This window comes from Hevea brasiliensis, chromosome 18 (assembly GCF_030052815.1).
Source record: "Hevea brasiliensis isolate MT/VB/25A 57/8 chromosome 18, ASM3005281v1, whole genome shotgun sequence".
In the NCBI taxonomy this organism is placed as follows: Eukaryota; Viridiplantae; Streptophyta; class Magnoliopsida; order Malpighiales; family Euphorbiaceae; genus Hevea; species Hevea brasiliensis.
The window spans coordinates 361,260-493,287 of record NC_079510.1 but is presented as its reverse complement, the minus strand read 5'-3'; the positions used below and the strand labels follow the sequence as shown (position 1 = coordinate 493,287).

General features: G+C 32.6%; 5 non-coding genes and 2 pseudogenes across 5 annotated transcripts; 4 read left to right on the top strand and 3 right to left on the bottom strand.

Moving 5' to 3' along the window:
• Positions 1-25,429: 25,429 nt before the first annotated feature.
• Positions 25,430-28,493, top strand: LOC131176070 (iridoid oxidase-like; annotated as a pseudogene).
• A 3,092-nt stretch (positions 28,494-31,585) lies between these two features.
• On the bottom strand, positions 31,586-31,692 carry LOC131176198 (small nucleolar RNA R71). The gene has a single exon (XR_009146323.1). It is a non-coding gene; the product is annotated as a small nucleolar RNA R71 (small nucleolar RNA).
• Positions 31,693-35,041: 3,349 nt separating this feature from the next.
• Positions 35,042-110,715, top strand: LOC131176069 (uncharacterized; annotated as a pseudogene).
• On the top strand, positions 66,086-66,192 carry LOC131176270 (small nucleolar RNA R71). The gene has a single exon (XR_009146393.1). It is a non-coding gene; the product is annotated as a small nucleolar RNA R71 (small nucleolar RNA).
• On the top strand, positions 69,748-69,854 carry LOC131176256 (small nucleolar RNA R71). The gene has a single exon (XR_009146380.1). It is a non-coding gene; the product is annotated as a small nucleolar RNA R71 (small nucleolar RNA).
• LOC131176116 (small nucleolar RNA R71) lies at positions 73,383-73,489 on the bottom strand. The gene has a single exon (XR_009146244.1). It is a non-coding gene; the product is annotated as a small nucleolar RNA R71 (small nucleolar RNA).
• On the bottom strand, positions 105,412-105,517 carry LOC131176271 (small nucleolar RNA R71). Its single transcript, XR_009146394.1, has one exon. It is a non-coding gene; the product is annotated as a small nucleolar RNA R71 (small nucleolar RNA).
• Positions 110,716-132,028: the final 21,313 nt, after the last annotated feature.

The following is a 132,028-nucleotide window of genomic DNA, read 5'->3' as shown; positions in this document are numbered from 1 at the left end:
TGAAAAAAAAATATGTTTTTTTGGGAAATGAATTTAATTAAATTTAAATAAAATTTTTTTTTATTTAAATTTAATATGGTTAATTTTTAAATATACCTAATTAAGTTTAATTGGGCCCCATGGGCCTAAGAAAGCCTAGTTAGAAATTTTAAATATGATCCATTTAATTTATTTTTTAAAAATTAAAATAAGAAAATATCTTTTTCTCTATCCCTCTCATACAAACTCTCTGTCCCCCTTTAGCCCCACTCTCTTCCTCACTCCTTATTGGTGGCAACCCTTTCCCTCCCTTCCTATTGGTTGAAACACTTCACCCATATCCCAGTCTCACCCAAATTTCTTAATCCCAGTTGTTTAAGTTATCCGAACCTTATCACACTAGAACTTCAAACCCTATCACACCTCTTCCTCACTCCCTATTGGTGCCTTCCCCTTCCCCTCTCTTCCTATTGGTTGAAACATCTCATCCATATCTCAGTCTCACCCAAATTCTGCAATCCTAGTTGTTTAAGTTATCTGAACTTTATCACTCTAGGACTCTAAACCCTATCACACCTCTCTCCCAAAACCCTATAAATACCATACTGGAGAAGGGAAGAAAGGAGGGTGGAGGAGAAGACAAAAAAAAAAAAAAAAAAAAAAGGAAAAAAAATTAAAGAGAAAGAATAGTCAAAATTCTTTTAATTCCTCTTTCCTTCTAGCGATATTTCCTAAAGATTAGTTCTTTTATTTTCTTTTCACGATATATGACATGTAATATTTAATTCTATGTTCCTTTTTTATAATTTATTTTTTATGTTCATATAGATCATGTAATCATGTTTAATTTGAGGGGATACACAACTCTGCACATATTCAATTTTCTGTCTCTCATATTTTTATTATTTTTCATTATTTTCTGAATCTGTAAAAATTTGAAAAAATTATATTCATATTCTACACAAAATTCTATTAATTTTAGGCTCAATAATCACTAAAAAAGCTTTAATATTTTGTAAATTATGGCTATTTGAATTTAGGATTCCTATAAAATCTAATTTGCAGAATACCCGATTTGTAGAATCTCTATCTCTCTTGTTTCTTAATATTTTTGTGCAAATTTGGTGTCTAAAATTAAGTTTGGAATCTTGTGAATCTTTTCCAATTATTTACGCATTCATATCTATTATGGTTGGTGAGTTATGAATTTTACAAAAAAGTAGTGCGATTTTGTCATCAGGAAAAAATTTACAATTTGTGTAGATTATTTGGCTAGGGTTTTGTTTAATATATGAATTTTATGATGTTGTATGATGTTTTGGTTGTCTTCTGTAATTTTTTTATTTTTATTTTTAGGCTTATCTAACTATATTTCAATAATCAAATTTCTTGCTATTATCAATCTGTCAGAATTTAGAAATTATATGTTTATGTATGTTTTTGTATTTTCCTAGGTTCCAATTGATATTTGATTTGTTTTTTTCTATGCCTTTTTTTTTTTTAATTCAAGAAGTGTTATGATGTGTTTGGAATATGTTAGAAGATGTGGACCCTTAGGTAGTTGTAACTAATTAGGAATCTTAACCTTTTAGGAGACTAGAGTTAGAATCCAATATAAATTGTTATTAATATTTTCTTATTTTCTTTAGTTTCTTTATTTTTTATTACAAACAAAATTGGTAAGTAGCCCTAAGGTAAGTACAAAAGAGGGCATTTGCGTGGAGCTTATGTGGAGCTAAACGGGAGTAAGCTAGAGATATCATTGCCATACTGGAAGAGAAGACCCTTTTTTAAGGGTAGCTTGCCCCAATGGCAACTACATTTACCAATAGATAAGTAGTCCTAAGCCCCTCGAATAACCATTAGCATGAAATTGTAGTAATAATAGAATTTTTATTTAGTAAATTAAAATTAACTTTGTTTTTAATTTAACCAACTTTTGCATGTAATTAATTTAAATAAATACTTTATAAATTAAAATTAATCTTATTTGTAAATTAAACTAACATTGGCATGTAAAATAAATTTAATTTAATACTTGGTAATTGTAAAATAAATTTACATATTAGAAATCTTTATTAGGTTGTGATTGTTTGGGCCTTGATATTAGAATAAATTACACACGTACATAATTAGCTTAGTTCGATTATCCTTAGGGTAACTTGGTAAAAATTAATTAATTAGGTTAAATAGAAACGTAGGGTTATTTGAAATTGAATTTGTTTATAAATTAAATTCTCAATAATAAATTAATTTTAATCATCTGATAAATATCATTTAAATAATTAGCAAACTCATAGATATAAATTACTTGTGCATAAAAATTGTTTATAAACAACAACCCTTTTGTGAATTACTTGCGTGTGTAGGATTAGAATTGCATTTTCTAGGATGAAGTTTAATAAATGAATAATAAACAAGACTTTTAGAAACGTTAGTAGAGGACTGACACTCGAATTAACGAGGTTAGACCAGGCATAAGGGGTGTTTAACACATTTCTCTTACGTATCTACTATCTCGAACCTAGACATTGGGCTATGGTAATGACGATTGTTAAAACTCTGCAAGGAGTAAGTTGCCATCCATGACCCTCGGAAGAAACACTGAATATATCCTGGTTATTATCTGGGTGGTGACTCCTGCCTATCTATGCCTTTGTGGCATAAATCCTTAGTACCGTGGTAGTGTTATAGGAAAATAGTACTTACTAGTGGTTTGATTCTATTAGGATTGTATAAAGTGCATGTCTAGAAAATGCTGTCTAAGGAGGTGGTACTTAAGTAAGACCATTATGACTCCACTATCTTTCCTGGACATTACCTGGTACATTTTATATAATTCTAATGGATGATATTTCGCCTCACGCTCCCCTCTCACAATTATTATTAGCCTAGCTTGGTTTGGTCTAGTGATTAAAGGCATATTACTCATCTGACAGACTTAAATTTAAGTCTACTTTCCCCCTACTAAAAAAAGATTTATTCAAAATTATTAAAATAAATTATTATGCTAATTAGTGCCATATAATTTAATAATCTATCTCTACATAAATTTCTGGGTGCTCTACATAGTATTTAATAATTATATTTCATATGTCATTTTACAAAATACTTTTCACTTATTTTTATATTAAATCATGATTTATAAATACATAAATTGTATTATTAAATACAAATATTAAATGATATAATACTCTATTAAAAATAATTATTGTACAATCAGATAATAATAATAATAATAATAATAATAATAATAATAATAATAATAATAATAATAATAATAATCATTTCCCGTAAAATACTCAATTGTAATATTATTAGTTTTATATATAAATTTAATAATTAGACATAATAAAATTAATAGTATTAAAGGAAATTTATATTTTTCTGAATTAAAAATTGTTATTGTTAAAATTATTTTGAAAATAAAATCTCAAGTTAATATAAAAAATTTTCAATAAATATTTATAAATTAAAAAATATAAATTATTATATGTTAAATAAAAATTAATATTAACCCTATGTAAAAGTATAAATAATTAATTATTCATGTCTGATATATTTATATTTATAACTATATTGATATAAAATAATTTTATTCATAATTATATTATATATATATAATAATTTTATTAATTTACTTTACAGTGGTAAACCAAAGTTAAGCGAGTAGGGGACCCTTCCGTTATGAAAAGAACCAGAGAAGGCATTCCTATCAGCCGACCAAGCATACATGGTCAACTTTCTTTTCCTGATGGTGGTGGTCGGTGATTCTGTCCCCCCTCTAATCAAGCATGTTTCGGCATATGGAAAATTTTTGCCATGAGCTAATTTATTATTGATTTAAGTTATAAATATATAAAATTTATATATTTAATAAATAAATTTTAATATATATTATATATTTTGAATTTATGATAAATCAATATAGACAAGAAAATTTTTTTTATATGCTGAATTCTCACATTTCTAATTTCATTCATTTATTTCTTTAAATAATTAGTTAATTTTTAAAAATATTTTTATTATTATTTTGAAAATATATTTTTATTATTTTAATTAATATAAAATATTATACTTTAATTTAATTTTGATATGAAAATATAATGAAAATTTAAAATTAAATTAAAAGTTGTCAAAATTTAATAATTTTTAACGAAATCGGAAAAATATTATATAAATATTGTAAAATTTGTTATTAGGTTATTTTAAAGAGTGTCCATACATTAAAGTTTTTATTGAAAATCATTAAGCCAAAGTTTAATGCTATTGAAACCATGTTTATAATTGAGAGATTATGATTTCAAAATTTAATCGATAACGCTAATTATGGGTTAATTTAATTAATTTTTCTTTATTTTTAAAGTATGATGAGAAAGAAGTCTCGATGTCAAATATTTTTATTTATCTATTTTGAGATTAATCATTTTTATAATAAGAAAGAAGAAGGCTACTCTCATTATGTAGTCTATCCAATATTATTTAATTCATCAAACCTCTATTGAATGAAAAAATTAATCAATAGCAAAAAAAAAATATATATATATATATATATATATATATATATTTTAGTAAAATGGCAATTCACTAATAAGAATCATAAGATAAATACAATGTAATTTTCTTACAAGAGGAAAAAATATAAATAATTAAAATTTGTGTTTAAATTATGATCTAGCTAGCGAGAAATAATCTTCTGGATAGTAGCCGTTCTTTTTTCATTTTGGACAATTTAAGAAACCTTTTGCAGTACTGCTCTTTGGGAAGTTGTTACCTTTGAGACTGTCAGAAGATATTAAACTACCAAACATCAATGGAGGAATAGGTTATACTTTCAAGCTACATTGATATAAGATCTTTACCCGTACCTAAAGATCCTAAATCTCTAACTTAAAAGAAATCAATGATTTATGTTGTATTTTGAACTACTAAAGAGCCCATTTAAATATTGTTAAAACAATTAATAAAATCTTGCTAAGAGGGAGAAAACAAGATAACCACTAATTGGGAAACTAGACCCAGTGGTTAAGCTTTTTGCTCTATTCCTTTATTTTAAGAAAAAATAAAAGTTTTTTTAAAAGAAATAAGATAGAACATATTAAATCTAAGAAAAAAAAACTTTTCTTACTAAATAAATTTAACATAAAGTTATAAATCTTGAAAATTAAATAAATGAACAATTATCTTTTTTTAAAGAAAAAAAAAGTTGGTGGAGCAATTGAATTGATTAAATGAAATAATTTTTAACTACTATTCAATTTTACAATTTTTTTATGAGTTTAATATGATGATTGCTAAGACAATATTTTTTTTTAAAGAAAAGGACAATTATTTTTTTTATGTTATTATTTGAATAATAAAATAAAATACGTAAAATTTTAATAGCAAAAAGCACACATTCTTAATAAAACAGAACACGTAAAATTTCAATAAAAAAAAAAGCAAATTTTCAAAAATTGTGCTAATAAATACTTCCTCCATCCCACTTTTTTATGCTGCCTTTTAAAAGTTTTGTCTAAAATTATCCGTTATTTAAGAAGATCAAAATGCATTAATAATTTTTTCTTTTAATTTTACTTTTATCTCTACTAAGCATAATAATCATTTCTATAAAATTTTATAACTCACTTTATCACCTTAACCTCTCGCTTAATTAGGTGAGATAAAAAATAATTTACTCAAATTAAAGAGAATTTTATTATAATTTAAGTGATTTAATTACTTTCTTAATTATCGTGTAAAAAGTTTAACCTACATATATATAAAAATGGACGGGGAGAATATAAATTTACTTATATATATATGACTACTATTGACATAAAACTAAACAAAAGCAAGGAAAAAAAAAAGAAAAAGGGAAAGATTCTAGAGTAGGACCTATTCTCTAAGTCTCATGTCTTTTTATTTTCTTTAACCTCTCAAAACTTGTTGACTTGGCAAAACATCATTCTTTAATTTGTGGAAAATAGTGTTTCATTCACCTTAAAGATGTATTGGGTTAATATTGGATCAAAATGAGACGAAATTAGTGAATCAAGATTAGTAAATAATTGGATTAATATTGGGAGAGAGGACTATAAATGAAATGGAGGGGGGACAACACTAACTACATGTAAAATGTCAGGTCAGGTGCAAACCATAGCATACATGATGCTACCAACAGCACTCGAATAGGGAACAGTAGACATATGCTCAATAGGGAACATTGGACATATGCTCAATCTCCTCATCTTTTTTGGTGACATATCTGTAGATAACTTGAAATAGGTAGCAAATAGAACAGTCACAGGCTTAGCATTATTCACGTTGAAATGCTTAAGCACTTTCTCAACATAGGCATGCTGAGACAAGAAAACTTCCCAACACTTCTATCCCTAGTAATTTCCATTCCCAAAATCTTCTTCGCAGCACCCAAATCCTTCATCTCAAACTCATTACTCAACTGCTTTTTTAGAATGTTCATTTGTGACATGCTTTTAGCAAAAATAAGCATGTCATCTACATACAACAACAAATAGACAAAGGAATTATTTGAAAGCTTCCTATGATACACACAACTATCATATGAACTACGAATAAAGCCATTACGAACCATAAATATATCAAATCTTTTGTACCACTACTTAAGGGACTGTTTTAGACCATATAAAGACTTTTTAAGTAAACAAACATGATTTTCAATGCCTAGAATGACAAATCTCTTAGGTTGACTCATATAAATTTTCTCCTCTAGCTCATAATGCAAAAATGCTATCTTTATATCTAATTGCTCAAACTCTAGATCATGAAGAGCAATCATAGCAACTATGCTTCACAACTGGAGAAAAAACTTCATTAAAGTCAATTCCCTCCCTCTGAGTAAAGCCTTTTGCTACCAACTGTGCCTTATATTGAGGTGGTTCAATCCCTGGAGTGCCTTTCTTTTTCTTGAACACCCATTTGTAGCCTACCACTTTCTGTCCCTTAGGCAATGTTACAAGCTCTCAAGTCTGATTTTTGTGAAGAGATTCAATTTCTTCACCCATAGCACTGACCCACTAATCTACATCTGAACAAGAAATAACTTCTCTATAATTGCTGGGTTTATGCACATTAACTGTCTCAGTAACTGACAAGGCAAATGCAACTAGATTTGCATATACATATCTCTACGGGGGTCTAATTTGTCTTCTCTCTCTACCAATTGCAATGCTATATGGTTCCTGTTGCTCAGGTGCATCCTCTTATTGATCAGCATCTTACACCTTATCCTCTGAATCACTGAACTGAACTGAACTGCTAAAGTATCATTCTCAAGCTCAACCTGTTCTCTGATACCGTGATCTGATTCTGCTATTGACTTCTCCCTTTGACTATCCAATGAAGCAGACTCATTAAATGTCACATATCTGCTGATAATTAATCTTGGAGACTTTGGATCATTGCACCACAACCTATAGCCTTTCACTTCAGATGCATATCCTAGAAATATGTATTTTCTTGCCCTTGGCTCAAGCTTATCATCTCTCATATGAGCATAAGTAGGGCAACCAAACAATCTCAGTTGAGAGTAATCAGTAGGTGAACTGGACCAGATCTCAAAAGGAATTTTGCACTCAATAGCTTTACATGGAGTTTTATTAATCAAGAAACAGGCTGTATTAATTGCTTCAATACAAAAATCCTTGTCCAATCCTGAATGTGAGAGCATGTTTCGTGCTTTGTCACAAATCGTTCTATTCATATGTTCTGCAATACCATTCTGTTGTGGTGTCCTTGCACAAATGCAGTGTCTCACTATACCTTTATTAGTGCAGAATGCATTAAACTCACAATTGCAAAATTCCAACCCGTTATTAGTTCTAAGACGCTTGATCTTTTTTTCTATCTACTTCTCAATCATCATCTTCCACTTTACAAAGGTTGAAAATGTCTCATATTTTATTTTTAGAAAATACACCTACACCATCCGAGAGTAATTATCAATCAAAGTCATGAAGTACCTGGCACCGCTCTTGGAAAGGATTCTGTTAGGACCCCATAGATCTGAGTGGATATAATCCACCATTCCTCTTGTCTTACGCACTACCTTTTTGTACCAAACACACAATGTTCACAAAAGTCCATGTATTTTATTTTCTATCCGTCTAATAAATTTCACTTGCTCAATGCAGATAACCCTCTTTCGCTCATATGACTAAGACACAGATGTTACAATTGAGTCTAATTCTGATTATTGCTTTCGGATGCTACTGCACCTTCCCCTGAAACTATACTGCCCTGAAGAAAATACAATCCTGAAATCAAACTGCTTTTTATGAGTACCATAGAGTGCTTGCACACTTTGAAAACTCCATTTTCTGTATGGTATCTAAATCCATGAGAGTCAAGTATCCCAAGAGAAATCAAGTTCCTCTTTAGTCCTGCAACATGCCAACACTCTATACTTTTGACAACACCATCAAACATTCTCAATCTAATGTTATTAATTCCTTCCACAGGTAATGCACGATCATTGCCCAAAAACACCTTATCATTCATTTGTTTGTAAGTGACAAACCAGTTTTTATGTGCACACATGTTACAAGTAGCACCAATATCAAGAATTCAAAAATTTTGTCCATGATCTGAACTCATGGATAAAATTTTCCCAGCACTGTCATCACCATCAGAATCGATAAACCTATTAAACACATTCGCAGAAATTTTTGGTTGCTTTCTCTCTTTATTTTTCAACTTGGGACAATCTCTCCTGTAGTGACTTTGCCCCTCACACTCAAAACAGTTAGCCTTTTTCATTCTTGACATAAATCTGGCCTTAGATTTCTTCCTGCTGGAAGAACCCTCCCTTGAATGTGTTCTTCCCCTACTCACCAAACCTTCCCCCTTAAATCTTTCTCTATTATCTGGAAAATTCTTTTTTAACTCCTTCGATTTTAGAGAATTACTAACATTGTCTAGTAAAATAATGTCTTTCCCGTAAAACAGAGTATCAACAAAAGTCTCATAGGAGGGTGGCAAAGAACATAATACAATAAGGGTCTGATCATCACTATCAATATCAATATTCTTCAGGTCCATAATGATTGAATTAAATTAATTCGGATGTTCTCTAATAGGTGTACTTTTGCTCACTCTCAGATTGTAAAGTCTTTTCTTTAGATACAGGTAGTTGGTCAGTGATTTGGTAGAGTACAGCTCCTCCAATTTCTTTCATGCCATAGACACTGAGCTTTCACCAGAATCCCACATAGGACATTATCAATTACGCTCATGAAAATCACGCTCAAGGCTCTCTCTCCTTCAGATCAACCTTCTCCACCTCTTTCATATCTTTAGGAAAGTTATTATCCATTGCCTTCCATAGACCTTGCAGGATCAAGAAAGATTTGATTTTAATCTTCCAAAGACTAAAACTTGATTTTCCATCAAACTTCATTGAAGATGACGCCATCTGTAAACCCTAAATTTCACGCACAAAGCTCTAATACTAGTTTTTAATAGCAGGCATGCAAATTTAAGACACACACACAAATCATACAATTACACAGTATAGAAAAGAGAAGAAGAATAATACAGGATTTAATGTGATTTAATCGTAAGGTCTACGTTCATGGGTAAGACAAGTGAAAAGTTTCACTATGATGAAAAGAGCACGATACAATCACTCAAAACTCTCAAACCCTAATCCCAGTGTGTTTTCCGAATATCTCACAACTCTACTGCAAAGGGCATATCTCACTTTTTATCTCAATCGGGTTGCAACTCCAAACTTTCGAATTGGGTCACAATTCAAGTCCATGAAGACATATCCAAAATTCAAGCTACATAAAAAATAAAAATTCAGATAATCAAATGCATTGCAATATTTATAATTGATTAATGGCCGAAATAGAGGGAGAATCTAGATAACCATCGGCCTAGTGTATCTCGGATAGGACCACCCCCTCTAGCTTGAGCAGGACAATAATGCACACTATCATGATATCATCAACATCAACTTTAACTCTTTTGTTTGAATTTTTAATTGTGCGAGAAAATGAGGGGAATTTTTTAAAAAAATTAATTTACTTTGTATTATTTGAATAAATTATTAAAATATAAAAAAATATAATTTTTCTTTAAAAAAAGAAAAAAATAATTATTATGTCTTTTTTTTATGTCTATATATATATATATATTAATTAATTAATTAAAACACTTAGATTTGTAACAAATTTAAAAAGTTGTCATGTGTCATAAACTTAATAAATTATGATTTACCATGTGTCATACTTAAACTTCAAAAAATTTTATGTGTAATAACTTAAAAATTATTATTTACTATGTGTCTTATTTTGTTTAGTAATAAATTTAAAAAATTTCCATATGTCATAAACTTAAAAAAAAAAATTATTTGTCATGTATCATATTTTGTAAGCCAATTGATTTAGCATCTCCATCGTAAAATGCCAACACTCCTGAGGATTAACAATGATCAAAGTAACTAACGGTATAAAAACAAATGAATTACAAAATCAATAATAATAATAATAATAATAATAATAATAATAATAATAATAATAATAATAATAATAATAATTATTATTATTATTATTATTATTAATGTAATATTTAAAATTTTATTTTTAAGCATACTTATTATTATATTTATTATCATTAATTTAAAATTTTATCCTTATAGTAAAGTTTTATGGTGTGATTTTGAAATATAAAATATAAAAAAGTAAATATTAAACTGTGTTATTAAAATAAAAAAAATAAATAAGCCGTGCAACATGTAGACAAATCAACTAGTTATATTGTGGAATAATATTTAAGTATTTTAATATAAATAATACTCATTTCTTTCTAATTTTCACTAATTTATAGGAAGGAAATGTTTTGGGTTAATTAGTAATTATAAGGAGTATGGAAATATAATTTTTCTTCCTTTCTATTCTTTATTTGATGTCCAAACAAGTGAATACAGAGAAATTAATTTTTTTTTTCTTTTCACTTCCTTGCATTGCCCTCCTATCTCAACTCACCTATAACCCAATAGTAGGGTAATTATCACACGCAGTTATTCAACTTTATTAGTATTTTTATAGAAGATACTAAATTTTAATGTCTTTCATAAAACTCATTAAACTTCAATTTGATTTTATAAAAGTCACTAGAACTAAAAATTAAAGGTTTCCAAATTAACCGGCTGACATGTCAACTATTTTATAGATAAAATTAACTGACTAGTAATTGCTGGTAGAGAAAAAATGAAAAGTAGAGAAAAAATGGGAAAAAAAGAGGGGTTTGATGGGGAGGGATAACTAAATGCATTGTCACTCAACTTTATAAGTGTTTTCATGAAAATTATTAAATTTTAAATTCAATTTAATTTTATAAAAGTCACTGTGACAAGAAATTAAAGATTTCAAATTAACCTGCTGAACTGTCAATATATATATATATATATATATATATATATATATTAATTATTAGTAAAGAAAAATTGAAAAAAAGAGAGATTTCACGGTAAGGGGCATCTAGCTACCCCATCGGAAGACTTTAATTTTTTTTTTTTTTTCATTCTTTAAAAGTGCTTGACAATTAAGATTATGCTATTGATCATATGTACATAAAATGAATAAATTTATCTCTAGTTAAATACTAAAAAACAATCTCAGTATGTTTAAATCAGCAAAAATCTCAGTATATATATATATATATATATATATATATATATTTAAGAACTAGAAATACCCACATGGGTATATTTTATTGTTTAATAATTTCTCATCCTAAAGAGTTAAATATGTATCTACAAGCGAGGGACATAGTTGTGTTGAATTAGAATATTTTTAGCATCATAACTGTTTGAATGGATTTTTAAAGTCATTTATTGGATTTAACATTAATACTCTAGATGCATTAAAATAGAGCACCTCATATTCACAAATATATATATATATATATATATATATATTTAATCTTAAAATTTTAATGAATCTAATTTAAATAAGAATTTTCTGCCATTAAATATATACCTACTAAGATTATGTGGTTCTGATTCTAGTTCAAGGTTTGTCTAGAAATCAGAACCAACACAAACTTTAATTTAGTGTTGTTTCGGTTCAATTCTTCGATATTTAAGTTTCAATTCCAATTATTGAAACAATTTTATACAAATATTGCCATGGAAAGTCATACCTAGATTTTCATTTAAGTTTTAATATATATATATATATATATATATATATATATATATATATATATATATATCCGATGAAAAGTCAGTTCCTTTTCTTATCTTTTTTCCCTTACTATGTTTGTGTAATACTTAATTATCAACCCCTAGGCCAAATACACCTAATTCCTAAGCATGATTCGGACAGTTCCTATCTCATGTGATGAACTGCCAATATCAGCGTACCCACAGCAGCACGATCCAAAGTTTATGCGATCGGTATTGCATCTCAAAATGTTCATCTTTTGCACTTACATACTTGCTTTTGGCAAAGCAAGCTTGAAGAATAGTCTCTGATCCGAATGCTCTTTGGGTTAAAGTTTTGAAAGGAAGTTATTTTCCTCACTCTGATTTCATGGAAGCTTCACTGAGGAGGGGGGCATCTTGGGGATGGGGAAGTCTGTTGGAGGGGAAAAATGCTTTAAAGATGGGTCTTAGATGGAATATTACGGGTCCTTCTTTCCTAAATGTGTGGGAAGACCCCTGGATCCCTTCTTTGCCGGGATTTAGAATTACAAGTGCAAGACCTCCAGATAGTCCTATAATTTATAGTTCTGATCTGGTTGATCCATCTACGAAGAAGTGGGATGCAAATTGGTTGCATGCAAACTTCTCTCCGCTTGAATGTAAAGAGATTTTGAAGATACATCTGGGGGCTAACGGTAGGGGAAAAAAACGAGTTTGGCATTTCATAAAACATGGTTGCCTCACTGTCAAGTCTGTCTATTATTTATTAAAGAAAAGCCTATCTGTGAGTCAGGATGCAGGAAGGCCATCTCAGTCTTATTGGACTAGTATCTGGTCTCTTGATGTGCCCCCATAGTTTCGTAATTTTATTTGGAGGGCATCTTGTAATTCTATTGCTACGAAGGCAAACCTGTGCAGAAGGAATTGCTCTAGTTCTCCTATGTGCCCCATCTGTCATATGCTGGAAGAATCAGTTGAACATCTTTTATTTCTTTGCCAGCATGCCAAAGCTACTTCGTTTGCTTCCTCATTGGGGTTCAGACCTAGATCAACAGCTTTTGGCGATTTTGCATCTTGGTGGAGCTCTATTCAGCTTTTGAATAATCCAAGTGATAATCATCTGTTAAGGTTTGCAGCTATAGTCTGCTGGCATATTTGGAAAGCCCGTAGTAGAGCTGTTTTTGATCAAATCTTGCCTGATCCTCTCTTATCTAGCAGGAAGGCTCAGAATGATTTTGAGGAGGTTCGGAATCTAGTTCTTCCACAACAACATTCTCTGCCTCATCCTTGTGTTTCTCCTAATCAGGTTTCAGCTCTTCGGGTTCCTCTTCCACCATGTTTTTTTTTAAATGAATGTTGATGCTTCGTTTGATGTTTCATCTGGCAAAACTGGTATTGGTGTTATAGTTAGAATTTGCAATGGTTTGTTTACTGATGGTATCTCTTCCTTTTGCTTCTTGTCGTCTCCGCTGGCAGCTGAGGGCAAAGCTCTTCACCTAGCAACTCAATTTGCAAAATGCAGAAGGTGGTCAAATATTATTGTTGAACCTGATTCATATCAGTTAGCTCAGCTGTTTAATCATCCTCCTGCAGGTTGTCCTTGGGAGCTTGAGGCCGTTAGTCAGGACGTTCGGAATTGGCTTTTAAATCATCCTTCTTGTTCTGTTGTTTTTGCCCCCATATCAGCTAATGTTTGTGAAGAATGGGTGGCGAAACAAGCTAAGTTAAATTTGTTGTATCAGGGCAGGTTGTCTAACCCCCCACTACAATTTCAAATTCTGCTGTATAAGGGTGGTGTTTACTATTGACAAATGAAAATCTTTTGTTCTGATAAAAGAAAAAAGTATCTATTTACTTAATTGAAAGGTCACACTCAATTTTTAGTTTTTGAATTCAAAATAGAATAATTTTAATATTATTAAATTAAATTTTATTAACTTAGACTTTTTAATTTTTTTTAAATTTTGAGCATCTCATAAATATGATATCTAAAATAATTTTTAATTAATAATTTAAAATTACTATAATAATATATTAAAATTTGAAAATTTTTATATTATTTTTAATAACAATCATTAACATTTTGTTGGATTTTTGATTTAAAATTTAAAATATACTTCAAAAAAAAATTCTTTTTGACCCAGTAAAGTTTGTTTCCTATTTTTTGGGAGCTAATTTTATTTTTATTTTTTAACGTTACTTGCTTGCTACTTTTAAGGATTAGTGGCCTAATGTCTCCAATTATTGGATTAAACTAGGGATTGTTTAGTCATTGAAAACGCATATTTTTTTATAGTTCATAAACCAGCCATTATCATCAGCAATTTTTTTACTCTACCAAAGGAAGCAATTTTTTTGTTTGATGTTTTTGGGTATATCGACTAATAAATTCTGAGCATTGAGAATAATCGGTTCGGGGAACTCTTAGCTGCACACAAGAGCTCCAACAGATTGAAGTATCTTACGAGAAGGACGTGGTTGATTGATTACTCGGTGCAGATAGACCGTTTCCTCTCAAAGGGTAGCGCCAAAATTCAGCGTGCTTCAATCCAAAAATTCACAAGCTACTCTAATTCTTTTTCTCTTGATTTTATATTATTATCAATTGAATTTTATTATTTGTTTGTGGTCCATATTTACTGTTTTTTATTTAATCTGATTGTTGATTTGGTATTAAGTTTTCTTTCAATCTTTGAGAGGAAATCGTTCGTGCTTGATTGTTGAAATGGATGTGTTGAAATCTTTGTCTAGCAAACCAGAAAAATTTACTGGACAAAATTTCCTTTGTTGGCAACAACAAATGAAATTTTGGGTTACTGAATTATGAATGTTTTCTGTTATTTTGACTGGATTTAAGGATAGAGAGTCTTCCTTTCCCACTAAAAAAACTGTTGCCGTTGTTTCATCCACTAGTCAGTCTACTACTGCTAAGGATGATTTAACTGATAAAGATATTTTATGTCATGGAAAAATCTTAAGTGCCTTGTTTGATAATATTTATAGTATTTTCTGTCATACCAAAACTGCTCTTGAATTGTGGGAAGTTTTAGATTATAAATATGGCACTAAAGAAAAGGGTTTGAAAATATGTTCAATTGAAAAATGGTTTGATTTTCAAATGGTTTGATTTTCAAATGGTTGATGGAAAAAGTGTTTATGACCAAATTCATGATTTTGAAAACATTATTTTTGACATGAAAAATAAAAGATATTTCAATTGATGATTCTATTTTGGTTACATCTCTTATTAAAAAATTACCACCTTCATGGTCCGATTTTGCTACAAGTTTGAAACAGAAACCTGAAAATTTTTCTTTTGATGAATTGCTTGTCTCCTTGAGAATTGAAGATAGGCATCGTCTTACACAGCCCCAAAACCAAAAAATTGAATTTCAAGCCAAGGCACATGTTGTTGAAAATTTTAACAAACCAAAATCTAAGAATTTCAAGAAGGTTGCATCCAAAAAGAATTTTAATGGGAACAACAACAATATAATGAAAGGTAACAATTTTAATTAGAAAATGGGTGTAGAATGTTGGGTTTGTGGAAAGACCAATCATGTTGCCAAAATTTGCTTCAAGCGTCATGGTCAAAACAATAAGGCACCTTCTAGTAAAAAACCACAAGCTAATGTAGTGACCATTGGAGATAGCTCCCAATCCCCATCTCACAGGTATTAGGCACAAGATCTATGAGAATGGGGAATGGGAGTGAGGCTCAAGTCTTAGGAGAAGGCCAAATAAAATTGGAATTGACTTTTTGGAAACTTTCTTGTATTAGATGGAGTCTTTCATGTTCCTTATATTAGGAAAAGTTTAATTAATACATCTTTGTTAGATCAGCATGGTTTTAAACTTGTTCTTGGTTCCAATAAAGTTGTTATTAGTAAACAAGGGAATTTTATTGGTAAAGGTTATTTGGTTGATAGACTTTATAAGTTGAATGTAATGCCTTCTTCTATTAATGCATTTTCTTTTACTTCTGTTACTAATGTTGAATGTGATACTTTTTGGCATGGTAGACTTGGACATGTAAATTTTGATACTATGAAAAGAATGATGAGTTTGGATTTAATTCCAAAACATGAAATTAATAAAAAGAATAAATGTCAAATTTGTGTTCAAGTAAAACAACTTAGGAAACCTTTTAAATCTATGGAAAGGGAAACATGCTTGTTCGAATTGATTCATAGTAATATTTGTGATAGTAATAATGTTTTGACCTATGGTGTTAAGAGATATTTTATTACATTTATTGATGATTTTTCCAAATTTTGCTATGTGTATTTAATTAATTCTAAAAGTGAATTATTGGATAAATTTAAAGTTTATAAAGCAGAAGTTGAAAATCAACAAGAAAGGAAAATAAAAATTTTTGTGAGTAGTCTTCTAATGAAATGATTGATTTTTGTGAATTGCATGGTATTATCTATCAAGTTACTGCTCCATACTCACCTCAATTTAATGGAATAGCAGAAAGAAAAAATAGGACCTTAATGGATATGGTTAATGCCATGTTGCTTAGTTCTGGTTTACCTAATAATTTATGGGGTGAGGCTTTGTATTCTGCATGTCTTATTTTAAATAGAATTCCTTATAAAAATTCTAGTAAAACACTATATGAATTATGGAATAACAAAAAACCCTCTTTGAAATATTTCAAAGTGTTGGGGTGTTTAGCTAAGGTTAATATTCCTGTTACTAAGAAAAGAAAAATGGGTCCTAAAACTATTGATTGTGCTTTTGTTGGATATTCTTTGAATAATAATTCATATCGTTTTCTAGTATTACATTCTGATATTCTTGAAATTTCTAATAATATTATTATGGAATCCAAAGATGCATGTTTCTTTGAAAATATATTTCCTATGAAAAATGTGTTATCTAGACCTGTTAATGAGGGTCCTTCTAGTTCTAATCATAATAATGTGAGTTCATATAAACCTAGAAGAAGTAAGAGAAGTAGAAAAAATAAAGTTTTTGGTACTGATTTTTTCACCTTCTTGCTTGAAGATAAACCTAAAACATATAATGATGCTATGATTTCTGTTGATGCTCCATTTTGGAAAGAAGCAATTAAGGGTGAGATTGATTCTCTTACTTCTAATAAAACTTGGGTTTTATCTGATCTTCCACCTAGTTGCAAAACAATAGGGTGTAAATGGGTTTTTAAGAAAAAATTAAGGACTGATGGTTCCATAGAAAAATTTAAAGCTAGGTTAGTTGCTAAAGGTTTTAAAGAAAAAGGAGTAGATTTCTTTGATACTTATGCACCTGTTTCTAAAATTACTACTATTAGGCTTTTGATTGCTTTAGCTTCTATCCATAAGCTAGATATTCATCAAATGAATGTGAAGACAACCTTTTTAAATGGTGAATTAGAAGAAGAAATTTACATGGATCAACCAGAAGATTTTGTAGTGCCAAGAAAAGAGAGAAAAGTGTGTAAGGTTGTAAAATCCTTATATAGTTTGAAACAAGCCCCTAAACAATGGCATGAAAAATTTGATAAGATTATGTTATCTGATGGTTTTAATATTAATATTGTTGATAAATGTATTTACTGTAAGAAATTTGGTGATGCTTATATTATTCTTTGCTTGTATGCAGATGATATTTTAATTTTTGGCAGTAATATCCATGTTATCAATACAACCGAATATTTTTTATCTAGTAATTTTGATATGAAGGATCTAGGTCAAGTTGATATAGTTTTAGGTATTAAATTATTGAGAAATGGTAACAACATTGCTTTAACTCAATCTCACTATATTGAAAAAAATATTGAAAAGGTTTGATTATGCTAATGTGTCACCTATATATAGTCCTTTTGATCCAGCAGTTAATTTGAGAAAAAATACTAGAGAAAGTGTTTCACAATATAAATACTCTCAAATAATAGGAGCATTATTGCATTTAGCTAATCATACCAGGCTTGATATTCCATACGTAGTGGTTAGATTAGGTAGATATACTCATAATCCAGACTCTTTACATTGGCATGCATTGGAAAGAGTATTTAAATATCTTAAAGGAACAATTGATTATGCTATTCATTATTATGGTTTTTCTGCAGTAATGAAAGGTTATAGTGATGCCAATTGGATTTCTGATTCAGAAGAAACTAAATCAACTAGTGGTTATGTTTTTACCATTAGTGGTGGTGCAGTCTCATGGAAGTCTACAAAACAAACAATAATTTCTCGCTGTATTATGGAAGCAGAATTAGTGGCTTTAAATGCTACTAGTACTGAAGCAGAGTGGCTTCAGAATTTTATGAATGACTTGCCTTTCATTATTAAACCTTTACCTCCAATTTCAATACATTGTGACAGTCAAGCTATTATAGCTAGAGTTAAAAGTAAAAATTTTAATGAAAAAAGGAGACACGTAATGGTTAGACATAAATCTATACGTCATTGGATTTCTGATGGTGTGATTTCTTTAGACTTTATCAAGTCTGAAAGTAATATTGCGGATCCGCTCACTAAAGGACTGGCACACCAGCAAATTCTTCAAACATTGAGGGGAATGGGATTGAAGCCTATAAAGTAGTTGCCATAGTGGACACCCATCTTTAGAGGTATGGTGATACCATGAATAAAGTTCAATGGATAAAAATGAAACTGTATGGTAACGAGGGAGAGCACATAATATTTTTATTATTGCGGAAAATTCTGAGTTCCATTCCTATGGTGTAGTGCTCTCTATTGTGATGTATAGGAAGAATTAAATTCTAAATGAACCCATGGCATATTTTTTTGTGGGGTAATGATCATAGATTGCTCTTTGAGGGTTCACCTAGTGAGTGTGGTGGTGGGGTCGCCACTGTGAAAATTTGGGCAATTTTCTAAAGACACTCATGAAATAGATACGTGTGCATGACCGTAAAGCACAACACTGATAGAACCTAGATGATTTCTCATACTGTGTGTGTGGTGAATTTTAATCTGGTTCAAAAAGGACTAGTTCAAAACATTTATGTTACTGTGTTCTTTCAGATTAAAACTCACTAACACTAAGTGTAAGTTCAAACCCTGAAGGTACCTAACGCCTATTACACAGTATTATATGCTCAGAATTAATTAAATTTTAAATCATGTGGGGAGAATGTTGGATTTTTTATTTAAAATTTAAAAAATATATATATATATATATAATGATTAAAAAAAAATTCTTTTTGACCCAGTAAAGATTGTTCCCTATTTTTTGAGAGCTAATTTTATTTTTATTTTTTTAACGTTACTTTCTTGCTACTTTTAAGGACTAGTGGCCTAATATTTCTGATTAGTGGATTAAAACTAGGGATTTTTTAGTCTTTGAAAACACATATTTTTTACAGTTCATAAACCACCCATTATCACCACTCATTATCGTCACCAATTTTTTTACTCTACCGAAGAAAGTAATTTTTCTATATGATTTTTTGGGTATATCAAACAATAAATTCTGAGCATTGAGAATAATCGGTTCGGGGAACTCTTAGCTGCACACAAGAGCTCCAACAGATTGAAGTATCTTGCGAGAGGGACATGGTTGATTGATTACTCGGTGTAGATGGGCCATTTCCTCTCAAAGGGTAGCGCCAAAATTCAACGTGCTTCAATTCACAAATTCAAAGGCTACTCTAATTCTTTTTCTCTTGATTTTATATTGTTATCATTTGAATTTTATTGTTTGTTTGTAGTCCATATTTACTGTTTTTTATTTAATTTGATTGTTGATTTGGTATTAAGTTTTCTTTTCACATTTAACTGCTAAATCAAATATATTTAACTCTTTTTCAGGTGTTTTCAATCTAATACGCAATGTTGCTAAGTTTTGTTAATATTCATTTTAGCTATTTTTAAAGGGTGTTTGGTTTAACTTATAAGTCAGTTAAATTTACTTAATTATAAATAAAGATTCATAAATAGAATAGTATTTAGTTTGACTTATAAATAAAAAAAAAGCTACTTAAAATAAGAGAGTATTTGGTTTGGCTTACAAGTCAGTCAAACCTCGTTATAAGTAGAAAGTCTTAAATATAATAGTATTTGATTTAACTTATAAATTAAAAAAAAATTATTTAAAATAAGTCATAAGTTATGGGTAAGGTATTCTTTACTTATGATTTATTTACTTATTTTAAAACTATTCTTTGATCAACTAAAGGATTATATTATCCTAATAATTATTTAAAAATATCAACACTATCCTTATTTTAATAATCACAATACTCAATTTGATAAATTAAGTTCCTTTTAAGCACATTTTAATCAAATACTTAAACTATTTAAAAGTTAATTTTAATTAGTTTTATCAAATAATTAACTATTTATTTTTAAATTAATTTATAAATTGAAAAATATATTTTAAGGCAAAAGTTAAAAGTAAATAGTCAAGCCAAATATCTTCTAAATCAAAATAAGGGTTATTTTACTTATAACTTATCAATTTATCTTAAAACTACTTTTTTACTAAGTAAAAGATTATATTATCCTAATAATTTTAAAAATATTAATATTATCCTCATTTTAACAATCATAAAATTCAATTACATATCATTTTTAATTAGTTATTTTAATATAGTTACTTTTAAATACATTTTGATTAAATATTTAAATTATTTAAAAGTTAATTTTAAGTAGTTTTAATAAATAATTAAATTAACTTATAAGTTAAAAAATATATTTTAAATAGAAAGTTAAAAGTTAAAAGATAAATTGGCCCTTTATCTTTTGGGATCTTGAATGTTGAGGTCGACATTTGGTTTTCTTGTTTGTTCCATTGCATCTTTGGTTTAGGATTTGTGCTGTATAATATTTTGGTTTGGGACCTTACACTCTTTTTTCTCCAGTTTTTTTAGTTCTTATTATTATATTTTCTGTTTGTCAACTAAAAAAATAAAAATTAAAAGTAAGTAGTGAAATTAAATATCCTCTTAATGTTTATAGTTATTTGAAGTCGAGTGTATTTTCGAACCAGTCGATTGTCACCAAAACCAAGTCTTCTTAGTTGTTTTTACAATTTTTTTTTCTTAATTTATTTAGAGGCGCTCATATTGAATGCGTTCACATGTGCGAGCGCACACGTAGAATTAGATATTAATTATTGTAGGAAAATGTCGAGATTTATCATATAACATAGCAGCTGCTGCTAGCAGCGGCGTCAAATCACAAGAGCGGAATGGATTACATGTACACTTTCCTCGTTTGTTCAAGCCTTTTCTTGTCCAAATAATAAAAATCTCAAAACCGAAATGAACTAATTGGATAAAAAATCAAATTAAATCAATATAATTAATTTAATTTAATTCAATTCAATTTTTAAATTTAAGCAAAAAATTACACGCTCTGATGGAAAAAAAAAAATTACACCCCCTGCTGACAGTGGATAAATTTTAACTATTGTCCTAAAATTTATATAATTATAATATCATAGTTACTTAACTTAAAAATGTAATATAAAATTTCTTTAATTTTTATATTATGTACAGTAAAATTTTTTTAATTTTAAATCATCAATTTTTCAGTTAGACTTTGACATAGATAACTCCAGCGCGGCGTTTAGTTAACTCCAACAGTGCTTATGGATAGATATGCCATAGCAAAGGTTCTATGGAATGATACAATTGCTAAAGCACAATCAAAAAATGTATTTGTCCTTCAAATATAGTATTTAATATATTCATAAGTGCAGTGTTGGAGTAGTCCACGTTAGTTTCTAACTGAAAAACTAGTGATTGGAGGATAGAGGAATTTTACTGTACAAAATTTAAAAGTTGAGGAAAAATTTATTATATATTTTTAAGTTAAGAGATTATGGTATTACAACCGTATAAATTTAGAGACAGTTATGAAAATTTATTCTGTCGACAATAGCTAAATATACAATTTATGTGATCCACATTGCTTCTCAAAAGGTTCATCTTTTGTATATGCAATAATACATCCACTTTTTTTTTTTTTTAACCAAAACGTCTATCCACTTATTGTGACGTCACACTTAACTTTTAGGGCCATTTACTTGTCGAAAACAATTTTTGGTTTTTACTTTTTATTTTTTAAGAAAATTTCAATTTTCATTTTATATGGAAAACAAACAAAAACATAGAAAATGTGTTCACTTGTAAATAATAGAAAATGATTTTTTAATTTAAAAAAATAAAAAAAAATTATTCATATCTTCCATAACTAAAATCTAAAATTTATAAATCATTCTAAAATATATTAAAATTTTTATTTTATTTTTAAGAATTTTTTAACATGTGTTATATATTTATTTTATAATAATATGATTAATATTTTATTACTGTATATAAATATATTTTTTAAATAGTTATTCAATTTTAGATATAAGAAGGTTATAGTTTAATTTTAATTATAAAAAAGTCATTATTTCCTATTTAGAAGACAGTTGAAAAAACAACTTAAAGTTATTTTCTAAATCTTAGTTAAATTTTAAAAAATTAAAAAAATTAGGTTTTCAGTTGTCAATTTGAAAAATTGACACATGTGGACACGAAACTCTATTTTCTAGTTTTCTTAGAAAACTTTTTCAAAAAACTACTCTAGTTTTCTATAAATGAACAAGTACTTAGTTTTTGAATTCAATTGAAATTTGTTTAAAATCGAATAATTTTAAAGTAATTTAAATATTATTAAACTAAAATTTATTAGTTTTAATTTATTTTTTGTGCATGTCATAAATATGATATCTAAAATAATTTTAATCAATAATTTAAAATTACAAAAATAACATTAAAATTTGAAAAAATTTTAAGTATCATTTTTAATCTCAATTATTGAAATTTAACTGCAAAATCAAATACATCTAAGCATTTTTTTGTCTAATACTTTTAGGGGAAAATTAATATTTAGTTCTTGTATTTTAATTAAACTAACTATTTGATCCATTTATTTTGAAAAACATATTATTTAGTCCATATATTTTACTTTCATTAAACTATTTAGTACCTCTATTTTATTAAAACTAATTAGTTGACTCCTATATTTTAAAAAATATATTAGTTAGTCCTTGTAATTTAGTTCCCGTTAACTCTTTAGTGTCTCTTGTTATTTTTTTCTACCCAACTGCATTGACCCTCTTCCTCTTATTTCTCTCTTCCTATAATTCTTTCCCTTTGCACCCACACTCTTCTCCCCCTCATTCTCTTTTTTTCATATTTTGATAAAAATTAGTACAAGTTGTATGCATAAAAAGATTAATCAATTTTCTTGGATCTCCAAGTAATCATAACGTTAATCTAGGAAAATTGTTTTCCAATAGAAAAACTTAAAAAAAATGATGCTCGGAGAATTGAATAAAAATACTTAAACAATTTAAAAAAAATATAAATTCATATTTAGTCTCTACACAGTAAAATTTTTATTTTCATTCAGGAATATATTTTTCAAAATAACGTGTTTTCAAATATAGAGATTAATTAATTAGTTTCACTAAAATGACCACTAAATAGTAATATTTTTTAAAATACAGGGACTAATTAATTGGATTCACTAGAATAGAAGGACTAAATAGTAGTTTGACAAGCATCGACTAATGAAAAATTTAACGGAGGGACTAAATAGTTTAACAGAAGCAAAATATAAGAACTAAATAGTATATTTTTCAAAATATATGGACCAAATGGTTAATTTCGTTAAAATATAGAAACTCAATAGTAATTTTCCCTACTTTTATGCCAACTTTCACTTACTGAAAGATACTAAGACTTTTAGTTTTTCTTTTTGAACGATTTTTAATATTTAGAATTATTTGAGGTTAGGGATATTTTCAAATCAGTGCATATGACTGTTTTTTTAATTTTTTATCAGAAAGAATTTTTTTTAATTAATTTTGCTTTGATTGAAACTCAAACTGAAGACCTAACAGCCATGAAGACAACTCCATTACTATTAAATTGAAGCTCACTGATTTTAATACTTAAGGTTATGGGAATTCTTGGACTAGTTTATGTGCACTTAAGTCTTATTAATTTTCTCTTCAGGCGATTTTAATACTTAAAATTAAAGGTATATTCTTGCTTCAGTTTATGTTCATTGAGATTAAATCTTTTTAGTCTTTTCTTTTAAATCTTTTTAGTCTTTTATTTGAGGATGCATTGTGCATTTAGGATATTATTATTTTTTTTTAAATAATCAAGCTAAATCGATATTGATAATTAAGAAAGTGAGGCTCCTACCCTTACAAATTAACTAGACTCACCCTGCTGAATACCTTATCTAAGCTAAAATGACACTGATAACTACTTATGTCCCCTCATAAATATGAAAACTCTACAAGGATCTGATTAAGGTTTGCCTTCATCTCCAGGAAGCTCAGTGGGCCAAAAAAGGACGCAATAATTTGCCAACGTTCACATGTTAGCCCACACATACAACTAGATTTTATCGAAGGAAGATGTCAAGATTTATCTTATAAAGGAGCTATGTAGCACGGAAACGGAAACGCGGACACGGGGAAACGCGGAAACGGACACGGGGAAACGGCATTTTCAAAAATATAGGAAACGAAAACGTGGGGGAAACGCGTAAATATAAAAAATATAGGGATATATATATATATATATATATATATATATATATATATATATATATATATATATATATATATATATATATATATGAATTTGAAAGTCCTAATTATAACAAATTTAAATTTTAAAAAGAGAAAAAAATAATAAAATTAATTATTTAATTAGATTATTTATATATTTATAATTATAAATAATTGAAATAATAAATATATAGAATAATAAAATTAATATTAAAATACTGAAAATAAAGATTTAAAGTTTTGATAAAGTGAAAATTGAATAAAAAAAATAATAATGATTAAAAAAGATTTTCAAATAGGAAATAACGTGGGTATTAGGATTCGGGGAAGGAGAGAGCCATCGGAGAAGGAGCAGCGCCATTGGGGACCAGTCACCTACCGCCGGCACGTTGCCCCCACCAGGTACTCCTCCTCCTTCTTCTTCTTCTTCTTCTTCTTCTTCTTCTTCTTCTTCTTCTCTTTTCTTTGCCTTCTCCTTTCTTCCTGCAGGTGGGCGACTTTTTTTTTTTTTTTTTAAGAAACGCGTGTCCGGCGAAGGAAACGCGTTTCCGATTTCAAGGAATTACGGAAACGGCCCGGAGACGTTTCCTCACCGTGTCCTAACGTTTCCGGCAAGGAAACGTTTCCAGAACGGGGAAACGCTCCCACCTCCCGTTTCCGTGCATCCTAGTAAAGGAGCAGCTGCTAGCAGTAGCTGTCTCAAAACACAAGAGAGGAATGGATTACATGTACAGTTTCCTTGTTTGTTCAAGTCTTTTCTTATCACTAGCTCAGGTTCTATGCCTAAATGGAAAAAAAGTGTGAAATGGAACCAAGAACCTGCCTCCAGGGCCTCCAGGATGGCCATTCTTGGACAATATTTTTGATCTTGGAACTGTGCCCCATCAAGCTCAACAGGAGCTCAAGTTGAAGTATGGACCTGTGCTCCGGTTAAGACGAGGATCCATGGAAACAATGGTGATACAGTCGGCCAAGGCTGCGGCAGAGCTGTTCAAGAATCACGACGCCAGCTTCTGCGACAGTAAGTGTCTTGAAGTATTAACGAGTCATAACTATAGAGATGAGGTCACTTGTAGTTGGCCAGTTTAGCCTGTACTGGCGCATGCTTAGGCGTCTTTGCACAATGGAAATGATGACCAATAAGCGAATCAGTGAGACAACCTCCATATGGCGGAAATGCATTGATCAAATGATACGGTAATGAAAAATTTTAAGGTTCATTTAATTTTAACTATTGATTGTTATTATATTCATCATACAAGTAACAAATTTACCAAATAATTTCTCGTAATTTTGATTTCACGGTAAACAATGAATATGATGAATTTGTTATACATATAATAGATTTACTAAAAGATTTCTTGTAACATTGAGTGTTGAATATCACTTTTTCTATGTGAATTAACTTCGTAATGGTCAATTGATAAATTCAACTGCTAATGCTTGTTTATCTTATGGGGTTTGATATAATTATATTATTTTTAGATACGGACTTTAACACTATTGAATTATTTAATCATCTTATTTTGCTTTAAATATGATCACCTTCAAAATCTCTCATTCTTAGTTAGAGTTTTTTTTTTTATCAGTCGAATAAAATTTTATTAATAATTTTAAGAAACTAGGAAAAACGTAACATAAACACATTTACTAAAACCCTATCAGTAGAACTCCTCCATACACTCAACTTATTTTGCATCGATCTGTCTTGAAATTTCTGGAATTGGCAGCTATTGCTTCCTTTAAAACACTTATATTTTAACTAGCTTACATGATCTGCTTTTAAATATATTAGTAACACGTAGGACTTAATATATAATAAAATGGTGAAAATTAATTCAATGCACATAGTTAAAATCCTTCAATTTTAGGAAAAAAAAAAAGGTGGATCATAATAAGTCACTATATGTGAATGTTCACTAGGAGTATTGAAGAGGATGAAGCAGCTGCAAGTGCAAGGGGAGAATCAGTCGTAGTGATTTTACCTCACTCTCTCTTCATAATGGCATTCAACGTAGTTGGTAACCTCATGCTATCAAGAGACCTTTTGGATTCACAGAGTAAAGAAGGGTATGAATTTTTTGAAGCAATGGGAAGGGTTGTAGTGTGGGTAGGGAAGCCAAACACAGCAGACTTTCTACCATTCTTGAAATGGTTAGATCCACAAGGACTGAGGAAGAACATGTTGAAAGATTTGGGACGAGCAATGGAGATAATTGAAGGGTTTGTGAAAGAGAGGATTGAAGAGCATAAACAGAATGAGGAGAAGGCTAAGGACTTTCTAGACACATTGTTGGAATTTGAAGGTGATGGGAAAGATTGGAAGGAGAAGATCCATATGAAAAAATCATCATAATCATATTGTTAAGCACATTAACATAACTTAATCCCCATTTGGCATTGAAGTATATGCTAAACATATGCTTTTCAAAAAAATAAATCCTTTTAGATGTTGAAAAAAAGCAGTTTGAAACAAACTATTTTATTATTTTAGAGTTTTTATGACAAATATGTCAACAGCAATTAATTTTTAGAACTCTCTAGCAAATATATTTTAAAAAGTGCTTTATCAACAACAATTCCAATAACAATGTCAAATAGACACTTAAGAATTCCGAATTGTAATCTTTTCTCTATTGTTTCAACAAGATTGCCCTTTTGCACATAATTATGTTATATAATTCATGAAGCCAAGATAATTTGTTATGAGGGAAGCACTTAATTAACTGCACTTCGGATTAAAATTAATTAATTTTGTTTGTGTTTAATTTTCAAGGAAATATTTTTGCTGGGTCAGAGACTACAAGTATAGTAGTAGAATGGGCCACGGCAGAGTTACTTCGCAAACCTGCAGGCATGAGAAAGGTTAAAGAAGAACTCAATGAAGTTGTTGGAGTAAATAGAAAAGTTGAAGAGAGTGACATAGAGAAGTTGCCATATTTGCAAGCTTTTTTGAAGGAAACATTTCGGTTCCATTCTCTAATTCCTTTGCTCCTCCCAAGAAACACAATACAAGATACAGATTTCATGGGATACCACATACCCAAAGATACTCAAGCTTTTGTGAGTGCATGGCCGATAGGAAGTGACCCGGATTCTTGGGAAGATCCATTAGCCTTTAAGCCTGAGAGATTTCTTGGTTCAAACATTGACTACAAAGGACAAAATTTAAAACCCATTCCATTTGGATCAGGGAGGCAGATTTGTGTAAGTATGTTATTGGCTGAACGAGTAGTTCTCCTTGGTCTGCCATGTTTAATTCACTATTTTGATTGGGAACTTGACAAGGACTTAACTGTAACATCTCACACCTGGCTGAGAGCGATCCTCTGGGAGGACATGGCTAGTTGGTGAGGGGGCAGGAACGAACCAAGTCCCACATCAGAAAGGGAGGTGAAAGTGATAGGTTATATAAGTAGCAAGCCTTCTAACCTGGATAGCGCACTTTTGGACCTCAAAGAAGGAATTAAAGGGATAAAGCCGTGAGGTCCAGTGGGCCAAAACGGACAATACTATCCTGTGGGCTAAGAAGGAGTGTTACATCAACCCTTGAGACCTTAGATTAGAGAGAAAGGACTGGGATATAAGTGAGAAAGCTTATGCCTTTGAATGTCATACCCAAGAGACGTCCAATGAAGGTGACTACTTGAAGAACAAAACATAGACACTTTCAAGTTTAGTCTGTGTGGAAGGTGTATCTCTTAATAATGTAGGATCCCCTATGCAGATTGTGTGGTTGCGTGATTACAAAAATGCTATTCTGCAACAAAACAAAACTTAGAAAAAAAAAAAAAAAAAACGCACCAATGAGGTGATAAGGGATGTACGGTCTTGAGTTTGAATTCATGTCTAAGTCAATAACATAAAAAAAAAACCAACAAAATAAATCTACTATTAGCTAATTTGTTTAAGTACAAAAGAAAACCAAACATACCAATGAGTTTAAACTTAGTGGTAAGGGATTTAAGGTCTTGAGTTTGAGTCCACGTTCAAGTCAATTGCACCAAAAAAAAATCAACAAAATAAATCCACTATGACAAGAAAGATAATGAAAAAAAATTGAAAGGTTGGAATCATCAAACAAAAATGGCTAGTTTGTATCTAGGGTAGGATTTTTGCTATTTAGTCTAAAGTCTAAACCAACCCACCACTGCCCAGAAGTGACTGGCCACCATCCATCGTTTATATATGTTGTTTTGAAAAGGCTGACAAATGACTTGTACCATCAAATAATCAAGAAAGGTGAGATGTCATATGTACCAAGATCCTAGGAAAAACACCAACAACACTAATCCGAGAAAGTTCATCAGATAATCTAAGGACAATGATCTGAATTCAAAGGCGTGATGATATTCTGTGCATTGAATCAATCTTCTAATCCTTTGAAAATTTTTTTTTAATAAGTGTAACCATCGATATATGTTTCAAATATGAAGGAAGATGGTTGTAATTTAAATGAAGTACTTGCAGGATAGCATTTATTTCACAAAAATAATTATCATTTATTTCTTTGAAGTTTTTAATTATAAAAAAAAAGAATAATTATCTTGCACTTCAATAATCATTTATTTCTTTGAAGTTTTTAATTATTTTTCTAGTTTATTTTTACCATTTTATTATGTATGCAGATTTTATTTGACAATTGATGCATGCATTTTATATCATCATTTAGATATAATTTTTGCACATAATTTACCCTTGTTCATAGCCATCATTATAGATATTAGTATATATTTAGTCAATTTTGCAATTTTCACTTTTCTTAGTTTAATTTTTGGAATTTATTTGTTTTGTAGGGTAAATTTGGAGAAATTTGATGTATTTTGATCAGAGTAGCCATTTGGAGGAGATTAAAGTCGAATTGCAAAAAATTTTGAAGTTGAGTAAAAAATGGCCGAGAGCGACACAACCTGCAGCACAACCGAATTAGCTTATGTCGCAGGTTGTGTCGATCGTCAGATATTCACGCCGAGAGCTACACAACCCGCGACACAACCAACGACACAACTGACTCGGCTTATGTCATTTTTACTGGAAATGGTTGACGTGGCATTTCCGTTACTCCAGCTTTTTACCTCACTTTCTCTGGAACCTTCCCCCTTTTACCCATTCTAGGGCAGTCCCCTCACCTATATAAAGTCACATTTTATCATTTTCTTTCCATAGAGAGCAAGGGAGGCATTTTTGGCAAGAATAGAAAGAGAGAAGGAGGGAGCACGTTCTGCATTTTTCCAGCAGCAGCAAGGATCACGTTTCTGCACTTTTCTGCAGCAGATCCTTCTGCATTTTTCTGGGTTTTTCTACCCCTTGGCTTACATTTCCATTATTTCTTCATTTATACATTTGGGTTTGTCTTAAAACTATGAATAGTGAGTAGTTGATTGAGATTCTAGAGATGGGTTTGTAAATATTGATTTGTATTGTGGTTTTGAACTGATTTAGCCATTTAAATGGGATTTGTTACATTTTGATTTATTGCTTGTGAGCTTGTTGCCTTGCTTGATGAATGGGCCCTCATTAAGTTAAGTTTTAATCCTTAATAGATGGACTGAAAAGTAAATATTAGGGATAGATAATCTTGCAATAAACTTTATTTTCTTGGTGTTAGAGATAAGCTAAGAGGATTAAGGGGAACTTTCCAAAAATCAATTAGAGCTTTAAATGGGTTTTTGTTAGGTTTGAAATACCGTGAAAATAGGGTTTGATTTAATGAAAACCAACTTTGAAATGCTTGAAAAAGGTTTCAAAAATTTAAGAATTGATTTCCCTCAAAATTGCAATTCTCATGTGTTTGGCTAAATTAGGGATAAACCACATGCAAACAATATTGAAAAATCCAATCTCTAGAATCACTTTATTTTTTATTGAATTTAGATTTAATTCCTCTCAAATTTCATAAATAGAAATTTCAAATTAATTTTTGGTAATCTAGTTTAATTAATTTTAGTTAATTGTTTGATTTAGTTTTAATTCCTCAAATACCAATTTTAATTCCAAATTTCATTTTACATCTTTAATTTTTGTCATTCTAATTAGCTTATACTTTTATTTCCAATTTAAGCACAATTCCCTGTGGGATCGATATCATTTTTTAAAACTATACTACTGTGACCCGTGCACTTGCGGACACACCGTATCAAGTTTTTGGCGCTGTTGCCGGGGAATTGTTTGTTTTTAAGTTGGATTTTAATTGTTTTAAGCTAATTAGAATTTTTATTTTCTTTTATTTTCACTACTGTTCCTTGTGTTTTTCAGGTACTTTTCTTGTTTATGAGACGATCGAAAAGCACAAGTGATACTGAATTGTTGTTCAACCCTGAAATTGAAAAATTCTGTCGAGCCAACAAAAAGGAATACAAGAGAAGAAAAGAAGCAGAAAAAGAAGAACAACAAAGATTTGAGCAAGAGGAGACAATTAAAAATATGGAGAATCAAAATAGAGCTATTGGTGGAAACAATGGAGGAAATGAGCAAAACGGGCAAAATGAAGTGGTTAATCAAAATGATCCTCAAAGAAGATCCATGTTGGATTATGCTTTTCCTAGATGTGCAGATGTGAGAGATAACATACCTATCATTGGAGCTAATCAATTTGAGTTGAAGACTGGTCTCATTCAAATGGTTCAGAATTCACAATTTAGAGGTAGTCCACTTGAAAATCCTCATTCTCATTTGAAGAAATTTTTGATGATATGTGGCACACAAAGGCAGCCTGGAGTTTCAGATGAAGTTATTCGGCTCACCTTATTTGCATTCTCTCTTCGGGATTCAGCATTGGAGTGGTATGACTCACTTCCACAAGCTATTATAGCTACTTGGGAGTAGCTATCTCAAGCTTTTCTATCTCAATTTTTCCCACCTGGGAAGACCACTCATTTGAGGAATTTGATGGTAGCTTTTAAGCCAAGAGATGATGAAACTTTGTATGAATCTTGGATGAGATTTAAGGAGCTTGAAAGGCAATGTCCTCATCATGAAATACCCAAATGGATGATTGTTCAGAATTTCTACACCAGAGTTACTCCAGCCATAAGAAACACAATTGATTCACAAGCAGGAGGAGATTTCATGAGAATGACAAGTGAAGAATGCTATGATCTATTAGAGAAGATTGCTCATAATACCCATTTGTGGGGAAATCCTAGAGCACTTGAGCCAAAGAAGGCCGGGATTTATGAACATGACTCAGTTAGCTACATGAATGCAAGATTTGATCAGTTGACTCAGCTTCTTAGTGATTTTTGCACAAAGGCAACAACCTCAACTCCTACAACTATGCAACAAGTTGCCTTCACAGATGGAACCCAAAGTTGTGGAGTTGATTATTCTTCTTATGGTGATGATTATTTGCAAGAGCAAGCTGCTTATGCAGGAGGTTATCAACAAAAACCTATGGGAAATGCTTACTCTAATGTGAACAACTCAACATGGAGACCACAAGCAACTTTTGCTCAACAAAGTCAAAGCTCAAATTATCCTCATAACCAGCAGTTTATGCAGCAAAATAGGCCTCAATTTCAGCCTCAATTTCATCCCATAAGGCAGCCACAACCTGGATATCAAGCAAGAGCACAACAATCCCTTCCACCTCATGAACCGAAACCAACCTTGGAAAGCATGATGGAGAAATTTTTTGCTGAACAAAGCAAGATGAATAGCAAATTGGAGGAAGAAATGCAACACATGAGACAAACCATGGATCAATTACAAGCCCACAACCGCATGTTGGAGACTCAATTGGCTCAACAAACAAGCTCATCGGGAAGCAATTCCTATGGGAAACTACCTAGCCAACCACAAAACCCTCATGAACAATGTAAGGTTGTAACCTTGAGAAGTGGTAAAAAAGTTGGTCAAGAGAGTGAAAACAAGAGAGAAGAAAAAGAGAGCACAAAAGAAGAAAATTCAGTTGAGAGCAAGAAAAATGAAAAAGAAAAAGAAAGCAAAAGTGAGCAAGATGAGGGAGAGAAACCATACATCCCACCTGAACCTTACAAGCCCACCCTTCCCTACCCTCAAAGATTCATCAAGCATAAGCTAGACAAACAATTTGGCAAATTCCTTGAAGTGCTAAAGAAGTTGTATATCAATGTGCCATTCACTGAGGCACTATCCCAAATGCCAAGTTATGCCAAGTTTTTGAAGGAGATTCTTTCCAACAAGAGAAGGCTAGAAGATTATGACACCATCAACTTGGGAGAGTAATGCAGTGCTATAATACAGAAGAAGTTACCTCCCAAACTCAAAGATTCGGGTGTGTTTTCCATTCCTTGTCATATAGGTGATAATTGTGTGGCAAATGCCTTATGTGACCTTGGAGCTAGTGTCAGCCTAATGCCTCTTTCAATATATGGGAAGTTGAATATGAGAGAGTTGAAGCCCACAAACATGTATCTTTCATTGGCTGACTGTTCAATTAAGTATCCAGAAGGCATTCTAGAAAATGTGCCTATCAAGGTTGGGAAATTCTACATTCCGGTGGACTTTGTCATTTTAGATATGGAAGAAGACACAAAAGTTCCTATCTTATTGGGAAGACCCTTTTTGGCAACAGCTGGTGCATTAATTGATGTAAAGGGTGAGAAATTGACACTTAGAGTGGGAGATGATCAAATGATATTCAACATCAATCCAGCCATGAAAAGGAAACATGAAGAAGTTGAGTCTTGTTTGCGGGTAGACATTATTGATGAGATTGTTCAAGAGCATTTCAGAAAAAGCTATCCACAAGACCCACTTGAAAATTGCTTAGTCCATGGTGGGAGCATTGATGATGACAATCTCAACATAGCTGCTTTTGCACAACACTTGGAGAGCTCTCCACCACATCCTGAAGCCACAATTTTTCAACTTGAAGAAGTGCAAATTTTAGAGATCAAACAACCATCATTAAAGGTAGAGGATGCCCCAAAGGTAGATCTTAAACCTCTTCCTTCCAACCTCAGGTATGCTTTTCTTGGACCGAATGAAACATATCCTGTTATAATTAATGCATGTTTGACTGATATTGAGAATGAAAAATTGTTGAGAGTTTTGAGAGAATATAGAAGAGTTTTGGGTTATGCAATTGATGATATAAAGGGAATTAGTCCAACAGTTTTTATGCATAGGATTTTCCTTGAGCCAAATAGTAAACCTTCCATTGAACACCAAAGAAGATTGAATCCTACAATGAAGGATGTTGTGAAAAAGGAAATCCTAAAATTACTAGCTGCTGGAATTATTTACCCTATTTCTGACAGTGAGTGGGTTAGTCCTGTGCTTGTGGTACCAAAAAAAGGTGGGGTGACAGTTGTTAAAAATGAGAATAATGAATTGATACCCACTAGAACTGTTACAGGTTGGAGAATGTGCATAGACTATAGGAAGTTGAACAATGCTACAAGAAAAGACCATTTTCTCCTTCCTTTTATGGATAAAATGTTAGAAAGATTAGCCAAGCATTCATTCTTTTGTTACTTAGATGGATATTCTGGTTTCTTTCAAATTCCAATCCATCCTGATGACCAAGAAAAAACTACCTTTACCTGTCCCTATGGCACCTTTGCCTATCGAAGGATGCCATTCGGATTGTGTAATGCGCCTGGCACATTTCAAAGGTGCATGATGGCCATTTTTTCTGATTTTATTGAAGAAATTATGGAGGTCTTCATGGATGACTTTTCAGTATATGGCACTAATTTTGATTCATGCTTGACTAATTTGTCTAAAATCTTGCAGAGGTGTGCTGATAATGATTTGGTGTTGAATTGGGAGAAATGCCACTTTATGGTCCAAGAGGGAATCGTTTTAGGGCATTTAATCTCAAATAGGGGAATTGAAGTGGATAGAGCTAAAATATAAATTATTGAAAAAATGCCCCCTCCAACCACTGTCAAAGGAGTGCGGAGTTTTCTTGGACATGCCGGGTTTTACCGGCGATTTATTCAAGATTTTTCTAAACTTGCAAAACCCTTAACAAATCTCTTGAATCATGATGTTAAATTTGATTTTAATCAAGATTGTATGGTTGCTTTTTGCAGGTTAAAGACAGCATTAACAACAGTTCCTATCATGCAACCCTCGGATTGGACTTTGCCATTCGAAATCATGTGTGATGCAAGCGAGTTTGCTATTGGAGCTGTCCTTGGCCAGCGAAAAGATAGAAAACCTTATGCCATTTACTATGCAAGCCAAACCCTTGATGAAGCTCAAGTCAATTATGCTACAACTGAAAAGGAGTTCCTTGTGGTAGTATTTGCACTCAATAAATTTCGTTCTTATTTGGTCAACTCAAAGGTAATAGTTTTCACTGATCATGCAGCAATAAGGTATTTAATGAGCAAGAAAGAAGCTAAATCTAGGTTGATTAGATGGATTTTGTTACTTCAAGAATTTGATTTGGAAATAAGAGATAAAAAGGGTGTTGAGAATGTGGTGGCTGATCACCTTTCTAGGATAAAAACTGAAAATAAAGATGATGAAATTGTGCCAATTGATGAGTTTTTCATGAATGAGCAGTTGTATGTGTTGAATTCTGCACTTCCATGGTTTGCTGATATTGTGAATTTCTTGTCTTGTGGTGTCTTGCCACCTGATTTATCTTGGCAGCAAAAGAAAAGATTCTTGCATGATGTTAAATTTTATTCATGGGAAGAACCTCTTTTGTTTAGGAGATGCAATGATGGAATAATTAGAAGATGTATACCAGAGGAAGAAATAAATGATGTTATTTACCATTGTCATTCCTCTGAATATGGTGGTCATTTTAGTGTCTCAAAAACTGTTGAAAAAGTCTTGACATCAGGTTTCTATTGGCCTAAAATGTTTAAACATGTGAGAGATTTTGTAAGCAAGTGTGATAGGTGCCAAAGGGTAGGCAACATTTCCAAAAGAGATGAGATGCCCCAACAATCCATATTAGAAGTTGAATTATTTGATGTGTGGGGAATTGATTTCATGGGGCCATTTCCATCTTCTTATGGAAATAAATATATCTTGGTAGGGGTGGACTATGTATCTAAATGGGTAGAAGCTATTGCTACACCTACCAATGATGCAAAAGTTGTGGTGAAATTTCTGAAAAAATTTGTTTTGACCAGGTTTGGTGCCCCACGTGCCATAATCAGTGATGGCGGTAGCCATTTTTGCAACCACCAATTTGAAAAATTAATGAGAAAGTATGGGGTAAAGCATATGATTGCCACACCATATCACCCTCAAACAAATGGCCAAGTAGAAATCACAAATAGAGAAATCAAGCAAATCTTGGAGAAAACTGTCAATAAGTCTAGAAAAGATTGGTCCCTTAAATTAGATGACACTCTTTGGGTATATAGAACAGTATTTAAAACCCCCATAGGAAATACACCTTATAGGTTAGTTTTTGGGAAATCATGCCATTTGCCCGTAGAGTTAGAACATAAAGCTTATTGGGCCATTAGAGCAATCAATTTTGATTTACAAGCTGCTGGACACAAAAGACTTTTGCAACTTGATGAATTAGAAGAATTGAGACTTGATGCTTATGAAAATGCTAGGATCTATAAAGAAAGAACTAAAAAATGGCATGATAAGCATATCAAGAAAAAGGACTTTAAAGAAGGAGATTTGGTTCTCTTATTCAATTCAAGGTTGAAATTTTTTCCAGGAAAATTAAAATCAAGGTGGTCAGGTCCATTCAAAATTGTGAAAGTTTTACCTCATGGTACTGTGGAAATTTTTGGTGAAAAATCTGGTAATTTCAAGGTAAATGGGCAAAGATTGAGGCCCTATTTAGTTGGTGAGCCAATTGAAAAGATAGCAACTTGCTATCTTTCTCATTCTCCATAACATCTTGAGTGAGTATGGTCAAGCTAAAGACCTAAACTTAGCATTTTTGTGCATAACTCATAATTTTTCATTGATTCTTTATTTCTTTTATATATATATTTGTATTAAGTTTTTCCATACTCCTTATTCAGAGTTTGACATTGTTCTAATTTCCTTGTGCAGATGGGATGCAATGCATTGCAAGCAAATGAGCATAAAAAAATTTTATTTTAGTGTTAGCTTTAAATTTTAGCTTTAAATTTTAGTTTTAAATTTGTTCACTTACCATTTTCATCTTTCTTTTGTTGAGTATTTGCTGGTGATTCTTGTTGGATTCATTGCCCTTTTTGTTAATTTTAAGAGAAAATTTTTCCAAATTTTGACATCTTGGTTTACAAGGAAAACTTTTTGAATGTGGATGTGTGAATTGGTGCTTTGAAAAATTATTTTGTGTGAGTATTTGATGAACATAACAAGTTGAACAATTAAAATTCATGTTATGAAGGTTTAATCATTTGAAATCTAATTTGTTTCAATTTTTTAGGTGCTATGAAATTTGGTCAAATTTGGGCAGCAGATTGTACAACCTGCGACATAACCGGTTTTGCTTGTGTCGTCGCTTATGTTCGCTGGGCACAATTTTGGGCAGATTGTTGCACAACTTGCGACACAACCCCCCTATCCTTATGTTCTAACTTGTGTCGCCTGTTTGTTTGCAGGATAAGAACTCACTTCACCAGAATGGGCCTGCAACCACCCCATGCTAAAAAAAAAAAAAAAAAGCCCACTAACCCATAAAAAAAAAAAAAAAATTCATGTCTTTATTTTAGTTGCTTAATTAATTAGTATTTTGAACTTGTTTAGTTAATATTTTGCTTGTGTTGTTTTTATTTTACTTGAACCATTTACTTATTCAGTTTTTTTTTAGTTCCTCATAAAATACATTTTTCTTTTATGTTTTTAGTACATTGCTCACTTGCTTTTATGTGCTACTTCGAATTTACACTTGATGGTTACATTTTTGAGCTTAACTTCCTATTTCAACTTTTTGAGTTTAATTGATTTAATGGATTCCATCGCACTATTTCTTTTGCAATGAGTGCAGCAGCTGTCCAAATTTTATCTAATTAAATTGGCTGCACTTCAATGAGGTAACACTTCTTATCTCAGCTTGTGTCACTTTCAACACAAGTTGTGCTATCGCTTATGCAACAGGGTAATAATTCTCTATGCACATATAGCCAAATTATCCCATTCCTTGCACTCTTTTAACATTGAGGACAATGTTCATTCTGAGTATGGGGGAGAGGGTAAATTTTTTGCAAAAATTACTTTTTCCTTTTTCATTTGCATATAGTGACATACTCATTCATTACTTCATACTTGTACATATTCACGTATATACACTGCATATAGCTTCATATACTTAGTTATGCATACTTAGTTGCATATAGGTTGACTATACATTTATACACTCATGCATTTTATTCATTCATTTAAAATTTTTGAATTTTTAAACCAGTCTTTGAATTCCATAAGCCACTTATTCAAGCAATCCAACTTGTCTTTAGATGGTTAGTGGAATGAAAGTTCCAGCTGGGTACAAAGTCTTAAGCATTATTCTTTCTCTTACTTAATAGCTGAAAATTAATACATTCGTCTAGGTATGCAGATTCTGATTAGTTATTTTGAGTTTTGACTGTCTGGATAAGCCTTTAAGGAAGAAAATGGTCATTGTCGTCTCACCATTCCTAGAACAAGCATCTTAGATCTTTCAAAGCGAAATTTTTAACTTGCATTTGATAAGAATATGATTTAGGCATTCCTTCATATTTTAAACCTCACATTTAGCCTTAACCTCCCTTAATTTCATTTCAACCCTTGCAAACCCCCCTTGAACCTTAATTCCCTAATTTCTTTGGAACCCAAATCATTTACCTAGCCATTAAACCTAAACACTACCACCTATTATGAGAATAATATTTTAGCAATTAAGTGCATAAAAAAATAAAATAAATAATGATATATAAAAAAAAAAACTTGGAGGATTGAAACATCTTGAATAGTGCTAGAGTAATTGTGAAAAGTTGATAAAAAAAAAATGGTCACCAAAATATCCCAAAGGTAATTTTGGGTGTGACATGAAATAGGGACAAGTACACAATAAAATATAAAAATAAAATAAAATAAAAAAATATATTATAAAAGTAGTCCCTTTATTGTGATAGCACTTGAGATTCATTGTGAATTTCTTTCCTCTTTATAAATATATATATATATATATTTGAAAATGAAAAAAAAAAATGGATGCACTTTGAGTTTCATGATTAATATTATTCTCATATTTTGTTTACCTTATTCCCTTTCTTTGTTAACCACAATTTTACCCTATTAGACCCCATTACAACCCTTAAAAAGACCTAATGATTCTTTGAAAAATGCTTGTTACATTAGTAGAGTTAGAACTTTTATGCTTGCATATGGGTTTGGCAATATAATCTTCCATACATTACTCACCATCTATTTGAGACACATTGACTATCTATTTCATTTAGGTTTGTTTTGGCACAATTGACTCTTGTAGCTGGTTGGTATTTGTTGCTTGGGTTGATTGGTTAATTCTTAGCTATTCTGTAATTGTTGAGAGTGCTTGCTTCATTCTTTGTGCTTCACTGGTGGCAACTTGGAATGTTGGTGGCTAGAGGTAAGTTGGTGGTTTGGATTAGTGATTTTTGTGTTTTCAAAGACTGATTCTATTCCCTTCCAAATGAGTTTTAATGAAATTTTGCTTGAGGACAAGCAAGAGTCTGAGTATGGGGGAATTTGATGCATGCATTTTATATCATCATTTAGATATAATTTTTGCACATAATTTACCCTTGTTCATAGCCATCATTATAGATATTAGTATATATTTAGTCAATTTTGCAATTTTCACTTTTCTTAGTTTAATTTTTAGAATTTATTTGTATTGTAGGGTAAATTTGGAGAAATTTGATGTATTTTGATCAGAGTAGCCATTTGGAGGAGATTAAAGTCGAATTGCAAAAAATTTTGAAGTTGAGTAAAAAATGGCCGAGAGCGACACAACCTGCAGCACAACCGAATTAGCTTATGTCGCAGGTTGTGTCGATCGTCAGATATTCACGCCGAGAGCTACACAACCCGCGACACAACCAACGACACAACTGACTCAGCTTATGTCATTTTTACTGGAAATGGTTGACGTGGCATTTCCGTTACTCCAGCTTTTTACCTCACTTTCTTTGGAACCTTCCCCCTTTTACCCATTCTAGGGCAGTCCCCTCACCTATATAAAGTCTCATTTTATCATTTTCTTTCCATAGAGAGCAAGGGAGGCATTTTTGGCAAGAATAGAAAGAGAGAAGGAGGGAGCACGTTCTGCATTTTTCCAGCAGCAGCAAGGATCACGTTTCTGCACTTTTCTGCAGCAGATCCTTCTGCATTTTTCTGGGTTTTTCTACCCCTTAGCTTACATTTCCATTATTTCTTCATTTATACATTTGGGTTTGTCTTAAAACTATGAATAGTGAGTAGTTGATTGAGATTCTAGAGATGGGTTTGTAAATATTGATTTGTATTGTGGTTCTGAACTGATTTAGCCATTTAAATGGGATTTGTTACATTTTGATTTATTGCTTGTGAGCTTGTTGCCTTGCTTGATGAATGGGCCCTCATTAAGTTAAGTTTTAATCCTTAATAGATGGACTGAAAAGTGAATATTAGGGATAGATAATCTTGCAATAAACTTTATTTTCTTGGTGTTAGAGATAAGCTAAGAGGATTAAGGGGAACTTTCCAAAAATCAATTAGAGCTTTAAATGGGTTTTTGTTAGGTTTGAAATACTGTGAAAACAGGGTTTGATTTAATGAAAACCAACTTTGAAATGCTTGAAAAAGGTTTCAAAAATTTAAGAATTAATTTCCCTCAAAATTGCAATTCTCATGTGTTTGGCTAAATTAGGGATAAACCACATGCAAACAATATTGAAAAATCCAATCTCTAGAATCACTTTATTTTTTATTGAATTTAGATTTAATTCCTCTCAAATTTCATAAATAGAAATTTCAAATTAATTTTTGGTAATCTAGTTTAATTAATTTTAGTTAATTGTTTGATTTAGTTTTAATTCCTCAAATACCAATTTTAATTCCAAATTTCATTTTACATCTTTAATTTTTGTCATTCTAATTAGCTTATACTTTTATTTTCAATTTAAGCACAATTCCCTGTAGGATCGATATCATTTTTTAAAACTATACTACTGTGACTCGTGCACTTGCAGACACACCGTATCAACAATACTGTTTGAACTGCTGTTAAGTAAAGCAACATCTAAAATATTTTAGAGACCATTAGAAATTAGTTTAAATTTAAATATTCAACATATTTAAATTACAAAAAAAAAATCATATCAAATTTGGTATATTCTCAAAAGGAATAGTGTCCATTCTAGGATTTAATTATTTAATAAAAATACTTCGCAATATATTTTATATTTTAAATTTATAATTAAAGGATCTAATTTAAATAAGAATTTTTCGCCATTGAATAAATACCCAATACTAAGGGTGTGCAGTTTTGATTTTAGTTCAGGTTCTGCCTAAGAATCAAAATCAAACTAAACTTCGGTTCAGTTCTTCGATATTTTAGTTCCAATTTTAATTCCTTAAACAATTTTATATAATTATTGTCATGAAAAGTCGAACCAAAATTACTATTTAAGTTTTACCATTTAGCTATTTTTCAATTATATAGTCGTTAACCATAAGTTATATAAATAAAACTTAGGATTAAATATATTATATAATATACTAATACAATTACAATAGAAAAATTATAAGGTTATTTAATATATTTACAATTAAAATTATTAAGAAAAAGGTAGATGAATGAAATATATATATATATATATATATATATATATATATATATATATATATATATATATATATAAGAGGAAAACTTATGTATAAAATCAATTTTTGGTTCAATATGGGGCCAGTATGGGTTTGGTATGATTCTTAATAAAGAACTAAAATTATTCAAAACAATAAAATAAATTTGATTTGGTATGAATCTAATCGGTGTGATATGGTTCTTCAATTCAGTTCAAGACTTTCAGAATCATATACATTCCTAATATCCACCCATTTGACCATGCAATTTCTGCAGCAAGCTAGTATAGATGTGACGCCCCTTACCCGTCTACCATATAGCCGAGCAAGAAGTGCCACATTCGGTGCCGGAGCACCCTATCTTGTTTTATCATATCTATTGTAAACTTTTGATGTCATTTAAAACATGTATTCTGTGTAGAAATTTTTTTTATATATATATCTTATTTCTGTGGAGACCCAGACAGAGCCTCCCTTATTTTATTAGCATCTGGCGGATTCTACTAATCACCTGTTAACATGTCCATATTCATTTTACACATTTCCATATCATATTCTCATGTATCATATCATTTACAATTATTTATGAGATCTCAAAATGAAGTATTATCTATTGCATTCATATAGAAATTCATAGATAATAAATTACAAGTTTTCATTTCAATCTCAAAGTTTAATTACAAGTCCAAAATGAAATACATCATAAACTAGTAATTACATCAAGACTAAACATAATGAACCAAAATACTAGTCTATACATGGGCCCTACCAAAATACAACAGACCGGTGAGGTGACTCTGATCGGTGGCAGATCTAGTCGGAACTCTGTCCAAATACTACTGTGGCGACTGCTGATCTTCAGTACCTACGCGATGGAAAACCAACGCGCTAAGCATAATGCTTAGTGGTGCATAATTTATAATAACAATAATTAAACAATTGAATTAATATTTACAAATCATAATTTCTGGGTCTTTTACATTTTTATTGCTCTTTGGAAACAATTAACATTATTGGGATCTTTCCTGTTTACTTATTGTATATTCAGTATTAATTAATTATTATCAATGCCCATGAAACCTATAACAAATTATAAAAGCTGGATACACGGGAGTATATGGGTTAGACAGCCATATGTCTACCCTGTATACATCTGTCAGGCACGAGGCCAGCTGTCGGGCACGAGACCCGCTGTCGGGCACGAGACCCGCTGTCAGGCTTGTAAAGCCAGAAATAAAGTAGGCACAATGGCCAGTAAGTAGGCATATAGCCTGTAGAACAATCACACCAGACATATATTGCCAGTTCATGATTTGCTCTGTAAGCAGTACTGCTATCTGTGGTCCCTAATTGGTATACCAATTTATCCAAACTAAATAAATAAGTCTAGGTATACTATGGGCAATTAAACATTTTTAATTATTTTAGCACTATTCACTGTTACTATTTTCTGGTACTGTTAATTAGTACCATAAATTTCATATTAATAGGACATTAGTCCCAATTCACATATTCATATCATTTTTAATATTTAATTATCCTTATGAGTATTTTAATTATCATATATAGTATTTTTCCCATGAACCTTTCTTTAGGTTCATGTTGATGTGTTATCTTTATCTAAGAATTTGACTAGGTTAGGATGTCTATTTAGTCACACTTCCTTCATAACAATTGTTCCTCTATGTTTAAACTTGAATTTCAGTTTTTAAATCACTGAATTTGGAGTTATAGAACTCAAGTTATGGTCAAAATACCATAACTGGTCCCTTTGCCTCTAAGCTGTCCAAAATTTACAATTTCTAGTCAATAAAATTTGACCAGTCATTTGATCATTTTATTGTCATTTTTAGACTTAGGTTCCTTCACAAGATATGTTCCTCTATGTCTTAGGGACTCCCAGGTACAATTTCATAATTTTTCAAGCTTGGTATAGTGAGTTATGGTCGATGTATTAACCTGGACTCTCAGTCCTATAAGGCAAAAATCAACTTCAGGGCAGTATGTTTGACCCTCTTTTTAGGGTCTTTACACTTGGAATTTGGCAAAGGTGTCTAAATCAATGTTGTAGCCCTAAGCATCATGTTTCTAGATCATATTGGCACATCTCAAATGGATTTTCCTAGTGGGAGTTATGGCCAAATGAACACATGGGTATCAAATGGCATTCTGGGTTCAACTTAACATTTTTCAGATTTCAATTCCTAATTTTGGCTAATATTTTCCCTAGGATGCAATGGTTTCTAGAGCTTGGTCAAAACATAAAAATTGTTGTGCTATGTCTTATAAAACTTTTGGCACTAGTTTCACTCAATTTGCAGCTTTGGAGACCAAGTTATGGCATTTTTGCCAAAATTGGTCAAGCATACCAAAGGAATAGTATTTTGGACAATTTCTTGGTTGGCAGTTTTAGTGACTCAACTTGTGCTAACAGTTTGATTTGGTTAAAAGCAAAACTGGGTTAAGTGGTCCTCACAAAAAATGTAGCCCTATGTCTAAACTTTCCATTGGTAAAATTTTAGGTCATTTGGACCAGTATAGAGAGAGTTATGACCAAATGAACACGTACTATTTATTTGGTCATTTTCTGGGTTGGGTGCAAGGAAATCCGAATTTGGGCAGTATTTAGCTCAAGTTTTGGACAGAATTTGGGCATGGTTTCTTCATGGAAAATGGGATATTTTGGGTCTAGTTTCACCTCCAATTGGCCTCATACCAATTGGGATCACACAATTTTATTTATGGCCTAAAATGTCCACTGCCCTCAACAAACACAACCTGCAGAAAATTGACACTTCCAAAACTCAATCTCCTCCAACTTCCTTACTTCAATTTGCATGCAATACACTTCTATAAGCAACAATCTCATCCCAATAGATCAATTTCAGCATTTTACACAAAGTCCTCAACATTTACACAAACCCTAGTTTTCAAAGTTTCAAATTTACACAAACACTACACAATCAAACACCCAAACATTTCAACTAATTACACATTCTCATAGAACCATTTTTCATCACTTAAAAACAAAATATTTCAAGTTCCATGGCTGCCAAAAATTCAAGGGTTCTTTCCTCTAGATTTTCTTTTTGTTTTAATGGTATTTATGCTTAGCTAAACATGCTTTTCATGTTTAATAAAGAGAAGAAGAGGGATTAGTGCACTAACCTTTTTGGGTGTCTTACCAAACTTCAATTTCTCTTCTTCAAATGGGTATCTAAAGCTTCCTTAGGGTGTAGGGAGTATTTTTTGTAAAGGGAGCTATGAGTTTTGGTGTGTGGAAGCTTGGAAAATCAAGCTTGAAAGCTTGACAAAAATGGTGGAGAGGGAGCACAAGGGTGGACGGCAAGAGAGAGGGAGAGTGGGGAAGAAGATGGAGAGAAAAGCAGGTGGGTTTTGTCTCTTGTGCTTTATATATTTATTTTTTTATTGTACTTAATTTTGTTTTAAATTTTCATAAGCTTATTTTTTTCTTTTCTTTAAATGCCATAAGTCTTTTTATTTTCCTTTCTTTTCTTTTCTTTCCTTTTCTTTTCTTGCTCTTTCCATTTTTCAAATTCAAATTCATATAATTAATTTATGTTAATTATTCTATTTTCAAATTTTAATTTGACATTTAAGTCAAAATTTACCTCTAGGGGTAAAATGACCAAAATGCCTTTCATGGTGCTCATCGGGTTATTTTTATTATTTTATACCAATTTATAAATTCTCTAAACTTTAATTTATTTTTCTCAAAATTTTTCCTATATTTTTTTTAATATTTATTTCATTAATTTATGTCTCCTCACTATAGTTTAAGTGTAGTTCCAGACATCCTGACTGTCCGAATAGACATTAGTCGTCGAAACAGTAAAATGTACGGACTACCTACGGTGAGAGCGTTACAATAGAGAGGATTTCTTTTGCGTGCGCATACACATATAAAAAAAGGTTAAAACTTGCAACTGTTAACTCAGTTTTTCATTGATCTATAATTATATGTAAATATATAAAGGGAGAGGGGGGATATTGGCATTGCAAATAATTCTCTACATGGTTTATATTATTATAAAAAATACCAATAAAAATGTATCTATAGCAACAGCTATGTATATTTGTCATCAATAACATAAATTAGTGACAAATATCCCTCGCTAATTATCTTTAATGACAGTGTATCTATCGCTAATACTTTCAACAACAAAATGTAACTCTATACAAAGTTGTCGCTAATAATTTTAATCAACGATTTATTCTTTGCTAATACTTTCAGCAGTGAGAAGTTATTCGATAAAAATTCATCACTAATAACATTTAATGACAAGTTATCCATCGCTAATACTTTTAGCAATAAAAATCTATTCAATATAAAATCGTCACTAACAATTTTTAGTGACAACTTGTTCATTGCTAAATCTATAGAAAATCTCAATTTCCAATATTACTATAATTAATATAAACTATGATGTGTGTGTCCGCAAGTATACGGGTTGTATCAAGTAATAGAGTGATAAGTAAAGTATCGTTCCCACGAGGATTTGCCATTTGAATACCAAACTATGAATGAATCGATTATTTGGGCTAATGATTGATGAATAAATTGTAAATATAAATGAGTAAAGTAAATTGATGAATCTAATTGGAATGGGTAAAGAGCAAGCAAATAAATTCTAAATCTAGATGCAATTGAACTAAATTAATAATGGGTAATTTAAATCAAAGTCTAATTATGATAAAAATGATTCCAGAGTTGGGGGTTTATGCATAAATTAATTGGGATTTGTCTTGGGTATTCCAATTTTAAGGGAAAATAGAGTTTGAAGGTGATTGATTCTAAATTCCTTTGATATCTTTTCCAAGTAAACCAAAGTGTGTTCTAAAATAACCAAACCTACTTTCGTAAGATATTTGATTACTTTAAAACCCATTAAGTTTTGTAACCAATCATTAATTCCTCTTAAAACCCTAGTTTATTTTTAAATCTAGGTAATTTTAAGTTTCAATCATTGATTATCTATCAATGACCTTCACCTTTCGGTCCTTCAATCAAAGATTAACACAATACCCAATGAGTACCAATATTAGGCAAGTAAATCAAGCACACAAGGAAGGAATCAAAACTCATATTTATATAAAATATGGAAATAACCAGTCCAAATCCACAAATTAATCTAAAACATATTTTCCAACTCTGAAATTCAGAGAGTTTACTCATTCATATTGGTATTTACAAGAGAAATTAATGGAAAAAAAAAAAAGAAAAACATGATAAGAGGACTAGAAATAGAAAAACCAAGGTAGAAGAACTCAAAACTCTGATTTCTAGAGCTTCCAGAGATGGTTGCAGCAGCTTCTCTTCCTCATAATTAATGGCGTCCTCCTCCTTTTCTCTCTCTGTAATTTTTCTTTCCTTTTGTTTCTTATTGTTTCCTCTTGTGGCAAAAACTAGAAAATGATGCTTTTATATAGTCCCAAGATTTGCCCTAAAAATAGACCAGAGCCCAGGAGTGGATAGAAAATGAGGTGTAGAAATATCCAAGTCAATAGAGTTATTCACATTTTGGGCAGTCTGCTTAGGGTACTGTTTACCCTAAGCAGCTTTTTCAGCAATTTTCTGCCTGCGATGTGCACTGTCTGCTTAAGGTTAAGCAGACACTCAGCAAATCTCGGCAGGTTTGGAATAAAATGAGCTTTTCTGCTCATGCTTGACTTTCAGCTTGACCTATGTTGCACCTTAAGCACTGCTGCTTACCCTAAGCAGGATCTCAAGCAGGATTTTAAGCAATTCTCGGCAAGTTTTGGGATGAAAGCTTAAATGTGTAGGATTTAAGCTGTGCTTGACTTGCGGCTTAAGGTTAAGCAATATGACATACCCTGAGTAGCATCATAAGCAAAGTCTCAAGCAAATTTTGACTAACTTGATCTTTCAAGGCTTGATTTCTTCAACTTTCCTCCATGCTTAGGGAACTCTAAATTTATTCAAATCACTTCCTAATGCACTCATTGACCCTCAATTTGCCGCAAAAACCTATTAAAAACAACAAAATTACAAAAATCAAATATAAAGTAACTAAAGTTAACAAATAAGTCAAAATAAAGCTAAAAACATAAAATATACTAAAATATAAGGGCAAAATGGATGCAAAACTACCCTAAAATGCCTATATGAAATGAGTGCAACAAATTCTCCCAAACTCAAACCTTTACTTGTCCTCAAGCAAATTAAAAATAGTTAATGCAATTAGGGTACCTTCCCTTAAATTCATGAGAACTACTTATCCAAGCTCTCAAACTTACCTTTAGCCACCAACAAACCATATACCCACTTTCAAGGTACAAAGAATTTAATCCTTACCAAAGTTATCACTGCTTAGCCTTAGGTCAATTATTCATATCATCAAGCCTAAACCAATCAATCCCAAAGAATAATCATGCCTAAATAGACTCTAGAGCAATTCATAAACTACAGTGTCTCAAATAATGATTGAAGTAAATGAATGGATGAATGATATCCTAATCCCATTGGCAATTCTCCTATTCCAATCTCCACTAATGTAGCAAAACACCATCAAAAGATCAAAAGAACTTTCAAGGGTTGTGATGGTACTAAGGGGTGATATTCTGGCTAACAAGGAAAGGATAAAGGTAACAAAACATGAAAATAATCAAATTATTAAAAGATCAAGACACACAACTCTTTTTTTTTTTTTGAATCAAATGGGAGACGAAACTTTACAATTATTTACCAATGCTAGCATATAATTTGAAAGCTTTTGGAGGGACTACTTAAATAATATTGACTTTGAATTACAATTGACCCTTTTAATTTTCCCCCAAACTCATTTCTTTGCGTACTTGGGTGATGGATTACTTTACATACTATAATTGAATTTGCTAGCCTTTTTTACTTTAGTCACTTTTCCCAATTAATTATTATATTTCTTTTTCTCTGTCTCTCTCTTTTTTTTTTTTTATATGTATCTATCACTCAAAGAATTATTTTCATGAAGGGTAGGTAAGTGTTTGGGTTTATAGCTAGGCATTAATGTGGGTTCCAAAGAAATAAAAGGGATAAATGTAGGCTCAAATTGGTTCCAAAGAGAAATTTTAAAGTGAGGTTGGCTAAGACTAAAATGAGGGTTTAAAATCCAAAGAATGCCTAGATCATTTCTTTCTCAAGTGCATGCTATGATTTCGCCTTGAAAGGTTTAGGTAGATTGTTCTAGGATTTGTGAGACATCAATTAGCTACTTCTTTCCCTAGAGTTTTCTCTAGGCACTCAAACTCAATGCAATTGATTGGGTGGCCCTTGGCTAAAAGGATATAAACTAAGGCAATAATATAATAACCTTGAACCTATCCAGAACTTTCAATCCATCAAACCCTTCTAAAAGTAAGCTCAATAGCTCTTCAAAGCAATTCTCAATCCTCTAAGGATAAGGTAAAAATTTATTTTTATGATATGCATGATCCTAAAATGAATGCATAAATCAAATTAAAACTAAGTGTAATCTATATGAAAATTATATACAAGTGTATGTGTATAAATCTAGACATAGGTGTGGTATAAGTGTATGTGCATGGATTAGCTATGTATGAATGAATGAAATTGAATAAATGAATGAATGAAAATTTTAAAAATTTTGCAAAAATTTTGCCCTCACCCCCAAACTCAAATGAGACATTGTCCTCAATGTCTAAAATGAATACAAAGATGGGCAAAATTGTGTGAGCTAATCATTTAATGAAATATATACAATTGGGAATTAGATCAATATAAGCTCAAGAATTCCAAAATTAAGCTCAAAATGATATTAACAATGATACTTTAGAGAGAAAAATGTGAAAAAGTATCCCAAATGTAAGAATTTACAGTGCTTAAGAAGGTGCTTAAGATGTTGCTTAACCTATTGCTTAAGGTTAAATAAGGTTTGCATAAGGTTAAGCAAGATCGTGAGCACTAGGAACATGCTAAAAATATAAAGAACTGTAAGTGATCTAGTACCTCATGATGAAATTAAACAAATTTGGCTGAAGGTAAACTGTATCACTCATCAATATCAATAAAATTAGAACTGAATAAAAGATAAAGTGCAAGAATAATGTGCAAAAAGATTAAAAAGTATAATGAAATAAGATCTAATAGTGAAATCAACAATCAAACCAAAGAACATGCATAAAAGAACTATATTCAGAACTATAAAAGAATATTAGAAAATAAAGTAAGATAAAAATAAGCTAAAGGAAATATGTAAATTACAAGCACAGTCAGAAAATAAAATAAACTATAATTGTTACCAAAGTTTAAAATTCAACTGTCAAATTACAAAAGTAAACCGAAGACATAAACTGAAACTGAAAAAAACTAAACTAAATAAACTGTTGCTGCTGATATTGCTGTCAAGGCTTTGCTGCTACTGATATTGCTGTCAAGGCTTTGCTACTGCTGATGGGTTTACAGGTGGCACAGGGGTTGTCGCATCAGGTTCTGCAGGGTCTTCTTAGTGATCTGAAGCTTCAGAGGCTGTCTCCAAGTTTTTTATGAGGTCCTTCATTTGTTGGAGCATGTCTTGGCCCTAATGATATAAGTTGTTGAAAGATTGGGCCAATTTATTGTAAAGCTCTAACATTTGAATTTCCTACTGTTTTTGCTTCTTTTTAAGAGATGAAAATCTCTTTTTAAGCCTCTTTTCTAGCTTCTTCTGCTATTTGACCTGCTACTGACCTAGAGCATCAAATTTAACTTCTAAACCCTTCAAGGTTTCAAGAATTTCTGTGGTTACAATTGGAGGAACAGATGGTTGGACAATGAAGCTGGCTACTTTGGATTCTAAGGATCTTAAAAGGGACAGGATTTCTGATGGAATTTGCTGTTCAATAGCTGTTTGAGGTGCCTGTATAGGTTCTGCTAGTGCATAAGCACTTGGTGCTGCAGAACCACTAGCATCACCATACTATTGTAACAATACATAAGTGTGTCCATTCTTCTCACAAAGATCCATGTGAAGCAACATTGTGCTATCTAAAAATGACTCAACAGAAACTGGCACAAGCCTATATAAACTAGCATCAAAGCCAAAGGAATTGGCTATGGCAGTTATATATCCTCCAAAAATTATGCTACCTGTGGTGTGCCTTGTGATAGTTTGGTGCTAATGAGTAGCTAAAAAGTAGGCTGAGCTAACTAGTTTTCTCTCCTTCATACACCACAAGAAAAATAAGTCTCAAGCACCCACAATGCTATTCCTGTGCCCTCTGCCTATGACAGTGTAGGAAATAAATCTATGAAGATATTTCAACACAGGATCCACTATCCTGGTTGCCTTTGCTGTCCTCTGCTATAATATCCTCCATAAGGAGCAATTTCGTTCCAGAACTTAATAGGATCATAGATGGTTTGTTGCCACTTAATGCTCTTATATCCAACATCTTAAAAACCAAAGATTGCACTCATAGAGCCCATATCTAACTCTCTATCAATACCAGTACATCTAAAGTAGATTACATCTCTATAACCAGGGACAGTAGGTTTGAAATTCAACCTTAGGAACTCAAAAACTCCAAAGTCAATTCTTTATACACTGGTTCACTAATCCTAGCAAACTCAGTCCAATTGACAACATCTAAATAAGCAAACACAGAATCATAAATTCCTAATTCTCTTAAAATTTGCTTATCCATATATTTATTTGTTGCAATGGGCTTAGAGGCTAAAATCTCATATGCATTTTTCATATCTATGTCTTTAAAAGCCCAAGGTAATGGAGAAATTACCTTCTCTATGTCATTGGCAGGTGCTGAAGGTGCTACCGAAGCACTGGCAGGCTGAGAAGATGTTAAGGGTGACTAAAATGTAGGAATTGGAGCAACTGGTGATGGAATCGATGATGTTGACCTTGTTCTCTTACTAATTAGCTCTGAGGAAACCCTAGGTGAAGATTGTAAATCCATGGGAATAGGGGATGGCCCTTTTCTTTTCGCAACAGAGGCTTTCTTGGTTCTACCTGTAACCATTTTGGTTTTGGTTTTAGGTTTGGCTTGAGCTGGCGAAAGTTCAGGCATTAGTTCTTGAACTTGGGTTTCGGTAGTGGATTTCTCAATAGGGGTTTCGATGGCAAGGGCTAGGATGGGGGTTTCAATGGCGACTTCATGTTGTGGTGTGAGAGGTGTCGGCGAGATGAGGAAGGGTGTTTGGTCTTGGGGTAGTGGTGGTGAAGGTGGTGGTGGCGATTGTGGTGGCGGTGGTGGTGGTGGTGGTGGAATGGGGTTAGCGGAAGGTGAATATGGGTGTTCCATTTTCGATTTAGAAAATTTCTTGGATTTTTGAGGTTTGTGGGTAGATCAAACCTTAGTTCTCGCCATTTAATAAGTAGAAAAAAAATCTCTTTAACTTCCCAAGAATAGCCTGAAGAGATCGAGGGAGTGGTAGTGTGCTCTGGTTTTTCAAGAGTGATAATGGGATAAAAGTGGCAGAAGTTTAGAACTTTTAAAATTTAGGGCAAACACTGGTGGCTTGGGGTAATGCTTGGGGTTAAGCATGGATTGCATAGGGTACAGCTTAGGGTAAGCACGTAGCAATTGCTGAACTAAAGAGTTTGGAAATGCTTAGGGTCAAGCACGAATTTGTTTAGGGTTAAGCAGAATTTGCATAGGGTACAACTTAGGGTAAGCAACATCATCAGAAAATTTCGGCAAGTTTTGGGAAAAATTATGATTTCACTTACCAAAAACAACCAAATACTATGAAATACTATCATGACCCTCAGTAATTGCCAAATACATATAAACACCATAAAATTGAAGAATTTAAGCTCATCATCTCTGAAAAACTTATCAAGCATAGTACAAGCATGTGGGAATTTAGAGACAAATAGCTCAAATTAGGCATAAATTGTGATTACCCTTTGCAAACTTAATGAAATGGTCTTATTCCTAACCTTATACCCAAAGCACATTTTCAACAACATTTGAGACAAATTCCAAGCATTCAAAAATTGCAGAAAAGACATAGAAATTGACTTCTTAAGCAACATGAACAGTAGCATAAACAATAACGTAAACAAAAATTGCAAATTCTAACAAACTATAAAAACTGTAGATACACTAAAAGGTAAAATTCAACAAACACTATTTTTGCGCTTCAATAAAGCTCACATCAATCCTAAATATCAAAATTGATCCTCATTCAAGTTGCATTCAGCCAAATACAAAAAGGCATATATATATATATATGAAGATGTATCATCAGTCAATTTTCCAATATCAGCAATGTGACACAAATTCAAAAAAGTTACTATTCACAGAGAAACAAAAGTGCAGAATTTCTTCCCTTAAATAGTTACATTGCATTTCTTGTCTTTTGCAACAAATTTCAATTTGCCCAATCTTCATGAATGACTTATAAAAGATAAACAAATATCACTTTTGAGTTTAATGAGGGTAAAAACTAAAATGAAATAAAATGAAAAATTAATAAACTATAAAAGAATACGCTTGGGTTGCCTCCCAAGAAGCGTTTGTTCAAGGTCTTGAGCTTGACCTTCTATTCCAAATCACCTAAATATCCCCAGTTGGGGAACTAAGATATAAAACCTCTACAACCTTTTGTGTGGGCTCTCCAACAATATAATGCTTTAATCTTTGCCCATTAACTTTGAAAGTACCTGAGGTTTCATTCCCGATCTCCACAGCTCCATATGGATATACCTTTGTAATAGTGTAAGGCCCTGATCATCTTGACTTCAATTTTTTGGGAAATAACCTTAACCTAGAATTATATAAGAGAACTACATCTCCTTTTTGAAATTCTTTCCTCCTAATGTGCTTATCATGCCATCTCTTAGTTCTTTCCTTGTAGAGCTTGGCATTTTCTTAAGCATCTAGTCTAAGTTCCTCAAGTTCATTTAATTGCAATATTCTCTTTTCTCCTACAGTCTTTAAGTCAAAATTCAGTATTCTTATAGCCCAATATGCTCTATGCTCCAACTCCAAAGGTAAATGACAAGCTTTCTCATAAACCAATCTAAAGGGGATGGTGCCAATGGGAGTTTTAAAAGCTGTCCTATAGGCCCAAAAAGCATCATCTAACTTTAATGACCGATCTTTCCTTGAACTATTTACTGTTTTCTCAAGAATTCTTTTCAGCTCTCTATTTGAAATCTCCACTTGACTACTAGTTTTTGGATGGTAGGGTGTTGCAACTTTATGCTTAACTCCATATTTTTGTAATAATCTCTCAAATTGATGGTTGCAAAAATGAGAACCTCCATCACTTATAATGGCACGTGGAGTTCCAAATCTTGTAAAAATGAACTTCTTAAGGAATTTAACCACAACTCTAACATTATTAGTTAGAGATGGTATAGCTTTAACCCATTTGCTCACATAATCTACTCCAACCAAGATGTACTTATGTCCAAAGGATGATGGAAAGGGTCCCATAAAGTCAATGTCCCAAACATTAAATAGTTCCACTTCTAATATGTTTTAGAGGGGTATTTCATCTCTTTTTGAGATATTTCCCATCCTTTGACACCTATCACATGCATTTACAAACTTTCTTACATTTCTAAATATATGTGGCCAAAAGAATCCTGCTTGAAGAATTTTTTCTGTAGTCTTTGTAACACTCATATGACCCCCATAAGGTGAAGAATGGCAATCTCTAATGACATCCCCTATCTCCTCATCAGCTAAACATCTCCTAATCAGCCCATCTCCACACCTCTTAAACAAAAATGGCTCTTCCCAGTCATAATCCCTCATAGTAAAAAGAAATTTCTTCTTTTGCTACCATGTTAGATCAGGTGAAAGGATTCTACACACCAAATAGTTCACAAAATCTGCATACCAGGGGATCTTTGCACTAATGGTTGCCAACAGCTGCTCATTAGGAAAATAATCATCTATCGGAAGCTCTTTCCCCAAATTATCTCCTTGTTCTTGCCTCAATCTAGATAAATGATATGCTACTACATTTTCTACTCGTTTTTTGTCCTTAATTTCCATATCAAACTCTTGAAGGAGTAATACCCAACTTATCAACCTAGGTTTGGCCTCTTTTTTCTGAAGGAGATACTTGATAGCTGCATGATCTGTGTACACTATTACCTTAGACCCCACAAGATAGGACTTGAATTTATCTACTGTAAATACCACAGCCAAAAACTCTTTCTCTGTAGTAGAGTAATTTATTTGAGCATCATCTAAGATCCTACTTGCATGATAGATTGCATACACCTTCTTATCTTTTCATTTTCCTAAAAAAGCCCCAATGGCATAATCACTAGCATCACACATCAACTCAAAAGGTAATGATTAATCGAGTAGCTGCATAAAAAGAGCAGATATCAAAGCTTCTTTTATCCTGCAAAAAGCATTCATGCAATTAGTATCAAAATGAAATTCCACATCTTTACTCAATAAATTAGTAAGAGGTTTAGAAATCTTAGAAAAATCCTTGATGAATCTCTTGCAAAATCCAGCATGCCCTAGGAAACTCCTCACTCCTTTCACAGATGTTGGGGGTGGCATTTTCTCAATAATTAATGCCTTTGCTTTGTCCACCTTAATACCCCTGTTTGACACAAGAAGTCCCAAAACAATTCCTTCTTGTACCATAAAATGACACTTTTCCCAATTCAAAACTAAGTTAAACTCTTCACATCTCTACAAAACTTTAGACAAGTTAGATAAACATTCATCAAAAGATTTACCATACATAGAAAAATCATCCATGAACACTTCCATAATATCCTCAATCATATTAGAAAATATAGACATCATACATCTCTGAAATGTAGCTAGGGCATTACATAATCCAAATGGCATCCTTCGATATGCAAAGGTACCATAGGGACATGTGAAGGTGGTTTTATTCTGATCATCCGGGTGAATAGGAATTCGAAAGAACCCTGAATAGCCATCGAAATAGCAAAAATAAGAATGATGAGCTAATCTCTCAAGCATCTGATCTATAAATGGTAATGGAAAATGGTCCATTCTAGTTGCATTGTTCAACTTCGTATAGTCTATACACATTCTCCATCTAGTTACAGTCCTAGTAGGTATTAGTTCATCATTTTCATTTTTTACTACTGTGATGCCCCTTTTTTTGGGTACAACATGAATTGGACTTACCCAATTACTATCGAAAACAGGGTAAATAATACTTGCATCAAGCAATTTTAAGATCTCTTTTTTCACAACCTCTTTCATATTTGGATTCAATCTTCTTTGTGACTCTCTAGAGGCTTTGTGATCATTCTCCAACAAAATTCTATGCATGCACACAGAAGGATGTATTCCTTTAATATCATCAATGGTATAACCAATTATCCTTCTATGCTTTCTAAGAATTCTTAATAATTTTTCAACTTCACAATCATTCAATTTAGCACTAACAATCACAAGATATGTAGAATTTTGACCAAGAAAAGCATACGTGAGATTTGTTGGAAGAGGTTTTAACTCTACCTTTGGTGCTTCACCTTTTTCAAGCATTGGTGGTGAAGTTTTATCTCGCTTCAAATCTCCAATCTCCTCAACACTAGCCATAGGAAAAGGTGAATTTCCTTCTAAAATTTGAGCATACTCTGTAGCTTCTTCAATTTCATCCCCCTTTTTGATATTATGAACCAAACAAGCTTCTAAGGGATCTTCAGGATATTGCTTTTTGAACACTTCTCCGACCACTTCATCTACCACATCAATTCTAAAACATGAATTTGAATCATCTTTCTTTTTTATTGCTTGAAACAAATTAAATCTAACTTTTTCTTCCCCAACTTCAAATGTAAGCCTTCCGTTCTTTACATCAATCACAGCTCTAGCAGTAGCAAGAAAAGGTCTACCAAGAATAATAGGAATGTGTACATCCACTTTCATTTCCAATACTACAAAGTCCACCGGTATGAAAAATTTTCCAACTTTCAAAGGAACATTCTCAATCACCCCAATTGGAAATTTAATAGACCTATCTGCTAACTGCAGTGAAATAGTGGTAGGCTTCATTTCTCCAATCTTCATTTTCTCATAGATAGACAATGGCATTAGACTAACACTGGCTCCAAGATCACATAAAGCCTTATCTATACTGATATCTCCAATGTGACATGGTATGGAAAAACTACCACGATTCTTCAGTTTGGGTGGAAGCTTATTTTGCAAGATAGCACTGCTTTCTTCTGTAAGAGCTACAGTTTCAAATTCTTCCAACTTTTTCTTATTAGACAAAATCTCCTTTAAAAATTTAGCATATGAAGGCATTTGTGCTAAGGCATCAGTGAAAGGAATAGTCACATGCAAAGACTTCAATACCTCCAAAAACTTATCAAATTGTTTATCTAACTTTGCTTTCTGGAACCTTTGTGGGAATGGTAAAGGTGGCATGTAGGCTTTAGGTGCTACATGTTTAGGTTCTTCCTCTTCACTCTTTCTCTCTTTACTTCCTTTTTCTTCCACTGAACTCTCTTTCTCAACTTCAACTCTAATATCAGCTTTTGCTTTTTCATCTCCTTCTCTATTTTTCTCTTCTATCTTTTTATCCCCACTCTCTAATATTTTTCCACTTCTCAATGTAATAGCCTTGCAATGCTCCCTTGAATTTTCTGGTTGGCTAGGAAGCTTTCCAAATGCTTTACTATTTGAAGAGCTAGCCTGTTGAGCTATTTGATTCTCTAACATCTTTTTGTGTGTTGCCATTTGATCCACTTTAGATGCTAATTGAGAAATCATTTCTTGTTGACTTTGATGGCTTACTAGTAGAGTCTTGATCATGGCTTCCAATCTAGCTGTCTTGTCTGGTTGTGCTTGTTGTGGCGGAGGTTGTTATGGTTGTGGTGGAGCAAGTACATTTTGAGGTTTAGGAATTCCAGGAGGAGGACCTCTATTCTGCTGAAAGTTCTAATGTTGTTGATATCCATAAGGTCGCTAAAAATTCTAGTGTTGTCCTTGTCTACCACCCCAAGAGAAATTTGGGTGATTTCTCCATGCTGGATCATAAGTTGCAGAAAATGGGTTACCGCCTAGTCTTTGATTATAGTTCCCCACATAATCCACTTGCTCACTTGAAAAATCTTAACTAAATGCAGGAAATTCAGTTGCACAATTAACATTTGCAGCTCTAACTGTAACGCCCTCACTTTACGTAGTCTGTATATTCTGCTGCTCTGTGACCTAATGTCTGCTTGGACAAGTTAGGATGTCTGGAACTACACTTCAATGATAGTGAGAAGGCATAAAATGATGAAATAAATAATAAGAAAATACAAGAAAAATTAAGGAAAAATAAAAGAGAGGAAATGAAACTAGGTTAAATGAGTCGGCACCGTAGCGATGGGTGACTGCAACGAGAAGTTACGGCGAAGGCAATTGCCGACTCCAGGACCGCGAGGAACCCTAAAAAATATTTTCGAGGCCTAATTAAAGATCTACTGAGGTGTAATTGATATTAAAAATGTTAAAGAAAAATTAGTAAGTTAGTATAAAAGAAAACGAAAATTAAAGAAATCGGCGGGTCAAGGAATTAATCAGTAGCACCGAAAAATAAAAAATGCAACCCGAAGAGGTGCATTTTGGTCATTTGATACCTAGAGTGGACTCTTGACCTAAATGTCCATGAAAATAAGTGGTGATAAATTTTGAAAATCACATAAAAAATGAAAATTAGAAATGAAAGGTAAATAGTGAGAAATTAGGATGTTAATTATAATTATGAAAACTTAGATTAATTAAATGTTTAATTGAGATTAGTGCTCCACTAAGTGATTATAAAAGGAACATGAAGACAAGGTTTTGGCCACTTCACGTCCTCTTCTTCTTCATCATCTTCAAATAGCTTAATTCAATTCCAAAAAGAAACTCCATGGCCGGCCAAGTTTCAAGCTCCATGACACCATGATCCAACCATCCAATCTTCAAGGTTCTTTCATTAAAAATTGTCCATACACCTTGGGGAAGAGATAGGGAACAAGAAAGGAAGGTTTTGGTGAAGATTTGTACAAGCTTCAAAAGAGGTAAGTGCAATTTTTTCTTACTTGCTTTATTAAAGTTGTAATTTAAATTGTGGTGAGTTGATTTATGGAAGAAATTAAAGGATTTGATGAGTATGGACAAGGCCCCAAATTCGGCAACCATGGATATTGAAGAAGTTTGAGTTGTTTTTACATGAATTTGATGGGTAATGAAGTTGATTAGAGTGTTTAAATGTATAAGAGTTTGATTACCATGGGTATAGTTAGAATTGTGTATGTAAAGTGAGGTTGAGAATTGAAAATGGGAGCTTGAAGTATATGTGTAAATTGGGTAGCCTTGATGTGCTTAGGAAGACCTTAAATTCATGTATATTTAATGTTAATTTAAGAGCAATGGATGTATATTATTGATCTTGATTAGTTGGATTAGGTTTGAGCAATTGAATTGTTATTGGACATTTGATTAAATTGCATTGAGTTGATGGATAATTTCTTGGGTTGAATTGTATTTGGACATTGATTGAATTGCTGGATACTTGATCAAATATATTGTGGCTGGATATTGATTGTATTGAACTATTGTTGGATAATTGGCCAAGATGCAATGTGTATGGTGTTCATTAGAAATGCACAATTGCAATGCAAAGTATGGTTAATTAGGGCTGTATGCATTTAGGTTATAAATGGAAATGTGTGACCCCAATTGGTATGAGTCCAATTGGAGGTGAAATAGAACTTATAATAGGCCAATTTTCATGTATAGGTCATGCCAAAATTCTGCCTAGAAGTGACCTAAAAGAATGACCAAATCCGGATTAGCATAACATGTAAACCCATATTTTTTACCATATGAACAGTAGCCAGTCTTTTGGCCATAACTCACTCAAAACTGGTCCAAATGACCTGAAATTTATATCATTGGAAAGTTAGACATAGGGATACAACTTTGGTTGAGACCACCAAGCCCAGAAATGCCATTAAGTAAGTCAAATTGATTGCCCAATTTGGGTTACGAAAAACTGGCCGAATTGACTTTGACCTAAAAATGACCTAAACTTTGCAATATAAGTGCAACTTGACCAGTAATAGTAAAATGACCATAACTTGGTCCATAGAACTCCAAATGACATGAACATAATGCCAAAATTTCAATAAGACAGATCTACAATATTGATAGTTTAACCAAAACCCAAAAATCAAGGGAACTAGGTCAATTAACTTGATTAAGTTGGCACACTAAATCTGGAATTGGCACATTTGACCATAAAATCTAGAAAACTCAAATAAGCATATCTCCCACCAGAAGTGTCCAATTTAAATGAGCCATACCAATTTGGAAAGCTAAGAAAGAGACCTAAAACTTTGTTTTAAGCAACTTCCTCAAATTATAAATGTATAAGACCAGAATTATAGGTCAAAACTACTGACCTAATTGAGAATCATATGAGTATTAGCCAACTTGAGTCAAGTCCAATATCTTGGCTATAATTAATTCTAGAAAACATGAAAAATTGTGACAAAAAATTCTGAGTGACCTTAAGACATAGGATAACAAATCCTATGAAGAATACTAAGCCTAAATATTACTACAAACTATCCAAATAAACTAGTCAAATTCAGTATCAAATATGCCTATTGAGGAAACCAAAATTTAAATTTGACCTAGTTATAGTTAATTGACCATAACTTGAGTTATAAACTCCAAATGACATGATTCAAAAGGAAATTAAAGAAGACACATTGAAGAACAATTTTGATGAGACAAGTGAGCCAATTTCCCACTATAGCCTGGCCCAATGGAATAGTAACCATTGGCCATGAAATCTGAAAATTAGAAATAACATATAAGGAGCCTTAAATTAAGATTGACAATCAATGCCAACAAGTATAAACTCAAAATGTGGTATATGAGTGCAATTAGAAGTAGTAAACCTATTTAGTAGGAAAAAGTTAACATTTTGACTTGAATAATACAATGAATAGTGACCCAAAAAGGCAAAATTCAAAGGACACTATTTTAAGTAAATTTAAAGCTATAATTAAGTAAGCATGAAATAAATTGTTGGATTAATTATGAGATATGGTACTGAAACACTGTAAATTATATATTTCAGTTGAAAAAGAAACTGGAAAGGGATTTTTGAAGGAAATACAAGAATTGAAGTAAATAAGAGGTTTGTGCACAACTAGTTTTTAATTGATTTTGTTATGAATATTTCACATGATTAAATGACGTTATTTTCCTTATGTATTATGCTTATCAAGTATTGAATTTAATCCAATGATTATTAAAATTGTTATAGTATGTATGAATTTAGCTTTGTAAAATGGTATTTCAATAATTATTGAGTATTGTTGTTTTGGAAAAATTGTGATAAAATATGTTTTGAATTGTGATGAGCATAAAAATTATTGGATATTAGAATTGACATTGAATTGAATTGTGTTGTGATTTATGCTCACAAAAAGGACAAAGAGATTCATGATATTATTTTATATTTCACTATAAATGCTTGACTAGGTTATTACCTATCTCTCTCATTTGTTGAGGAGACAATAGAGTTAGCTTTGTTTTGATTACCATGGTACGTGCACAGACTTAGATTCTCCTCTTATTAGAGGTTAGATCTAAGTTTCTCATGGCCCTTTCGGAAGTTTCATTATTGTGTTGTGTACTGTGCATGATGATTCGACCTCCCCGATCATAGGGAGTTAGAATCCTGATTCGACCTCCCTGACCATAAGGAGTTAGAATCACCCCGGAGATGGCCCTTTCGGATTAGTCTTGCATAAAATAATTTATATTATTGGCAACAAATATTTTGATTTTTAGAATTTGATGAGCATCCAGATTTCTAAATTATTTGCTGTAATTTTGCTAAGGTATATTGTACTATGTTTTAAGTTATAGTTGTGCACCACTGAGTTCATCACTCAGCGATAGTTTTGTATGCTGTCGCAGGTGATGGTTGTCAATTCCACCAGAAATTAAATTAACTGAAATTACCTGTTTATAAAATATTTTCTACAGTGAGTGGTAAATCCAGGTTGAACCCTAGATACTGAATTACTAAAATTTCGTGCACTTGTGTAATGGAAAAAGAAAGAAACAAAGGTTGGGGGGAGGGGTTTGTAACACTAAACCAGAAGAAATCAGAAATTAAAGAACCAAATATGAAAATCTCAATTTAAACAAACTTCAGCCCAAGGTAATTCTCATCTCAATGCATTTATTCGATCATAGACAAAAGAAATATAATTATCCTTTATTGAATACTTAACGTAGATTTACCAAACAGCGAGGTAAAACCCCTATCTTCCGTATACTCATCAATTTAAGCCCAGCACTCTTATTGACTCTAATTATTAATTGAATTGGTATTAAGCAATCCTCATCAAATTAATAACTACTTTAAGAACAGGAAGTAGTTAAGCTGAACAACGATTTATAAAGCATAAACCATTTAATTCATCCTATTATTTCCTTAGGTTATTATCAAAAACTTGGATCATAATCAATAAAACCTAATTGCTACTCATGTTCAATCTTACACAATAATTACAGATTATGAAGATGAACTAGCAATTGATCACATCAAACAATTAACTAATAGGCCTTTTTAGCAAATCATTCAATAGATCGAAGACAATGAAATCAAGAAACAATAGATATTCAAAAAGACATAAATTTAATTAAGAACCTGATCTCACAAATCATGCAAAAGAACTTGAATCCCTTGAACTGAATTAAAAACTTAGCCACTCATATTCATGGCTTACAGAAAAATAAAGAAAAATAAAGAAGAAATCTAAAAAGAGAATAGAAAATAAAGGTCTTCTATGGTGTTTGAAGGTCTGAATGGATGTGTTTTGGCTGCTGCCCAAAGACGCCTTTATAATAAAAAACCTAATCCCTAAGATAGGAACCAAACTAAGAGAAGTTTTGAAATTCAAAAGACAGATTTTCAGCCTGCACTCACATCTCTGCAATCAAGGCCATGTTTTAGCCACTTCCCTTTCGAATCTGTCTCTGCCCTCTTCAGCAAAGTTATAGCCCTATTTCTTAGCTTTCCAACGGGTACTCATTTGCCCAAATCTGAGATCTACAACCTAAGTTATGGCTCAAAAATCGAGACTGGTTTTGACAAAGTGTCCAGCCCATAATGACGACTTCATTGCCGTTTTTGATAATTAAAACGGACTCATCTCACTTCCAGCCCTTCATAGAAGTTGTAGAGGTGGCTCTTAAGGTTCAATTGGGCTTAGGCTTGCTTCATTTGGATGTCTAGAACTCCAAATACAAAATAAATACTAAAATTGGTCATGACACATCAAGTCTGGGTTTTTGCAATAGATCCATAGCTCATTTTGTCAACCTTAGAGACTGATTTGGGCTTTGGTCCCTCTTTATCATTTGTAGTGCTTTATCTTAGCTTTTCTATGGATTAAACAGCACTCAATTTGGAGACCAACAACTTTAGAAATACCTAAAAAATACAGCAAAGGTCAAATGCTGAAAATTTCTCCATTTAACACAATTATTCTAATAACTATCTAAAAATATGCATAAATGATAAATGTACTTTAATCCACTGAATTATGCATAAAAACACACTAGAAACACTAAATGTGATGGAAGTAAAATTAATCAATTATGCACTTATCAAATTTCCCCACACTTATTCCATGCTTGTCCTCAAGCATGACTTAAACTCTCAATCAACTCCACTTAGAAGTTCACTTAACTTCACCCTATCACAACATTCTCTAACAAAAGATTAAAGTTTGAAAGAAGAGGCAAGTAAGGTAATAACCATCACAACAAATTCCATCAACACCATACCAATATATCATCAATTCTCCAACTCAAAACAAAAGGCTTGAAATCAATTAAGCTCACACAATTAAAGTTCCATAAAATTTTAAATCAATACACACCAAAACACAATGCTAATTTACCAAGGCAGCACAATTATATCTCTTTACAAATCTTAAGGGAGATTTTTTTATTATTTTTTTTTATTTTGAAATTGGTACTTCTCTCTCATCACAGTTACTTTTTTTTTTCTTTATTTTATCCGTCACCTTCAGAAAAAGTACCTTGCTCATATCCTAACTAGCTTTTGGCCTGAGAATTGATATGGAGTTCATGAAGACCCCTGGTTAGTTTGCTTAACTAAAATAGTGGAGCAATTTTCAAGTTCAACCTTTTATTTCCCCCAATTTATGCATCTACATATTATAAACGGCCCTGATAAATTAAACAAAGTTCTGAAATATGCATGACAGTAGTTTAAAGCACACATAACTAATTATTTTACCATTAAATCAAGCCTAAATGATTTATGCAGGAAAAAAATTTGCTCTATGGTAAGAAAAATCCATCATTAAAGTTACTATTACCTTATCTAAAATCTCAAAAATTCAATCTAAAATAGAAAAGTTATTTCAAGGATAAAGCACTTCTCTCTGAGAGTTAATATAGAATCATGAATCAAGCTTATAAGAACAAATTTTTTTTTTAAAATTTTTTTTAAACAATTAAAAAGATTGTAGCAACAAATTTCTCCTCCCCCATACTTAAACTTACATTGTCCCCAATGTAAAGCCCAAATGCAAAAGAAAAGAAAGAAAAAAAAAATGCTAGAAAATAAAATAAAATAAGGGAAAGAAAATAAATCTGATTATGGATAACAAGCCACCCATGGGTTGCCTCCCAAGAAGTGCTTTTGTTTATCGTCGTTAGCACAACATGGCAAAGCTCCTTAATCCACTAAATGCTCCTAAAACCCCTCATAAAATGGCTTGAGTTCATGACCGTTGACCTTGAACACTTTGTTAGTTCCTAAACTTTGAATTTCAACTGCACCATAAGGAAACACATTAGTAACAACAAAGGGTCCAATCCAATGAGAACGCAACTTACCAAGCATCAACTTCAATATGGAATTATACAACAAAACTTTTTGCCCAATCACAAACTGCTTCCTTAGTTTGTCATGGAATGCCTTTATCTTTTTTTTATAGATCCTAGAATTCTCATAAGCCTTAAGGCGAATTTCCTCTAATTCATGCAATTGTGATTTTCTTTCTAACTCATCCTCCATGCTTAACTCAAAAATGTTCTGTACAAATGTATCAACAACATCAATAGAAAAAAATAGAATGACCATCAGCAGGATACTTCATGGCATCAAAGATATTAAATTTGACAGTCTCTCCATCAAACTCCATAGTTAAGGTACCCTCATCCAAATCAATTTTTGCCTTGACAGTTTTTAGGAAAGGTCTTCCAAACAAAATCAAAGCTAATTTTGATGTGAGAGCACTATCCTCCATGTCCAGAATGTAAAAATCTGCAGGAAAAATCAACTCTCCAACCTGCACCAAAACATCCTCAACTATTCCCAATGGGTAAGCATTAGAATGATCAGCTAACTGAATAATGACATTGGTTTCTTTCAAAGGACCCAAATTTAAAGTTTGAAAAATTGAATTTGACATAACATTAATAGATGCTCCTAAAGCTGCCATTGCATGTTCAAATTTAGAATCACCTATTCTGCAGGGAATAGAAAACGAACATGGATCCTTACACTTAGGGGGTAATTTTAGCTGAATTAATGCTGACACATTTTCCCCCACACTGATCTTCTCATTATTCCTCAACTTGCACTTTGTAGTGCATAACTCCTTAAGGAATTTAGCATACCTGGGGATTTGTTTGATCGCATCAAGTAAAGGTATATTAACCTCTACCTTTCTGAAAGTCTCCAAAATTTCTTTCTCTTGTTCTTCTTTCTTATTTTTAGCCAACCTGCATGGGAATGGAGGAAGAACAGAATTATTAATCTTATTCAGTTTAGGTTTAATATTTACCTCAACTTCAGAAACTTCAGACTCTTTTGCTCCTTACTTTTTCTTTTTTATTGGTTCATGTGGAGTCTGATTATCAACTTCTTTCCCACTCTGCAAGAGTATCGCACTTGCATTTTCTTTAGGATTCATAACTATTTGTGATGGAAGCTTTCCAGAACCTTGAGCTTCAAGCTTACTCACAGATGAAGCTAACTGACTAATCTGCCTCTCTATGTTTTGAATGCTATTTCTGGTCTCCTATTGAAACTATTGTGTATTATTAGCCAAAGCCTTAACAATTTCATCAAGTGACATACCTTGATTTGAGGGAGGCAGAAGTGGTTGATTCACTTGTCTCTGCCACTGGTATCGGTTTTGCACCGGTTGATTCCCATAACTCAGATTAGGATGATCTCGCCATCCTGGATTATAAGTATTGGAAAAGGGATCTTACTTGTGTTATGGTTATCTATAATTTCCTACTACATTAACATTTTGCAATGACTCATCCTCTTATAATGTAGGACACATGTCAGTAGCATGACCCGAACCCGAACAAATCCCAGATACCTTAATAGTTTGCATTTTCCCTACAGCCAATTACCTCACCAAAGAAGTTAAATTAGAAATATGTTTCTCAAGGTTAGATGTACTTACCTCATTAACCTTCATGGGTGTGTGATCCATTCTCATTCCAAACTGCTGAGAGTTTATTGCCATGTTAGCAATTAGCCTCCTTGCTCCATCTGGTGTCTTGTCAACCAAAGCTCCTCCACTAGCAGCATCTGTCATACTGCGATCCATTGGTAGAAGTCTCTCATAGAAATACTGAATCAAAAGCTGCTCACTTATTTAATGATGGGGACAGCTTGCACACAACTTCTTAAATCTCTCCTAATACTCATACAAACTCTCTCCATTATACTGCTGGATGCCATAAATTTCTTTTCTTATGTTGGCAGCACGGGAAGCAGGAAAAGACTTCTCCAGAAATATCTACTTCATCCCATTCCATGAGTTGACAGATCCAGAAGGAAGGTAATACAACCAATCCTTAGTTATGCCTTCCAGTGAGAAAGGAAAAGCTCGAAGCTTGATTTGATCCTCTGAAACTCCTTGAGGTTTCATGCTGGAACATACAACATGAAATTCCTTCAAATGTTTATGTGGATCTTCACCTACAAGACCATGAAACTTAGGCAACAAATGGATTAGTTCAGATTTTAACTCAAAAGCAACATTTAAAGCAGGGTATTGACACACAAAGGCTGTTGGCTTAGATCAGGAGCAGCCAACTCTTTGAAAGTTCTAGCAGCCATGATTTCATTTTCGAAATCTGAATGCGAATTTGAACTTAATTCCCTTGGAGATTGGAATCCTTCAGATGTACTCGGAATTTGCCTAGCTTGCCTAGCAAATTTTCTCAACTATTTAGCTGTTTTTTCTACTTCTGGATCAAAGATCAACTCACCAGATTGAGAAGCTCTTGTCATAAATTAAAAAAAAATCAAAGTAAAAAAAGAACAATGCATCAAAACCCTAGAAAATAATGGAATTTGGCCTCAAGAGGGTGGGGCCAAAGAATCCTATGGATCATTGGTCTTGATCAGAATGTCGTTTCCATCAAAATCAGTATGGTTCACTCTCCTAATTCAACCAAAAATCTGTTGATGAATAGTAACACCGTTAATTTTTTCCGAATACCTGAAAACAACAACACTTCACAAAGAAAGGTTATAACAGAATATCCTAACACTAAAAACACGAAATCCAATAAATTTCAGTCCCCGGCAACGGCGCCAAAATTCTTGATGGTTGTCAATTCCACCAAAAATTAAATTAACTGAAATTACCAGTTTATAAAATATTTTCTGCAGCGAGTGGTAAATACAGGTCGAACCCTAGATACTGAATTACTAAAATTTCATGCACTTGTGTAGTGGAAAAAGAAATAAATGAAGGTTGGGGGGGAGGGGGGGAGGGGGGGGGGGGGAGAGGTTTGTAACACTAAATCAGAAGAAATCAGAAATTAAAGAACTAAATATGAAACTCTTAATTTATACAAACTTTAGCCCAAGGTAATTCTCATCCCAATGCATTTATTCCATCATAGACAAAAGAAATACAATTATCCTTTATTGAATACTTAACGTAGATTTACCAAATAGCGAGGTAAAACCCCTATCTTCCCTATAATCATCAATTCAAGCCCAACACTCTTATTGACTCTAATTATTAATTGAATTGGTATTAAGCAATCCTCATCAAATTAATAACTACTTTAAGAACAGGAAGTAGTTAAGCCGAACAACGATTTATAAAGCATAAACCATTTAATTCATCCTATTGTTTCCTTAGGTTATTATCAAAAACTTGGATCATAATCAATAAAACCTAATTGCTACTCACGTTCAATCTTACACAACAATTACGGATTATGAAGATGAACTAGCAATTGATCACATCAAACAATTAACTAATAGGCCTTTTTAGCAAATCATTCAATAGATCGAAGACAATGAAATCAAGAAACAATAGATATTCAAAAAGACATAAATTTAAATTAAGAACTTGGTCTCACAAATCATACAAAAGAACTTGAATCCCTTGAACTGAATTAAAAACTTAGCTACTCATGTTCATGGCTTACAGAAAAATAAAGAAGAAATCTAAAAAGAGAGTGGAGAATGAAGGTTTTCTATGGTGTTTGAAGGTCTGAATGGATGTGTTTCGGCTGCTGCCCAAAGACGCCTTTATAATAAAAAAACCTAATCCCAATGATAGGAACCAAACTAGGAAAAGTTTTGAAATTCAAAAGACAGATTTTCAGCCTACACTCATGTTTCTGCAATCAAGGCCATTTTTCAGCCACTTCTCTTTCGAATCTGTCTCTGCCCTCTTCAGCAAAGTTGTAGCCCTATTTTTTAGCTTTCCAATGGGTACTCATTTGCCCAAATTCAAGGTCTATAGCCCAAGTTATGTCCCAAAAATCGAGACTAGTTCTGACAGAGTGTCCAGCCCATAATGATGACTTCATTGCCATTTTTGATAATTAAAACGGCCTCATCTCACTTCTAGCCCTTCATAGAAGTTGTAGAGGTGGCTCTTAAGGTTCAATTGGGCTTGGGCTTGCTTCATTTGGAAGTCTAGAACTCCAGATATAAAATAAATACTGAAACTGGTCATGACACATCAAGTCTAGGCTTTTGCAATAGATCCATAGCTCATTTTGTCAACCTTAGAAACTGATTTAGGCTTTGGTCCCTCTTTATCAATTGTAGTGTTCTATCTTAGCTTTTCAATGGATTAAACAACACTTAATTTGGAGACCCACAACTTTAGAAACACCTAAAAAATACAGCAAAGGTCAAATACTGAAAATTTCTCCATTTAACACAATTATTCTAACAACTATCTAAAAATATTCCTAAATGATAAATATACTTTAATCCACTGAATTATGCATAAAAGCACACTAGAAACACTAAATGTTATGGAAGTAAAATTAATAAATTATGCACTTATCAGCAGGTGAAAAGAGCATAGAGCACTTGAGTAAGCTTCCTTGAAGACACATTTAGATTAGCTCTAGGTATATTATAGGTATAACCATGTACATAGGTTTGATGTATGCATGTAATAATATGTATGTAAATTATTTGAGCAGTTATATAAAAACTCTTATAAAATATTTTGGTATGTAATTAAAGGCAAATTATTGTAATGTAAATTTGAGATTTCATTTACCTGTATAGTTTTGTAATATTAATTTTTAAGTCTTGTAATCAATGAAATATTTCTTTTAAGATAAGGTTGGTTTGAAAATGAATTGATTTGATTATTGAGATTGAATTGTGAGATGAAATGAAGTTTATTGGAGTTGTATTTGAGAAAACTTATTGGTAGTATTTTCCTTTTCAGGTTTAAAGAACTGTTTTCTCAAAATACAGCCGGCACTCTGCCGAAATTTTGAAAAAAATTTTTGTAACACCAGATTTTAATCGTTGATTTTATCCATGGCCAAAATTTCACTTAAAGGCTTTTTAAGAAATATTCAACGTTTCCACCACTATTTAATTTCACGAAAATTGTTTTAAAATCCCTTATAGTATATTTAATGGGTTACTGATAGGCAAAGTACGGTAATTCATTAGATGTACTACAGGATCATATTACATCTTACGGAGGAGTAGGGTGTGACACCAACATCTACTGAATTACTTGAACCTCCAACTGAAGAATCTACTTTCATGCTTAGCTTGTCCATCTTCCTTGTCAAAGCATCAAACTTAGTATTAATCATATTCATGGCATCAAGCTCAAACATACCAACTGGTTTCTTGATCTCATTCCTCTCACAACTGGTAGTTATTATAAGCAATTTTTTCTAGAGCAGAAAAGGCTTCATCTTCAGATTTCTCTATAAGATCACCTCCAGAATATGCATCAATTGTACTTCTAATAGCCAGTGAAACTCCATTGTAAAAGTGTTGAACAAGTATCCACTTAGGAATCCCATGATGTGGACATCTCCTTTGCAAATCCTTGTACCTCTCCCATGATTCATACAAGCTCTCATCATCTCTAGGTTTGAAAGAAGTCAGCTCATTTCTTAGCTTAGCTACCTTGCTTGGTGGAAAATATTGAGCTAAAAATGCTTGAGAAAGTTCATCCCATGTTGTGATAGAACTCGGTGGCAAAGAATGTAACCACTCTCTAGCTCGATCCTTCAAAGAGAAAGGAAATAATCTGAGTCGAATTGCATCATCAGAAACTCAATTTATTTTCAACATATCACTGATCTCAAGAAAGTGTGCTAGATGCACATGTGGACTTTTACTTGGACTTCCCCCAAATTGTGATTGTTATACCATCTGATAGAGTGCCAACTTCAATTCAAAATTATTAGCTTCTACTCTTGCTCTTGTGATACTTGGCATGAAATCCCCAGTGTTAGGATAGGTGTGATCCTTCACAGAATGGTTGTTATTATTGTTGGACATTTCTTCTTGTAGTTGCTCTTGCTCTTGTGCTCTTTCTTATTGTTATTGAGCTTTAAATTCAGCTTTTCTCCTTTTAGCTTCTGCTCATAAAGCTCTTGCTATCTTTTCTATTTTTGGATCAAAGAATAAATTGATTTCTTCACTTTTTGTCCTTTTCATAAAATAAAAGTACCTAAAAATAAAATAAACAAATTTCAAAGTAAAATGGTAAAAGAAATTAAAAATAAAATAAAATGCCCAAATTAACCAAACAAATAATCGTTCAATATCAAACAAAAATCAAATCCCTGACAACAACACCAAAAACTTGATGTGTATGTCCACAAGTATACGAGTCGTATTAAGTAATAGAGTGATAAGTAAAGTATCATTCCCATGAGGATTTGCTGTTTGAGTACCAAACTACGAATGAAGCAATTATTTGGGCTAATGATTGATGAATAAATGGTAAATGTAAATGAGCAAAGTAAATTGATGAATCTAATTGGAATGGGTAAAGAGCAAGCAAATAAATTATAAATCTAGATGCAATTGAACTAAATTAATAACGGGTAATTTAAATCAAAGTCTAATTATAATAAAAATGATTCCAGAGTTAGGGGTTTATACATAAATTAATTGGGATTTGTCTTGAGTATTCCAATTTTAAGGGAAAATAGAGTTTGAAAGTGATTGATTCTAAATTCCTTTGATATCTTTTCCAAGTAAACTAAAGTGTGTTCTAAAATAACCAAACCTACTTTCGTAAGATATTTGATTACTTTAAAACCCATTAAGTTTTGTAACCAATCATTAATTCCTCTTAAAACCCTAGTTTATTTCTAAATCTAGGTAATTTTAAGTTCTAATTCTTGATTATCTATCAATGACCTTCACCTTTCGGTCCTTCAATCAAAGATTAACACAATACCCAATGGGTACTTGATGCACATATTTTGCATAGTCATTTAGGTCTAATTTCACAATCATTTTATTTGGTTATTAGTCATTTTTAGCTAATTTCATTAGTTATTTAGTTAGTTTTCCATAATTGTCAACTTTGGATTAATTTGTAATTTTTGCTTTGTTTTGTAGGAAAAATGGTGTTTTTGAAGGACTAAAGAGAATTTTGCCATTGAGGAGTGTCTTCTACAGCAAAAAGATGCCAAAAGCAAGTTTTCAAGCTAAAATATGCATAGACCAAACTGTGCATAACTTGCCGCATAAGCTATGCAGTTCTGCATAAGGAGGAAGAACACTGTTCCAGAACCAGCCGAAAACTGCATAAGGGACTGCATAACTTATGCAGTCCACTTATGCAGTCCCATAAAGAGTTCATTAATGAGCTGGCAGAAGATTCCCTTAATGTATTCCTCCTAGAACATACTATTTTAGGGCTCCATGTCAGAAAAATGCTATATATAGTCCCATTTTCTCATTTTAAAAGAAAAGAAAGGGAGCAAAGAAAGAAAGGAGGAGGCTAAGCAGAATTGGAGGAGTCATTTTCACCTTCCACACCATTTTTAACCAAGATTTGCAGATTTCTTCCTTGCTTTACATTTTTCCATATTTCTAGTGTTTAATTTCTTACTTCTTAGCTTAGATTAAAGCTTTATTTCCATTTAAACTCATCATAGCTTGTAAGCATTATGGATAGTGAGTAGTTTACTTTTGATTCTGGAGTAAGGGTTGTAATATTTGAGATATTTTGTGGATTTTGATTGGGTAATCCATATTTTGTGGTCTTAATGAGTTTTATTCATTTCTTGTATGCTTAATGACATGCTTAATGTAGGATCCCATTGAGTAATGTTCTTAATCCATGGTTGAAGCAGAAAGGAGAAGGCCTTGTGATAGATAATCGGAAATTGGACTTAATTAACTTAGACCTAGAAATAGGCTAAGGATTAAGAGGATTCACAGATTAATTAAGGAACTTAATGGGTCTTAATTAATTCTAACTCCACGAAAGTAGGATTAGTTTGATTAAGGCACTCTTTGTCTCACTCGAAAGGGAATTCAAAGGATTTAAGAATTAATCTCCTTAAAACTCATAAGTTTCATAAGATTGGACAACCAATTTAAAATCCCAAAATAGCTCGAATATGAAATCCCGAACTCCGGAATCGCCTTTTTACCATTGTTAATTTCTAATCGAATTTAATCATTTGCCATTTTAAATATTGCCATATTTGAACTTGCTTATTTCAATTTGATGCAAATCTTAGTTTAATTAATACATTGTTGAATAGAATATTAAATTTGCACATTTAGATTTCATACTCCATTACCCATTAATTCATTATTTTAATTTCATAAATACTTCAATTTAGTCAACTTTTATATCAAAAATTCAATCATTAACACAACTCCTCGTGGGATCGATATTTTTCTATACTACTTGTACGACCCGTGCACTTGCGGTTGGGACGCATCAAGTTTTTGGCGCCGTTGCCGGGGAGTTGTTTGTTTAAGATTGAATTCTTGATTATTTTAGTTGTTTTTAGTTTTATCTTTGTTATCTTTTCATTTTTGTTTGTTCTTTTTCTGGTACTTTAATCTTTTATGAGAAGAGCTAGAAGCTCAAGTGACACAACCTTACTGTTTAATCCTGAAATTGAGAAATTTTGTAAGGCCAACAAGAAAGAAACCAGAAGAAGGAAGGAAGCTTCGAGAGAAACCGAAATTGAAGCAGATATGGCTGATGAAAGAATTAGAATTGGTGTTGGTAATGCTGGAAATGGTCAAAATAATGAAAATGCAGCCCATGGTGAAGAAGTTATTAATGCTAACGTGCCTAGGGGAAGTATGATGGATCATGCTTTTCCTCGTTTTGATGACTTGAGAGAGAGCATAGCAAGACCAAGGATTGATGCAAATAGTTACAAGATGGATTTTGGAGTTCTTCAAATGATTCAAAATTCTCAATTTGGAGGTCATCCTTCTGAAAATCCACACACACACCTGAAGAAGTTTGCTATGATTTGCGACATGCAAAAACAACCTGGAGTGTCTGATGATGCAGCAAGATTGAAGCTATTCCCATTCTCTTTGAAAGATAGAGCATTGGATTGGCTTGATTCTTTACCTCACAACTCCATTACAAATTGGGAGCAACTAACTGATGCATTTCTTGCACAATATTTTCCACCTGGAAAAACTCAAGAGCTGAGGAATCAAATGACAGCTTTCAGACCAAGAGAAGATGAAACTCTCTATGAATCATGGATGAGATGGAAGGAATTAGAGAGATTATGCCCACATCATGCCATTCCAAAATGGATGATAAATCAGAATTTCTACACAAATGTCACTCCTGCAATCAGAGGAATTATTGATGCTCAAACAGGAGGAGAATTTATTATAAAGCATGAAGATGAAGCTTATGAGTTATTAGAAAATTGCAAAGAATACTCATCTTTGGAGTAGTCCAAGAGGACCAGCTCAACTCGAGAAAAGGCAAGTCTTTGGAATGTATGATCTTGATCCATTCAAAATGATTAATGCAAAGTTTGATGCACATACAAATGTCATTGCTAAGAAGATGGAATATTTGAGAATCTTTGTTAGTTCAACAACATCAGCTGGAATTTAACAACAAGTTGCTTATGCATAGGAAACTACCGGTGTGGAGTAGATTATGGAGAACAAGCGGCATATGTTGGTAATTATGGAAACAAGCAAATGGGGAATCCTTATTCTCAAACTTACAATCCAAATTGGAGGAATCATCCCAATTTTCATGGGGCAATCAGCAAAATCAAGTTCAAAATCGAATTTTCAACCACAACAATGAGTCAAGTACCATATCAGCAAAATAGGCAACCATTGTCCAATTTTCAGAGAAAAATATGAACCCTCCACCAAAACAAAGAAGAACGAAATTCCACCATTGAAGCTTTATTGCAACAGATTCTTGCCAACCAAAATAAGCATGATGAGGAGATGAGAGAGGTGAAAGCAAGTTGGAACAAATGCAAACACACAACAAAATCTTTGGAAAACCAGTTGCACAACAAGCATCTTCCTCAAGTGCCAAATCTTTTGGAAAGCTTCCAAGTCAACCAGAAAATCCAAGAGAGCATTGTCAAGCTATTACTTTAAGAAGTGGTAAAGTTATAAATGATGAGAAGAGTGAAAGCAGTGAGAAGAGAGAAAATGAAAAAGGCGATGAGAGTGAAAAACAAGAAAGTGCGAGAAAAATGTAAGGAGAAATTTGAAGAAAAGAAGAGAAATATATACCTCCTGAGCCCTACAAGCCACAACTTCCCTTTCCACAAAGATTTCACAAAGCCAAGCTTGATAGGCAATTTGGGAAGTTCTTAGAGGTTTTGAAGAAACTTTACATAAATGTGCCTTTTGTTGATGCTCTTTCACAAATGCCCTCTTATGCAAAATTCTTGAAAGAAATTCTCTCAAACAAGAGAAAACTTGAAGATGATGAAAGCGTAGCTTTGTGAGGAAGAATGTAGTGCTATCCTCCAAAGGAAACTTCCTCCAAATCTTAAGGATCCAGGGAGTTTTTCAAAACCAAGACACAATGGAGAGTCAGGTTCTACAAAAGCTCTATGTGATTTAGGGGCAAGTGTTAGCCTTATGCCCCTTTCTATCTATGAGAAGCTCAACATGGGAGATCTAAAGCCAACCCACATTTCTCTTCAGTTAGCTGACAGAACAATCAAGTATCCTGAAGGGATTTTGGAGAATGTGCCCCTGAAGGTTGGAAAGTTCTATATACCTGTTGACTTTGTCATCTTGGACATGGAGGAAGATTCCAATATTCCAATTATATTGGGGAGACCCTTTCTAGCTACAGCAGGAGCATTGATTGATGTGAAAGGAGAAAAGCTTACTCTTAGGGTTGGTGAAGAGCAATTAATTTTCAATATTAATAACTCTATGAAGAAGCATCATTCTGAAGCTGATACTTGCTTGAGAGTTGATATTATTGATAAGCTGGTTGAAGAACACTTCAGGAAGAAATATCCAGAAAATCCACTTGAAAATTGTTTGGTTCATGGAGGAGGCATAGACTATGACAACCCTCATGAAGCTGCATATACTCAACACTTAGAGGGAAGTCCACCATTCATTTCTGCTCCAGTTTTTCAACTCATACAAAAGGAAAAAGCAGAATTTAAGCAATCATCATTCAAGGAAGAAGATGCACCTAAGGTAGAACTTAAGCAACTTCCTTCTCAGCTCAGGTATGAATTTCTTGGCACTAATAACACTTATCCAGTAATTGTAAATGCAAGTACTTTAGAAGTTGATAAGTTGTTAAGAGTGTTGAGACAATTTAGGAAAGTTTTGGGATACACCATAGATGACATTAAGGGAATAAGCCCACACTTTTGCATGCATAGAATCAGTTTGGAAGAAAATTGTAAACCATCTATTGAACATCAAAGGAGGTTAAACCCAAATATGAAAGAAGTTGTTAAAAAGGAAATTTTGAAGTTGCTTGATGCAGGGATCATATATCCCATCTCAGACAGTACTTGGGTGAGCCCAGTACATGTTGTCCCAAAAAAGGGTGGAATGACGGTGGTCAAAAATGAAAATAATGAATTAATTCCCACTAGAACAGTGACTAGTTGGCGAATGTGCATAGATTACAGAAAATTAAATGTTGCCACTAGAAAAGATCATTTTCCACTTCCCTTCATTGATCAAATGTTGGAAAGACTAGCTAGGCATTCTTACTTTTGCTATTTAGATGGATATTCAGGTTTTTTTCAAATCCCTATCCATCCAAATGATCAAGAGAAAACCACTTTTACTTGTCCATATGGAACCTTTGTTTATAGAAGGATGCCATTTGGGTTGTGTAATGCACCAGCCACTTTTCAGAGGTGCATGATGGCAATCTTCTCATATTTCATTGAAGACATAATGGAGATTTTTATGGACGATTTTTCTGTTTATGGATCTTTATTTGATATATGCTTTGCTAACCTTTCTATAATTTTGATGCTATGTGCTGATACTTAACTTGTTTTAAACTGGGAAAAGTGTCATTTCATGGTTCAGGAAGGGATAGTGCTTGGACATTTGGTGTCTAACAGAGGAATAGAGGTTGATAAAGCCAAAGTTGAAGTGATAGAGAAGATGGCTCCTCCTACCAATGTCAAGGGAATTCGAAGTTTCCTAGGACATGCCGGGTTCTACAGACGCTTTATTAAGGATTTTTCTAAAATAGCTAAACCTTTGTCTAATTTGTTAAGTAATGACACACCATTTGAATTTGACCAAGAGTGTTTGGATGCCTTTTGCAGGTTGAAGCAAGCTCTCATCACTGCACCAATCATGCAACCACCTGATTGGAGCCTACCTTTTGAAATTATGTGTGATGCTAGCAACTATGCAATTGGGGCTGTTCTTGGTCAAAGAAAGGACAAAAAGGCTTATGCTATTTATTATGCTAGTAGAACACTGGATGAGGCTCAAACAAATTATGCAACAACTGAAAAGGAATTTTTGGCAATTGTCTTTGCATTGGAAAAATTCAGACCTTACATTATTGACTCAAAGGTAGTTATATTTTCAGATCATGCAGCCATCAGGTATTTGCTCCGTAAAAAGGAGGCCAAACCGAGGCTCATTAGGTGGATTCTGATGCTACAAGAGTTTGATTTGGAGATTAGAGATAAGAAGGGAGCTGAAAATGTAGTTGCTGATAATCTTAGTAGGTTGAAATTGGATGGTGAAGAATTGGATGAAATCCCTATTGATGAGTTTTTCTTGGATGACCAACTTTTCTCTCTTGTTGCTAAACTACCTTGGTATGCAGACTTTGTGAATTATCTATCTTGTGGAGTTTTACCTCTAGGTATGACATGGCAACAAAAGAAAAAGTTCTTGCATGAGGTGAAGTTTTATAGATGGGATGACCCTTTACTCTTTAGGAGGTGTTGTGATGGTCTAATTAGAAGATGTATTCCTGAAGAGGAAATCCAGAGTATTTTGCATCATTGCCATGCTTCTGATTATGGAGGACATTTTGGCATCTCTAAGACAGCTAGTAAAATTTTGCAAGCTGGTTTCTTTTGGCCAAATCTTTTTAAGGATGTGAGGAAATTTGTGTTGAATTGTGATAAATGTCAAAGGAGTGGAAATTTGTCAAAAAGAGATCAAATGCCCCTGAATAATATTCTTGAAGTGGAATTATTTGATGTTTGGGTAATAGATTTTATGGGGCCATTCCCTCCTTCATATGGTAATAGACACATCTTAGTTGGGGTTGACTATGTGTCAAAGTGGGTGGAAGCTATTGCAACTCCAACTAATGATGCTAGAGTGGTAGTAAAATTTTTGAAGAAATTTGTCTTGAGCAGATTTGGAGCTCCTAGGGCTATGATTAGTGATGGGGGTTCCCATTTTTGTAATAAGCAATTTGAGAGCTTAATGAGGAAGTATGGTGTAGTGCACAAGATAGCTACTCCATACCATCCTCAAACTTCAGGACAAGTTGAAATTTCTAACAGAGAGCTCAAGCATATTTTGGAGAAAACAGTGAACAATTCTAGGAAAGATTGGTCTATCAAACTAGATGATGCTTTATGGGCATATAGGACTGCCTACAAAACCCCTATAGGAACTACTCCCTTTAGGTTGGTATATGGTAAGTCTTGTCATTTACCTGTGGAGCTAGAACATAGAGCATATTGGGCCATTCAAACCTTGAATTTTGATCTTAAGCAAGCTGGTGAGAAAAGGTTGTTACAACTTAATGAGCTTGAGGAATTGAGGATGGATGCTTATGAAAGTGCCCATATTTATAAAGAAAGAACTAAAGTTTGGCATGATAAGCATCTGAGGAAAAAGGAATTCAAAGAAGGTGATTCAGTTTTGTTGTTCAACTCAAGATTGAAATTGTTCCCTGGAAAACTCAAGTCAAGGTGGACTGGTCCATATAGAGTTTCTAAGGTTTTCCCTTATGGAGCAATAGAAATTTGGAGTGAAAAATCTGGGAATTTTAAGGTCAATGGGCATAGATTGAAACATTACATAACTGGAGACCCAATACTAGGAGCAAGCTATTACAAGCTCTCCAATCCCTCACCTCTTTTCAGTAAAATTCATGAAGAGTCCAGCTAAGGACTATAAATTAGCTCTCTTGGGAGGCATCCCAAGTCCTTTTATTTTGCTTTTGTTGATTTACTTTCATTTTCATTAATTTTGTTTTTATCTTAAATCTCCCCAAATTCAATTTTTGACATTGTTAAATTTTGTCTCTTGTAGATGTAATTCATCGAAGAAGAATTTGGTGAACTGTTGGGAAAGTAATTCATAACTTGAAAAAATTTTGTCCCTCAAAAGAATGATAAGTTTTTCTTGCATAACTTTGTCACGGGAGCTGCATGCAGTTTATGCAGAGGAATGTACATTCTGCAACAAAATGGCTTATGTTTTTGATGAGGCTGTATGTATTTAAATGGAGGAAGGTTGGTGAACTGCTGAAAGCTGCAATCTGGTTATTGCAAAGGAAAACTAAGTACATTCTGCAGAGCAGAAAAATAGAATCTGCAGCAGATCACTTGTGTTTTGGTGAGGTTGGGTGAATAATTTTCTAATATTTGTGCTTCAAATGATATTATGGTGGTAAGTGAGTCATTTTTTGCAGTTTCGAGCTCCTTTGGGGTTGTAGGATTCAAGGTAGAAATGTTGCATTTTTCTTGGCAAATCTTGGAGACTTCATTTCATCATGTGTGGTTAGATGCAACTTCATACAGATTTTTTTTTTATGGAGTTTTATGTACTGAATGTTGATTTGCAGAATTTGAGTCAAAATGGCATAGCTCTCAAAGGTCTTTTACGTAAAATCCATTTTACATGCTTGTGTGATGCACTTTTGATGAACTTTGAATATATTGATGTGTTTTTGATGAAAATTTCTCATGGTATGTGTTTCCTAGAATTATATTTCATCATTCTCGGGTATTTTTCACACTTGCAATTCATGTTCTATTGCATTCTTGATTTTGTTGAATTGCGCATAAGCAACTGCATAGCTTATGCGATCCTGCATAACCAAAATTCTTGCCATTTTTCACCTTTATTGCAAGTGCATAAGGAGAGTGCATAGCTTATGCAACTCTGCATAACCTCATTTTGTCAAATTTCATATCTGTTAAAACTTGCATAAGGTGAGTGCATGACTTATGCACTTCTGCATAACTTCAATTCCTTCATTTTCTCTCTCTGCCGAAGCTTGCATAAGGTGAGTGCATGACTTATGCATACGCATAACCAAAAATCCAAAACTCCAGTGCTGAAGGTTGCATAAGCGAGTGCATAACCTATGCATACGCATGACGAAAACCAGAAAAATCATTCTTGCCGAGGGGTGCATAAGGAAGGTGCATAAGTTATGCACTTCCGCATAACCAAGAACTCCAAAATACAACCTTGCGAGACTGCATAAGCAATGTGCATAGCCTATGCATACGCATAACCAAAATTCTGAATTTCAAAACTCGCATGAGTGCATAAGCGAGTGCATAGCTTATGCACATCTGCATGACCACCAACCCAAATTCAAAAAAAAATTGCGCAGAGTGCATAAGCGAGTGCATAGCTTATGCACATCTGCATGACCCAATTTCTCAAAACCCATTCTTGCCGAGATGCATAAGGAGTGCAAAACTTATGCACTCCCGCATGACTTCGCTCCTCACCATTTCAGTGGTCACGAAACATGCATAAGGGCGATGCATAACCTATGCACTTGTGCATAAGCATTTCTCTGAAATTTAAATCCTTTGAAACATGTACAAAAGAGTGCACAGGTTATGCATAAATCATTTTCCCCTTATGCAGTCTCCTACAACCCGATTCAAATTCATTTTCAGCAAAGAACATTCCCACCACCTCCACTTCCCGACTCTTGAACCCCACGACCGCCCTTCAACCTTCATTCTTTCCGGCATTCTCGCCGTCTCTCTCCCATCTTCTCCACCAGCGCTCTCATCATAAAAACCCTAAATCCCCCTACATTTTCATTTCCCCCTATCTCTTCTCCAATCGGCCATGGATTCCCCTCCACATTCACTCCCCGCCTCTCCTCTCGAAGTCTCTCCATTGTCTTCGATACACCCCCCTTTCAATCCTCCACCACAAACGACACCACCACCACCTCCACCAACCACATACAAATGCAAAATTAGGTCCAAATCCGTGCGACCCATGTCCTCTGCTCCTCCTCTGTCCAAACGCAAAGACCCACCCACCCCATTTTCGGAGCCACCTCCTAAAAAGCCAAAAGCTCCAGCCTCTACACCTTCTTCCAGTAAAAAGACAATTTCAAGACCCCATTTGTATCAAAGCTACCCTGGCCTCTCCCTGATACAATTCAAAAAGCCGCTTTCAAAAGACTCAAAGATAGAAGGGTACAACCTACTAGGTATATATCTGCTGATGCTCTACAATCTCTGGGTTTATTTGACAATGTAGTTGCATTACTTGACGGTATGGGTTGGACAGAATTTGTGCATAAGCAAGAGGTAGTTTATCCAATTCTAGTTTTGGAGTTTATTTCTTCATTCTCTGCTACCCTCAACTTTCATGATGTAGACCATAATCCAATTATTACATTTATATGCTTGGGGTAAAATAGTGAGCTGTCATTGGATCAATTTCATAGCATTTTTGGTTTTGCAATTGATGGGTTCTTTAGTGTATCACATCTTTGGAGTAGAGGTAGCCAATAAGGGCATCCGGAATCTGCCCAATTTTGGAGAATCATAACAAACCAACCTCAAACCTTCTCTGCTGGTAGGTCCAAAACATCCCAAATCCTTGACCTGCACTTAGGTTTATTCATAGGTGATGGCTAGCACCATATTGGGCGAGGGACTAGTTACGGTCTTTGTGGGCAAATCTGAACTATTTATGTTATGGTGTGCATTTCACAAAGTTAGGGTGTCTCGGTTACTTCTTTTGCGAACATGTCTTGCATATTGCCACCAAATCCATTGGTGACATTGTTTTGGGTGGACTCATTCTTGTCATAGCCAAGCATTTTGGCTTTAATCTGCAGAGCACTCAATCCCGACTTGAGGACACTTCCTATTTTGATCTTTGACACTTAACCAAAGCAGGGTTCCATTTATCATATTTTGATCTGGCCACCTGCAGCAGAATCGAGCCTATTGCACAACGAAACCCAACCTTTCACACGGTCCCACGGACCCTACTACACCTACCCCACCCCTCGGCCTACTCGGGACACTCCGGCTACCTGCTCGGCCCATTCCTCCTACAATTGAACCTACCTCATCCACGGCCCTCCTCCATTCAACACTAAAGCCTTATTCACCTACCTTGACAGCTTAGTGATGATATCTACTTTGTGGATAGAAAGCTTGACAGTGGTCTTGATACACTAAAGGATCGTCATGATCAACTATTTGACCTTGTCATGGAAACCAGGGACAAGCAGAAAGAACTGAAGGAGATGGTGAAACAACTCATGATCTTTCTGGGCATGCCACCCCCACCTCCATCACCTCCTCTGCACCATCATTTCGACAGTTGCGTACCACCTCTTTAGCAACATCCTTGGACAAAGGAAAAACAATAGACATAGATTAGTGTTTAGTTTACTTTTGTTCAATCTTGTAGGACCTTTTCTTTGTAAATATGTTCAAACATTTATAGTTTGTTTTGGATTTTGTTGATTTGTTCTAAATTAGTTTCTTTTAAATTCTGTTTCCTTTGAAGTTTTATTGAATAGCTATTACATTAGTCTTCTTTGATTTTTATTGCACTTATTGCCTTTTTGTACATATTTGCCCATACTCTGTCTATATTTCCATACTTTTACTGCTGGTTGTACATTTCCCCTTGCAAATTCCCATGCAGCAGCTTTTTGTATACACTGCACAGCTATGAATTTCCTCATGCATAACCTTTGCATAGCCTGTGCAACTCTTTCTGCTACTTCTGCAGAACTGCACAGGTTGTATTTCCCCTGCATAGCCTATGCAACATCTATTGCCTCTTATGCAGCACCGCATGGCTTATGCACCTTACCTATGCACATGTTACGATGACTTAACTCTGCATAACACGTGCGACTTTTATGCATCCCTTTAACTTGAATTCTCATACCAGGTAACTCTTTCTTTTTGTTCTTATTTTTACAATTCCTGGTCAATATTATTTGCTTTGAGTTTTGGATATCTACTGTTTGAGACATTGAGGACAATGTCTAATTTTGAGTTTGGGGGTGCACATTTTGATTTTTAGCTTTATTTTTCACATTTTGAGTATAAGAGCATCTCATCCCATTTCATTTACATATATTGTAAATATTTTACATATACATCCATACATACATATTCATTACACATTTATACACACATTACACATCACTTAGAAATTGTACAAATTGCATACAAATAGGCTTACTCCATTTAGTTCATGCATTACTCATTTTAGGAATCATACACCATGCATTAAAATCTTTTGCCAAATCCCTTGAGTATTGAAAATGTGCCTATGAGAGTGATTTGACTCACCTTTTAGTTGGGTTTGTGGATTGAAAGTTTCCTAAAAGGTGCAAGGTTTTGAAGTGTCTATCCCTTGCCTATATCTTCTTAGCCAAAAAGCCACCCAACTAGTCATTTGGAGATGGAAGTGTTTAGAGGGAATTATTGGATATAAGGTAGTCAAATGATGTCTCACCAATCCTAGAACAAATTTTCTAAACCTTTCAAGGCAAAATACCAGCTTGTACTTGAAAAGAGAGATGATTAGGCATTCTTTGATTTAAACCTTCTCATTTTAAACCTTTGGCCCTTTTTCCCAATTAAAATTTATCCTTGCAAACCCCTTTGAGCCTTTTTGTCCCTAATTTTTCTTGAAACCCTTATTACTACCTAGCCAATGAACCAAACACTCCAACCCTTTTCATGAGAATAATTATTCATAATATTAGGTACACTTTCTAAAAAAAATAAAAAATAAAAAAAATATACAATAAAAGGGAGAAGAAATGCTTGTCATCTTGTAAAAGTGCTAGTATATGTGCTTTTCACTATTGCCATTCAAAATGAAAGAAATCCACCCAAAGTATTAAAAGAAATGAGTTTGGGGGTGGCAATTTTAGGGACAATCATCAAAAGAAAATACAAAATACAAGTTAAAGTATCAAAAATGTCCCTCTATTTTTTTATGTGTTTTGTAAACTATGCTAGCACTTGACAATCCTCATTGTGTATTCTTCTCTCCCACATATAAAAAAAAAAAGAGAAAAAGAAAAAAATATATAATAAAGTGTACCTTATGTTTCAAAATTGAAAATATTCTCATGCTTTGAATCCTTTTACCCATCTTTCTTCTTAGCCTCATTTTGAACCCCATGGCCCCATTACATCCCTAAAAAGACCTTTGATCTCTTGATAGTACTTGCTACATTAGTGGAGATAGGAGTAGGGAATTTGCCTATGGGATTGGAAAACTATTCATCTATTCATTCAATTCTATCATTCCATGTTGAGATACTTTGGTTATCAATTGTCCTAGAATTCTTTTTGAGCATGACTATCTCTTTTGATTTGTTAGTTTGGGGATTTTGAATGATAATTGACTTGATGGCTAAGCGGTGAAAGCTTGGATAAGCATTAGATTCTTTGCATTTTGAAGGATGGGTATATGGATTGCTGGTATGGCTGAAGGTGTGTTAAGTTACTTTAATAGGTGATTTTCATAGTTCTTTGGATAAGGCACCCCTAAAAATTTTTTGCATTTCATTTTAAAGTTTGCTTGAGGACAAGCAAAAGCTTGAGTTTGGGGGTATTTGATGCACATATTTTGCATAGTCATTTAGGTCTAATTTCACAATCATTTTATTTGGTTATTAGTCATTTTTAGCTAATTTCATTAGTTATTTAGTTAGTTTTCCATAATTGTCAACTTTGGATTAATTTGTAATTTTTGCTTTGTTTTGTAGGAAAAATGGTGTTTTTGAAGGACTAAAGAGAATTTTACCATTGAGGAGTGTCTTCTACAGCAAAAAGATGCCAAAAGCAAGTTTTCAAGCTAAAATATGCATAGACCAAACTGTGCATAACTTGCCGCATAAGCTATGCAGTTCTGCATAAGGAGGAAGAACACTGTTCCAGAACCAGCCGAAAACTGCATAAGGGACTGCATAACTTATGCAGTCCTCCCTTATGCAGTCCACTTATGCAGTCCCATAAAGAGTTCATTAATGAGCTGGCAGAAGATTCCCTTAATGTATTCCTCCTAGAACATACTATTTTAGGGCTCCATGTCAGAAAAATGCTATATATAGTCCCATTTTCTCATTTTAAAAGAAAAGAAAGGGAGCAAAGAAAGAAAGGAGGAGGCTAAGCAGAATTGGAGGAGTCATTTTCACCTTCCACACCATTTTTAACCAAGATTTGCAGATTTCTTCCTTGCTTTACATTTTTCCATATTTCTAGTGTTTAATTTCTTACTTCTTAGCTTAGATTAAAGCTTTATTTCCATTTAAACTCATCATAGCTTGTAAGCATTATGGATAGTGAGTAGTTTACTTTTGATTCTGGAGTAAGGGTTGTAATATTTGAGATATTTTGTGGATTTTGATTGGGTAATCCATATTTTGTGGTCTTAATGAGTTTTATTCATTTCTTGTATGCTTAATGACATGCTTAATGTAGGATCCCATTGAGTAATGTTCTTAATCCATGGTTGAAGCACCGAAAGGAGAAGGCCTTGTGATAGATAATCAGGAAATTGGACTTAATTAACTTAGACCTAGAAATAGGCTAAGGATTAAGAGGATTCACAGATTAATTAAGGAACTTAATGGGTCTTAATTAATTCTAACTCCACGAAAGTAGGATTAGTTTGATTAAGGCACTCTTTGTCTCACTCGAAAGGGAATTCAAAGGATTTAAGAATTAATCTCCTTAAAACTCATAAGTTTCATAAGATTGGACAACCAATTTAAAATCCCAAAATAGCTCGAATATGAAATCCCGAACTCCGGAATCGCCTTTTTACCATTGTTAATTTCTAATCGAATTTAATCATTTGCCATTTTAAATATTGCCATATTTGAACTTGCTTATTTCAATTTGATGCAAATCTTAGTTTAATTAATACATTGTTGAATAGAATATTAAATTTGCACATTTAGATTTCATACTCCATTACCCATTAATTCATTATTTTAATTTCATAAATACTTCAATTTAGTCAACTTTTATATCAAAAATTCAATCATTAACACAACTCCTCGTGGGATCGATATTTTTCTATACTACTTGTACGACCCGTGCACTTGCGGTTGGGACGCATCAGTACTAACATTAGGCAAGTAAATCAAGCACACAAGGAAGGAATCAAAACTCATATTCATATAAAATATGGAAATAACCAGTCCAAATCCACAAATTAATCTAAAACATATTTCTCAACTCTGAAATCCAAAGAGTTTACTCACTCATGTTGGTATTTGCAAGAGAAATTAATGGAAAAGTAAAGAAAAACATGATAAGAGGACTAAAAATAGAAAAACCCAAGTAGAAGAACCCAAAACTCTTATTTCTAGAGCTTCAAGAGATGGTCGCAGCAGCTTCTCTTCCTCAGAATTAATGGCATCCTCCTCCCTTTCTCTCTCTGTAATTTTTCTTTCCTTTTGTTTCTTATTGTTTCCTCTTGTGCCAAAAACTAGAAAATAATGCTTTTATATGGTCCCAAAAGTTGCCCTAAAAATAAACAATAGCCCAGAAGTGGATAGGAGATGACGTATAGAAATATCCAAGCCAGCAAAGTTATTCACATTTTAGGCATTCTGCTTGGGGTACTACTTACCCTAAGCAGCTTCTTCAATAATTTTCAACCTGCAGTGTGCATTGTTTGCTTAAGGTTAAGCAGACCCTCAGCAAATCTTGGTAGGTTTGGGATAAAATGAGTTTTTCTGCTCATGCTTGACTTTCAGCTTGACCTGTGTTACACCTTAAGTACTACTGCTTACTCTAAGCAGGATCTTAAGTAATTCTCAGCAGGTTTTGGGATGAAAGCTTGAATGTGTAGGATTTAAGCTGTGCTTGACTTGCGGCTTAAGGTTAAGCAATATGACATACCCTGAGCAGTATCATAAGCAAAGTCTCAAGCAAATTTCAGCTAACTTGATCTTTCAAGGCTTGATTTCTTCAACTTTCCTCCATGCTTAGTGAACTCTAAATTTCTTTAAATCACTTCCTAATGCACTCATTAACCCTCAATTTGCCGCAAAAACCTATTAAAAACAATAAAATTACAAAAATCAAATATAAAGTAACTAAAGTTAACAAATAAGCCAAAATAAAGCTAAAAACATAGAATATACTAAAATATAAGGGCAAAATGGATGCAAAACTACCCTAAAATGCCTATATGAAATGAGTGCAACAAACTACAGATTTAATATTATTTTAATAGTAATTGTACTTATACTAAAAATCTTATTATAATTCTATATTCTTAATGCTATAAATATTATTAATTCATTAAAATTATTTACTTTATTATAATAAAATTAATAAACAACATTAAACACCTAATCTCACTTATACTAATTTATTTTTTTTAATTATTCTAAATATTTACAAACTTCTAATATTAAATTATAAAATTACTTTTTTAAAAAATAACTATTTAATTAACATAATTATAAAATTAGTATTAAAAATTAACTATTTAATTAAATAAAAATTTTGTATTTATATCAATAAATATAAAATTATAATCCTATTCAATGAAAAATATTTTTTTTGTTATAAATTTGTAGCTATTTTGTTTTAAATATTAGTAACGGATAGCTTTTACATTTACAAACTCTATTTTCGTACAATAAGACTCAAGCTTAATTAACTTTGACTTATAATATGATTTTATTTTCTTCTTTCACTATATTTTGATGTGTCTTCAATGAGCTAAATATATTTATCAGTCTTTAAATTTTTTTGAGTTTTTATATGTTACAAGTATCATTCTTATAAGTGTACTTGGATGTGAATGTGATCAATAGAATTTTGTTATTATTGCCAATATCAAATGAAACCAATATTCTTGCAAATTCAATGATATTTGTATAAGCTAAGATATATTAATTTTTCTATTTTTTTAATGTTTAATATTGACGCATCCCTATAATATTTGAGATGATTAATATCATTTTTACATAAAAAAAGTGCATTTACATGTGATTGTATGAGATTTTAATTTTTTTTTTTTATTTAGTGTAAATGTAGATTATTTATAATTTGTGAATATCCTTACGTGCCTGAACATATTTTTATTTTTAATTTATTAGTCAATCTTAGTTAGGTTGTTGATTTTGACCACAAGATTATAAGAAAGTCTCATTATATTTTTGTATATGTTTATGTGAAAAGTTATACTCCTTCCAATATTAATTTTAAGTTGTTATATTTTAGATTTTTAAAATAATAAAAACTGAGAGAAAGATACAAAACAGAAAAGAAGGAAAACAAAAATGCTTGACTACTTGAGAGTATTAAGTATATAACTAATATGAATTAATTAAAAATTCATGATTAAATTTATATTTATATTTTAATCTATAATGTATTTATAACACATATAATATAATCTATAATTTGAAAAAAAAAATACTTATTAAATATATTAAATAATATATTTAATAGGTTTTAAAATTATTTATATTAAATGATGTAGAATTCATAAGCATGCGGGCCGTGTCAAGTAATAAAGTGATGAGTAAAGTATCGTTCCCATTAAGAATTGTGTTTAAGTACTAGACTATGGTTGTTTTGATTATTTAGACTAATGGCAATTTATAAGAGAACTAAATTAATTAAATATAGCAATTTAAATGGAAAATAAAGAAAATAGGCAATGGGAATGTAAATAAAGTCTTAATCTAAGCAAAAATTAACTAAATTAATAATGGATAAGTAAGAACAAAGACTAATTAATAGTAAAAATAATTTTAGAATTGGGGTTTATGCATAAATCAATTGGGATTTGTCTTGGTTCATCCAATTTTAAGAGAAAATAGAGTTTGAACATAATTGATTCTAAAATCCTTTGATATCATTTTTAAGCAAACCAAAGAGTATTTTAAGAAAATCAAATCTACTTAGTATGATATTTGATTCACTTAAAACTCATTAAGTTTTGTAATCAATCATGAGTCCTCTTAAATTCCTAGTTTATTTCTAAATTTAGGCATTTTTAAGTTCTAATCCTTGATTATTTATCAAAGATCTTCACCATTTGGTCATTCAATCAAAGGTTAAAAACAATACCTAATGGGTACCAACATTAGGCAAATAAAATAGGCACACAAAGAGAAGAATAAAAAATCATATTTGTATAAAATCTGGAATAAACCCATTCAAATCTTCAAATTAACCTAAACATAGTTTTCAACTCTGAAATCTAAAGATTCTACTCACTCATAGTAATATTTACAAGAGAAAATGATAAAACTAAAAAAGGAAACATAAAAATAGACTAAAAGTAGAAGAACCTAGGTGAAGGAGAGCCAAAAACTCTGAAAAACTGTAGTTGAATATCATCTGGCAGTAGTTCTCCAGCAGAAATGGTGTCCTCTCTTCTCCTCCTTATTCTTTTCTTGCATTTTTCTCTCTTCCTTCTTACTTCTTCTTAGGGCAAAAACTAGAAAAAGTTGCTTTTATATGATCCCAAAAGTTACCCTAAAGTAGCTCTAAAAATGGATAAAGGCAAATAAATAAACAAGAGATGAGGTGTAGAAATTTTCAAGTCAGCATAAATTTTCACGTTTCTGGAATGTCTACTGACAGAGTTGCTTAACCCTAAGCAACATCTTAAGCAAGTTCTTCAGTGAATCTCAACGAGTTTTGTTTTTCAGCGAATTTTTGCTACGCTTGACTTTCAACTTAACCCAAACTATATCTTAAGCACCACGACATACCATAAGCAACATCTCAAGCAATATCTCAAGCAATATCTTAAGCGAATTTCAACAAACTTGGATTTCAAAACTTAATTTTTTTTCAACCTTTTCCATTCTTCAAGCTTCCAAACTTCTCAAATAATCTCCTAATGCATCATTGACCTTCAATTCACCACAAAAACCTATTAAAAATTTCAAAATTTCAAAAATCACATATAAAATAACTAAAATTAACAATTTAGCTCAAATAAAGACTAAAAGCATAAAAATACTAAACAATAAGGGCAAAATGGATTCCAAATTATCCTAAAATGCTGTATGAAATGAGTATAACATTAAACCATATGACAATATAAAATTTCATGATAAATTTTATAATGATAATGCATTAAACTACAAAATACATTTTAAAAATTATCTTATGTTCTAATTTTGTAAATATTTTTCTTTCACATTAATCTAGCTATGCACCTCATTATGCAAATTAATAATATTTTAAATTATAAAAACTATAATATAGGCAAATCAAACTTAAAAAAAAAAGTGAAATAACAAAGTTTGAATAAATTTAATTCAATGAGCTAACTTGTATTTTTTATTAATTTATTTTAATTTTTAAGCATCTTCACCCATTTATATTTTTAAAACTTATTATTATATCCTTTTTTTTTATTATATTACATTTAATTTTATAATTATGTTATTATTATACATGACACATAACTTTCATAAAACTATGATCCAATAAAAAATATAATAATTTTAAATTAATAAATATTATTATCTATATAATTATTAATTAAAATAACATTAAAATTAATATTTTAATTTAAATAATTAAATATAATATTTATAATACTATGGTAATATTACATCATATATAAAAAATTATCATAAAATTATATATAAAAAATTAAATCACGTGTATGTATAACAAAAATAATAACGTGCGTTGCACGTTACAGAAAAAAACTAGTATATATAAAATTCAAAATTCAAAAAATTGGTACTTGGCTCTCACAGAGTTATAGGATATTCAAAGTAATACTATACCTTGAAAAATTGCATGACAGTTCTAGCTTAATTTAATTAATCTAAAAACTTCAGACCATATATTTTGTCATATCTATCATGAGGTTGAATATAGTATTAAAATTAGTAAATTAATTTTAATTAGGTGAATTGAGAATTATAAAATATTAATAGAGAATTATTAGAAACAAATCAATAAATAATAATTATTCTTAAAATTCACCTCTTTTGCCTTTTTTATTGTTTAATATGCTTTGTGCATGTGCCAAGAAATTTGAGTTGGGATCACTACTTTCTTTGATGGATTTCGCTTATAACAATAATTGTTAGGCAAGTATCGAGATGGCATCTTATATTAGGCTCATGCAGTGGCGGAGCCAAGATTTGATCGATGGAGGGTCACGCGTTACATAAATTATTTATTATTTTATGTTAATAATATAATTTAATATATATTTTTTTATATTTTATATTTTTATAATCATATAATAAAATTTTGTTAATAATAAAATTTTTAATTAATTATAATTTTATTTTTATTGTCCTAGGTATTTATACTAAATATAAGACTTAGCAAACCTCTTCCCCTTGAACTAACTTTTAGGGTGGAGTTTGGCTCGGTCCATTTTCTCTACATGATATCAAACCCTACCCTGCTTCAATGTTGAGCTACCAGCAGATGTATTTGCCTACAAACTTCACGCTTAAGATGTTCATGTCTAGACATGAGAGGAGTGTGTTGTCCCACATTTGTTTATAAAGTATTTGTGCTAAATATAAGACTTAGCAAACCGCTTCTCATGGAGCTCTTTTCAAGATAGAGTTGGACCCAGTCTATTTTCTCTATAATTTCTAGTGTTAATAAGAAAATAAGTTAATTAATAAATTATTTTTTATTAGTTCTTAAAATTATTTAATATATACCAGTGTAAGGATAAACAAAAAAAAAGACATATACCATGTAGCGATTTTTGAAATATCAATATTAAAATTCTTATATTAAATATAGAACATGTTTTTGAAAAAAATAAATGTTTAAATTTTATAAATAATTTTTTAGTGAATAATTATTTAAATTTATATTAATATAATTTTTTAAAAACTAATTCACCACTTTTTTAATTTAATGAAAAATTTAATTAAAAAAATTAATTTTTAAAGATATATTAGGCCCTCTGGCTCAGTTTAGCTTTGTACTAGGCTCATTTCCTATTTAATTCATCAATGAAATTATTCATCTTTCGAAAAAAAAAATGTCAATCTCTTTTGGAATGGGTTGAAGAGAGAATACTCACTAAACTTGTAGAAAATCACTTTTGGAAGTTTTGAAGTATTATCAACTATATATACCACAGATGCATCCGAATTCATGGAGGCTTCTCTCCAAATTCCGAGCATTGTGCTAAAGGAGAAGGTTACATGCATCTGCTCGGGTTTTCTCTGTTTTTTTTTTCAAATGAATGTCCGAGAAAATGAGGAGTATTGGCATTTTCATGCCCGGAAGGGGATGGGATTATTTGTTGGTCTTTCATCCTCATTGAAGAAGTGGAAAGATAGGTTTTTCTTTTTTGAAGATACCATTGACGAGCCTTTGGGGTGGGATCAGGGCGTCTTGGGCTGTTTGGCAAACAAAAGAATGGGGAAAATAAGACTAGATGCTGAGAAAAAGGCAAAGTTCAGGGAAATAAAAGCCATAGTTCAGGAGGACAAAATTTCAATAAAAGCATTACTTAAAGCCGAGGCTAGATGGTAGGAGTCTTCTTACGTGATCCGGGATCCTGTGGCGGCTAAACATTATAATAACTTGCCGCTTGAGGGTAAATACTTTTGCTTTTCTCTTAGTTATTTTTACTTGTTGAAATTCTTTTCTTTTTGTAGATATGGGCAACCAATCAAAAAATATTGAGCAACTGATTCATAAGAAGAAGAAAGCTGCTCATCCGGTGGAAGATGCCTTTCCTTCGGACCCTAAAAGATTGAGAATTGACCTACCCTCTTCTCCACCTTCAAATGTTCCAGCCCCGAAAACCTAAACTTCATGTTTAGAGCTTGAACAACTAATGTTGCACCTCCACCTCCTCCCTTGCGTAAAAAATCGATCGAGCAAGCTTTGGCCAATGAATTTGTGGTAAAAAATTTGAAACTGGCCAACTGGTTCGCTAAGAAATGCACACTTTCACTCAATCAAGCTCAGTTGGAGGGGAAGTATAATGATGACCTGGCCCTTCACTTAGTGTCTCTCCTAATGGAACAACTGGCATGCACTCAGATCTTGTGGGAGAAGAACAAGGCATTGCGTGGTCATATCAATTCTCAAGAGACCAGAAATTTGAATTTGCTTCGATCTTTGCGGCTACTTCCGAGAAGAGAGCCAAAGACTTAGAGGGCAAACTTTAATAGATGAAAGAACAATTTGCTACTTTTTAGGATGAATTGGCTACTATTCGAGAGAGTTACTCGTCCATGTAAGCTGATTTATAAAATAAAATTCAGGCTCTGGAGGGAGATCTTACAATGACTAATGACCATATAGCTAAAATTTATGTCAAATTGCAGAATGATATGGTCATCAAATTGAAGAAGTGCTATCCAAGAAATGATTTCTCTTGGGTTGACAACCTTAGGGTGGGGAGGGAGATAGCAAGGACAGGTAGGGGGGTGTGGGTGGTGATGTAGGCCCCTTCTGCCTAAAACTTTTGCACTGAAAAAACTTTAATATAAATGAACAATCTATTTTTTCTTTGACTTTACCTTTTGCTTTTATTTGTGAGCAATGAAAGTATTAAATGCTCAGACCTGCAGGCCGAGTGAAGTTATCCATCATAATAAAGTGTAAATAATATTTTTTTCAAATGGATGTTTGGGCTTTTCATTTCCACAAATGACTTTATTTTGTTCGGTCCATAATTAACCTAAAAGATGATGAATGAACAAACAATTGAATTTCCTTTGAAAATGTAAATTACCTTCTTGAACTAGCAATTAGGTTTGAGTGTTGCAATTAAGTTAACGTGTTTAGAAAACTTTGTTGTTTGGGATTCTAGGCTTTAGACGGGCTAAGCTTCCTTAGTTTAATATGGACTTTGTAGATATCCTTTAAGTATTAAGCCTGGCGTGCTACTCACCGTGGATGGGTTAAATGCCCTTAAAAATTATTTAGTCTAGTGGACTATCATCGTGGATGGGCTAGGCAACCTTTATTTACTTAGCCTGGTGGACTATCACGGTGGATGAACTAAGTACCCTTAAATTATTTAGCCTACCGAACTATTACAGTGCATTGGCTAAGCATCCGTATTTAGCCTGGCAGACTATCGCCGTAAATGGGCTAAGCACCCTTAGATTATTTGGCCTGCCAGATTATCATTGTGGATGGACTAAGCACTCTTATATTATTTAACCTAGCGAATTATGGTTGTGGATGGGCTAAGCACCCTAAGATATTTAGCCTGGCGGACTATTGCCTTGGATGGGCTAAGCACTCTTAGATTATTTAGCCTAGTGGACTATCGTTGTGGATGGGCTAAACACCCTTTAAAACTCAAAAAGTTGACCAAAAAAATTCTTTTATTGATAGAATTTGTGAAGATTACAGATATTCCAAGTTCAGGGTAGTATTTTCCCACTTGTCTCTACTAACTTGTAAATCCCTCGGAGGATAATTTCTGAAATAACATAAGGTCCAATCCAATTGCATCCTAATTTTCTTGCTTTTACTAGTCCTCCTGTGATGTCATCTCATTTAAGAACTAAGTCTCCAATCATGAATGCTCTGTTTTTGACTTTCCTATTATACATATTGATCATTTTATACCTGTACTGTGCCATCCAGATGAAGGCTATTTCTCTCAGTTCTTCTATGGCATCAAGATTAAATCGTAGATCTTCCTCTTGTGAGGCTTCCTCGAGGTGTTCTATTCATGCTGATGGAACGTTGACTTTTGCAGACATTACTGCTTCTGAGCCATATGCAAATGAAAATGGCATTTCTCCTATTGTCGATCTTGGTGTAGTTTAATAGGCCCTATAAGACATTTCACAGATGGTTGGGCCATGTTCCTTTTACTTCGCCCAATCACCTTTTGGGTCCATGAAGAATTGTTCGGTTCATGACTTCAATCATTCCATTCATCTGAGGGTGTTAAGTTAAGGTAAAGCAAAGGTTGATTCCCCACTTGGTACATAGCATTCTAAACTTTTCGTTGGCTAACTATGTGCCATTGTCTATTATGATGACTTTGGGAACTCTAAACCTGCAAAAAATATTTTCTCTAATGAAGGTGATTGCTCGGTCTGCTGTTGCATGCTATGATGCTTCTACCTCCAGCCATTTGGTGAAGTGATCAATGGCAACGATGACATATTTGTGGGATCCTGATGCCTTGAGAAATGGTCTAAGGATGTCTATGTCCTATTAATAGAAGGGCCAAGGGCAACTAATTGCTGAGAGTTTTTCTGCTGGCTATCGAGCAATATTACTGTGTGATTGGCACTTCTCGCATTTCTGAACCAACTCTTTAGTGTCTTGTACTACGGTGGGCTAAAAGAATCCTTGCCTGCAATCATTCTTGCTCCATGGGGGTCGCACAAACCTTCGTGAATCTCAAGTAAGACTAATAAACCGTCTTCTCTGTTGATGCATTTTAGCCATGGTTAGAGATTAAACCTTCTGTATAATCAGTCGCCGAGTATGTTGTATCTTGTTGATCTTTGTACTATCTTTTTGGCTTTAAGTTGATCTTTTGGAAATATGCCTTGGTTGAGGTAGTAGAAAATTGGTGTCATCCATGTCTCTCTATTTTCAATTGGGAAAGCTTTTTCCTCTCTGTCTACTATTGGCATTGTTGCTTTTATAGAGGGATTAGTTGAGAGAAGTGTTACTTGCCTATTATTGCCGCTCTAGCTAGACTATCAGCTTCTTGATTTTCCTCCCTCAGTATCTATAGGATATTTACTTCTCCTCCATCTGCTTGGATATGTGGTAGCATTTCTTGGATACGTAGCTCATATTTTCCTAAGTTTTGGTCTCATACTTGGAAATTTCCCTGCAATTAATTAACAACAAGCTATGAGTCATAATAAAGGTTAACCTTTTAGGCTTTTACCTCTTTAATGATCTAAAGGGCCATGAGGATGGCTTCATATTCAGCCACGTTGTTCATTGCTTGGAATGTTAATTTTGCTATGTACTTTAACTTGCTTTGTGTGGTCCTTCTAGTATCACTCCTATTCCTATATCGGAGGAGCTTGATGCTCCATCTGACCATACATTCCATTGTTCGCTAATTTTATCTTCTCTTTTGGGAATTGGGGTTAGCTCAGCCACAAAGTTTGCAAGTACCTGTGCCTTCAGTGCTATCTGCGGTACGTATCTGATATCATATGCTCTTAAGATAACTAACCATGCCGCTAGTCATCTGGATGTCTCTGGTCTGTGTAAGATCTTTTATAGTGGGTAATTTATTTAGACTTCAATGGTGTGTGCTTTGAAGTATGGCTTTAATTTGGTTGCTGCTAATAAGACCGTGTAAGCGAGCTTTTTCAAGATCAAGTAATTTAGCTCTGACCCTTTTAGTGCATGACTGGTGTAGTATATCGGTCTCTGCTCACCTTCTTCTTCTCTTACAAGGACTAAGTTGATGTTCTCTTTAGTGATTGCAAATAAAGAAAAAGTACTTTGCTCAGTTTTAGCAAATCAAGTAATGGAGGTGAAGATAAAAATTGTTTCAATTGATCGAAAGCTACCTGGCATTCGTCAACCCATTTAAAGTTCTTCCTCATTCTTAGAGCTCGAAAGAATAGTAGACACTTCTTAGCTGAGCAGCTTATGAATCTGCCAAGTGCCGTGATTCAAGGATTGCCCAGATTTTTTATGTTGTACTTCTTTTATGTTGCTTAGAGGCTACATATCGAGGATTGCCTAGATTTTTTCTAGATTTGCCTCTATCCCTCTTTCAAAAATCATAAAACCGAGGAACTTCCTTGCTTTTATCGAAAATGTGCATTTGTCTGGATTCAGCTTCATTCCTACTTTGTCTAGCACATCAAATGCTTCAACTATGTCTTTGATTTAGATTTTGTAATCATGTCATCGATGTATAACTCTGCTACCACCACAAATCTTACTTTTTATCTCAATCGGGTCGCAACGCGAAACTTTTGAGTCGAGACAGAATTCGGATCCAAGAAAACATATCTAAAATTCAAGCCACAAAAAATAACAATCACAATAAATGATTATGATAAAATCATAGTACTTATAGCAGATATACTAAATAATATATATTTTTTTAATTTTGATCTCACCATAATCAGTGATTATGATGAATTCATTGACTAAATAATTTCTTGTAACATTGATATGTGAATTAACTTTGAAATGGAGAATTCACAAATTCAACTGCAAATTAGTGCTTATTTTTCTTCTGGGGGTTTGATGTAACTATACCATATTAGAGACGGAATTTAATACTATTGAGTTATTTAATCATCTTATTTTGCTTTAAATATCACCTTCATAACCTCTCATTCTTGGTTTAGTTATAGTTGCTGGTTTGCATCGATTTGTCTTGAAATTTTTAGTATTGGTGGCTATTGCTTTCTTTAAAACACTTATATTTTAACTAGCTTATATAATCTGCTTTTAAATATATTAGTAACACGTAGGACTCAATATATAATAAAAAAGGTGAAAATTAACTTGAAATACCATTTAATATTGTTGTTGTAAATTCAATGCATATAGTTAAAATCCTTCTTTTTGGTAAAAAAACAAAACAAAAAAAATTATATGTCGTAATAATTCATCCTATGTGAATGTTCACTAGGAGTGTCGAAAATGATGCAGCAGCTGCAAGTGCAAAGGGAGAATCAGTCGCAGTGAATTTACCTCACTATCTCTTCATAATGGCATTCAACGCAGTTGGTAACCTCATGCTGTCAAGAGACCTTTTGGATTCACAGAGTAAAGAAGGGTATGAATTTTTTTCAAGCCCTGGGAAAGGTTGTAGTGTGGGTAGGGAAGCCAAATGTTTCAGACTTTCTACCATTCTTGAAATGTTAGATCCGCAAGGACTAAAGAAGAACATGTTGAAAGATATGGGACGAGCGATGGAGAATATTAAAGGGTTTGTGAAAGAGAGGATTGAGGAGCACAAATGGAATGAGGAGAAGGCTAAGGACTTTCTAGAAACATTGTTGGAATTTGAAGGCGATGGGAAAGATCCCATATGAAAAAATCATCATAATCATATTGGTAAGCACATTAACATAACTTCATCCCAATTTGGCATTGAAGTCTGGGCTAAACATGCACTTTAAAAAAAAAATCCATTTAGATGTTTAAAAAAATCAGTTTGAAATAAATTATTTTGTTATCTTAGAGTTCTTATGACAAATATGTCAAATTTAATTTAAATCAATCTTAATACTCTCTAACTTATATATTTTTAAAAAAATGTTTTTCTCAACAGAAATTTCAACAATAATGCCAAACAGAAATTTAATGAATTCCAAGTTGTAATCTTATACTTCTGGCTGAATATATTGTCTTTTCTCTTTGTTTTAAAAAGGATGCCTTTTTGCTTAATAATTATGTTATATAAATCATGAAGCCAAGATAATTTGTTATGAGGGAGGCACTTAACTAAATGCATTTGGGACTAAAATTAATTAATTTTTTTTTTTAATGTTCAAGGAAATGTTTTTTGCTGGATCAGAGACTACAAGCACAGTAATAGAATGGGCCATGGCAGAGTTACTTCGCAAGCCTAAAGCCATGAAAATGGTTAAAGAAGAACTCAATGAAGTTGTTAGCGTAAACAGATATGTTGAAGAGAGTGACATAGACAAGTTGCCATATTTGCAAGCTGTTTTGAAGGAAACACTTTGGTTACATGATGTCCCAAAATATGTCCAAGAGAGGGGTGAATTGGACTTTAAAAACAATTTTTGGTTCTTGCTCAAAACCTTTGAAAATTGCAGCTAGGTTCAACTTAATTGACTAATGTGAAATATGAACAATATAGCTCTATTAACAAGTTGATTCAAAGTTAAGCTATATGCAATCAGTATACTGATATAACAGACTATATTAGCATTGGTAAATATATCGATGTCTGGATAGATTTTTAACACGACAACGAGCGAGAATACGGATATACTAGCGGCAGATTTAACAACAAGCGATTATATCGGATATCGATTTAGCGATGGCTTGTTTTCTCAGATAGCAGCAAGATCAATAGCATATGATATCAACTTTCATATCAGCAAAAGCATATCAATTATAAAGTTAAATTGCATAAATGTAAAGAGCAAGGGTTGAGAAAATGAACACTGAAATTTTTATAGTGGTTCGGCTTTAACTAGCCTACATCCACTCTCTCAAAGATCCCACTTTGAGTCTTCACTTCACTATTCTTCTCTTTTAAAGGCAAGAGACAAAAGCCCTTTACAAATCTTCTCACCAAAGCTTTTACAAGTAGCTTCACACTTCTACCAAGTGTTATCCCAAACACTTTTCACAACCAAGCTTCAATAGGTGCTTGAATGACCTCTCACAAATGATAATAATGTGTTTAAAACTCACTCTCACTCAATACAATAGAATCTATAAAGAAGAGTTGAGTAAATAAGCCAAGGATGAGCAATAAATCACTTTGAGCACTTTGAATGAAAGCTTTTATGATTTTGAACAGTGGAGAGACTTTCATTAAGTGCAAAATGGCCAAAGGAAGGTGTATTTATAGCTTTGGAACGTTTTTTACCGTTGCAGAACTCATTTGAACGTTACAGATATGAATTTTAAGAAAATAGCCGTTATTTTGTCGTTTTCTGCGATGTTGTGCAGAGTTGAAACAGTTAGCATACTTGAGAAAATAGCAAACCAGTTAGCATACTAAAATAAGTAGCAAACCAGTTAGCATACCAGGAAAACTTTTCTGCATAACTTTCAAAACTATAAAACTTTACACCAAATCATAGTCAAATACTTTTAGGCCAGTAATGATATTTAAAAGAAAATCTTTTGAGGGATTGAAAATAAGCATCATTGACTTTTACTCCTCAATTCTTTTCACAAGTAATCCTAAAAGATAAAACTAACTCTAATACTATATGTACCTTCAATTCTGATTTTCAATGCAGCCTTGGAAGGTAATCTTTTCTTCTTTTATCTCCTTTAATTCGTCCTGTGTTATCCTTAGAATGTCATCCTTTCTTCAAGAGCACGAATCCATCATGAAATCCTTAGTCTTTTTCACAACACTTAAAACAATGTTAGTTTGATTCTAGTTGAGTTTTGGTATCATCAAAATCTATGCTCCTTTGAGCTTGTGGGGTCAACAATCTCCCCCTTTTTGATGATGACAAAACTCAATTGAATCACCATGTAAGTATTGATAAGTGTGAGTATATGTATGAATGTATATGAGAGAATAACTCCCCCTATGTATGTGCTTATATCAACAATTAATCACAAATAACTCCCCCTTAATAATTTCAATAAAATATTCATAAGCATTTTCTTAAGAAGTCAAGTGTGACTAAAGATACTAACTAAATATGCACAATATGCACACTAATCACAAACTGTATATCATTCACAAGTTATATCAACAATATGCACACCATAAAGTTATATCAACAATATACTATTCACAAACTATATCAACCATGAGTAATCACAAACTATATCAACCACAAGTAATATCAACAAGATTACTCATTCATTACTTTTCTCCCCCTTTTTGTCAGCATCAAAAGAATATGGGAGAAAGCATGTCAAAATTCAGTCTAAGTGCAGTAAATAAAATAGTCAAAACAGAAATTGATATAGCAGACTAATTCAGAAAAACCAAAAGTAGCAAACTAAGTAGCAAACTAACGAATGATTTGTTAGACAAAATTCAATCAATTGATTTATCCTTTCGACCTAGAGCTTCTTGATTGGTTTTGGGCGACCATTTTCAGCTTTTGGGCTTGACGGGTTTATCACTCAAAGTTTGAAGAATTTGTGACCAATTCAGTTCATGGTGTCAAGGGAATAATAGGCCCAGCTGCGAGCTCGATGTGCAATGATAGTACGGTGAGCTATAGACTTTTTGCTAGTTTTAGCCTTTTTGCCAGAGGGTTTACCAGTTTCCTCTTTTTGTTTGCTTCTTTGTTCCTTTTGAGCTGTTTTTCCTTTTCCTTTTGCAGGAGCAGCAGGAGCAGGGGTCTCTGGTTCTGCCTCAGACTCTGAGTCACTCATATCCTTCCCACTACCTTCTTTGCTGCCTCCATTACCATTCTCATCATCAGAATCATCGTCATCTTTTTCTGCTTCAGCTTCTTCCTCTTCTTCCTTTTCTTCCTCTTTCTCTTCTTCTTCTTTTGTTTCTTTCTCTTGCTCTTCTTCTGTTTCTTCTTCTTCTTCCTCTTCTGTTTCTTCTTCTTCCTCTTTTTCTTTCTCTTCCTCCTTTTCTTTTTCTTTCTCTTCCTCCTTTTCTTTTTCTTTCTCTTCCTCCTTTTCTTTTTCTTTCTCGGCTTGAGGAACAGAACCAGTAGCAGCCTTACTGGTTTCTCCAGCCTCAGTGGTTGAAATACCCAAATGAACTTTGATTTTAAACAATTCTTCCACAATCTTGTACATTAACATCAAAGTCCCATCAACTTTAGAATCAAGAGCATTCATAAGAACAGTTTGAAAACTTCTAAATTTCTGTAGCTCTCCAAGTTCCATTTCAACAAATTCTCTCAAGTTGTTTACTTCCTCCAAAATACCTTCAACATTAATAGTGCCGCCTGCACTATCTTTGGAACTAGCACCTTGCTCAAATCTAAGCTTTTTGCCATCATCATCTTTTTGCAAACTAGTAATTGGGATCATATTAGTCCTAAGTTTCTCGGTTTCCAAAGGTATCCCAAAGTCTCTAAAAGGACCATTTAGAAGATGGGCATAGGGTAGCTTGTAAAGTGGTTTCCACTTCATGATTTGCTTCAGCATAAAATAGGCAAGATTAAATTCAATTTGGTTCACTATATGCCAAATTATGCAGAGATCAAGGGTACTCCAATAGTTTGGACTACCAGTTCTAGGATTCAACGCATAAATGATAAAACTATGAAGAATTTTGATGTGTTGATGAGCATGGGTAATGCTAGTTTTATCCTTCACTTCCCCTTTAAACACTTCACCCTCAAAATCTCTTTTGTTAAATCCACCAACAGCAAAAACATCTTTGTGGGAGCAGATTTTATTCCCACTGTTTGGAATTCCTAGGGCTTTAGCTAATCTAGCAACTGTCACTTCATAGATTTTCCCTTTCATTTTCACCTTAAAAGACTCATCTTTGTCAGAATCATCAACCCTCAAATTCTTATAAAATTCTTGAACTAAATCCACATACACTCCTTCAGTGTCAGAGCACAATTTATCCCATTTCTGATATTCAAACAAGGATTGCAAAGGAACAGAAACTTCAATAAAAGCAGGCCAGTGGATATACCTTGGCTCATGAATGGCCCTCTCCATATGTACAACTGGAGCTTTTGAAGTCTTTTTCTTTTTGGTTCCCTTTTCTTGAACTGGCTCACTGGTTCTTTTCTTGGGTGTTTCTTTTGATTTGCCAATTACCAGAGGAGCATCTTTTTTTGGAGGAGGAGACGCTGGAACACTTGCGTCAGTGGAGTTCGATGATGAATATGTGGGGATTTTAGCTTTCCCTTTTCCTTTGTCCCGCGCCATAACTAATCTCAGAAGCAAGTTAGGCCGAAATGACAGTGAGGACTGAGATTATAAATTCAGTGATGTGAGCAGCCAATATATATTTATATATATAATCAGTCGAAGTACATTTAGCACAACTGAGCGCAATGTCATAAAAATAGAACAGACAGCAAGAGATATTCGGGTTCTTAAGAATCAACGGCAACCGATTCATGATTTTGTTAAATACAACATTTTTACGAAATGTTAATGCCAAAAAAAAATAAACAACTGAGTGCTAAAACAGAACAAACAAGCGAGAGCAAATCCAACAGAATAAAAAATAAATCAGCATATTGCGAAAGTAAATAAAACAAGCATAGACAAAATGTAAAACACGATTCCATTAAAGTTTTAGATTTTATACCTGAGATATGCAGAGACAGAGAGTGCGAATCGATTCAAGCAAAAAAAATATCCTTCCGGTATTAATTTGTTTCGGGAGATTTAGAGAATTAACGGAAACGAAAAATTTTGGGGATTTTCTTTCTTGAAACAATCGATTTAATCGATTCACTGCTAATGGGTTTCGGAAATTTTAAGAATGATGAAGGAAGACGATGGCTTGGAAGGTTGCGACCGTAATGGGTTTGCAAGTGGAAATGTGTTCGTTCGGGTCTTGGGAGACGAGGCGACGGAAATGAGAGGGGTTTTGAATTTTAAAACTGAAAAGACACAACTGTAGAAGTTTGCAGAGAATGGGTAGCATGTAGCAGAGGAGAGACGGTGAGAAGATTGATGGTTCAGAAAAAAAAAATTGAATCCCACGCAAATTAATGTGTTAAAAGGTCCATTTTGCCCTTAAATACATAAAGATGCAATGCTTCTAAATAGAGGGGCATTTAAGTAATATGGGCTTTAAACATGCAGAATAGGCACTCGAGAACAAAAAAAAAATTTAGAGTTTTAGAGCAATCAGACCTGACTTCCAGTTTGCCAACGAAAAAGTAGGAGCAGTGGTAAAGCATTTAGTGATCAAGAAAATTAGCAAACAAGTCAGTATGCCATTGAGATCAAATTCTGCAGAATACTGTTCATATCTGATAAGATCCAGAATTTTTCAAATTGCACCAAAATTATCAGAATGCATCTTTAACACTACAGACCAACATATATCACTTCATTTTCATATAAAAACATGAGAATGCATCACAACTTAATTGATGCACATATTTTGCATAGTCATTTAGGTCTAATTTCACAATCATTTTATTTGGTTATTAGTCATTTTTAGCTAATTTCATTAGTTATTTAGTTAGTTTTCCATAATTGTCAACTTTGGATTAATTTGTAATTTTTGCTTTGTTTTGTAGGAAAAATGGTGTTTTTGAAGGACTAAAGAGAATTTTGCCATTGAGGAGTGTCTTCTACAGCAAAAAGATGCCAAAAACAAGTTTTCAAGCTGAAATATGCATTGACCAAACTGTGCATAACTTGCCGCATAAGCTATGCAGTTCTGCATAAGGAGGAAGATCACTGTTCCAGAATCAGCCGAAATGTGCATAAGGAGACTGCATAGCTTATGCACATTCTCACCTCCCTTATGCACATTCACGAATTTGTGCATAACCTATGCACCAAGTCATGCGACCGCATAAGTGACCCAGAACCAGTAGCGCATAAGGGATTGCATAACTTATGCGATCCACTTATGCGATCCCATAAAGAGTTCATTAATGAGTGGCGAAGATTCCCTTAATGTATTCCTCCTAGAACATACTATTTTAGGGCTCCATGTCAGAAAAATGCTATATATAGTCTCATTTTCCCATTTTAAGAGGGGAAAAGGAGCAAAGAAGAAAAGGAGGAGGCTAAGCAGAATTTGAGGAGTCATTTTCACCTTCCACACCATTTTCAACTAAGATTTGCAGATTTCTTTCTTTCTTTACACTTTTCTACATTTCTAGTGTTTAATTACTTACTTCTTAGCTTAGATTAAAGCTTTATTTCCATTTAAACTCATCATATCTTGTAAGCATTATGGATAGTGAGTAGTTTACTTTTGATTCTGGAGTAAGGGTTGTAATATTTGAGATATTTTGTGGATTTTGATTGGGTAATCCATATTTTGTGGTCTTAATGAGTTTTATTCATTTCTTGTATGCTTAATGACATGCTTAATGTAGGATCCCATTGAGTAATGTTCTTAATCCATGGTTGAAGCACCGAAAGGAGAAGACCTTGTGATAGATAATCAGGAAATTGGACTTAATTAACTTAGACCTAGAAATAGGCTAAGGATTAAGAGGATTCACAGATTAATTAAAGAACTTAATGGGTCTTAATTAATTCTAAGTCCACGAAAGTAGGATTAGTTTGATTAAGGCACTCTTTGTCTCACTCGAAAGGGAATTCAAAGGATTTAAGGATTAATCTCCTTAAAACTCATAAGTTTCATAAGATTGGACAACCAATTTAAAATCCCAAAATAGCTCGAATATGAAATCCCGAACTCCGGAATCACCTTTTTACCATTGTTAATTTCTAATCAAATTTAATCATTTGCCATTTTAAATATTGCCATATTTGAACTTGCTTATTTCTATTTGATGCAATTTTAGTTTAATTAATACATTGTTGAATGGAATATTAAATATGCACATTTAGATTTCATACTCCATTACCCATTAATTCATTACTTAATCTCATAAATACTTCAATTTAGTCAACTTTTATATCGAAAATTCAATCATTAACACAACTCCTCGTGGGATCGATATTTTCTATACTACTTATGCGACCCGTGCACTTGCGGTTGGGACGCATCAAGTTTTTAGCGGTTCTTGGGAGTTGTTTGTTTAAGATTGAATTCTTGATTATTTTAGTTTTTTTTAGTTTTATATTTTTTATGTTTTAATTTTGTGTTTGTTTGTTCTTTTTAGTACTTTAATCTTTTATGAGAAGAGCTAGAAGCTCAAGTGACACAACCTTCTTGTTTAATCCTGAAATTGAGAAATTTTGTAAGGCCAACAAGAAAGAAACCGAGAAGAAGGAAGGAAGCTTGAGAGAAACTGAATTAGAAGCGGATATGGTGATGAAAGAATTAGAATTGGTGTTGGTAATCTTGGAAATGGTCAAAACAATGAAAATGAAGCCCAAGGGAAGAAGTTGTTAATGCAAGCGTGCCTAGGGAAGTATGATGGATCATGCTTTTCCTCGTTTTGATGACTTGAGAGAGAGCATAGCAAGACCAAGGATTGATGCGACGAGTTACAAAATGGATTTTGGAGTTCTTCAAATGATCCAAAACTCTCAATTTGGAGGACATCCTACGAAAATCCACACACACACACGAAGAAGTTTGCTATGATTTGCGACATGCAAAAACAACTGGAGTGTCGATGATGCAGCAAGATTGAAGCTATTCCCATTCTCTTTGAAAGATAGAGCATTGGATTGGCTTGATTCTTTACCTCACAACTCCATTACAAATTGGGAGCAACTAAGCGATGCATTTCTTGCACAATATTTTCCACTGGAAAAACTCAAGAGTGAGGAATCAAATGGCGACTTTGGACCAAGAGAAGATGAAACTCTCTATGAATCATGGATGAGATGGAAGGAATTAGAGAGATTATGCCCACATCATGCCATTCCAAAATGGATGATAAATCGAATTTCTACACAAATGTCACTCCTGCAATCGGAGGAATTATTGATGCTCAAACAGAGGAGAATTTATTATAAAGCATGAAGATGAAGCTTATGAGTTATTAGAGAAAATTGCAAAGAATACTCATCTTTGGAGTAGTCCAAGAGGACCAGCTCCAACTCAGAAAAGGCAAGCTGCTGGAATGTATGATCTTGATCCATTCAACATGATTAATGCAAAGTTTGATGCACTTACAAATGTCCTTGCTAAGAAGATGGAAGATTTGAGTATGTTGGTTAGTTCAACATCATCAGCTGGAAGTTCACAACAAGTGGCTTATGCAGAGGAAACTACCAGCTATGGAGTAGATTATGGAGAACAAGCATATGTTGGTAATTATGGAAACAAGCAAATGGGAATCCTTATTCTCAAACTTACAATCCAAATTGGAGGAATCATCCCAACTTTTCATGGGGCAATCAGCAAAATCAAGTTCAAAATCGAATTTTCAACCACAACAATGAGTCAAGTTCCATATCAGCAAAATAGGCAACCATTGCCCAATTTTGTGAGAAAAATATGAACCCTCCACCAAAACAGCAAGAACGAAATTCCACCACTGAAGCTTTATTGCAACAGATTCTTGCCAACCAAAATAAGCATGATGAGGAGATGAGAGAGGTGAAAGCAAGGCTGGAACAAATGCAAACACACAACAGAATGCTGGAAAACCAGATTGCACAACAAGCATCTTCCTCAAGTGCCAAATCTTTTGGAAAGCTTCCAAGTCAACCAGAAAATCCAAGAGAGCATTGTCAAGCTATTACTTTAAGAAGTGGTAAAGTTATAAATGATGAGAAGAGTGAAAACAGTGAGAAGAGAGAAAATGAAAAAGGAACTGATGAGAGTGAAAAACAAGAGAGTGCAGAAAAATGTAAGGAGAAATTTGAAGAAAAAGAAGAGAAGTATATACCTCCTGAGCCCTACAAGCCACAACTTCCCTTTCCACAAAGATTTCACAAAGCCAAGCTTGATAGGCAATTTGGGAAGTTCTTAGAGGTTTTGAAGAAACTTTACATAAATGTGCCTTTTGTTGATGCTCTTTCACAAATGCCCTCTTATGCAAAATTCTTGAAAGAAATTCTCTCAAACAAGAGAAAACTTGAAGATGATGAAACTGTAGCTTTGACAGAAGAATGTAGTGCTATCCTCCAAAGGAAACTTCCTCCAAAGCTAAAGGATCCAGGGAGTTTTTCAATTCCATGCCACATTGGAGAATCTTATTCTACAAAAGCTCTATGTGATTTAGGGGCTAGTGTTAGCCTTATGCCCCTTTCTATCTATGAGAAGCTCAACATGGGAGATCTAAAGCCAACCCACATTTCTCTTCAGTTAGCTGACAGAACAATCAAGTATCCTGAAGGGATTTTGGAGAATGTGCCCCTGAAGGTTGGAAAGTTCTATATACCTGTTGACTTTGTCATCTTGGACATGGAGGAAGATTCTAATATTCCAATTATATTGGGGAGACCCTTTCTAGCTACTGAGAGCCTGGATTGATGTGAAAGGAGAAAAGCTTACTCTTAGGGTTGGTGAAGAGCAATTAATTTTCAATATTAATAACTCTATGAAGAAGCATCATTCTGAAGCTGATACTTGCTTGAGAGTTGATATCATTGATGAGCTGGTTGAAGAACACTTCAGAAAGAAATATCCAGAAGATCCACTTGAAAATTGTTTGGTTCATGGAGGAGGCATAGACTATGACAACCCTCATGTAGCTGCATATACTCAACACTTAGAGGAAGTCCACCATTCATTTCTGCTCCGGTTTTCAACTCACACAAAAGGAAAAAGCAGAATTTAAGCAATCATCATTCAAGGAAGAAGATGCACCTAAGGTAGAACTTAAGCAACTTCCTTCTCAGCTCAGGTATGAATTTCTTGGCACTAATAACACTTATCCAGTAATTGTAAATGCAAACTTGAGTACTTTAGAAGCTGATAAGTTGTTAAGAGTGTTGAGAAAATTTAGGAAAGTTTTGGGATACACCATAGATGACATTAAGGGAATAAGCCCACACTTTTGCATGCATAGAATCAGTTTGGAAGAGAATTGTAAACCATCTATTGAACATCGGAGGAGGTTGAACCCAAATATGAAAGAAGTTGTTAAAAGGAAATTTTGAAGTTGCTTGATGCGAGGATCATATATCCCATCTCGAATGATGCCAGGTGAGCCCGGTACATGTTGTCCCAAAAAGGGTGGAATGACGGTGGTCAAAAATGAAAATAATGAATTAATTCCCACTAGAGCGGTGACTAGTTGGCGAATGTGCATAGATTACTGAGAAAATTAAATGTTGCCACTAGAAAAGATCATTTTCCACTTCCCTTCATTGATCAAATGTTGGAAAGACTAGCTAGGCATTCTTACTTTTGCTATTTAGATGGATATTCAGGTTTTTTTCAAATCCCTATCCATCCAAATGATCAAGAGAACCACTTTTACTTGTCCATATGGAACCTTTGCTTATAGAAGGATGCCATTTGGGTTGTGCAATGCACCAGACCACTTTTCAGAGGTGCATGATGGCAATCTTCTCGATTTCATTGAAGACATAATGGAGGTTTTTATGGGCGATTTTTACATTTATGGATATTCATTTGATATATGCTTGGCTAACCTTTCTAAAATTTTGCGTGATGTGCGAATCTGACCTTGTGTTAAACTGGGAAAAGTGTCATTTCATGGTTCAGGAAGGGATAGTGCTTGGACATTTGGTGTCTAACAGAGGAATAGAGGTTGATAAAGCCAAAGTTGAAGTGATAGAGAAGATGGCTCCTCCTACCAATGTCAAGGGAATTCGAAGTTTCCTAGGACATGCCGGGTTCTACAGACGCTTTATTAAGGATTTTTCTAAAATAGCTAAACCTTTGTCTAATTTGTTAAGTAATGACACACCATTTGAATTTGACCAAGAGTGTTTGGATGCCTTTTGCATGATGAAGCAAGCTATCATCACTACACCAAACATCCAACCACAAGATAGGAGCCTACCTTTTGAAATTATGTGTGATGCTAGCAACTATGCAATGGGCTGGGTACATTCTTGGTCAAAGAAAGGACAAAAGGCTTATGCTATTTATTATGCTAGTAGAACAACTGGATGAGGCTCAAACAAATTATGCAACAACTGAAAAGGAATTTTTGGCAATTGTCTTTGCATTGGAAAAGTTCAGACCTTACATTATTGACTCAAAGGTGGTTATATTTTCAGATCATGCAGCCATCAGGTATTTGCTCCATAAAAAGGAGGCTAAACCTAGGCTCATTAGGTGGATTCTGATGCTACAAGAGTTTGATTTGGAGATTAGAGATAAGAAGGGAGCTGAAAATGTAGTTGCTGATAATCTTAGTAGGTTGAAATTGGATGGTGAAGAATTGGATGAAATCCCTATTGATGAGTTCTTTTTGGATGACCAACTTTTCTCTCTTGTTGCTAAACTACCTTGGTATGCAGACTTTGTGAATTATCTATCTTGTGGAGTTTTACCTCTAGGTATGACATGGCAACAAAAGAAAAAGTTCTTGCATGAGGTGAAGTTTTATAGATGGGATGACCCTTTACTCTTTAGGAGATGTTGTGATGGTTTAATTAGAAGATGTATTCCTGAAGAGGAGGTACAAAGTATTTTGCATCATTGCCATGCTTCTGATTATGGAGGTCATTTTGGCATCTCTAAGACAGCCAGTAAAATTTTGCAAGCTGGTTTCTTTTGGCCAAATCTTTTTAAGGATGTGAGGAAATTTGTGTTGAATTGTGATAAATGTCAAAGGAGTGGAAATTTGTCAAAAAGAGATCAAATGCCCCTAAATAATATTCTTGAAGTGGAATTATTTGATGTTTGGGGAATAGATTTTATGGGGCCATTCCCTCCTTCATATGGTAATAGATACATCTTAGTTGGGGTTGACTATGTGTCAAAGTGGGTGGAAGCTATTGCAACTCCAACTAATGATGCTAGAGTGGTAGTGAAATTCTTGAAGAAATTTGTCTTGAGCAGATTTGGAGCTCCTAGGGCTATAATTAGTGATGGGGGTTCCCATTTTTGTAATAAGCAATTTGAGAGCTTAATGAGGAAGTATGGTGTAGTGCACAAGATAGCTACCCCATACCATCCTCAAACTTCAGGACAAGTTGAAATTTCTAACAGAGAACTCAAGCATATTTTGGAGAAAACAGTGAATAATTCTCGGAAAGATTAGTCTATCAAACTAGATGATGCTTTATGGGCATATAGGACTGCCTACAAAACCCCTATAGGAACTACTCCCTTTAGGTTGGTGTATGGTAAGTCTTGTCATTTACAATGGAGCTAGAACATAGAGCATATTGGGCCATTCGGACCTTGAATTTTGATCTTAAGCAATTTGGTGAGAAAAGGGTGTTACAACTTAATGAGCTTGAGGAATTGAGGATGGATGCTTATGAAAGTGCCCGTATTTACAAAGAAAGAACTAAAGTTTGGCATGATAAGCATCTGAGGAAAAAGGAATTCAAAGAAGGTGATTCAGTTTTGTTGTTCAACTCAAGATTGAAATTGTTCCCTGGAAAACTCAAGTCAAGGTGGACTGGTCCATATAGAGTTTCTAAGGTTTTCCCTTATGGAGCAATAGAAATTTGGAGTGAAAAATCAGAATTTTAAGGTCAATGGGCATAGATTGAAGCATTACATAGCTGGAGACCCAATACTAGGAGCAAGTCATTACAAGCTCTCCAATCCCTCACCTCTTTTCAGTAAAATTCATGAAGAGTCCAGCTAAGGACTATAAATTAGCCCTCTTGGGAGGCATCCCAAGTCCTTTTATTTTGCTTTTGTTGATTTACTTTCATTTTCATTAATTTTGTTTTTATCTCAAATCTCCCCAAGTTCAATTTTTGACATTGTTAAATTTTGTCTCTTGTAGATGTAATTCAATGAAGAAAATTTGAGTGGTTGTTGGGAAGTAATTCTTAACTTGAAAAATTTTGTCCTTCAAAAGAAGCGATAAGCTTTTCTTTGCATAATCTGTGCAGGAGCTGCAATCTAGTTCATGCAGAGGAAATGTACATTCTGCAGCAAAAAGGGTGTCTGCAGCAAAATGGCTCATGTTTTTGATGAGGTTGGATGTATATCAATGGAGAAAGGTTGGTGAACTACTGAAATTGCTATCTGGTTTATGCAGAGCAGAAAAATAGAATCTGCAGCAGATCACTTGTGTTTTTGGTGAGGTTGGGTGGGTAATTTTCTAATATTTGTGCTTATAATGATATTATGGTGGTTAGTTGGTCATTTTTGCAGTTTCGAGCTCCTTTGGGGTTGTAGGATTCAAGGTAGAAATGTTGCATTTTCTTGGCAAATCTTGGAGAGTTCATTTCTCAATTGTGGTTAGATGCAACTTCATGTAGATTTTTATGGAGTTTTATTTGCTAAATGTTGATTTGCAGAATTTGTCTTAAAATGGCATAGTTCTCAAAGTTTTTTTTTTATGTAGGATCCATTTTTACATGCTTGTGTGATGCACTTTTGATGAACTTTGAATATATTGATGTGTTTTTGGTGAAAATTTCTCATGGTTTGTGCTTCATAGAATTATATTTCATCATTCCATGGTATTTTTCACACTTGCAATTCATGTTCTATTGCATTCTTGATCTTGTTGAATTGTGCATAAGCAACTGCATAGCTTATGCAATCCTGCATAACCAAAATTCTTGCCATTTTTCACCTTTATTGCAAGTGCATAAGGAGAGTGCATAGCTTATGCAACTCTGCATAACCTCATTTTGTCAAATTTCATATCTGTTAAAACTTGCATAAGGTGAGTGCATGACTTATGCACTTCTGCATAACTTCAAATCCTTCATTTTCTCTCTCTGCCGAAGTTTGCATAAGGTGAGTGCATGACTTATGCACTCCTGCATAACCAAAAATCCAAAACTCCAATTCTGCCGAAGGTTGCATAAGCAGAGTGCATAACCTATGCACTTCTGCATGACCAACAACCCAGAAAAATCAACCTTGCCGAGGGGTGCATAAGGAAGGTGCATAAGTTATGCACTTCCGCATAACCAAGAACTCCAAAAATACAACCTTGCCGAGACCTGCATAAGCAATGTGCATAACCTATGCATACGCATAACCGTAAATCGAGAAAATCCCAAAAGTTGCGAGACACTGCATAAGCAATGTGCATAGCCTATGCATACGCATAACCAAAATTACGAATTTCAAAACTGCGCGAGTGCATAAGCAGAGGGCATAGCTTATGCACATCTGCATGACCACCAACCAAAATTCAAAAAAAAAATTGCGCGAGTGCATAAGCGAGTGCATAGCTTATGCACATCTGCATGACCCAATTTTCTGAAAAACCACTTTTGCCGAGAGATGCATAAGGGGAGTGCATAACTTATGCACTCCCGCATGACTTCGCTCCTCACCATTTCAGGGTCACCGAAACATGCATAAGGACAGTGCATAACCTATGCACTTGTGCATAAGCATTTCTCTGAAATTTAAATCCTTTTGAAACATGTACAAAAGAGTGCACAGGTTATGCATAAATCATTTTCCCCTTATGCAGTCTCCTACAACCCGATTCAAATTCATTTTCAGCAAAGAACATTCCCACCACCTCCACTTCCCGACTCTTGAACCCCACGACCGCCCTTCAACCTTCATTCTTTCCGGCATTCTCGCCGTCTCTCTCCCATCTTCTCCACCAGCGCTCTCATCACAAAAACCCTAAATCCCCCTACATTTTCATTTCCCCCTATCTCTTCTCCAATCGGCCATGGATTCCCCTCCACATTCACGCCCCGCCTCTCCTCTCGAAGTCTCTCCATTGTCTTCGATACACCCCCCTTCCAATCCTCCACCACAAACGACACCACCACCACCTCCACCAACCACATACAAACGCAAAATTAGGTCCAAATCCGTGCGACCCATGTCCTCTGCTCCTCCTCTGTCCAAACGCAAAGACCCACCCACCCCATTTTCGGAACCACCTCCTAAAAAGCCCAAGGCTCCAGCCTCTACACCTTCTTCCAGCAAAAAGACAATTTCAGCAGCCCCATTTGTATCAAAGCTACCCTGGCCTCTCCCTGATACAATTCAAAAAGCCGCTTTCAAAAGACTCAAAGATAGAAGGGTACAACCTACTAGGTATATATCTGCTGATGCTCTACAATCTCTGGGTTTATTTGACAATGTAGTTGCATTTCTTGACGGTATGGGTTGGACAGAATTTGTGCATAAGCAAGAGGTAGTTTATCCAATTCTAGTTTTGGAGTTTATTTCTTCATTCTCTGCTACCCTCAACTTGCATGATGTAGACCATAAGCCAATTATGACATTTAGATGCTTGGGGCAAAATAGAGAGCTGTCATTAGACCAATTTCATGGCATTTTTGGTTTTGCAATTGATGGGTTCTTTAGAGTACCACACCTTTGGAGTATAGGTAGCCAACAAGGGCATCTGGAATCCTGCCCAATTTTGGAGAATCATAACAAACCAACCTCAAACTTTCTCTGCTGGTAGATCCAAAACATCCCAAATCCTTGATCCTGCACTTAGGTTTATTCATAGGCTGATGGCTAGCACCATATTGGGCAGAGGGACTAGTTCTGGTGCTGTGGGCAAATCTGAACTATTTATGTTATGGTGTGCATTTCACAAAGTTAAGGTATCTCCTGGTTACTTCTTTTGTGAACATGTGCTGCATATTGCCACCAAATCCATTGGTGACATTGTTTTGGGTGGGCTTATTACTGTCATAGCCAAGCATTTTGGCTTTAATCCTGCAGAGCACTCAATCCCAGCACTTGAGGACACTTCCTATTTTGATACTGCACACTTAACCAAAACAGGGTTCCATTTATCATATTTTGACACTGGCCACCCTGCAGCAGAAACTGAACCAATTGCACAACCAGAAACCCAACCTTTCACACCAGTCCCACAGCACCCTACTACACCTACCCCACCCCCTCAGCCTACTCAGGACATTCCAGCTACCTCTGCTCAGCCCATACCTCCTACAGCTGAACCTACCTCATCCACAGCACCTCCTGCATTCAACACTAAAGCCTTATTCACCTACCTTGACAGGCTTAGTGATGATATCTACTTTGTGGATAGAAAGCTTGACAGTGGTCTTGATACACTAAAGGATCGTCATGATCAACTATTTGACCTTGTCATGGAAACCAGGGACAAGCAGAAAGAACTGAAGGAGATGGTGAAACAACTCATGATCTTTCTGGGCATGCCACCCCCACCTCCATCACCTCCTCCTGCACCATCATTTCGGTAGCGATACCATTATAGCAACATCCTTGGACAAAGGAAAAACAATAGACATAGATTAGTGTTTAGTTTACTTTTGTTCAATCTTGTAGGACCTTTTCTTTGTAAATATGTTCAAACATTTATAGTTTGTTTTGGATTTTGTTGATTTGTTCTGAATTAGTTTCTTTTAAATTCTGTTTCTTTTGAAGTTTTATTGAATAGCTATTACATTCGTCTTCTTTGATTTTTATTGCACTTATTGCCTTTTTGTACATATTTGCCCATACTCTGTCTATATTTCCATACTTCTACTGCTGGTTGTACATTTCCCCTTGCCAATTCCCCTGCAGCAGTTTTTGTATACACTGCACAGCTATGAATTTCCTCATGCATAACCTTTGCATAGCCTGTGCAACTCTTTCTGCTACTTCTGAAGAACACAGGTTGTATTTCCCCTATGCAACTGTCCTGCATAGCCTATGCAACATCTATTGCCTCTTATGCAGCACCGCATGGCTTATGCACCTTACCTATGCACATGTTACGGGCTAAGACTTAACTCTGCATAACACGTGCGACTTCTTATGCATCCCTTTAACTTGAATTCTCATACTGGTAACTCTCTCTTTTGTTCTTAATTTTACAATTCTGGTCAATATTATTTGCTTTGAGTTTCGGATATCTACTGTTTGAGACATTGAGGACAATGTCTAATTTTGAGTTTGGGGGTGCACATTTTGATTTTTAGCTTTATTTTTCACATTTTGAGTATAAGAGCATCTCATCCCATTTCATTTACATATATTGTAAATATTTTACATATACATCCATACATATATATTCATTACACATTTACACACACATTATACATCACTTAGAAATTGTACAAATTGCATACAAATAGGCTTCCTCCATTTAGTTCATGCATTACTCATTTTAGGAATCATACACCATGCATTAAAATCTTTTGCCAAATCCCTTGAGTATTGAAAATGTGCCTATGAGAGTGATTTGACTCACCTTTTAGTTGGGTTTGTGGATTGAAAGTTTCCTAAAAGGTGCAAGGTTTTGAAGTGTCTATCCCTTGCCTATATCTTCTTAGCCAAAAAGCCACCCAACTAGTCATTTGGAGATGGAAGTGTTTAGAGGGAGTTATTGGATATAAGGTAGTCAAATGATGTCTCACCAATCCTAGAACAAATTTTCTAAACCTTTCAAGACGAAATACCAGCTTGTACTTGAAAAGAGAGATGATTAGGCATTCTTTGATTTAAACCTTCTCATTTTAAACCTTTGGCCCTTTTTCCCAATTAAAATTTATCCTTGCAAACCCCTTTGAGCCTTTTTGTCCCTAATTTTTCTTGAAACCCTTATTACTACCTAGCCAATGAACCAAACACTCCAACCCTTTTCATGAGAATAATTATTCATAATATTAGGTACATAAAATAAAATAAAAAAAAAAATACAATAAAAGGGAGAAGAAATACTTGTCACCTTGTAAAAGTGCTAGTATATGTGCTTTTCACTATTGCCATTCAAAATGAAAGAAATCCACCCAAAGTATCAAAAGAAATGAGTTTGGGGGTGGCAATTTTAGGGACAATCATCAAAAGAAAATACAAAATACAAGTTAAAGTATCAAAATGTCCCTCCATTTTTATGTGTTTTGTAAACTATGCTAGCACTTGACAATCCTCATTGTGTATTCTTCTCTCCCATATAAAAAAAAAAGAGAAAAAGAAAAAAATATATAATAAAGTGTACCTTATGTTTCAAAATTGAAAATATTCTCATGCTTTGAATCCTTTTTACCTATCTTTCTTCTTAGTCTCATTTTGAACCCCATGGCCCCACTACATCCCTAAAAAGACCTTTGATCTCTTGATAGTACTAGCTACATTAGTGGAGATAGGAGTAGGGAATTTGCCTATAGGATTGGAAAATTATTCATTCATTCATTCAATTCCATCATTCCATATGGAGACACTTTGACTATTGATTGTTCTAGAATTCCTTTTGAGCATGACTCTCTCTTTTGATTGGTTGGTTTGGGGATTTGAATGATAATTGACTTGATGGCTAAGCGGTGAAAGCTTGGATAAGCATTAAATTCTTTGCATTTTGAAGGATGGGTATATGGATTGTTGGTATGGATAAAGGTGTGTTAAGTTACCTTAATGAGTGATTTTCATAACTCTTTGGATAAGGCACCCTTAAAAACTTTGCACCACATTTTAAAGTTTGCTTGAGGACAAGCAAAAGCTTGAGTTTGGGGGTATTTGATGCACATATTTTGCATAGTCATTTAGGTCTAATTTCACAATCATTTTATTTGGTTATTAGTCATTTTTAGCTAATTTCATTAGTTATTTAGTTAGTTTTCCATAATTGTCAACTTTGGATTAATTTGTAATTTTTGCTTTGTTTTGTAGGAAAAATGGTGTTTTTGAAGGACTAAAGAGAATTTTGCCATTGAGGAGTGTCTTCTACAGCAAAAAGATGCCAAAAACAAGTTTTCAAGCTGAAATATGCATTGACCAAACTGTGCATAACTTGCCGCATAAGCTATGCAGTTCTGCATAAGGAGGAAGATCACTGTTCCAGAACCAGCCGAAATGTGCATAAGGAGACTGCATAGCTTATGCACATTCTCACCTCCCTTATGCACATTCACGAATTTGTGCATAACCTATGCACCAAGTCATGCAGCTTCGCATAAGTGACCCAGAACAGTAGAATCGCATAAGGGATCAGATAACTTATGCAGTCCACTTATGCAGTCCCATAAAGAGTTCATTAATGAGCTGGCAGAAGATTCCCTTAATGTATTCCTCCTAGAACATACTATTTTAGGGCTCCATGTCAGAAAAATGCTATAAATAGTCCCATTTTCTCATTTTAAAAGGGGGGCAAGGAGCAAAGAAAGAAAGGAGGAGGCTAAGCAGAATTTGAGGAGTCATTTTCACCTTCCACACCATTTTCAACTAAGATTTGCAGATTTCTTTCTTTCTTTACACTTTTCTACATTTCTAGTGTTTAATTACTTACTTCTTAGCTTAGATTAAAGCTTTATTTCCATTTAAACTCATCATATCTTATAAGCATTATGGATAGTGAGTAGTTTACTTTTGATTCTGGAGTAAGGGTTGTAATATTTGAGATATTTTGTGGATTTTGATTGGGTAATCCATATTTTGTGGTCTTAATGAGTTTTATTCATTTCTTGTATGCTTAATGACATGCTTAATGTAGGATCCCATTGAGTAATGTTCTTAATCCATGGTTGAAGCACCGAAAGGAGAAGACCTTGTGATAGATAATCAGGAAATTGGACTTAATTAACTTAGACCTAGAAATAGGCTAAGGATTAAGAGGATTCACAGATTAATTAAAGAACTTAATGGGTCTTAATTAATTCTAAGTCCACGAAAGTAGGATTAGTTTGATTAAGGCACTCTTTGTCTCACTCGAAAGGGAATTCAAAGGATTTAAGGATTAATCTCCTTAAAACTCATAAGTTTCATAAGATTGGACAACCAATTTAAAATCCCAAAATAGCTCGAATATGAAATCCCGAACTCCGGAATCACCTTTTTACCATTGTTAATTTCTAATCAAATTTAATCATTTGCCATTTTAAATATTGCCATATTTGAACTTGCTTATTTCTATTTGATGCAATTTTAGTTTAATTAATACATTGTTGAATGGAATATTAAATATGCACATTTAGATTTCATACTCCATTACCCATTAATTCATTACTTAATCTCATAAATACTTCAATTTAGTCAACTTTTATATCGAAAATTCAATCATTAACACAACTCCTCGTGGGATCGATATTTTTCTATACTACTTGTACGACCCGTGCACTTGCGGTTGGGACGCATCATTAATCAAGAGCATCAATCATACCAAGTTCTCTTCTTATTTTGCAAAAAATTTCCTCACTAAGTGGCTTTGTGAAAATGTCAGCAGGCTGTTTTTCAGAAGGGACAAATTCGATTTAAATGTCACCATTTTGAACATGATCCCTAATAAAATGATGTCTAATTTCAATATGCTTGCTTCTAGAGTGTTGAACAGGATTTTTTGATAGGTTTATAGCACTAGTATTGTCACATCTTATGGGAATGTGATCAAATTTAATTTCAAAGTCTTCAAGCTGTTGTTTCATCCACAAAATCTGTGCAACACAACTTCCAGCTGCAATATATTCAACTTCTGCAGTAGAAAGTGCAACAGAGGTTTGCTTTTTACTGTGCCATGAAACTAATGCATGACCTAAAAATTGACAAGTTCCAGAAGTGCTTTTTCTGTCCAGTCTACTACCAGCAAAATCTGAATCACTATAACCAATAAGATCAAATGATTCACATTTTGGATACCATAAGCCAATATTGTGAGTGCCAATGAGGTACTTAAAAATTCTCTTAACTGCTACAAGATGAGATTCTTTTAGACATGACTGAAATCTTGCACATAAACATACACTGAAATGAATATCTGGTCTAGATGCTGTCAAGTAGAGTAAAGAACCAATCATACCTCTATAAAATTTGTTATCTACCTCTTTACCTTTTTCATCTTTCTCCAATTTAATTGTTGAGCTCATGGGAGTTCCAATACTCTTCATATCCTCCATTTTGAACTTCTTTAGCATATCCTTTATATACTTGGACTGATTTATAAAAATTCCATCTTTCATTTGCTTAATTTGCAATCCAAGAAAGAAGGTAAGTTCACCCATCATACTCATTTCAAATTCACTTTTCATCATGTTGGAAAATTTCTTACAAAGAGAATGGTTAGTAGCACCAAAAATAATATCATCTACATAAATTTGCACAATAAGCATGTCTTTTCCTATTTTCTTAATGAAAAGAGTAGTATCTACTTTTCCTCTTTTAAAATCATTTTGAAGCAAAAATTTACTAAGTCTCTCATACCATGCTCTAGGAGCTTGCTTTAAACCATAGAGAGCTTTAGTAAGCTTGTAAACATGATTTGGAAAGTGAGGGTCTTCAAAACCAGGAGGTTGAGCTACATAAACTTCTTCATCAATGTATCCATTTAAAAATGCACTTTTAACATCCATTTGATAAAGCATGAAATTCTTAAAACATGCAAATGCACACAACATTCTAATAGCTTCAATTCTAGCAACCGGAGCAAAGGTTTCATCAAAATCAATACCTTCCTTTTGGTTGTATCCTTGAGCTACTAGCCTAGCTTTATTTCTAACTGCATGTCCTTTTTCATCCATCTTATTCCTAAATACCCATTTAGTTCCAATAACAGAGTGCTTTTTAGGTTTAGGAACAAGTGTCCACACTTTGTTTCTTTCAAATTGATTTAATTCCTCTTGCATAGCAAAAAGCCAATTTTCATCATTTTGAGCATCATCATATGTTTTGGGTTCAAATTGAGAAACAAAAGCAACATTACCAAAATATCTTCTAAGTTGAGCTCTTGTCATCATTCTTTGTGATGGACTATCAAGAATGTCATCTTTGGAATGATTTCTATGGTACCTCCATTCTTGTGGAATATCTTGATGTTGAGGTTCCTCAATTTGTAGTTCTTCCACATTTGGTTGGGAGTCATCTTGAATTCAACATTTGTGGAGCAAGGGAGTTCTTCTTCTTTGTCATTTTGATCATCCTCCACTTGTTCTTTTGATTCAAGCTCATCATTATTCGAATTCTTTGAATTTAGAATCTGCTCAATTTCATCATCACAAGAATCTTTCCTTTGCAAGGAAGTGTTAGCATCATCAAAAAGTATATGCATTGATTCTTCCATGGTCAATGTTTTTCTATTGAAAATCCTATATGCTTTGCTATTTGTTGAATAGCCTAGAAATATTCCTTCACAAGATTTAGCATCAAATTTCTTGAGATTGCTGTCTTTGTTATTCAAAATATAACATTTGCAGCCAAAGACATGAAAATATGCAATATTGGGTTTTCTTCCTTTCCATAGTTCATAAGGAGTTTTCTTTAAAATAGCTCTAATGGAAACTCTGTTCAAAATGTAGCATGTTTGTATTCTTCTGCCCAGAAGTATTTTGGCAAACTGTTTTCATTCAGCATTGTTCTTGCCATTTCTTGCAAAGATCTGTTTTTCCTTTCAACAACTCCATTTTGTTGTGGAGTTCTAGGAGCTGAAAAAGTATGATGAATACCATTTTGAGAGCAGAAATTTTCAAACAAATTATTTTCAAATTCTTTTCCATGATCACTCCTCAAAGATGTAATGCAATATCCTTTTTCATTTTGAGTTCTTTTGCAAAAAGCTTCAAATATATCAAAGGTTTCATCTTTATGAGCAAGAAAGAAAGTCCATGTGAATCTTGAAAAATCATCAACAATCACAAATGCATATGCCTTTCCTCCTAGACTTTTAGGTGTGATTGGACCAAAAAGATCAAGATGTAATAATTCCAATGGCCTAGACGTAGTTACAACATTTTTTGATTTAAAAGATGATTTTGTATGCTTACCAAGTGCACAAGCTTTGCATTGAAATTCTTTTTCAAATCTTAGCTTTGGAAGTCCTTTAACAAGGTTCCTTCTAGAAAGTTTAGCAAGTGTACTCATGCTAGCATGTCCTAATTTTCTATGCCATAACCATGCATTATCATCTGAAGTCATAAAGCATGTTTCACAATTTTCTTCAAGATTTGTTAAATCAAGTAGGTAAATATTATCTATTCTAGCACCAGCAAACATAACATTATTTCCATGAATCTCACAATGTGAAGAAGTAAAAATGACTTTAAAACCATTATCGCATAATTGACTAACACTTAAAAGATTATACTTTAATCCTTATACTAATGCAACATTCTCAATGCAAGGATTTTTACCAATAGTTCCACATCCAATAATTTTAGCTTTACTTTTATCACTAAATTTGACATAACTTTCTTCTTTCAAAGTAAGAGAGGAAAACTTGCCTTTATTTCCTGTCATGTGCCTAGAGCAGCCACTGTCAATGTACCAATGTTCTATTTCCAGCATACTCCTTAGGCATACCTAAAATCAGTTAACTGTTCTTAGGAACCCAAGCAACTTTGGGTCCTTGAATGTTAGTAACATTAGGTAGGGTTCCTTTAGGCACCCATACTTTCTTTGCCTTAAAGGTTCCTTTCCTAATAGGACAAGCATTAATCATATGACCATTGTGATTGCAATAAAAGCATGTAATACTCGGTTGAGAAAAAGATGTAGCTTTAACAAAAAATTGTTTGTATTTTCCATACTTCATAAATCCATCATATCCAATTCCAGATTTTTCATTTGTGGATCTTTGATTCCCAAGAAGTATATCAAGTGTTTCTTTTCCTTTTGTAAATTTAGTTAAGTCTCTTGTCAAAGATTCAACTTTTTCTTCAAGAATTATGTTTTTCTCAAGAAGTTGTTCACACACTTCTTTTGATCTTTGAAGCTCATCACTAACTTCCTTAAATAATTTCATTTGAGATTTGTAAAATTCATTTTCCTTTGAAGCCATACTCAAGGAAATATTTTCTGATCTTAAAGCACAATTTTCATGAACTAAAATTTTGCATTTCTTTTTAAAAGTTCTATATTTATCATATGTCTTCACAAATGCAAGTTCTAATTCATCAACATTAGAAAGTTCAAGATTTACCTCATTTTCACTATCTTCGATGTGTGAGCTTTCACCTTTTTCTTCAATTGCCATCATGCAAGTATTTGCAGCCTCTTTGTCACTTGTTTCATCATTTGATGAAGAGTCACTATCACTCCATGTTGCCGCCATTGCCTTTTTGCTTTTGTCCTTTCTAAACTTATTTTTCTTCTTCAAAGTAGGACATTTTGGCTTAATGTGGCCTGGTTTGTTACACTCATAACAAACTATTTCACTTGAATGATTTGGAGTCTTTGGAGCATATTTCTTTGTGAACTTCTTGTATTTGCTTCCACCTTTTCTAAATGCTCTTTTGAATCTTTTGATTATCATAGCCATATCTTCATCATCATCACTTGAAGCACTTGAATCATCACTTGAACTAGCTCTCATCTACTTTTTCGGATATGAAAGCTATCCCTTTCTTTTTCTTTTGATCACCTTCATTCTCGTCTTTCTTATAAATCATCTCATGTGCAATGAGAGAACCAATTAGCTCATCATAGGTGTATTTTCTGAAATCCTTAGTGTCTTGAATAATAGTAGTTTTTGCTTCCCATGTCTTTGGAAGAGACCTCAAAATTTTCTTTACAAGTTCTTGTTCTTCAAATCTCTTTCCAAGAGCTTTAAGTAGATTTACAAGGTCTGTAAATCTGGTACTCATCTCAAAGAATAGTTTCACTGTGTTTCATCTCAAATAATTCATAATCACAGATGAGGAGGTTTGCCTTTGACTCTTTTACCACATCAGTTCCTTCATATGTGACTTCTAGTTTGTCCCATATCTCTTTTGCAGTTTAACATCCTGAAACACGATTATACTCATTAATATCAAGAGCACAATGAAGAATATTAATAGCCTTGGCATTTGTAGAAATTTTCTTCCAATCATTATCATCAAATTCAACTTCAGCTTTAGGAATTTGTACAGTTCCTTCACTGGTTTTATAAGGAATATAAGGACCATCTTTAATTATTCTCCAAGCATCAATGTCAACAGATTGTATAAAGTTTCTCATTCTAGTTTTCCAAAAGGAGTAATTTGTGCCATTAAAAAGTGGTGGTCTAGTGATGGAATAACCTTCAGCTAAGGGGGCAGGTATACCAGCAGAATTTCTAGATGAACTAGCCATGTGTATGGATCACTCTAAGGGGTTTAATCCTTAAGCAAGAGAAACCAGGCTCTGATACCAAATTGATGTCCCAAAATATGTCCAAGAGGGGGGTGAATTAGACTTTAAAAACAATTTTCGGTTCTTGCTCAAAACCTTTGAAAATTGCAGCTAGGTTCAACTTAATTGACTAATGTGAAATATGAACAATATAGCTCTATTAACAAGTTGATTCAAAGTTAAGCTATATGCAATCAGTATACTGATATAACAGACTATATTAGCATTCAGTAAATATATCAGTAATCTGGATAGATTTTTAACACAGCAACCAGAGCAGAATACCAGATATACTAACTGACAGCAGATTTAACAACAAGCAGATTATATCAGATATCAGCAGATTTAGCAGTAAACTGTTTTTCTCATATAGCAGCAAGATCAACAGCATATGATATCAACTTTCATATCAGCAAAAGCATATCAATCATAAAGTTAAATTGCATAAATGTAAAGAGCAAGGGTTGAGAAAATGAACACTGAAATTTTTATAGTGGTTCGGCTTCAACTAGCCTACATCCACTCTCTCAAAGATCCCACTTTGAGTCTTCACTTCACTATTCTTCTCTTTTAAAGGCAAGAGACAAAAGCCCTTTACAAATCTTCTCACCAAAGCTTTTACAAGTAGCTTCACACTTCTACCAAGTGTTATCCCAAACACTTTTCACAACCAAGCTTCAATAGGTGCTTGAATGACCTCTCACAAATGATAATAATGTGTTTAAAACTCACTCTCACTCAAAACAACAGAATCTATAAAGAAGAGTTGAGTAAATAAGCCAATGATGAGCAATAAATCACTTTGAGCACTTTGAATGAAAACTTTTATGATTTTGAACCGTGGAGAGACTTTCATTAAGTGCAAAATGGCCAAAGGAAGGTGTATTTATAGCTTTGGAACATTTTTTACCGTTGCAGAACTCATTTGAACGTTACAGATACGAATTTCAAGAAAATAGTCGTTATTTTGTCGTTTTCTGCGATGTTGTGCAGAGTTGAAACAGTTAGCATACTTGAGAAAATAGCAAACCAGTTAGCATACTAAAATAAGTAGCAAACCAGTTAGCATACCAGGAAAACTTTTCTGCATAACTTTCAAAACTATAAAACTTTACACCAAATCATAGTCAAATACTTTTAGGCCAGTAATGATATTTAAAAGAAAATCTTTTGAGGGATTGAAAATAAGCATAATTGACTTTTACTCCTCAATTCTTTTCACAAGTAATCCTAAAAGATAAAACTAACTCTAATACTATATGTACCTTCAATTCTGATTTTCAATGCAGCCTTGGAAGGTAATCTTTTCTTCTTTTATCTCCTTTGATTCGTCCTGTGTTATCCTTAGAATGTCATCCTTTCTTCAAGAGCACGAATCCATCATGAAATCCTTAGTCTTTTTCACAACACTTAAAACAATGTTAGTTTGATTCTAGTTGAGTTTTGGTATCATCAAAATCTATGCTCCTTTGATCTTGTGGGGTCAACATTACATTCTCCAGTTCCTTTACTCTTTTCGAGAAACACAATACAAGATACAGATTTCATGGGTTACCACATACCAAAAGGTACACAAGTTTTTGTGAATGCATGGGCCATAGGAAGAGACCCAGATTCTTGGGCGTATCCATTAGTCTTCAAGCATGAGAGATTTCTTGATTCAAACATTGACTACAAAGGGTAAAATTTTGAGCTAATTCCATTTGGATCAGGGAGGCAAATTTGTGTAGGTATGTTATTGGCTCAGCGAATCGTTCTGCTTCGTTTGGCATTTTTAATTCATTGTTTTGATTGGAAACTTGACAAGGACTCAACCCCTGAAACCTTAGATATGAGAGAAAGGATTGGGTTATCGGTAAGAATGCTTGTGCCTTTGAATGTCTTAACCAAGGGACGTCCAAGGAAGGTGACCACTTGACGAACAAAACATACGCACTTTCAAGTTTAGTCTGTGTAGGAGGTGTATCTCTTAATAATTTAGGATCCCCTATGTAGATTGCATGATTGTGTGATGTATTTATGAACAAGAATAAATATTATGAACTTCGATCATCATTTATTTCTTTGAAGTTTTTAATTAATTTTAAAGTTAATTTTCACCATTTTATTATATATAAATTGTTTATTTGGTATTACCATTTGAGCTACTATTGAAAAAAAAATAACAACTTAAATATGTTATTTAAAGACCATTAAAAATTTGTTTCAATTTAAATCTTAAAATATTTTAATTACAAAAATTTCAAAACAACTTTATTAAATTTTCCTTTTAACGGTATTTAAAAAAGTGCTTTTCCAAAAATTAGATTGAAATCACATCGCCATATCCAAATCCGATTAATATTCCCAAAACACGAACCCATCTCAAACCTGATTAAAATATATTCTCAACTATCCGAATCCGCTCTAAACCCGATTATTATTACATGAAAAATATCTGAACCCGTTTAATTTTAAATATTTTAAGTAATAAACTACATGAATATTTATTTTTTATTAATAATTTATATTTTAAAAACTTAATAATTCCATAAAATATTTAAATTTTATTTTTTAAATAAAAAATATAAAAATTTATAAATATCATTATAAAAATTATATAATTTATATATATTTAATTATTTATATAAACGGGTTCAGATAGCAGATACCCAACATGCAAAACCCAAATTCGATATGAACCTATGGCAAGTATTATTCCCCAAACTCAAACCTATTTTAAACCTAATTACATATTACTCAAACTCATTTTATTAGGATTCGATCAGATCAGATATGCGCAAAAACCTTACCTGTTGCTATCCTTACCCATGTTTACCCAGCAATAAGTTCAATTAGTATTGCAAGTATCTTTCTCCATCTACATAAAAAAGGATTTTTTTTTTTTTTTTTTTTTGTAAAAAGAAAATAATTATATGCTATCAAATTAATACCACAGGAAAATCAATAATCATAAGCTAAAAATTGCAATTTCTTGGTTTTACAGTGGTCGGTGAATTTTTTTGCTTAAAAAACTCAATTATTTGCTTGTGAATTTTCTTAATGCTATTAGTTTGAGCAACCAAAAATAATGTAATTGAATACGATCAAGTCTCTCCACCTCTTGTTCGCATAAATTTCAATAATTCAATGCCAAAGAATTTAGCTAGATTATGTTTAGTAGATTGTAATATAATGTAATGTAATTAAATTTTTAATTAAAATTCAATACAAAATTTAATTACATTATAGTCTACTAAGCGTAAGCTTAGTTGCAAGTGACAAGAAACCAATAACATGGGTTGAAAATATTTGGCTTCCAGCTCTATAAGTTATTTGGGTCTACCTGCTCCCTTTTCGACGTGTTGATATTTTCTCATTACGGCTTCATTTGAAATTAAATCATTTCTAAAAAAATAATTTAAGTAAATTAAAAAATTAAACAATTATACTTATTTATATTCTTTTAGAATTTTTTTTATTTTAAAATGAATTGAATTCATTTATTTCAAATATTAAAATTGATAAAAAATAAATCGATTAAATTAAATTCTTGTAAAATTTTATATTTCAAAAAGGGTATAAGAATTTATTTTTAATATTAAGTAATAGCAATATTATAATGGAATTATTAAAAGTGATAGACAATTTTTCACTAAAAAATATCATTTTTACTCTTCGTCTGGATGATATTTTTACTCCCTTTATTTGTTCTCTGGCTTTTTTTTTTCCTCCTCTATTAATCGTGGTGCTAACAACGAGCCTAATATGTTAGTTAATCAATCTCATTAATGTTTAATATTTTAATATTTCTAATATATTAAATCGTGTTAGAATTTTATTAATACTATAATATAATTATTAAAAATTAAAAGAAATCTTTCCTTCACATAATATTTAAAATGTTAGCCCCTACGTGTTAGAGTTTTATTAGTATTATAATATGATTTTTTAAAATTTAAATTTATAAAATATTTTTTATAAAATTAATTTCATATTATAATCAATAAAAATAAATAATATAAATGATTAAGAATATTTATGTCTGGGATTATATTAGAATCCAATTGATTTAAACTAGATTAAAATCGAATCGAAATCAATCAAAATCATGGTTGACTTGAGTTATGTTACTGATTGGACTAGAACTATCCTATTGGATTTCAATCCAAAATTGGATTTTTTTAATATTATAAAATTGAAATTTTAAAAAAAAAATTAGATCATTGGATTTAATTAAAATCAGATCAAATCAAGTTGCATATGAATCAAAATAGGAACCATAAGCGGATCTTGAGAACTGATTCAAATTCATACACCTAGTGAATCAGAACTACCAATTTCAAGCTGATTCCAAATAAAAATGGGTCATGACCGGCTCTAATTTTGGAAATATTTTCATATAATAATTTTAGATTGGCTAAATGATTAAAAAAAATCAAAATATTTTGATCGATTATCAATTTTAGTCAAATCTTTTAATTTATCAATTTAATCATAAACTTTTTATATTGACTGTTAATTTCACGCTGATTCTAAATAAAAGTGGGCCATGACTGGCCTTAATTTTGGAGATATTTTTATATAATAATTTTAAATTGGCTAAATGATTAAAAAAATCAAAATATTTGTGTCAATTATCAATTTTAGTCAAATCTTTTAATTTTATCAATTTAATCATAAACTTTTTATATTTACAGCCAATTTCAACCTGATTCCAAACAAAAGTGGGTCATGACTAGCCCTAATTTTGGAGATATTTTCATATAATGATTTTAGATTGGCTAAATGATTAAAAAAAAATCAAAACATTTGTGTCAATTATCAATTTTAGTGAATTTTTTAAATTTTATCAATTTAATCATAAACTTTTTATATTGATTACCAATTTCAAGCTGATTTCAAAGAAAAGTGGGTCATGGCTGCCCTAATTTTGGAGATATTTTCATATAATGATTTTAGATTGGCTAAATGATTAAAAAAATCAAAACATTTGTGTCAATTATCAATTTTAGTCAAATCTTTTAATTTTATCAATTTAATCATAAACCTTTTATATTGACCACCAATTTCACGCTGATTCCAAACAAAAGTGGGTCATGACTAGCCCTAATTTTGGAGATATTTTCATATAATGATTTTAGATTGGCTAAATGATTAAAAAAAAATCAAAACATTTGTGTCAATTATCAATTTTAGTCAAATCTTTTAATTTTATCAATTTAATCATAAACTTTTTATATTGACTACTAATTTCAAGCTGAATCCAAAGGATAAATTTTAACAACCGTCCCTGAATTTATCTAGTTATAATATTATAGTCCCTCAACTTAAAAATGTAACATAAAACCCTATCAACTTTCATATTTTGTACAATAAAATTCCTCTAATATTTAATTATCAGTTTTTCAGTTAGACACTAATATGAACAGTTTCAGCATTGAGCTTAATCAGTATTTCTCTTTTTTCTCTCAAGCCATGTGTAAATTGAATCATTTTCCTCTCTATAGATAGAAAACTTTTTCATGTGTAGTGAGAATAATTTTACACTTTGCAAAGGAGAGAAGAAAGAAATGTTGACTAAGCACCATATAGAAGCTATTCATGTCAGTTTCTAACTGGAAAATCAATAATTAAAAGTTAGAGGAATTTTACTGTGTAAAATTTAAAAGTTTAGGGGGTTTTATGTTACATTTTAAATTTAATGAACCGTAGTGTTACAACCATATAAGTTCAGGGATAATTGTTAAAATTTATTCTGATTCCAAACAAAAGTGGGTCATGACCGGCCCTAATTTTAGAGATGTTTTCATATAATGATTTTAGATTGGCTAAATGATTAAAAAAATTAAAACATTTGTGTCAATTATCAATTTTAATCAAATCTTTTAATTTTATCAATTTAATCACAAACTTTTTATATTGACTGCCAATTTCAAGCTGATTCCAAACAAAAGTGGGTCATGACTGGCCCTAATTTTAGAGATATTTTCATATAATGATTTTAGATTGGCTAAATGATTTAAAAAATCAAAACATTTGTGTCAATTATCAATTTTAGTGAATTTTTTTAATTTTATCAATTTAATCGTAAACTTTTTATATTGATTACCAATTTCAAGCTGATTCCAAATAAAAGTGGGTCATGACTGGCCCTAATTTTGGAGATATTTTCATATAATGATTTTAGATTGGCTAAATGATTAAAAAAATCAAAACATTTGTGTCAATTATCAATTTTAGTCAAATCTTTTAATTTTATCAATTTAATCATAAATTTTTTATATTGATTGCCAATTTCAAGCTGATTCCAAATAAAAGTGGGTCATGACTGGCCCTAATTTTGGAGATATTTTCATATAATGATTTTAGATTGGCTAAATGATTAAAAAAATCAAAACATTTGTGTCAATTATCAATTTTAGTCAAATCTTTTAATTTTATTAATTTAATCATAAACTTTTTATATTAACTGCGAATTTCAAGCTGATTCCAAATAAAAGTGAGTCATAACTGGCCCTATTTTTGGAGATATTTTCATATAATGATTTTAGATTGGCTAAATGATTAAAAAAATCAAAACATTTGTGTCAATTATCAATTTTAGTCAAATCTTTTAATTTTATCAATTTAATCATAAACTTTTTATATTGACTGCAAATTTCAAGCTGATTTCAAATAAAAGTGGGTCATAACCGGCCCTAATTTTGGATATATTTTCATATAATGATTTTAGATTGGCTAAATGATTAAAAAAATCAAAACATTTTTGTCAATTATCAATTTTAGTCAAATCTTTTAATTTTATCAATTTAATCATAAACTTTTAATTGTATCAATCTAATATATATTTTTTCAATTTAGGATAAAGTGAATTATTAAATGCATAACACACGAGATTATAACATAAAGAAATATTTGATATTATTGAATAAATATGACGTTGGAGATATTTTTAAGGGTATTTAGCTTAGCTTATGAAAATTAATTTATAAATATTTAAAATTTTATATAGTTATCTGTTTGATCAAAGTGTTTATGCGTGACTCATGAACAATTGACACATTTAGTAAAAAGCAGCCTATAAGTATATTTATTATTAAAATAACTAAAAAGATATTAAATTATTTTCTCAAATAATAAATTATATTTTTTCAATATTTTATTATAATATTATCAAAATATATTTCAATCATATTACAATATAATTTAATAAAAAATTAATAAATTAATATTTTATAGACAAATATTTTATTAAAATTAATTAACAAATAATTTTTAAATTTATTAAATTAATGTAAATAATTTATTTAAATTATTGAAAGAAGTAAATTTTTTAAGGTGAATATTAGAATAAATACAATTAAGGATACATGATGAAATTATAAAATTAAATTAGGGAAATATAGTAAAACATTTATCAAATTAATTTATAAGTACCCAGTTTATAAGCACTAAAATAAAAAATTTCCTCTCTCTCCTTTCTCCTACCTTTTATATATATATATATATTTAGAGCTATAAAACAATTCTTATATATATAAGAATTGTTTTATAGCTCTAAAAATACCTTAAATAAATAAGTTAGCTTAATTAAAATAATGGCTTAACTAGATTATAGGTTGACTTGACCAATTTATAAAGCTAAAACAAATACTCTTTTCATAAAAGGTTAATAAATTTAAAGTCAAAAATTTCACCCTTGAAAAATTAATTCCCTTCCTTATATATATATATATATATATATATATATATATATATGTATGTATAAAGAAGGTGGGAGTGAAGAAAAAAGAGACAAAAGAGGATAAAGATGAAGAAAAGAAGTGAGATTTTTAGAGATTGACTTAGTCAAATATATATATATATATATATATATATATTTGACTAAGTTTTTTAGAGAGATTGCTCTCTAAAAATCTCACTTCTTTTCTTCATCTTTATCCTCTTTCGTCTCTTTTTTCTTCACTCCCACCTTCTTTTGTCTAATCGTTTGATGGTCCTCGGTGGAATTTTATAATTTCTGATAGTAACCCTTTTTCCTTTTTCTCTTCTTATTTTTTTTTTGTTTTGTTTGATTTTGTTTCCTAATGATCTCTCATTTATTTATTTTTAATAAAATGTTATATGTTATAATTAATGTAATTGCAAAATAAATTATTAAATTAATTATTAATTTAAATATTGTAAAAATATAATATAATATTAAATCTTTAAAAAATATGAACGTGTGAAAATATTATTTAAAAATTAAAATGACAAATAATATTTCACGCAAGGTTTTTTTTATAGTATTAAATTTATTTAAACTCTTTTTTTCTTAAGTTTTCTTTTTCTACATTTTAATATTTTTAATAATTTAACATTAATATTTATTCTTTTGTGTAGTGAGACTATAAATATATCCACTGGTCTAAAATTTTCATTCATATACTTATAATTTTTTTTATTTAATTGATATATATCTAAAAATACCTTAAATAAACAGGTCAGTTTAATTAAAATTATGACTTAACTAGCTTATAAACTGATTTAACTAGTTTATAAAGCTAAAACAATTACCTTTTTTTTTAAATGGTTAATAAATTTAAAGTCAAAATTTTCACCCTTGAAAAATTAATTTCCCTTCCTCATTATATATATATATTTAAAAAAAAAAAGATTCGACAAAGATTTTTAGAGAGATTGCTTCCTAAAAATTTCCCTTCTTTTCTTCATCTTTGTCCTCTTTTGCCTCTTTTTCTTCACTCCTATTTTCTTTTCTCTAATCTTTAGGTAGTCCTTGGTTGGATTTTATAATTTCTGATAGTAACCCTTTCTCTTTTTTCTATTTTTATTTCTTTTGTTTTGTTTGATTTTATGTTCCTAATGATCTCTCATTTATTTTTTTTAATAAAATGTTATATGTTATAATCAATGTAATTACAAAATAAAATATTAAATTAATTATTAATTTAAATATTATTAAAATATGATATAATATTAACTATTTAGAAGATATGAATTTGTGAAAATATTATTTAAAAATTAAAATGACAAATAATATTTCACGCAAGTTTTTTTTTATAGTATTAAATTTATTTAAACTCTTTTTTTAAAGTTTTCTTTTTCTAGATTTTAATTTTTTAATAATTTAAAATTAATATTTAATCTTTTGTGTAGTTAGAGAGCATTAGAAATTAATTCAAAATTAAATTTATCATACTTTAGCCATGAGAATTTTAAAATAAAATAACAGCTTCTTACAAACTACATTTTTCAACTGCATATAAAGTTATTATTTTTCAAAAAGCACTTTTTTTGACCTCTAACCTCAATCCTAAACAGACTGAAGTATGCTTCCATTTGATCAATTG